This window comes from Pieris brassicae, chromosome 4 (genome assembly GCF_905147105.1).
Source record: "Pieris brassicae chromosome 4, ilPieBrab1.1, whole genome shotgun sequence".
Taxonomy (NCBI): Eukaryota; Metazoa; Arthropoda; class Insecta; order Lepidoptera; family Pieridae; genus Pieris; species Pieris brassicae.
The window spans coordinates 18,158,152-18,263,624 of NC_059668.1; the positions used below are offsets into that span (position 1 = coordinate 18,158,152).

The 105,473-nt window shown below is 31.9% G+C and overlaps 2 protein-coding genes and 1 non-coding gene across 3 annotated transcripts; 1 reads left to right on the forward strand and 2 right to left on the reverse strand.

Moving 5' to 3' along the window:
• Positions 1-360: 360 nt before the first annotated feature.
• Positions 361-58,830, reverse strand: LOC123708432 (homeobox protein aristaless-like). Its single transcript, XM_045659132.1, has 5 exons — positions 58,487-58,830; positions 7,516-7,777; positions 5,455-5,500; positions 1,436-1,629; positions 361-928 (listed from the first exon to the last, which is right to left on the reverse strand). Exons 1-5 carry the CDS (start codon positions 58,656-58,658, stop codon positions 610-612), a joined length of 993 nt encoding a protein of 330 aa, XP_045515088.1. The 5' UTR covers positions 58,659-58,830; the 3' UTR covers positions 361-609.
• A 20,269-nt stretch (positions 58,831-79,099) lies between these two features.
• Positions 79,100-90,142, reverse strand: LOC123708524 (homeobox protein aristaless-like). Its single transcript, XM_045659281.1, has 5 exons — positions 90,028-90,142; positions 82,949-83,154; positions 82,566-82,611; positions 79,637-79,830; positions 79,100-79,539 (listed from the first exon to the last, which is right to left on the reverse strand). Exons 2-5 carry the CDS (start codon positions 83,143-83,145, stop codon positions 79,173-79,175), a joined length of 804 nt encoding a protein of 267 aa, XP_045515237.1. The 5' UTR covers positions 83,146-83,154; positions 90,028-90,142; the 3' UTR covers positions 79,100-79,172.
• A 9,156-nt stretch (positions 90,143-99,298) lies between these two features.
• Positions 99,299-99,417, forward strand: LOC123709156. Its single transcript, XR_006753700.1, has one exon. It is a non-coding gene; the product is annotated as a 5S ribosomal RNA (ribosomal RNA).
• The last annotated feature ends 6,056 nt before the right edge of the window (positions 99,418-105,473 follow it).

The following is a 105,473-nucleotide window of genomic DNA, read 5'->3' on the forward strand; positions in this document are numbered from 1 at the left end:
TATAATTATGAACACGGTGTTTTTGTACATTGTTATATACAGGCAATATAATAAATATAAGTAGTAAACTTGTGGAACTGTCAAAATCCATTTTAATCAATTCTATTGTCTATATTACTGTCATAGATTTTACTCTGTGGTGGGGCGTTGTGCTTTTTAATTTGACGAGTCTTCTACATTGTGGCTTTAGACCAGTGATTCCCAATAGTTTTTTATCCACCTTAGCCTTTCTAAAATTCTTATGGGGTGGAGGGCCCTCATATTTTTTATATAAATAATTAAAATGTTCACCTGAGAAACTTAAATATTAGTTTTAAGGAAAATACTAGGAAATTGTAATTGAAAAACTAGCATGTAAAAATTCAAAACGTATAAATAAAATAAGAAAAAGTTAAATTCAAATTCCAGATAAATTTAATAAATTGGTGAATAGCCCTCCTTAGCAATAGAATTGTCCCCGTATGTGGCGAGGGCCCCACGTTGTGAAACACTGCTTTAGACAATCGTAAAAGTTATTCGACGACTCCTGCTAGGTTTTCAAACTAGACACATCGCGGCGTCCAGAATTGCACAAACCGCTTAACGAAACCACTTTAAATATCACAAAGTTCAGCTGATCATGTCTGTGTGATGTCTTTGTCTAAGAATTTCAAGCCGCAATTCGTGTTCTCTTGCCGCCATCCGAAGTGCAGCAATGCTGGAACTCCTACGCTCGACTTCAGGTGCTTGGTTGGGGGGTGATTCGCTTCCGGGGGATATGGGGGGAGAAACGGGAGGTGGATCGGGGGATTGCCGTGGCGGGGCTGTGAGGCCAGCGAGTAGCGAGTGGAAGGGAGGCGTTGATGTGTACATGGGGGCGCTGAACATGGGCGGGCGGGAAAGAGACGCGTTGAGGTATTGCGATCCAATCACTGGAGCGCTTGAATATCTGTGAAAAGAACATTTTATTAATACAGCGTTCCATCAGTCCTAAAAGCAAGAACGAGTTATGTTAAATTGATATACTCTGTCAGATATTTACGAGTATTACTAATATATTACAGCAATCGTGATCGGCGAAACTCTTTTCTAATTGAAATGTAGTACCTACTCTCGTAAAACAAAAACGAATACATCTTTCTAGGGCTTTTGTGTAAAGGATCATTATTTCAGATCAGGTCAGGGTTTTAGTATATTTATATTATTAATATTATATTTGGCGAATGTAGTTTGTAAAAACACGTCATCATATCGCATGCATATGGAGTGTGTTTTAGTTAAATGAAACGTATCCCGATATATTTATTTGAAAACAGATCGCTACTCTAATAAAGGAGCTGTAACAGGGTGTGCCTATACACGGTCTACATCACACATGTTTTAAAATCAGAATAAATTTTATAGATTACAACGGCTCATTGGATGAATTATATAAATTATATTTTTTCATACTCACCGGAAAGACGCCAATGCATTTGCATCAAAAGGTTTTCTAAAGCCAAAGCTGATTTGGGAGAAAGGGTTTGGCATAGAAGCGACCACTGATGGTGGGGGCGGAGCACTACCACCCAAGTAAGGGTTGTAGGGGTGCGCTTGAGGCCCAACTTTCTCTTGTTTTCGCCATTTTGCCCTTCGATTCTGGAACCAGACCTATAAAAAACGCAATTTTAAAACTATTACACAACACTTCAACGTTATTAGGATTATTTTGAGTTTTATTATACGTTTCTAATTGTGTTAGTTCAGTGCATATGTTACTTAATACTGTAGAGATTATTACGCATTATAGTTGTGTATATATAGCACTTCACGTAAACATGAAAATGATACTGGAAACGTTATACAATACTCTTATGAAATATTAACCAAATAAAAAAAACCGTGAGAAACTAAGTCTAAGACCCAATTTGTAATAATAATGTACATTTATTTACTATTTATATCACGCACCTACCTTACTTTGTTTCAACTCCAAATATGGGGAGCCAAAAACTCGCGAACGAACCTTTAATAAAGTATTGCTAAGACCCCCGTTGATTGATTTCGATTTAACGTTCGGTTAATTAAATACTTTTATGGATTATTTCGGGTATGACAAAGTACAATATTAATTATCTTTAATGTTTTTACTAGCATATTTGACCATCACTGATTGTTTTTTTAATTGAATTATGGCGTAGGATGCTCATTTTCGGCGTCTCCGTTTAAATTTGTATAAATTTGAGAAAAATTTTCGTGTTCGAAATTTAAAATACAATTTACTGAAAGATTTGTGATACAATGAAAGAGTTATTCATAAGAATTATTGACACGCTATATAGATATTTCGAAATATTTTAGTAACTACTTGCGACTACTTAGAGCAATTGATCGAATCCTTTCACGTTGTTATGTTTATTTCAAATTCTAGATACGGTCTTGGCTCCATGAAAAATATCTAGAATTTGATACTTACTATGGATCAAGTATGTATCAATTAATTCAAAAATATGAACCAAAGGCTCTTTTATAATCGACTGAGAAAAAAATGGTACGAATTACGCAGAAATTGATCATGGGTTACAGATATTAAAGTAATTACAACTTTCTTATTAACAAATTCATACTTCTTACGTTTTCATTATATAATATCATGAATGCAAGTTTAATGATTGATAATAGGTCAAAAGAACGAATAGTGAAGTTGATTGATTTGTATTCAGTTAAGTGCTGTATAAAACATGAGCTTTATGGCAAAAACTACAGACATACCTAAAGAGCAGCAATAATTATGTTAAATTTCATTTTATGGTGATTTAAATTAATTCACTTATGATAAATGTCCACGTGTAAAAAATTCAGTACATTTCTTTAAATGTCGACATTATGAATGCTATGTGGGTGACTACGATTCTATAAGTTTATGGACTTTTTTACAGACTCAAAATACTCTAATAACTTGGCTCGGTTGTTAAAAAAGTCTGATTAGCGATCAGAATTTGTTTTGTTTTTTAACGATTGAAAAAATCAACTTTAAGAAAAAGGTATGTTCTTTTAATATTTTTATGACAGCCGAGTTATCTTTTCACAAGCTACTTTTCGTTCATAATTCTACCTACCTTGCAAATATAGTAGAAAGTGAGGTAGAAAAATGTTAGGTTAAAATATTTATGTACAAAACAATACAAGATTATTGTAATTCTACTATTGTACAAGTGCTGTTCCTCTCAGACATAAAGGGTTCGCTTCGCCCAGTTTAACCAGTGACTGCCCGAGAATGGAATCTCGCTGCACGTTTTAGTGATTGTAGCCATAGATTATTGTTTATGAAAATAAGGTAACTAGTATTTTTTTATGTAACAGGCTTACAGACAGTAATAATGCCGCCCATGGACACACATACGAAAATGCCTTTTAAAATTACGCTCTATTCTCCGCTATGGAAGCAACGTTGTCTATATATAAGAGCTTATCTAAATTTTAATATTGAAAAAAATTAAGTGACTGGACGAACCATAGTTTAAATTGAAAATGTCTTTTTTTCTATTAAAGCATGGCCTCCCTCACTCTATGGCTACAAAATATGTAGTTATTTTTTAGCAGTCAGTGAATTTTAACGGCTCAATTTTGTACCAAGTATTTGAGAAATAAAGTCTGTTTTGGAACGTTGTTAATTACTTCATTATGATCGCAACAATTATTGTAAGTGTTACGAGTGCGTTGCGATTTAATTTTTCAAAATGTCTATCGTTTCTTTGAAGTTATGATCATAATACTTCGGCGCCTTTGTACGTGAAAACTTGTATTATTTAATTAAAATAGTTCGGTGAACATGTTTTTCTTTTGCTTGCACTCGCCAAAAACTTAATTACGACATGACTTAACAAACTTGATTGGCTGTCGCGGTAAAAAAGCTTTTACAATTCAAATTGAGGTTTACTTCTGTCTGTAGAGTAAACTGTATAATATACCGTATACGTTGTTTGATTGTCTTTTAATTGCGCAAGCCCATTTCTTTAGAGATAATATTACCAATAGAAAAATGCTCTATTAACTTAATACTATTTTAAATATATTATTTTTTAACAACTTGCAGTCTGTTCCAGCTTCACGGCTGGACATTTATTTACACTATTATGGAAATAAATAAATAAAAGTTTTTGTGTTTATTTGTTACAAACACAAACAAATACAAATGTTGTCTCTTTATAATATCTTTTTGTACAGGCTTTACTACATTAAGAGTTCAATTACGTACAATAACAATTCGACGTCAATACAAAAGTGTGCAATATTTATATACCAATATTGGTTAAACTACAGTGATAACTTAAATCATTTTGTCATCAAGTTCAGAGAAAACGTATATCATTACCGTGATAAAAACATTACCAGGACGACGTAAATTTATTATACTTTATCAAATTTTAATGTTTCATTTTGTGTCTGCGTACATTCCCAACACTATCTTGTTAATTTATTGCTCTGGATAGGGAGGGCCAATTAGGTTATGTCCAATGGAAAATGAGGGCATGTGACAGCTTTCTAGGATGGATTACGTTTTGAAAATCTAGAATTTGTAGGCTGTATTTGATCGGGTGGAATGCGGAAGTAATTCAAAAGTTATGTGGTATGCACTCAAGAAGGTTTTGTGAGCATTACAACCACCACGGACGAAACTTATTAGATTATTTCTGTTCTAGAGGTATATCGTCCCACTTCATTTAACAAATAAGCAAATTCTATGTAACATTGTTATATCTTTAAACACAATAATAGCGAAGGTTAGATTTGGAAACGCACTTTAGTAAAATGTAGTTGCATCCTACATTCCCCTTCAACTTTATTGACTCCTTGTGTCACCCGGCTCTCTAGCAAGTTTCGGAAGATGAGTTAACACACAACCCTAGGTTTCTTATTCCTAGGCTTCTCGGATATAAAACTATAGTTTCAGTGATGGGGCAGAATAACAGTCAGCTTATAGTTTAACAAATCTGAATGTTAACAAGTTATTTAAGATGTCTATTTTATATAAATGTATCTGTAAATATTGTTATTGCGAGGGATAAATGAGGCTTTATTACTATATAAAGTTTTGTTTTTTTAGTTCAGTTATTGTACTACCTTATAGCGAATCATCTTGGGTCAATCAATCAATTATCTGGGTCATCTTATATTTAGCGATTACCCGTCTTAAATATTCATTGTGTTTTATATTTTATGAGAGCAAGAAAATAACATTGTATATGTATCAAATTATAACATATTTATGTATGTTTTATGCAAATGTATTTAAAAATGCTGTCCGCTTTTTAGTTGTGCCTCTATTTAAATTATATAACATAAATTTACATAAAAATTACTACGCTAATATGTTAAAAATCACTTTAAGCGGAATGCTGGTTCCGAATGGAAAACTATTAGAATCATTGTAAGTCGGTGACATAATTACACTATGAAAAATCGTCTTCAAAGGCAGATGGAATCTAGCATTACCTGAATCCTTGCTTCTGTAAGTCCGATCTTCATAGCGAGTTCTTCTCTGAAACAACATATTTGAAATTATTCATAAATAAGCCAATTGTAACTTTTGATCTCAAATTAGTATCTTTTTGAACTAATGAAATTTCCTATGAGTAAATATAATATAACGTATATTGAGACGTGAATAATTGAAACGTGACGATGTCAACAACAAAATAATGTTTCGTGGTTGACATCACGGTTCCTCGTTGGCATGTACCAGTCAATGATTGACATCGCTAATGCAGTTAAGTGGTAAGCTTACTGGCGGTTTTAAAAATTACATCCAGTATAAGATGACTTACAACTAAAGTCCATTTATTTTGATTTAATTTAAAGGAAAATCAAGATTTTATCACTAAATAATAATATTATTAAAATACCATTTATAATTGAAAATAACATTCCAGTTTAAGATTTTAATATTCTATCACAGTTGAAACATGGTTGTAAGCTAATTAAAGAGCTATAGAGTAGATGATTTGTAATCTATGAAAGTTTATAAAATATAGTTGAAACATTTTTCTATTATTATTGTCAGTTAATTGGGATCGTACTTATTATATCATAAGTACCTACAATTTTATATAACTTAACATCAGGTGAGCCTCCTGTCCGTTAGCCTCCTATTACATAAAAATATATATTTTCGGACACAGTGTAGTATATTTTATTCATTACAAAACATTGCTAGTTAGAACTTTATCTTAAAGATAAACCATATCTTAAACGAAAAAGACCCTCATGACTCACTATTTCGTTCATTTCGTTTATAAATTGAAAATCACTTTCATTTCTTCACGCCCTCGAAAAGTACGCATCTTCGTCTTGGACTATTGTCTCTACCAATAATTGCACAGCCCAAACGAAATTTACATTTATAAATCTAGATGTAATAACTATAAAAAGATAAATTGTTTATTTTCAAGGTGTGTATTGAATAAACCCAAAAACGACTAACTCGATTAAAAACATATTCCATAATTAATGTATGCCAAAATTTTTCAATGTCCAGCCATGCGACGCCAATACAGTACGCTAGATCTAGGTTTTAGTTTATTTTTTATTAGATAAAATAATTGATAATTAAAATGATGTTATAGATTTCATCGCGTTTTGGTGATATTGTTAGTGGTCTTTATCAGATATAGGTTCACATATCCGCTATATAAGTATGTAATTAAATTAGCAATAATTTTCGGCAATATATTACCGGAGGAAATTTTAATAAAAATATTACATTTATGACTGTATCGTTAAACAATATTGCAATATTGTTTTATATCTTAAATCATCGTGTTTTGTAACGACGGATTACTCAGTGTCGTTGATTAAATTATTATCTTTAATAGAAGATTATAAGGTATGATGAATACAACTTAGGTACGAATATTAATGCCCTATTAGAAAGTAATTGATTTAAGAAAGTATATCATTGTATTGTATTGTCTTTTGTTAAAATAGCTTTTACACATTAAGAAAAACACTTTTTGAACGGATTAAAGCATTTTATAACATATTATTTTCAGCTTTTGCTTTTTCACGCGAAACATCGGAAAAAAATTAAAATTTAGAATTATGTAAATAATTATAAGTTTTTAATAATAACACATAGCTTTAATCCGTTCAAAAAGTGTTTTTCTTAAAGTATATAATTTTAAATTCAGTAAGCATTTCATAATGAATAAGTCTAAAAACAATTGTTATTAAATTGGAAGTAAATTTTACAATGCAAAACAGTGTATTGTATTCTTTTAGCTTTGTAACCGTCATCGTTACAGCTTCTTAAGGGCTCTGAATATTCCCTTTAAGGATTTTATAAAGCCTTTATGTATTTTCTATTTATTTATTAATAAACAAAAGTTAATACAGCAACTTTAGAAGCATAATAATGTATTCAATTATATCCTTCAATCCCTATGCGAGATTTTTTTACATCTCCAGAGTAAACTGAATAATAACAACATTTTAGACCTTTCAAGAACTTAAAATGTTGAAGATAAATGGTTGACAATGTTCCAAATTTAAACCTACCTTGTAAAAACGTCAGGATAATGCGTCCTTGAGAATGCTTTTTCCAGCTCTTCTAGTTGGAAGCTCGTGAAGGTAGTTCTATATCTGCGTTGTTTTCTTTTTGGGGCAAAGTCGTCCGCGTCATCGCTGTCAGCGGAGCCCTGGGGTCTGTCTGAGGGTGACTGGTCCGATCTATGAAGCTCCGGAGTGGTCCGTGGCGAGTCGTCCTTAGCCTCCGATATGCCCATACTCGTGTATCTATGGTACTCTTGCGCGTAGTAGTCTGTGAATGAAAATTTTATACGCTTATAAGAAAGCTTATCTCAAGTCATATCATACAATTTACAAAGATAAAACAATTAATTGATAACATTTAATTCATAAAACATAAATATCTTACGATTATTCTCGATTAATTATTAGTCACCGGCGTGTTCTTTTTACAAATACAGACTAGCTTTATTTTTATTGTAAAATAGGTTTCATTCGATGCCAACAAAAATACTAAGAAAACATGGTTAAAGTTAACTCCTTATACGAAAATATATTTTTGGCATACATATTTTGGCATTGGTTAGTATAATTGTTAAGTTACGGAAAAACAATTCTAATCGTGCCCCTTATTGTGCTGTGATGGCAAGTGCTCACAGCCTTAAAATGTTCTGAGGTCAAGCTAAAATAGCCTGTCCGTATCCTCATTGTAAAGGTTATATGTATTTAACCTAATAAATAATTGTTAAATAAATTTATACACTGTACAGATTCTGCGAGATCAGCAACCCAGTTAAAATGAACAATATAAATGAAAAATTTGTACATCGCGCATTGAGCGTATTTGGATATAAAACGCAGTTATAGAGGCAGTTATAGTATACTTAACTACACGATGATATACTATAGAAAAGTTTTACATCTGTACTGGAATAGAAAATCGTTGAGAAGAAAAAAAGCGTGACATTGAGAACGACTCATTGCGGACAATCAAAAAGCTTTTAGCCTATAATATCCGTTATAAGCTCTTCTAGAAACCTCATGCATAAAATAAAAACGTAATTTGTACTTGTAAAAGAAACAATATTTCCATTTAAGGCTGTATCAATAGCTCGTTAGTCCATTATTATGCACAATGCAAGTTTCGACCTCAATTTCCCGTAATCAATGGACGTTTAAGTTAATGCTATTAAATTAATTATCTGTTGATTATAGTGTTCTCTTTAATTGGACATCGTAATTGCTCCGAGAAATAAGACATACGAATGACATACAAGTATGTGCTAGAATGCACGTTACAACTTATATTTTGTATCAATTAAACTGAAAAATAACTAGCTATGTGCGTTATGATAAAAATGCGTATAAAAAAGGCATTTTAATTGAATAAGGTATTCTAATTTATATATATGTATTATTTATTAACTAACTCAAGTAAGGGGTTTTCTAGGAATATTTGAGGACATCAAGGGCATATTAAAATCTATTAAATGTGGTTGTAAGACAACTGCTATAATAGAAAATAATTTTTAAAGAGGTTTCTTCTGGCCGCCCCAAAACAACAGACGTAAAAGAATGACGTATCATACATGCATGTAATCGTAACGGAACGAGTCGCGAGTCTATTGTTTTAGTCTCACAACAAGTAATTAAATGAAAAATGACTAATTTAAATAAAGCTTCTCGCAATTAAAAACACGCAATTCTGATAGTAATGTAACCTATATTTTGAATACGTGATAGTGATGAATTCTCTGCTATTTGTTGTTAATAGTTGATATACTAGTATGTTGTTACTTGGCCTTGATGTATGTTCTACGATTAAAAATACGAATAAATAAAAAGTCGAAATTAATATATTTTTATGTGATTAAAGTTCCTTAACGGATGAAAATGGGAATACTTTTTTACGTAAATCCACGTTTCGACTGTATCATTGTAGTCGTGGCCAGACTTAGACAACGAGTTAGATGACGTTAACGTTAACGTCAATACGTTTTCATTTATACCCCTTAAAGAACGACGAGACTGACGAAAAGTCTATAAATCTAAATGTCTGCAAGATTGTAGGCAATTGTTTGTGAAAGAATAATGGTGAACTTCATTAGCCTAAGATATCCTTGTCTAACCACTGATGACCCAAACGCCCTGATGTATTCTCAGAGGAAAGTCTTTGATAGCGCGATTTAAAGTATGTATGTACACGCATGGATTGTAGTCGCACGTTGGAGGTGTAAAACTGTTTTTTTTAATAAGTCAAAAATAAATAAAAGGAAACACAAAGCGATAATGTGTCCTTGAAGTTCTACTTATCTATGATTATTTATAATTGTATTTTGTTTATTTTAATTAGATTGCGAGATCGATTATCGGTCAGCAATAATTTGCTGTTATTTATATCACATTTTCTTTGTGATAAATAATTCATTACTCGTCGAAAATTTGTAGCGGAAGTCGTGAAATCTATGTATCGATCGAGTTATGCAGATCGCGTGTGATAATTCGACAAATTACAAAAGTTAATTCGCAAATTGTTTCTGCTCGCGTTTCGAATATAATTATGTAGATTTGCAAGAAACACGTCAAAATATTACTCACTTAATTTATAATTTGCATTACATTGTATGAAATTAAAAACACTTGCTGCGATTCAAAATTTAAGCATTTTTTGACGTTGCATTACGACAATTTATCTTTTTTTCGTTCTACACCTGTCTAAAGTAAAATTGGATATTTTTATTAGTACCTACAGCCCTTAAATTTTTGCAACTGTTTCATTTATAATGTTTCCTTTATACGTTATGTATTCCTTATACGGACTTGGTTACATATCTTTTAGTGCAGAAGGTTCAAACAACGACCTCAAAGTTGAGAATCACATAGGTACCCACTAGGCTTACCGCGTATTAATCGTTTCTTAATTAATTAATACAAACGCTAAAGATTCTATGCTCTAAATAAACAACAATTATCCAATTTCCTTTGATTAATCAATCGATCATTAGCTGATAATTATAATAATTCTAATTAAACGAACTCACGACAACGGAAGGATACTCATGATTACAATTGTAATCATAATAATTAAATAAATTCGTTTTCAAAAACTATAACACGGCATGGATTCAAGGAAATCTGAGGACGTGGTGCGTGGTCATCATAAGTAGGCTGATAAAAAAGTGATTCTCAAACCTGAAGTCGTGAGTTCGTGCGGCATAGGAAAATATTTTCTGAGCATATAATGACTCTTTGTCAACTTGCATGGTTCTGTGATAACTATGGTAACATAACATAACTATGGAATTAATTGATCTTGATAACACATGATCTTATTACCTTAGGTTTGTTCTAAAATTTTAACTAAAACTTTACTTTTTTTATAGGAAAAAGGCCGGAGTCTTTCCTGATGTTACGCCGCCCAAGGACACTCAATTCCAGACACTTCGCGAGTGCGTTTCCGGCCTACTTACGAATTACTTTTTATTTATTGAAACTTTGCCTACGAATCTGAAGTACAACTCATAACTACAGAATTTACAACTAAATTAACATGACTACACAATATATATTTGTGTAATTTTCCTTGTAGATGATACTAGTATTATCGGGTATTTCGCGTTGACTAAGTAGTTTAGAGTATTTCTATAAACCAATTGATTCATTGTCTATGAAATATTAATTTACACGTTTTCGAAGTTATTTTTTTAGTAAACTGTTTTTATTATCTACCAATGTCATGTAAGCGATTATCGTTATAGTGTTTTTCTACTCTCTGCCATTAAAAAAAGAACGACCGTCTTGCTGTTATCTATGGACAACAGTAAGAACTTCTTTAAAGGTACTCTAGACCCACCATAGAGCTGGCATCACTCATGCAAATTAAATAACTATTTTGTATGCAAGTATCCATAGTACAAATTCCACATTAGATATAAACTTAATATACACAATATGAACAATTATTAGTTTATAACTTCTATTAAATGTTTCGTCAATAATCGATTTCTAAAAATAAATACAAATGATAACACGACTTTCTATTTCCTGTTATTAATTCTTGAAAAATAATAATCCAATTATCTAAAACGTGTATTATTTGATATGACGTGTTATCAAAATTATTCGAATATTATATCATAATATTAGTTAATACTCATAACCCCTGGTCTCGGCCCCAGTCTACTGTATCACTGTATCCTTGATAATTTTTCTTTATAGTAAAATTGGTATAGTAATATCCAACTTTCGTACAGTAATAATATGGTCGTACACAACATATTATGATAATTGTAATGTATATATTTCGTGGTTTTCCTGTTCTTATTGTGATTTCCAGTATAATAATTTCCATTTAAATAGAAGTTGAAATATCGTAACCACGAGTCGTGTTTTGTCACGAGTTAAAATAGCTATATACAAATAAATAAAATAAATTATACGTTGATATATAAATAACAATGTAATAAACTATCATAAATAGAGGTAATGTGCGCGGGTAAAAATATATTTTTAAAGCTTGGTCATATTAAGAAATAACGGTTTATTCTAACTTTCATCATTGAGTCAAGTAAATGTAGGTATAAGTGAATTCAGCATTCATAAAAGCTAAAAGCCTATAATATAAAAATAATTTTGACGCAATAAAATGCACACAAAGATTACGTTATTTGATTAGACCTAATTACAATTGTAATTAACTTCTACGTATCATTCCCTTTGTTTTATGACTAACATTACCAATATATCTTTGCGCGACTCGAACTTTAGTTTGAACTTTATAGCTATGCAATAAGGTGTATAGAGGTTTTTCGAAGAACCATTGGACGTAGATGTCTTAGGTCGAGATAAGTTTCCATGTTATTAAGGTATAATTTACGATGCAAATTATTGCTATTTTGTTAATTTTCATTCGTAGTGCGGCTCGTTTGTTTTTATACTACCTAGGGCTTTTGTTTATTTTAATAGAGGTATTTGATTAGGTATTTTTAATCACGATTAGAAAACACCGTGTTCAGTAAGACAAGTTTTTACTTAAAGTAAAAACTTAATTTATTTTCGAAAGTTCGAAATGTGGTTTTCAGGACGATATCCTCCATAAATATGTTCATTATCAGTTTAACTTCGAGCTTATATCATGCGAGTATAAAGTTACTACAAATAATGTTTATACCTACGTGAACAGCCTTCTGTGCTTTACACGTGTCGTTTGTTTTTTATAGAACAGGTGCAAATACAGTTAAGTGACATCGTTGCCTATGGATACTCTCAATGTCGTCTATTATCTCTCGACAAGGTAAGATTTAAAAATGACACCAAGAGCGATTCCTATGTTCAATAATTCTTGCATTACGTTTTTGACTTACGGGAGCGCGCTGTCTCGTTTCTGTATAGAGTCGAGACTTAGCGCTTATGTCATATAGTTAAGTGGAGGTCATCAAATCGGTTTTTTTTACATTTCCTTTCAACCCAAAAAATGTATGAAGTGTTTAGTTATAAAGGCGTATAAAATCTATTAATAATTTTGACCTCGTAGTAGCTTCAATTACATTAATGTTTATCAAGAATTACATAAGTTCAATCATGCAATCATGGTCAATAAAGCATTTATTATGGTTTATTTAACCCTAAAACCTTACTACAAAGTTGAACGCAATTACCAGAATATGTTATTATACGTAATACAAAATGTCATATATCTCAGTTAATTGCACATAATTGATTAAAATGCGTAGCAATAAACCAAAGTATATTCTTAGTCTATGATTTATATTGTCTTTGTAATCTGTGCTAATCATAGCGTTTTTTTCATATAAATATTCTATAAGTAATAAAATATTAATAGGACATGTGTCATTGAAATTAGCACTCTTTTCCTTAGCGATAAAATAACTACATTAAAACCTGCTTAAGACGATTTCTCAGGGACCCTACCAAAAACGCGTCTTAAGTGAGAAAGCGTATTATGCGGGATATGGAAAATAATACGTTCTACATATTATTATGTATTACTTTTGAATTTTGGTATATATAGGTATTAAATTATACATTTATAAATTACATTAAATACCTAGTGTAATTATAATTACATTATTTAAAATAATCACTTATTTTGGTTTGATAGAAGTATTTTATTGCATTAGCAATTAAAATATTTTCAACATAATTCAACTTTTGCAGTGCGTCTTCACTTTGATTCAAAGAAGCTACATAGTCTTTTAAATCCTTAACAGCTGATAATGCCTGGGCGTTTGACAAAACCGGAGTTAACTCATCTTCGTCTTTATCATTATCACTTAGGGCCTCGTTTTGTGATTGAATTTCGTACGGTGCTACATTGTCATCAACCATTACATATTGATATATTTATTAGTATTATAATTAATTCAATGCATAATAAAACGTAATGATGCCAACATAAATTTCCATAGACACGAATCGATATTGTAATAGCATCACGATAATATTGCAGTTACCATTCAATTATACAATTATTTTCAAACTAATTCGACTAGACTAGAAAAGAGATCGTACGAATTCTTAAAAGGCGGTCGACATTTGCAAGAATTATAAGTACGATCTAGACGGCTAAGAAGAGTGAGTGTCTATGTCCATACACACCGTGAGGCCATGTACCTGTTCTTGAAAAATAGTATAAGTAAAGACGAGTTAAAGGAAGGAAATTCTTGTATTCATTGTAGTTTAAGGTAAGACAAATTATTTCCAGTTAAATGTTTATTAGCAAGTCCCTAAGACTTCTATCAAAAAGGACATCGGAATAAACGTTAGGTAAATGAATAAAACATAAATGAGATTGATTTTATTCACAAATGAGTCTCATATTCGCGTAATCATAATTACAAAAATCATTTATTACAGACACATTTGAAAACAATGCAATTCATTTTAATTTGTTTAGTGAATTAACGTTCAAATTGATTTGTCAATGAATGGCGCATAATAACAGGGTGGCGATCTTATCATCTATTACGTATATATTGATCGAATTTCAACGAATTTAATAAAACGAACGTTTGTTAAGCTTGCATTCTAACGGCCATAATTCGTAGAAAAGCAATCAGGTTAAAAAAATATATTTCAACCTATCGAATTGACTTTTAATTTCTTCAAATTGCCAACATTAAAAAAACATTTTATTTTGTAATACAACACATATACAGTAATAACCTTCTAATTATGGACAATTCAGTTAAGTGCCATGGCAATCGGTAAAGTGAAAAATGTTCGGCATGTTTTTTATCATTTAGTGGCTTCCCAATTGTAAAAATGAATCTGGCCAATTTCCTAATTCAAAATGGCGTTACGCTTTTCTAGACACTTATAGTTAAATAGTATTTGTCAAGATGGTGTAATATTAATATAAAAGTTGCATATGTTGTTAAATTATAGATATTATGGAAGTTTGGTAGTTGGTTGCCCCGGTTAGTCTTTAAATAATTTACGAAAGTAAATTGTCAAAGTGACGGATAGATAAAAATCCAAGTTGCTTGGGGGCTTAGTCAAGATGCCTTAACAGTAGTGTATGTAGAAAGTCGAAAACTAAATTTGTTTGTAACTGACAATTCGTGTCGACAAACTATTGCATTTTTTGTAATATGATTGAGACTAGAAAAAGGTGCTGTACCTTACAAGCAATAAAAACTGCACAAATAAATCTACAGTTCTTTAAGATATCTTTAATTAATATGACCATTAAAATGCGATACAATGTGACGTGTTAATTGTTAATAGTTCTCAGCAAAAACTAATCTCCTTTAAGCTTTGTGTGCTATGTTTTTATTTCCATCATTATATACTTCCATTCATGGAATGTCTTGGCATTTGATTGTCTTTTACTATAAATATGGTTGTTACTCTTTCAAGCTAAGTTGAATTTCAAAATTCTTAGTACTTCAAACCAGTATTCTACCACCTTTTCACAACAAAATTGAGGTTATTTCCTTAAATAAGTTGTAAATTTAAACGAAAACCACGGCATACACAGCATTAATATATTACTTTAAGAGATTTTAAAACTGTTGTAAAAATAGAGTTCAATATCATTATCACAATATCCAATATAATTCAATACCCTACATTTAGAATGAAAATTAATCTACTAATACATATACATGAGAACAATATGGCAATAAATTTTAAATTTAATGCGTACGCGCTTTCCGCTGTATGCGTTTACGGAAACACTATTCAACGTTATAAATAAACAATTGAAATTAACTTATTATTTTCTTTTGGTTTCTTAATCATAAGTGTGTGTATCAGGCTAACACATAAACGTTTTCTTGTCTGTAAACATACGCTGCTTTTATGAGTGAGGCGTTCAATGTGATTTTTTTTAAAAGGTATGGAAGCCAATCCAGGAGATGTCACGTCAGCGTCGAAGCTTCCAGTCGCTCATGCGAAAATAAAAAGCTAATCTTAGATTGAGACTTTTTATTCTCCCATGAGCTTGTGCATGAGCAAAATACTTAAGAAACTAACTTGAAAGGAGTCTTGTTTATTTTTGTATATGGCGTAATAACAGTATACTTGTTACCTACCTTTACGGAAATTTGATTAGTAGCCTTCCTTGTTTTCCGCATATGACTATGATAACAGGGAAAGACGTGAACATTTACATGTCATAGATCTATAAAAGCGCATCCCATTGAAGAAACATTCATTGTAATAATTAATTCTTATAACTCCATAACTAGGGGTGACGCATGTGAGCAAAAAATATAGTCATAAAACCTAATTAGTCGTTATTTAATGATTGCAAAACATAAATTTACATTACAATCCATATAAGGATAATGTAATCAAGGGCGTAATATATTTAATACAGAGAAAACTGAAACCAGACAGGTTTATTGAAGTACGACTGCCTATTATACAAACTACCAATACAAAAACGCAGGGAAATGCATTATTATTAGCGCTTTTTTACTATGGGATCACACAATAAACACAAAATAAAAATAGTAATAGATTTTTAATTAAATGTATAAATGATACTGTGCCAGCTCTTCGCGTGCTTTAAAATATCGTCACCTCGTGTTGACTTTCCATTTATACAAAGCTACTCTGTGGAGTTAATGTGTCAAATATCAGAGACAGCCGAAATTAGGGTTGCTAGTGCCACCTATTGATAATGACGAAAATTATTGAAAGGGAATGCAGAAATAACGAAATGCATTAATTTACGCTTTCGTATTAGACATAAAGGTTTTTTGGATACAGTTCATATTTTGTTCGGAAGTTAATTTTCCAATATTTGCATTCACAGCCCTAATATAACGGTTTCACATTAACCTGCGTTCCGGTTTCGTGCTAATGAACAATTATACAAACTACACACATACGATCGATATTAGCAATTTTAAATAGGTACATTGTATAATACTCCCACGACTAATAATTGTTGCGGTGACAAGAAAAATAGGTGTCATTTTCATAACGGTTGATTATTGATGCAAAAACCGATCAAGTTGATTGAGGAAGATGTGATTATAGTTGAACGTTTTTCTTGTTAGAAACACTTCTAGTGTCGGCTTGTTAACAGATCACTTTACATTTTATCTTGTCTGTAGTAGATACAGTAAGTAAGCGACTCTTTTCATAATATACGTATAATGGTGAGAACGGGGATTATTGATACTAAGTTCTAATTTTGTAATAAGATAGATTAAACATTCTAAATATGTTGGTACATATAATATACTAAAATTATTAGTATAATTCTCAATCATTTGTGATTATTTACGTGTAGAGAAGTAGCGGCTTACAGGACAATTGACTTATTGTTGTAACTTAATTTTTGCTTAATTGATAATAAATAATAATTAACGAATTTTGTAAACCTTTAATGTATTCCTATGTTATAAAGAAATTTCACAATTAATATAACTAGGCTCATTGTATAAATTGCGCAAAATGTGAATGGACTGACAGTACGAGGTCATCACATGTCTTCATAGGTCATTGATATATTTGTTCATGATTTCAATACAAAAGTAAAATAAAATTCCTGCTGATACAAACATTTCATATGAACTAGATGTGTGGATGCCGGCTGGGATACTTTAAACACATACCGATTCCCAAGGATCCCTACCAAAGTGCGGATTGCAATAAGTATGATGTTATTTTAAAACGAAACCCATGCTTGAAGTTATTTTAATATCCCTTGCGCTGATTTTACAAACTTGTATTTATGCCTGAAACACACATATGATAGACACGTTTTTGATTCTCTTCCTGAGCCTAAGACTAACCTCTTTACGACAGACGTCATCCGCTACATTGGCTCACGCTTTGCCACGTGACAATTACCCTACAAACTCACTCGTCGTTTGTGGGTCACACCTGTCGCAGAGTGACTTTGTCTTAGGCCGCATGTCTGATATACGTCGTCGTTTTTTGGACCGTAATTTAAGCAACTAGGTTAACGCTGCTTGAAAATTAATCCATATTCATGTACTACGAAAGAAGAGAAATCTAAACTTTGAAATCGAAATGATATTGAAATAACATGGTAAGTCTGCTGTTTCCGCTACGTAACTACTCGTAAGGTGCGTTTGCGGGCGTGTTGTGTCCGCAATTATCGCCCGCATCGTGTTGTAATGCGTACTTGTGGACTCAGTGAAAGTAAAGGCTAGGGGTGAATTTTTCTACTACCTGTTAGACTTTTGTTCGCTGATAGTAATAAAAAACTTGAATAATGAGGAGTAAGCATGAGTCTGGTCAAATACCAAGCCGTCTTTTTAATGTTTTAAACATGAAATGAAACTATGTTAGTAGTATATCTTATAAATTTTGATAGAAACGTTTTCCGAATGCATACATTTTCTTTTTATATATGGAGTCAAAATAGCTTTTATAAATTATTAATTAAATAGCAAAAATAGTTTCTCTATTTTCCATTTCCCCATTACTCATATACCCATTTAGAAGTGTACATTTTGTGTTTGTTAATAATAATAGTATTTTACAATGTTATAAAAATGAAGAGATCCCTTTGCTGCTGGAAATCGAAATCAGCCCAGGAGATGCCAACATAACTAATGACATAATTAAAGCAATAGTAGAACCTTTAACATCACCTCTCACGGAACTGCATATGTAATAGAGTTACTATATAAAAAGGGAGACTCAACGAATATCAATTTCTACCGACTTATAAGTTCTTCTTCTAATAATCTACTTACAAACTTTTTACAAATATCATCCTTACTAGAATGAAGATGGAGCTGTCCCAACAACCAAGAGAACAAGCTGGGTTTAGGAGTAAATATTCAACGTATTAATAATAGTAATCCATATTCACACTTAGACAGGTCATTGAAAAATACATGGAGTACAAAAAAAAAAGTGTAAACATACATATTTGACACAATCTTACTCAAGAAATAAAAATAAATATGTTAACTTACTAGAAAAGATATACGAAATAAATAAGACCATAGTCAAGTTGGAGAAAAAGGAAACATATTTCAACTGACCTTGAGATATAGACTTTATTAATTTGAGATATAAACTTTATTAACTTTAGATATAAACTTTATTAAATTGATATATTCAGTTTATTAACTTGAGACATAAACTTTATCAACTTGAGCAATCAACTTTATCAACTTGAGCAATAAACTTTATCAACTTGAGAAATAAACTTTATCAACTTGAGCAATAAACTGTATTGAATTGAGATATAAACTTTATTAACTTTAGATATAAACTTTATCAACTTGAGCAATAAACTTTATAAACTTTTTGAATTTGAGATATAAACTTTATAAAATTGAGCAATAAACTTTATTAAATTGAGCAATAAACTTTATTAACTTAAGCAATAAACTTTATCAACTTGAGATATAAACTTTATTAACGTGAGATATAAACTTTATTAAATTGATATGTTCAGTTTATTAACTTGAGCTATAAACTTTATCAACTTGAGCAATAAACTTTATCAACTTGAGCAAAAAACTTTATCAACTTGAGATATAAACTTTATCAACTTGAGATATAAACTTTATCAACTTGAGCAATAAACTTTATAAACTTTTTGAATTTGAGATATAAACTTTTTGAATTTGAGATATAAACTTGAGCAATACACTTTATAAAATTGAGCAATAAACTTTATTAAATTGAGCAATAAACTTTAACGTGTGTATGAGGGAAACGACGACATAATCTCGGTGCTAAAATACATAATATAAAAAAAATACTGAAGTTTACCCCACTATCGTAATAATCCTGAGAATTATTTCTACCACACCTGTTATAGTTGCGTCTGCTGAAAGGATTTTTTCGAGGCTAAAATTATTAAAACTTATCTTAATTTAGAATCTATATAAATGTTGTTCCTAAAAATGTTGTTTTCACTTGTTCTCTCGACGAACTTGCACTTTGGAAGCCATTTATTGGACATTTTACTTCTTTGCGTTAAACTCTTTCATACCGTTAAATTACCACATCGCTCCACAGTTACTACAATTGCCAAACTATTTTTTTTTTTGGTAAAGTGCTTTTAAATATAAATTGTTCGATATAAAAGAAAGAAAGGACTAGGTAAACATATTTGCGGCTCTCTCACACCTCTCGCACCCCCCGATCTTAACTACTAGTTACTTATAAGTGAAGTGTCTATATTTAAAGAAGTTTGCCTGTTCCAATATTCTGCAATTCGGATTATTATCATACTATAAACAAAAATACAGATGACTGTTGGTCCAAAAATACAGTTGGTCCAACCGTTTAGAATTCCCAGAAAAATTCGCATTTCATTCGATATACACAAAATGCCTTGACAAACAAGGAGTGTGGAACATTGCAAAATTAAAACGTGGTATCCAAATATTCTCCTTTTTCGAATTATGCTTTTGTATTAAGGGTACGAGTACATAGGTACGTTTCCAGCATATTACTTTAATTTCCAAATTGTTCTATAGGACATATCCGGATCTTAAAAATGGGGTTTCTCCGCGGGATCCCTGGGTTGGGTTATGCTACGTATAATAATAATATTTTATCTGCAAGAATATGGTACAAAATGTAATGGTGGTACAACCGAAAGTACGCATATTCTGCAATTTTGTCATAAATGGTAGATTTTAAAATAGAAGTTACCATTACAATAAGATTCTTATTAATTAGTCAATTCTTTTATTATTTGTAGTGATAACATATAACGTAATTAAAATTTATTATTACAGTATCAAATTAATATTGTTAGCTTCTAATATTTATTTAATTAAATTCTAAACATTTTTATGAAACATATTCTTAAGAATTTTGCTACAAGTGCGCATATGTTAATGTTAATCATTTGACTCGTTCGGTTGTTTACGAAGAGTTACGAATTGAACATCTCCCCGAAGTGGGATGGTCGAGTCGGAGTAGGGAATTGTGATTATAAAAGAGATTGTGACACATGCGCTCGGGCTATTCCTTTGTACAAGTCTGAAGTTATACAGTTCACGTAAAATCAGTGAAGTAAATTATAGTGAATTAAGTCATCAATAATCAATAACACTTCAATGTGTTTAATTTCCTCGCCAAAGAACTAGATCAACTACCGCTAACAAGTCAGAAGAGCGGGATGCCATATCCTTGGTGTAAAGGATTAACGCCCAGGAGGTATGGGATATTTTTTTCCCATTTTGTAACATAAAGATGACTTACTTACTTTTTATTGGAATTTTATTTTACATTAGTTACATTTGTTATGCTATCAAAAGTAGCTTACGAGTATAAAGTTCTATTCCTTTATTAACGGAAGACTGCTATTGCGTAGGAAGTGTGGAACTGTGCCAGGTTTTAGGATTGCTAAAGCTTTTACCAATTATAACCTCTCGTCCTGTCTTGTCGTATTACTTATATCGATAAAAATAAAAGCTTCGCAACTGAAGCCTTATTACCTACTTAACATATAATTTGTTTAATTGATCCTGTCAATCCATCCAGTTTCGGAGCCTTTTCAGCAAACAATCAAATCTTGTCTTCTTATAGTATTCGTATTTTTTTTAATAATTTTCACTATTTTTAGAGATTCTTAGGTGAGTTGAATATTTTTAAAAGTTTATTTTTTACAAAAATAATTGATTTTATTTTTTTATTAATTTTAAACATTTTAAACAGTAGTTAGTGTTATTAATGTAATAATGTATTTTGTGAGAAATGGCACTTCAAGTAAATGTTGTGCTTACGATAAGTTTATTATTATTATTATTATTTGTTTTATTAACACAGACTAGAATATCAATTTTACATGGTAAATTCACATTTTCAATTCAAATGGATTCAGTTATGTAAACTTTATTGTGAATATAAAGGATCAGAATAGAGTTGGTTAGTTAGTTATGTTAATTTTTTATTATTGTATATTTAATTATTTAATATTCATTGTAAGGTTTCACGCAAATAATACATTTTTTTCCAAAAGCTAAGTAGATTTTTAAAAACTGTAGTAGGAAGATCTTTTAATGTTTTTGGTAAATTATTATGATATTTTATTGCCGTACAAAAAGTGTCTTTACAATTCCAGATTATTTTTTGCCTCAGCCAATTTCTCCCCATGCCTACTTCGACAGATGCCTATTCCCGTTGAATATCAAATTTTGTCAAAAGTTGTATCGAAATTTCAGAACGTTGGGAGCGATGTCGGTATTGGAAGTTACAGAGTGAGGGCGCTGTTTTATTGCTGACGCGTGGTTATGGCTGATACTGATTTCGCGATTATGGAGCATTTATTGCGCGATTAATGATATCGCATTGCTATTGGTACCTAATCTTTACGGGTATATTGTATCTATTAAACATAGAATTTGTGATTCAGGTTAAATAAACGTTTATGTTTTCATAAAGAATATACTTATTAATATTTTGAGCATTGGTGAAGGATGTTACGAATATAGTGATTATTGATAAAATATAGGTACATAATTATTAAAAACCCTAAAGATAATTTAATACTCTGTGATAATTTTATAATGTATAAATGGAAAAGGCTTTAATATCACATATAATATATGTAGTGTTTAAACATAATTTACAAAAACTGCGTGGCTATGTAACCTCCTTTAGTATTTTAATTTCCGTTAAATTTGGCATAAATTAATTTAATCCGCGATAGTTTTTTTAGCAGTAATTTATACCTAAGAGCTGGTGCCCGTAAACATTTACTTATATATTTAAAAAACAAACTTGTACTTATATAAGTTTCGCTTATTGAACACAATGAAAACAAGTAATTCACGTTCCATAGAGCAAAAAATTAATTGACGTTTCTCTGTTAATGCTTCTTTATATGATAGTTGCATATCTTATTATTAAAGGTTAATGATGATAGTAAGTAGGTACTATTTTAAAATTGTACCTAACCTCCGCATATGGAATATGTATATGAAAACTGCAAAGAATTAATCTTCTTCATTTAGTTTTCACTCACGCTGTGTCCAAAAAAATTATGATCGGTCCAATAGCGACATGCATAAGCTTCTTCGTTTTGGTCCAAATTTTCGAAGAGCACATACATAACTATTTCTTCTTTCTTCTTTGGGATTTCACGTTTAGGGTCACGAAGCGGAATGAGTGTGAGTGATAATTAAAAGTACGTAAAATGCATTTGCAGTTGCTGCATCATTTTTGAACCTAATTTAACTAAGGTTAAGAAAGCCTCTTTGTCTCCTCCGAACCTGTTGTCAAGAAATACCAAATAAACTCGCATAGAGAAACTCCACTGGTTTGTTATACTTGTCCAATTAAACATATTTTATTTAAGAATTTTATTGAAATGAAGAAAACGTATGAATAATTTGAATAATTTTACTTGAATTGAATTATCACATCAGTATTTCGGGTTTGCAGATAATTTATTGTAATCTTGTTGTCTGACTCCGTAATTTATTGCATTTTAAAGCCTTATTGCTATTCTAGCCTCAGGCTCGGTGCAGTGTGCTCATGGCCTTAAACCTGACACTATGTGTGTACTATAAGAGCCGGCTAACATATTGAACATCATTTTTAAATATTAAATTATAAAAAAATATGTTCATAATTTATATTATAAACAGTGAATATAAATCACACCTGAAATGTATATTTATGAATTAACACTAAAATCTGATCAGCATCGAGTACAGCTCATCGAGCCTTGGACTGGTGGAGCAGAAACTTCAGGACACGGTCCTGTTTTGTGTAATTTGCTTCCAGTTTGTGATTCCTATAGCTTCCGAGCCAGGAAAATCTCGTGCTGAATACCATCTCGACATAGTAACATTTACTTTATAACCCTTTTTTATTGCGAAAATTACAGATAATTATAATTCTTAGGTACTAACACAAGAACGAGTGCTTAAGATACTTTTTATTTACTCGCTCTAATATGCTCTCTGTTCTGTAACCAATTGAAAAACAGAGTTCCGTCCGTCATATATTTATGCGTTTATAATATTTACCAAATACGTGATTTGCCCTTTCTGTGAGACTAGAGACGTCTAAAAACGTTATGTCAGACAAGCAAATGTGTCACCATCTCCTAGACTTTTAAGGCAGTACCGCGAAGTAGTTTATTTAATTAAACTAAGACTGCAATCAACGTGCCATCCCATTGAACGAACAAGGAACTCGACATCTGCCTTCTGTAGAGAATACTTGGGCGTGTTAAAATGCATCTTTTAACCCAATTTGACCCCTATTTTAGTGTAAAAATAGCTTACATTTCTTCGAAAGTATGTATTTTTTTTAAAAACAGAGTTATTTGATGGATGGATAGCTTAATTCTAAAGTTAAATTATTGATTTAATTAATGTAAGGTAAAAATGACAGGTTATTTTTTTTGGAATTACTTTTTTAATATTTGGAATAAAAAAAACGTTGTCATCTAGAGTTAAGTTGTTAAGTATTTAATCCGCATTAGTCAGATGAGTTTTAAATAAGTAATAATACATAAACCACATAGTAATTATAATACTTATAGAGACGCGACTGCCATACACTGAGCTCCCTCACCCAGCCAAAAGACTTAAAATAACTTACAAAAGACTGGACGCCCCGTCAGAAATCGATAAATATGACAAAATTTCCTAATTAAGGGTATCACAGGATGGGCTATCCGACATGTTGCTGAAGCACAGATCACAGCTGGAAAATTTCTGCGGCAAGATTGTCAATCACTGACATTAATAGCACGAGAGGTAACTCGGGTGGCGCCGGTCAGCGGGCTCCGACTCGCCCATAAATTCGACGATGTTTCTGGAGTAGTTGTCGCCCGGGCCCGGCGTGAGACGCCAACTCTCCAAGTTAATATTGGCCCTTTTTAAGAAAGGGGATACTTCGATACTCCCCTGCTACCTAGCTACTCGATCACATATCTGACTGCGTGCCCGATAGTCTAGTATGTAGGGGTCCTTTTAAATTAATAATAATAATACTAAATTAAAATGGATAAAAAGAAAACTGAAATAAATTAAAAAAATGTTTAGTTGATTTTGTAATTAGTACTTTAATTTCCAAATTTTATGTTTACCGTACCTTAAAGTGTAGAAAATTGTTGAAGCATATTGTAGTTTCACGAATGTTTTGTAACGTTTGTTTTCTTGCAATTTGACATGACGAAACATTGAAGGATAAAACATTTAATAGGTATACTATTGACGTTATAAATAATAATGGTTCATCATAATAAAAATTTTCCTTCTCATTACAAGTCAAATATCAAATTCAATGTTTTGATGGACCTGTATCTGTTCATCACAGAGTAACAGAAATACAAAATGACCATTAAAATTATATTTTTTCTAATAAGAAGTCTACTTTTGACAAATATTTGAACTATTCTTATCAATTCGTTTTTCAAATCATTTAAAAAATATAGATATGGTAGGCAGGTATGTTGATTGTTTAAGGTCTTTGATCTCTAAGGGTACTCGATACTCGTAGTATTCAGAAACGAGACTTACTGTGACTCCGGTATGTCAAATCAAATACAGTGGAATCTCGATAAATCGAATGTCAAGGGAACGGCAAAGATAATGGAGTTAACGAGTTTTCGACTTGACAAGAACTTCGCGATACTTATGATTTAACTGCTGAAATTCCGACCTACACAGGCGCGATTTCTAAGCGTATTTTTTAATTTGTAGAATCGAATTTGAATAACAATTCAACTTAAGTTTGGTAGTATATATTTTTTATGAATGTATTTATTCATTGCACGTGTACAAGATAAAAACAATATATTAGAAGCCCCGAACCTGAACAGTCATTTTCCATGTAAGTCATTATATTTTACTAACTACGGAGACTGCCTGACAGTCGATTTTTGAAATTCGAGTTATAGAGTATAAAAATTTATTATTATTACTTCGTAGGGAAATAACATTTTGTTCGAGTTACAAATTCTTAATAATTCGAGATACTGCGTATTTACGGGTTCAGCAGAATGGCAATTTTTCGATTTACTGAGGATTTCGACTTAATCAGATTCGAGTTATCGAGATTCCACTGTAATTGTCAAACGGCAATAATACTGAGTGCTATAATTCTACTATGAATCTTACCCTAAGGTTTTGTCAGTCCTAGGTACACTATAACTTGGTATTGTCTTTGGTTAACATAGCTTTTACACATTGAAAAAAAAAACAATTTTTTGATTAAAATTTAAAATTATGTAAATAATTATAAGTTTATAATAATACAAATAGCTTTAATCCGGTTAAGAAATTGTTTTCTTTCTACACTGTAACTTATTAAAAAGATATATTTATATATCATATAAAATTACAAAAACGTTATAAATTAAACCTATACGTATAATATAATTATCCACATCGAACGATAATAAATTCTTCGCGGAATATCATAATTTCTGCCGGTTTTTGTTTCGTGTCTCGATTCTAATCAAGAACGTCGTAACTCGTACGTTTACTATTGACATTGCCTACACATTGAATTTCAAGGCCCTTTTAGTATTGAGACCCTCGGACCGGGTGGCAGACTGTTTTTCGATACATCGACTCCTTTCGAATAGAATTTATACAACGCTAAATATCTCAATAAAAAACGAATTCCATTTAATTACGGACGATTTAAAAATCTGTGAACAATGCCAACGTTCGTTTGTGCTCGTCAATCGGTTTTTGCTTATTTCTTATAGAGTCTTCCTTGAAATGATTTAATTTAATGATTAATTGCTCAAGGTAAACATTATTGCAAAGTATACTTTGATCTTTAATTATATTATGTTCAATGTCATTCTGTGGTTTTAACTAAACAATTTAGTGTCTTCGTGCCTTATATAAGGTATTATTGTAATAGCTAGAATTAAATATAATTTGTAATGGGATTTACCCAGTTGTCAGATTACCTATTTGTTATGAGTTAATGGATTTGATAGATTGCTGTAGTTTTGTCAGGTGGTTTTAAAACCTCATATACCTTGGCAACTGAATTGTCTTATCGTTAACTATTTCGGAGTTTAGTTTCACTGTTCTTTATTAAGAGGCGTTTGACCATAATTCCAGTATAGGATATAATTTAAGGTAAGAGTTGATACAAATATGTATGTAATAAATAAAATTATCTAAATAAATTTAAGCTATTTGAAGTTTATGTTATTATGCTTGATACTAATACACGACCTCCGAAGGAGTGAAGTCCGCCTCAAAATTCTTATCTCTCATATTTGCTACTTGTGTGTGTTACTACGTGATAAGGCTGGTTGGATCATAGGTTTAACACCAATTGTAAACAACACATTCACATTGCCAGAAAGCTCGCAAGTGCGTTGCCGGCCTTTCAAGAATTGGTACGCTCTTTGCTTAAAGGACCCTAAGTCTAATTGGTTCGGAAATACTTCAGTGGGCAGCTGGTACCACATAGTGGTGGTGCGCGTCAAAAACTGCCTTAGAAAACGCTCAGTTGTGGAACGACGGACGTCGAGTTGTTATTATAAGACATGGTAAAAATTGATATGACATTTGCATGCCTATATGGATTTTTGCTAATATTTGTAGTTGATCGATCTATTTGTACCACTATCTTGGCGAATAAACGATTAATTTATTTATTCGTATTACACTGTTTGTCATTTTGTCAGTATTTCAAAGTAAGTGATGTAAATAAATTTTAAAGCGCGTAACCCCAAAGGTACGAATAAACATTTAACCATAAAACAAATCATTATAGGATGTTGAACACATACTCCACCGAATTTAATATGAATTTGGTGTCAAGAACTGAAACGATTCAAATACTGATAATTATATTCAGTCGTTTCAGATAGGACCGGTGAGCTGGTGCTTTCTTCGCTCAACAAATAAGTATCGAAATACAGTGGAGGATGGTCAGCATTAAAGGAACACTGCCACAGACATCAAATTCTTTTTAATTTATTTTAGTTTTCCTTTTATATTTTTTTAATTATTATTATCATTTCAATTATATAGTCAATAATGACTTATCATATACATAATAGAAATGTATTTATATTAGGTCTGGCCCTCAGATTTCCGTATCTATTTCATGTCCAGAGGCAAGAAGGTGATCAGCCTCGTGTGCCTGACATATGCCGTCGACTTTTTGGGTCTAAGGCATGCAGGTTTCCTCATTATGTTTTCCTTCACCGTTTGAACCAATGTTAAATGCGTCGAAAGAAAGTCGGTGCAGAATTGACGAACAGCCACGGACCTAACCTACAAGCCCAAGGATGCGAGTCGCACGCTGAGTCCACTAGGCCAACACATCCATATATATCTACCTCGTTACGTAACTTAACAAGATTTTATTAAAATAACTTCATCTATTTAGAACTCTGCGACCACCAGTTATGTTCATTTTTGTCAAGATTTTTTTTAATACCAACGATGCCACACTTAGCATGAAGAAAAAAAAACAAATATAGAACTGATATGTGACATCGATAATAAATGCGGGGTGAAAAAGCTAATATTTGTGATTATCAAATAAATAAGAAGTATGCTTAAGTATCGTAAGTCATGATGAGGCAGTTGTGACGTATTCGCAATTAATACTCGACGCGTCGCCGTCGAAGCCTGGCGTCACAAAAGGAGATATTTCAAGATTTATTTCCCTCCATCGCTAAAAGGTTCGGTAGAGTCACCGTACGATAAGTAGTTAAGTATAATTAGTCGCCACGCGACCACCGGACGTGCTTTCGAACTTATTCGATTTTTAAAATACTACTTTGTTTTACTAGCGATTTGTAGTACGTTCCAAAGTAAACGTGTAAATTATTATGTAGTATAATTCTACTAGCCGCTTGTAAAATTAAATATTATGAGTTATTAAATATCAGATGTTATTCACATAAATATACAGTGAATGGCCTACTATGCCATCCTTCAAAGTACAGTAAAAAATACCTGTCCTAGCAATCCTTTACAATATTAAAGTCCGCTATAAAAGTACCAGTCTCATAGTAGAGACTTAAGAGTTAAAGTAAATTATCATACCGAAAATAAGTTTGGAGTCTGTAAGCGGTTTACCTGCAACAAACAATCGAAAATTAAATAAGATATTTCATGTCTACATTAGAAATATGCAGCCTATAATCAAATTGTGAAAAAGTGGTCCTGATAATGACATTACAATTAGCCGTCGCCAAAAGATTCGGTGCGTGCCAACACGGCAAGTTTGCGTGTTTAAGGGTCAGCGCAGACAGGCCTACAGCCACTTGTGTCTACGTGTATTAATCAATTCTGAGGTCCATTAAATAGCAATAGCTAGAGAAATACAACTACTGTTTTCTTGATGATAGTTGATAGCTGATGGTGTGGTAATGATGGTTCTGCGTTAAAATTACGCTTTGATTTTTACGTATTTTCAAATGGATTTTTGCTTTTGCTTCGGGTTTAGTCTTATTTGTCTTAGTCTTATAGTTAACTCATGAACTAAGAACGTCATTATCTAGTTAGAATTTTAACCAAAACATTGTTAGTTTATTCTTTTAGCTTTATTGTCTATGGGTTTCCTTTTTCGGCTAACAAATTCAAATCATTATAATGATATTAATCAATAATTGTTAATGTACGTGTGAAGCTTATTCGTATGTTTTTAATGAAAATATAAAAGTCAAATATGTTTATTATATATTATAAGATCGGTTGAAATCCCTACTCATCGGCATCGACTATGGCAAACATAGAAGAAGCCAGAAACATTGTCTTTGGGTTGCTGAGTACTATGGCTACGTACAACATATTTACCATAATTTTGATTTTGATGTTTCGCAATTTAGCACGTCTTCGCGGTCTCTTAGCGAGTTACAACGAAACTGTCATTCCTTAGACATACTATGGCCTCCGAGACCGCATCCTCTTTATCTTCGGCGCCTTCGACAAATTATGTCGGCACCAAAAAGTCAACGAGCTTATCACAAAACGTTAGAGCGTGTGTTAGTTGCTTGTTCGTCGTTTCTTTTAATTTCGTCGTATAGTTTTTGTTATGTCCTCATTTTAGGGTTATCTTGGCCTGCGTGCCTCCGTCACATATTTTTGTCTGGTGCTCTTTTTGTTACATTTTTGATGATTATGCTCACTTAATATGTTTTTATCATTATTTATAGACTATTTTTTTTTTCTTTTAAATTTAGATTTTTCTGTTACTTGTGTTGGCTTGGAAGTGTTGGTATACATAAATATAGACTTGAGAATATTGTTTGCTAAAATTGCCTTAGATGAACCTCAATCTTTACTCCATTTTAATTTTGATTTTACTTTTCTAATTCAGTTTAAAATTTTTGGATTAGTGAAACATCGATCGATATACATATATCCTCGAATAATGAGTTAGTAGTTTGGTGTTAAATTCGAGTTTGTATGTTCGTCTAGTACAATTTTTTTTTTTAACACTGAACTCATGAAATTAAAAAAGCTCTCTTAAACTTAATACTATTAAGATATATATGATAATAATAAATAAATAATGTATTATATTAAATTATTGTATATTAAATTAACGATAAAAGAACATCTTACCACCAATTGAAACAAGGGAACTTTTTTTAAATTGATTCTCATATTGCAAATATTTTTTTTAGAAAGATTTGGTTCTATGTTCTGTTTATGATTAAAGTAGAGAAATTATCAATAACGTTGATTTGTTTCCAACTTGACATGTTTACTTGGACTTGGTTATCTCTAGATCTAACTACTTTCTGTTGTTTTTACTTCATCTAGTATTAGATACTGGGCCTCATTTGGCATCATTACTTTATTATAAAAGTAGTTTAAAAAAACATAAACATTTCACCATTTCCACTCAAAATACATAAATAAACATCGTTATAGTTCTTAATATGATTTTAACATTAGGTATTTAAGTTGTGTAAGCAAAAGCTTTCTTATGTGAAAGTTGCTTTCCGATAGGAGCTTAACAAAAGTTTACAATAAATATTAAGCTTAACTAACCTTATTTTCTAGAAACAAATCTCTCATCGCTCCATGTTTAAATACAGCACATTTAATAAATTAAACAATTAACAGAACGAGCTAAGCTGCGAACACAACTGGTTTAAAGATGCAACTGCGGCGTGTTTCATCCATAATTCAAATACAACATGGGCCCCAAGGCTCCGCCCCTGTGCCACACCGGCCAATAGCTCAGCATCTTTAAAACCCCGCCCGCTATAAATTGAATTCCCCTCCGTATTGAATTGTCCTATTCAATAATATTAAATGTAACATGCTAATGTAACAAGGGCATCCTTACTACTGTTGGTGTTGCGAGTGTTGGGTGTAAACCTTCGAATAAAATCCTTATTGGAAAAATAATTAATAAAATGATGATACCAATTAACGAATACACACGTGAACTCATTTCACTCAGCGCAGTGATTGGTCAGGGGTAATTCGGTGGGCGAAATTAGTTTGAGCCACTATCCGGCCACAATCACCATCTAGTGAACGTTTACTAATTACCACTATCTAATAATCTATCTATATACCAATGGCGCTTCACCACTTTTCGGTCTGAGCCTCAGACTTCTGCATCTGTTCCGTAATTATTTATATTCCTGACACACGCCCTCGACTTTTTGACCCTAACGCTGGTTTCCTCACCATGTTTTCCTTTACCGTAGCAAGTGTGCTGGCACATAGAAAGTCCATTGATGAAGAGCCGAGAATCGAACCTACGATCGAATCTACGCCAGAGATGAGGATCGCAGGCTGAAGCTTCTAGGCCAACATTGCTATATCTATATAGTATCACTTTTAAAATAAGTTTATTTATTGGTAAAATTATTGAACTTTTAATTAATTAACTCAAGTTATTGAACCTTTTTATCAATTAATATCTTTAATAAAGGTTATTATAGGTATACCTCGTAAGATGCGCAGACGTCACTTTAAAATTTACCCTTATTCCTAAAACAAAAGTCTTATTATATTGATGTAACTGTTCCTTTTTATCACAATGTAAACTCGCTGTATCAGAAAGAGAGGAATGAGTAAGGTTAAATCATTATTAGACTAATTTAGGTTTTATGAATAATAAAAATATCCACTCGAACACTTAAGTTAATAAGTGAAATATAGAAAAAGCGAGACCACCAGCCGTAAAATCATTGCCAAACGTCTTCTAATCAATAACTAGTTTAGTTTACTCTCATTTAAATCCTTTTACGATTAATTTATCTATTCGTAGTAATTGATTTAGACCAATGATAAATTTAACAGGAAATTCCATAAGCGTCATTGGATTATCTGAGCCAATATTTCGTGAAGGCGAAATGACTTTTAGATAAACATTCGTCGATCCGGGTTCAATGCCGCAACAGTCACGACCGCGATCACTTTACTTTAAGTACTGCTGTTAATATTTTATTTTTGAAATACTATTCAAGAAATAACGGGATTCAATTTAATATTTTGGTTCAAAAGTTTCAATTTGTGTGACTTAATACTTTGCTTACTATATAATTACAGCATTAGCCGTCCTTTAGTTACAATAAATATTATTTAAAATTTCATATACGATTCAAGAAGAAATATAATACCTTACAGAATAAGGTAATTTCTATCATATTTATCTAGAATAGGCATTGAATACTTTAACTGACCTCCTCTTTTTACCTTAAACTCATAAATAACATTGCAAGCCTCAATATTTTAGTTCATATCGCTTAGTATCACTTTGCAAATAGATAAAAGGGACAACATTGAAATCGGAAATATAAAAATATTACACTTTTAAATTTATCTTGTCTCCTTTATTCACTTTAACATTTATAACGCCAACTATTGAATGTTTTGTTCCTATCACTCTGCAATCAAATAAAGTTACTGTATCCACTATCACGAATATTAAAGTCATTTCCTGTAGGTACGTAAGTAACATTGAAAAGGTTTAGAACTGGCCAGTTAGAAACATTGCTAATGAAAACTTTTTTGAATTTCAATTTTAGAACTCCTTGTAACCTAATGTATATTATAATTGTTATAAGGAACAAAACATGGGCCCACTGCTTTTCTCAGTGGTTCCATCGAATGCGACGATGTGAAACGGAGATTACTTCGATAAACAATAAAAATATTGGCAACTTTCTACATTAAGCCGTTCTTAATTTTCTTAACGTTTTCAGTGTTACTAAGTAATTTGGACACTCAACGTAAGCATTAGTTCTGAATTCTCTGAATTCTTTGACTTATAATGCTTAATTTTTTTAACGTATTTGACAATAATAGGCTTTGTTAAGGATTAGACTTAACCAAAAGAGGTAGCACATTGCCATCCAATGAATAGGACTTTTGAAGATCCCCAAAAAGTGCAAATCAAGCATTATTAAATTGGTCAAATCCTTTCTAATACAAATTACTTTTGCAAGAAATGGATAACACCAAAAGTGTTAACAAAAGATATCCAGTAGGCAATTACCCAAAATTCCTTTATGGGTACCGTTTTTTTCATCGTGTTTCTAGTCTTTGTTTGTTGGCACAATTTGTCAGTTTGTCCTTTTGAGGTAGCCGCAGACGCAAAAAAATTCGGAAGTAATAGACGGCGCCTCGGTATTGGCATTTCAATTCGCAGTATGGAAATGTAGACTTTGTTGCGTAATTGTTAGGACTGGTTTCCTGTGATACTTTTTTTGGACACGTGTCGGCGTTTCGCTAATGATAGGTGTTCAAATCAACACGTAGTGTGGTCCGGATGTTACCTCTGTCATCAGGATAAGTTTTTGTTTTAATGCTGTTTGATTTGCCTTTATTATGTAGATGAACTTAACAGGCAGTGTCGAGACAAGCATAAATGTTTTTGGGTCCAAAAAAGAGCTTGCTTTTAATATTTATAATAAAAACAGGAAGAAGTCAAATAAAATATAAAGTTAGAGTTTTAGGACTGGAGTATTGTTCTGAAACAGTTCCACTTAAAAAGCAAAGAAGACGACAAAAATACTAATAATAATGAGAAGAGAAAAAAATATAATAAATGTTTCTTAAATGAAACTGTAGAGGAGTGCGAGAACAGGTAAACATCAGTGTTAACACATATATATTATGTAAGGAGGCGCGCGCAACTCAATACTAGGTAGGTTGAAAGTTATAAATGATTTAACTGTTTAACAAAAGATGATAAAATATAAAGGATGATATGGATAGGTAATTTCACTTTTACAGCTAAAAACACGACAACAGTAGTATCACTTATCTAATTTTGAATTAGGTACCTACGTATATGTCTAGGTATAAGATTTATAAAGAAATCTATCTCCCTTACATGAAGAATGTATTAAATAGTATTTCCGAACCAATCGACGTAGATTCCTTCAAGAAAAGATCGTTCCAATTCATAAAAGGCCGGCAACGCACTTTTGAGCCTGACATCAAGAGTGCCCATGGGCGGCGGGCACTTATCACTTAACATAAGATGAGCCTCGTTTATGTTTGATCCATAAAAAATAAATATGTAATACGAGTACTTATTTTCACAGAAAAAACACATTCAACAACTGCATTTAAATTAGGTATATGAAAGTTATGTCTAATAATATATTCGATACTGGTCAAATAAGTCTTTTCCTGGACGTATTTATTTGCTACAATTTATCGACCAAAGATTGTTGAAATAACACACTTTATAACAGTGCCTATATTCAATAGAAACACAAAAACAGCAGTATTTATAATTCGTTGATGTTTTTATTACGTGAAGCGACAGTCGTTAACTGCATTGTAACACGAAATTAGTTCAAAACAATTACACCGATAAACATCTCACTCTGACTTTTATGTTATTCATCGTTAAAAATGATTAATTCCATCAATTTCCGTTTACGGCATTAACGGCTATTTGTTATTTTCAAATTAAGTGGCTGATAGGTTTTAGGAAATCCTTTTTTTGCAAGATATTTTATAGCCTTAATAAAAAAATATTGTTGAACTAAAGTACTCTTCATTTATATATTAAAGTTTACCACATCATATGGTACGAAATCTACGGTAAATGTTACAAACTTTTTTAATTACAATTAGTAAATGTTATAAATATAAAATTCACTAAACATATATACAAGTTAAAATAAAAATACCAATTTTTTTTTTGCTAAGCACAATAAAAAGAATAAAAATTGCCAGCAAAACAACGGATTACGTTCGAGATAGGCACTTAACAATGCTTTGTCTAAAACTGATCAGCCCACTAACGAATATATCCAACTCCAGAAAAGTACTGTTTAACCGTTCAATCGCGAAGAATTCGAAAGAGATGTTTGGAGGACGACCTGAAATCTTCTCCTATTGTCAAATTGTAATTACAATGTGATGATGCGATAAAGGTACAATGAGACAGTCTTTATTAATAATAGAGATAAATTGGAACAAAATAACATACGCTTCTCTAGGTAACGTTTCTCCTTTAGCTATGCCAATATTTCATTAAAGATAGAACTTAACCATAATATTATGACTATCAGGGCCTACCATGAACCTTAAAATAATCCACTTGCGATGCAGTTGAGTTTAGGTACCTAAAGTCAATTATTTCGTACCATGACCTCCTATAAGCTGAAACGTATTTGCATCGCAAGATCGAATGAAAGAACGATAATTTTGTTTGAGGTTTCTGTGTAAGGTTTGAAACTTAACTGTCAAACTTGCTTCAACAGATGTTTCTATAAGAATAAATCAAATATTAAATTATTTAAGTAATTCATCGTTAACAATAAGCTATTATATCTTTATATATATATATATATTTCTTTAATTTAAAACTATTCTCTCGATATATTTAAAATGTAAAGTTTTCTGGTGCTTTGACAGTTGACACTCATTATTTTTAAACGTTTCCGACAAATTTTGATAGGAGCATTTAATATCCAAGATATTTGTTTACAAAATTTCAGTTTTATAAATATAGTTTTACAAATTGTTTCACTTTTAAATATGATGCGGTAAGTATTGTTCACAACGTTGTTGTTGCTAAAAAATAAATACCTATATGGAAGGTATTTCTGATACCCTGAATTCCTGATATCCAGAACCCTTCGCAAAAGTATATATTACATACATATATATATAGATATTATAAGTCATCTTATAACCTGGAAAATCATGAGTACTATAATAAACGATAAATAATGAATTCCTTCAAATTTTTAAAATGTTGTCTTTTATATAAACAGTAATAACGATCCATTTGTGAATTGATTTGTAAAGACATGCGACCTTATTATAAATCGTATGCTAGAAATGATATCGTTGCCATGTTTATTATTATTTGTAACATAAGTTTTATATTTTAGACCTGTTTAAATATCAGCTATATCTTTATAAATTTAAAATATGACGTTGCGTTTGCTCTTTATTTGCTACCGTTTCACTGAACAAACGTCACGCAACAGCAACAAATTGATTCGGCCCGATCGCATCTCTGTCGATTCAATAATGGGAAATCGCTTTTTACATCTCATACTGTTAATCGAGTATGAAATTACACCCATCTACGCATTGTCTCCCTTCCGATCCCAGAAAATTTTGCGATTATATGAAAAATCTGTTAACTCATAAATCCATTCTGCTCAAATTAGTTCTGCTTTGTTTCTCTTGAACATCTTTGTTCGAAATTAGCGTGCACGATTTGCTGCAACGGTCTATGGCGATTTGCTATTATCGTTAATAAAATCGATTTCTTAATTATCCGCTACGTTAGAATCTATATTAGATTGAATCTTTTTTGTACGTAGGTGTATCTAGTTAATAAATTCTATTCTCTGATTGGAAGTTGTAGTTTATTGACCGTCGACGGAAACTGATAAAAAAACAAAGATGGTAGGCAATTTGGTTGGCGTTCATTGATGGAGCGTAATCAAGCGTGGCGACCAGACATCTGATATCAGAATGACACGAGCCACTGTTGTACTTATACCAGTGATTGCAAACAATTTATAGGATCATTAGTTTGATGTTTGCAAACCTTTGACACCTTTAGAAGTATAATGTCTCTTAACTTTTCAATTGCTCATAGGTTTCTATGGGTCGCAAATTTCGTCGTCTGATTCATTAATAGGTTTTTCGTTATAGGCACGTACGTATGAAGCCTGTACCTGACACATGTTAATTTTTCTATTAAAGTCTATTTAGTGCTACCAATGTTTTTCGAAATTATTTAGGAGAGTTATATGGTGTACATTAGGGTTCGAGCCTATCAGGAGTAAAACTGTAATAGCAAACATTTTGGTTAGTTTAATTACACCTTATGTAAAACCGTGCTAATGAATCGCTTATCTATAAAGTGAAAAAAACAATATTACGTCAAACAAGTGTAATTTCTAATCAATATTCGGTTCTGGATTCAAAAGAAAGTTAAAAAGTAAAACGCCCAATAAAAAATAACGATTTGACAGCTTGAACCTTGAAGCTCAAAGCTTCCGCGGTACATCAAAGCTATTATTGGCAATAGTAAAAGAAATAAGGCTCATTAGAGGTTTCCGATCTATAGATCTTTTTGTGCGCGCGCGCCGGATGTGGTCGCAGATGAATCAGACCACAGTCTCTATCGACCCTTAATGTAAATATAATATCGACATAATCGCTTGAATAATAACTTTATAATTTGTGTGGTAAGGAGCGTGATGTGGGATTTGCATCGATCATTGTATTAAAGTAATGAAAATTTCATTACATTCAGAAACATAGGTTATCTTATTAAAATTGCATTACTTGACATATTCTTTGTATATTAAATGGATTCTCTTAAATGGATCTAAGGCTGATATAAAGCCTGAATAGAAAGTGGCGTGTACATTGAAATACTTATTTATCGGGCCACTAAGCTAATACTGTTTCACACACATATAATATTAAGTATAGCTCAAATCGAAAGAGCGGTACGTCTCACCGTTCGTTCCTAATAAAACATACATAACCTTTGGCTTCGAATTTTTGTGCTATTAAATAGTTTCGGTACATTTGCACATGAATAATCTTAGCCTACATTGCAAATTTCGTCATAATTCGGATATGTCGACCATAATAGTAAAACTATCGAAAAGAAAGTTTATTATGTTATATATTTGTTAGTATAATGACTTACTTTGAATTTATGTTTTCGTCAAGAACGCCACGTAACTGCTGAATGACGTGATTTAGTTAAGTGCGTGTTTCGAACTTGACGATTGTGTAAAACTTTATTAGTATTGTCATTTATACTTAGAAAGTTTTGGCCTATATTAAGTTATACATAAAATGTCGTGACTATAGTTTGGATAATGGACAATAAATATGTAGCTGTTATTTATCCATTACGTATACAAATACGGATTTTCTTATCAATAAAAATAATAATTTAATTTGTGAAACCAACTACATTTACTAGGATATCATTCATACAACATAAGTTATATATATAGGATTAATATAAGTATTTATACGACAGACCCTGCTTCAGAAGTAAACCACTCCGTGTATCCAAATTGTATTCCTTTTTTAAAACAAACTAGTGAAACTAGTGAGTTATCACGGAATAAATTCAAAACTCTCGACAAACGTGAATTAATCAAAGTAAGATCAAATCCTTGGGATTGATTGATGACTCAATTGGCGATTAAAAAGAGTGACGGAGTTTCTTGACAGTTCTTCAGCCGCTCTACGCTCTTGACTTGCGAACTGGCAGTTAATGTAAATTTAGAATCAACTTAACATCTTTTCTGTTGACTTTCATAAGTGTACTTGGTTACCTATATGAATAAAGTTATTTTCAGTTTGAGAATTTCAGTTAATATACTTATAGGACATAAATGTATGTTTTGGGTCCTATTTCGTATAAACATAGCACTGTAATGCTATAGATCTAATTTCTAAATTAATTCTACATACCGATCGACAACTTATTGTAATAAGTACCTACTTGTTTCTTAAAGAAATATGATTAGTAGTCGTAAGACATGTCGCTTTCCTAACGTGAACTACCAGAAACTGTTAATTAGACAAAGTTGGCATACCAAAAATGCACGACCTATAATACACTTTAAAGGTTTTGAGGCAATTAATAGTTTCAAACACACAAAAATTACAATAGGTACATTTCTATTCGAACACATTCTGTTATCCGTAATAATGTATAAATAATTTCTATATTAACGATGCCCGAAATAAGGCAATTTAGGAACATTAATCCAATAACAAGTGATTGAAATATAAGTTCGTTCAAACATTTGTGGCTTCGACTATTTGGACTATTTGTTTGATTGGATTGCTTCATTCGAATAGTAATTTTGTTAACCTATTTTATTCATACCAATTTTTAACAAGCACCTTTTGTTGTTCTACGAGTATAACTTAATAATCTACGTACGTTGTCTAGTACTAGGTTCGATATCCAGAGCTTTTTGACACTCACATATCATGACAGTATGTGAGTGTCAAAAAACTTCTGGACGCATAGAGGATTTTAAATCATTGATGTACAGACTTAAATTTACAAACATTTCTTTTAAATCGAAAGCAAAAAGCGACTTAAAACGCGGGATCTCTCTTAAAACCACACATGTTAATTCGAATACGTTGACATGGTTGAGAGCTAAAAACATTACAAAAAGGTGATGCGATCCTTTCTCAAAATCCATCCATTTGGCGCGTTGACCTTACCCGTCGAACCCTTCAACGTTGAAAAACACAATAATAATTAGTTTAACATCAAGCCACACACGGTGACTGGCTAAATGAGTTTTTTCTTCTTTACCTGCCAAATTGCTCAGCTATCGTATTAAAACAACATTAGTTGACGCTTATGTTTCGGTAACCAGCGATTAGCGACTAGCCTTCCGTGGGGATCTTGTGTTTCCATAATTATGATATCGTCCATTACAATCTGTCTTCAAACACACGCCACAAGTGTTTAGCACGGTTTTTAAATTTAGAACATAACTTTTATTTGATTTAGCATAAGAAGCAGGCGTACATGGTTTAGAAGTAATATATTTTCGTTTAAGTTGAAGCCTTTTTGTCGTTGACGTGTAATAATGATTAAGTAATAAGAGTTATATGTTTAATTACTGGTAATATTTAATCTATGACGCAATTTACTTTGTTTGACATTTGTCAAAGACCGCAAGAGAAACAAATGATTATATCCAATGTTGTCAATGAAAGTAAGTATAAGCTAATACTTATCAAGAGAGTTATGTACCTATGGTAGTAATAGTAAGGATAATTCATTACTATCGTAAAAGAACTATATATATAACATTATATTTTTCGCTACAACATACATTATACATTTAACATAGTGACAAATAGCGAAAAATGCTAAAATTCTAAAATTAAAACTACTTAAAACAAACTAATTAAATAAAATGGTGTAAATTTAAATGACTTGAATAAAAATGGAAACCCAATTAAGTTAAAAACAGAAAAAATGACCCTGTAAAAGAACTAATTTAGAAATTCATTAAACAAAATTGATAACGCAAAAAGATAGTTAATTTAAAATAATTGATTTCTAAAAATGTTAGAAACTGTCGCGATGTCCCTTTGTATGTAATTGTAGTAAAAAGCAAATTAGGTGTTGTGACGGTAATTTGAATTTGTAAATTGAATTTTATTATAGGGTATACCGATGTTGGTGAGAAAGGATTGCAACGTGCTTATTATTTAAATTATTCCTCCCATCTGTTCTCAGAATGATGTTTTTCTAACGTTGGGTGACTCTAGTAGATAAGCATGGCGATGTACTAGGCGAAACCTTGCATTGCCAAAAACTATGAAGAACATAACATAACTAAATGTAATACTTAGTCTGGCCATAAATACTGTTACAATTGAAAATTAACAAAATATTACATTTGAATTTAGAAGCTGTCATTTTTATATCATTGTTCACTGTAAACTATTTTGCGATATTAAAATCGACAGTGGTGATACAGAAAACCGAATCGCTGTGATTGCATTACACAAAGTAGGTATGGAGCCAAATGCAATTTTTAAAACTCCATACGCTTTGTATTAGTAAAATGTTAATAGGTACCACGAGACCTCCTCTGTTTAAGAAAAATATGTATTTTAAGTCTATAAGAGATGTACCTACTAGTTGTATATATATATAACTATATAAAGGGAGGTCACAGAAAATGTTTTTTGCGGATGAGAAATTTTTTACTATTGAGTAACATTTTAACAAACAATATGACCGTATATTGTTTGTTAAAATGTATGAAATTAATACACTGTAAAAGTAATAAATGTTTTTGCAATAGAAAACATTTTTTTTTACTTTGTTTCAGTATTTATGGCTAGACTAGGTATTAATTATTAAAAGACCAGTATCGTAATCGTACAGCTCCAGGCATTAATTATTAAAATAAAATAAAATATTTGTGATATTCTAAGAAAATTATTATTTGCGTAGCGCTAGCACAGAAAAAATTGTCTTAAAAATACTCTCTATCCGCAGACTTTGTTTTTTGTATATATTTGGTGCATCTGAGTATAGGTCGTACACTATTTTTATACACCTAAAAGGGTGAACTCGAATCAGAAATATTTTTCTTAATTTTCACCATCGACCACCATTTTTAATAGTGTAATTCAAATATAAACGTAATATGTAACAAGGTCGTCGTGTGCGACTTAACGAGCATGATACCAGTTAATTTTGATCCCCTTTTCAAAGAAATTAATACAAAAACAATACTCGGTAGTGTCTCATACATAGTTTGAATATAAAAACCCTTAAAGGACTTCATTAGGCCAACTCAACGTAAAAAACATATTATAATTACTTTAATTGTAATTACCTATAACAAAACAGGCCAGTATAATTACACTAGAATTTGTCCAATACGACATGTTATTTTAATGACTGCTGCCAATTTACTTTAAGGTTTTAATTTATTTATGCCAATTTAATTTATGTATAAAAGATAGTATACAAAAGTAATTTATTTTAAAACTTTGCAAAGTCTAGGGACCATTGTAACTTTTAATTACATTTTACACTTAGTTTCATAAGTATAACCTTGATTCAAAACTTACTTTTGAAATGAAAATGAATTGACTTTATGTTTAGTTTTAAATGCAAAAAGTTTCCTACACCGATGCTGTTATATTCGAATGCATTTGATATAAATCTTTTACACGTGTTACATGAAGTTCAGTTTTATTTAAATAAATAAAAATAAAACTGTAGATTAAAAGATACCCAAATTTCCTGGAAACATTTGCGAAGGCTGTCATTTTTTGTGGCAATTACTAAATAATAACGTTGAATCTTCGCAATGAGGAGATAGTAGTGGTGGTGAATGATAAGAAGTTGGTTAACACACGTGTGCCAAATCGTATTTTAATTAGCTAGATAAGGGGGTCATTAGCAAGCAAATTACCTGCATAGCTGTTTATTTCATTTTTCCTTATCTTTTAATGTCATATCTTGTCTGCAAAATTACCGGAACTTGTGTTAGTAATGACTTCACAATGATGAATGAGGAATCGCGATATTAACAATACTAGGGCAGGAAATTAATTTTAGTTAAGTAATTTTTTTTGTGCAAATATTGTGTAAGGTATAATATACCTTTTGTACCGTTTTTATTGATTTATTACTACAAAACTTTAGCAAATTGTCTAAGACTGGCCATCCAAGAAAAGTCAGAATATTTGACTATGGATCTATAGGATCCTCCTATGGACATCTTGACCAGAAACTAATATTTTTCGACCGCAATAATAAAGCCATACTGGTCCAGTGATTCCTTCCCCGAATTTCTTTGTGTGGTTTTAAAACCCATCCGATCCAAAAAGTCAACTGCATGTGTCAGACCGAGAAAGGTAAACTATTAGAAAAATAAGTCATCACTAGAAACATACATTTATCTGTGAAACATACCTAAAAGGACGTATTGTGTTAGGTGTGGCCGATATAGGGGATAACGGTTTGCACAATATTAAAATATACCTTAATAATTACTATACACCTGCTGTTATCATACATCTGTATTATCACAGATGCATGTCGATTTTCGTTATCTGATTGCAACAACACAGTGCGTTCAATGCGCAGTGTTATTAAATAACAGACACGAAATGTTAGTTCAACAGCTTAATTTTAATATTTTTTCACCTTTTTATAGAAATTTCTTTGTTTGGACTTCGTGCATTTGGTATTTCGCTCTTTATATTATTTAGAGGTGGAATTTCAACATTAGATTATGAGTATAATTTCGGTATGAATTAGAAACCTTTGTTTGCTTATTTTTTCGGCACGTGGGTAACACCGAAAATTTTTAGAACTGGCCAGTTAGAAACATTGCTATTGAAAACTTTTTTGAATTTCAATTTTAGAACTCTTGGTAACCTAATGTAGTATATTGAATTCATTTGTCATTTGTTTTTTTTGAATAGGCGTCAAATCTAAAACTCTTGTTACATGCAAAAAAAATTGGTCAAATTTTTAGGCTGCTATCATTAGCATCTTTAATAAAGCCTATGTCGTACCACTATTTACAATTGGTTTAACGAATTTAAGCGTAGACGTCACAACGTCGCAATGACGACGCAATCTCAATGATGATCCGCGTGAGGGACGTCCTTTAACAGCGACTACAGAAGATAACATCAGTGCTGTGCGGCGCATGATAGAGGAAGATAAGAGAGTGACCTATCAGCACATACAGGCAAGCCTAGGCATTGGTATGAGTGAAGTTCAAAAAATATTACACGAACATTTAGCCACTACACTACACTGAGCCATTTGCATTTTCAGTTACCTAGGTATATATGTAGGTGTGATCAACCTTATGTACGGATCTTAGATGTGATAGATTAAATATCTAAAAACAAGAGATTTTTGGAAAAGTTAAATAATATTTTACGTTTTATCAAAAGGATCAACCCTAAATAACGTATACCCCATAAAACGTAAAATTCTCCATTATCTTTGTTACGGTATAACAAAAATGTATGGCATTTAACATTGTCTAACCATACTAATTCTGACATTCCAATGTCTTATCAATAAGTGGCGAGCAAGACAGGAGTCACTCCAGACACTAAACACGTCAATGTGCTTAGAGATGCGCAGTGACATAGAGTAAACCCAAAATTTTGTAGAACTTCGGGTTTTTTAAAGGTTATTATGGGAGGATTTTTATGCTTTAAATACCAAAAAAAAAAAAAATTGATATTCAAGGAAAATATATTAATGTATTCGTAAATTTGTGCAAAACCGTCCTTTTCATATATTTTACGCAAACGAGACACGAGGTTTACTTCACAAAACTTTGATTGAGTACATACATGAACTTTTTTATTGGTAAACAAAGTTAAATCCATTATAATTAATAACGTTAACTTGTTTATATTTAGGACTCCCGGAACTCTCGTAGCAGACACCTGCAGACGAATCCATACATTAATACTTAAATGCCACAATAGTAGAGTTGGATGACACAATAGCAGAAAACAATTATGCACATTTTTAGAGAGAGACTGGACGCTCATATACAAGAAGTTCTTTTGTCTTATTTAGGGATATTCTAGTATATTATCATAAAACATAAAATTTATATTTACAACTTACGATCATTTCATTTCTAAGGATTTAGGTGTAAGGAATATTGAATGATAATTAACTCGTTCTTTAAAACTTAATACAAAGGAAAAGCTGTTCCCTTTTTAATTTTTAATTATCGGTGACTTTATTTGCAAACTACGCAACATTAAGCTCTACAATTTTACACAAAAGGGATCTGACATTTATCTACATACATATTAAGTTATGATAATTATACAACGTTCATACATTAATTATTACTATCAGCATTTTTTCCATTCCAATGTAAGATACAAAAAATAATTGTAATATTTCTCACAAGTATTTGCAAAAATAGTAACGAACACCGCTAAAATATATACTTTTGCTGGTTTGCTCAGCACTTTTTAAACTTGCTCAAATATTCACCATTTACCAGTGCATTGGTAACATTAATGTTTCGGTAAAGACAGTCAGTTAAACCCTGTTTGAATACACAAGAATGGCATTGTTCTTTTACTTTTCTATCGAAATAATGTTAAGCCATAAGATAAGGTTAAAAAATATATACGTAGATGATATAATTGTTCAAACTTTGACCCGAAGTATAATCGGGTAGCAATAGAACATAAGTGTAAACGCAAACAAAATAAAAGGAGGCAGAGGCATACTTTCTTATTTATAATTCATCAGACTTCTTTTTTTTCTCAAGATATCAATATATCTTCCTAAACCAAACCTATTTTTATACCAAATAAAAGTGCGACGTCAGCTATCTGCAAATACGACGTGACATTGTGATTGTAATATCACGATGGTTTTAACTCGAGTGGATCCGAATAAGATAAGGTAAAGGAGCACTAGACGACAAATGTAATGTTTAAATTTGGAATATTGACAAAATATGATTTTCATGTACTGCTGATTTTTCCCCAAAAGAAAGTAAGATACAAATTATTGGATTTTTTGGACGCTAACAAAATATGAATTCTACTCCAAACCGAGTACCTATTTTATATCTATGGATTTATACGGAACTTGAACAAGGTCTAATTAACTATTTATATTTGTTTCCTTTTTTTTCATGTCTGTGGGACCGCGCGTGCGCCCTAATGGGTCGCTGTGATAACTCTCACTTTTAGAACCTTTTATTTCCACGTCACCAGCCCTTAAATCAAAGAAAAATGAACCCTATCTATCAGGAATAAGTTCTATAAATGTAATATATTCCATAATATACGTCATTTGTAAAGTTATCTGCACTTTATTTGAAGATTTGTGTACATCAAAGTTTTAATCTATTCACTTACACTCCTTGGATGCTTTGAATTTTTAGAATATCTCGTGCTGATGTTCGATGCGTCATTTACGTCCCAGTTGTTGGAGGGTATTTATTTCAATATGTTTTGTATCAAATCATTGATTCATTTTTATATTAATATTTTTTAAGACCCCTCATAATAAAGACATCTTTATTAACATTATCAAGCATCGCGTGAGCAAAACCATCAATCATTTGTTTTATTTAGTGTACGGAAAAGCAGGACACGTAATGAAGTACCATGCTCGGTATTCATCCATAATTATTATCATTTCTTTTATTCTACCGAAACTAAGAATTAGTAGGATCCATTCCTACTGTACTGCCTACTGTGTAAGCGCTAACTGTGATTTCCGGATGTCAAAAATGTTTTTGTTTTGGGGTTTTGTTTTTTCCCATTTGGGACGAATGGGAGTCGTTCTTCAAGTGTCTCTGACCCAACATCTAAGACGGTCATGGTAATATAGTGTTGTACATGTAGATTTTATGGTCCAATACTTGTATATCCTATAAACAGTATCAAAAGAAAATTGGAGGAAAATGAGAATATTTTATTGATAAAATTATAGAATGTATTTTTATTAAGAAAGATTATATCAAACGATATATACAAAAATAGAGCGATAATACTTTTTATTTATATCTCTGACGTCAGTAAATTCGTCGGTGAGACCAAACACCTTTATCCGATGTCACGTTGCTGGTGTTTCAGTTCTCAGTTTCTATGCTGAATTCTGTATAGATAAGATCTGAACTGCACGCTTACCGATCATCTTAAATTGCAATTCTGATTTTAGTATTGACCACGTGACTCCTGTCTGATATCAGTGGTAGATGATATTATCTGTCTTTATTTGGGCGCGCCCACCAATCAATAACTAATTGCAAACTAATGAAATAAGTGGTTCACACGCTGTTCTGGAGGTTAGTTGGGACATCCTACCCATGAAGGTAGATAGCAAGGATTCCCTAGGAGATATAAAATATTTATTGATGATATTTATAACCTTACCTTATGACTACGCTTACATTCCACAGAGAAACATTTATTTAATTTCAACTATGCCTATATAATAAAGATAATAACACCACTTCCATCTTTAATTACCTTTAATTAACTATTTTAATAGTTAGATTTGAAATGTTAAAAATCCAAAATTAATTATAAAAAGATATAAGTACCATGTGGCGCGTCAACGTGACAAGAGGTGGACGAAAACGGTGACCACATGGGTGGGTCCACAGGGAAAAAGAAAGAGAGGTAGATCTGTGGCTAGCTGGGAAGACGATATCATAAAAGTAGCTGGTACCAACTGGATTCCAGTAGCCCATTCTAGAGAGGACTGGCTATCTTTGGAGGAGGCCTTCACCTACAGAGGAGTTCTTACAGAATGAAGAATAATAGTTTAATAGTAAGGTTAAGGAAAAACTAACACAAGTAAATTTAGGATACAAACTTAGTTACTAACAAAGCTAATAATTGTATGTAAGTAAACTAACTTAATCTAACTTCTTGTTTTATTAGTAAGAATTAAAAGGTGAGGGGCCTAGTGGCGACTCTTTTTTCCCTACAATAAAGTTCACAAAAAAGAGTGACTTTACATATTCTATACAATAATCATGGCTAATAAAGCCTGGTTTAGGCCAAGGTAACAACCTGCGACAGTGCCGCATGCTACATATTGCGTCATGCGTCACCATTTGGCATGCTACAAATAGAAAGCGTTTGCGGCATATGCGACATACGGCAGCCAATTTTACGCCGTGGCAACATCGAACCTGGATAATTTCCAAAGCATTGTGCTGTTAATGGAGTGTTACTTGTCTATCAACTTATTTGATCGAGAGGATACACCATAGAATATGGCTCAAGTAACTTTAGCAGCAGCTTATTTAGTACTACTGAGCCGTGCAGCTAAACAACGGAAGAAGAAACGTTGTAGGAAAAGAAGATTACTTCAGAATGGCCCACGGACTAGTTTACTAACAAAAATTAAGACGATCGTGCCTTATTTAAAAGCTTTACCAGACTGTCAATTGAGGACTTTGAGGACCTTTTAATGTTTTTATGACTAAATATTTTCCATTACCCTCCATGACCGACAATTCACTTCCAAAACAAATACAAACAAAAATTATACCCTACAAACAGTTTTGACGCACGAAAAATGTCGACAGTCTGCCACATGACAGAAGGTGTTGCCATTCTTACCACGATGTGCGATATTTTTAACTTTGTACCATGCCGCAATGCCTGACAGTGTTGCCCTGGTGTAATATAGGCTTTAGTTATATTATGTTGACTTAATTGTCTATAATAGCTATTCACTAGAATAGCATAAACTAAGGTAATGTTAACAGTCTTAGTGTTCTATAATGTTTTGACACTATGTTTGTGTGGCCGAGATACCGCACTTGCACTTATATTCACCACATGCAAGTCTTACGACCTCAGTAACTTCCAACCCCGGAAATTTTGATTTTTGACACCAGCAGCAGTTTGAGTGGTGTAGTGCTATCAGCATTTACCTTGTCTGACAATCTTGCCTATGTGCATTTAACACCCGGTGAAAGGAAACATCGCGAGGAAACAAACAGCCCTTAGGCGTGTGTTACACACAGAAAGCTCCCTACTTGTCTATGAAATAAAAATGAACTAAGAAACGGATGCAATCTGAAGCCATTACCTATATTCATAAATATTATAACAGTTAAACTACATCTTAATCCTAAAACTGTTAGTTACTTAAAGCGGTAGCTTTGTTTTGCGTTCCCTTTACAATCTAATTTTTGTCAAAAATGTGTAAAATATGCTGATATCGAAATCCTTACAACTTGACATCAGACGAGCTCAGTCTTTAAATTTATTAAAAAAAAATCTTTTTGACCATCATTCTGCCTCGTAATTAGCTACTTATATATATTAATTGTAACTCAATTAAACCTTGAATTAGCTTTTATATTTTTGTATATCCATATTATTATTTTTTTTTAATTTAACTTTATTTTGGTTAGAGTTAGAGTTACATGTTATTTTATGTTATCTTGTACTTTACCCTCTGTATGTGTTTCTTTTTTGTTCTATTCTAGGGTTGCCTGGAAGAAGTCGCTTGTTCGCGACTGTTAACTTATGTAATCTGCTATTTTATATCTTTATATAAGGTGACGAAGTGTCAATAAACAAATAAATCTTAATTAGTGTAAAAACTATGTTAAAGAATGCCAGTATGCTAACAAATATTTCGTCAACAATTGGAAATGTTTAGAGTAGCCCTGCTGGCGACAATTTAATGCTCAACGATGATAAATTTTCAACTATATATTACGATAATTAAAGAAGTCCTTAAAAAGGAAGTCTATCATGTGTCATGTCAGAAACAAAGATTAATAGCTACGAACACGTACATTTAACGCAATAAAATATCCCTTACATTGTAAGTAATTACAAACGGCTAATAAATTCTTATTTGTATATGTCTGATTGTAACCTTATTCATAAAACCATGCTCAGTTTTGTCTCTTTTGGACAAATTGTGTAATTGCTGTAATGAAAAGAGACACGTGATAGACAAATGAATAAATAATTCATTGTTAGCATTAAACAGTTGAAGAACAAGAAAGTTTGTGAAAATAGTATCGAATTTAAATAACTGTTATCCAGGTGTCTACAAAATACACGTCCTCAGTAGATATGTCCATCCATTATTCATAAGTTAATCCACTGATTTTGATGAAGACAGCGCTCAAGACACAATCTTGTCTTGAGCGTTGTCAAAACTTCATGCAGAAAAAATGCTTTGCTCTTGAAACTACATTTAAGTTTGATTGAATAATTTTTACATCAAAGGAGGATAATTTCGAAATAATTTTAGTTTAAAATTTAGTGCCTGCTTGAAACTCAAAATATTATTATTATATTTTACAATTATTATTTAACACAAACACCGGTCAAACTGATAACCTCCTTTTTTGAAGTCGATAAAAAGTCTTATTAAACAGCTAATTTTAAACATAAACGCGTGACTCTAAACCCTGGAGTCATACGACTGTTGAGTCTTTTATCGGATTCAATACATGCTTTTTTTAAAAACTATCACCAACTATCACCAGAAGACAGGGATGTGACAAGCAAAGATAATACATATTTGTATATAAAAGTATATAGACCTACAATTAAGGAAAACATTAAGCAATATATTAGTTGCAAAAAATACGTGTCAGTTACAGATCACCTGCATGTACAAAGATAAATTAAACAGATGCATAAATGTGGTGAGATGACATTACGGACATAGATTATAAAAACACTTTTTAGTCAAAACGAAGAAGATAGAAGAGGATTACAATATAAATATTCTTATTTAATTATAACTAACATTTAATTGTATTTATATAACTGAGAAAAATCCTTGTAACTGATACATAGTGTATATACTTTCTGACATACAAAAGTTATTAAAAATTACTAACTGGACTGGGTGAAAAATATCGACTTCTAAAATATGTTTGTAAGTAATCCGCACTGCCCATAGACTATAGTTTATCATAACCTATATACAGATCTAAGGCCTGATCTATAAGGGCATGTGTAAGAAAACTCATTACACGAGCGTAATTCGCCAATGTTTCGGGTTTTTGCTAACTATACAATTGATGAAGTTGTTGGTATTTTCCACCTTACCCAAGTTGTGAGGAAATATTTTCAAAAGCGTAAAGACTTTAACGTTATTTAGCAGTAGTAAAAATATATCAAAACCATTAAGTTGTTGTTTTTTAATGTTTAATTACAGGTTTCTTTTTTGAACTATTAATGTACTTATGTGACTTGTTGCGTATGTTTTGGTTATCAATGTAATCTATTTTGGGTTTGTATATTGTCTAAGTATAATAATAACGTATATATTTGTAGCTGTAAGGTAACATAATAAATAAATAGCCAATGTGGGAACTAACAATCAAGTTTTAGCTAGATGCTGGTTTTTACGACCTTTTTCATCGTATGAGAACAAAAACCAAGCGATCACATTAACAGTAAAAAATATTACAATTGAGTAGAGCCGTAAAAGTCCATTACGTATTCGACATCTCATTTTCATAAACGCATATAAAATGTAAGCAAGTTATAAAGTATTCATAAAAAAACTTTTGCGTTCTATTATACAACGCTAGACGTAAAGAGGCCAATTTGATGTGTTCATGATGTTAGAGTGGAAAAATAGTCGGCGTCCATGCGTCGGGTTGTCGCCTAAAATATGGCGAGGGGGCCGATGGCCATGCGTCATACTCGTGAACGGGTACTACTTGTGGTGGCTGGTCGGACTTGAATTCGTGTATGTGGTGATGTTACTTATTTCGGCGACGGATTTGTGTTTTGTTTTCACGAGAATATAAGTGCTTGCTCTTATTTTACTATGACGACTGATAGAGGACAAATCTTTGTTTTTTTAATTATTATTAATGACTTAAGAAGTCATATGATGTTGTGTAATGGTTGCAGCTCTTTACAAACATTGTGTATAACAAAAAACTTGGCGATTGAAAAGAGTGGCGGAAAGTTTATTGCCAGTTCTTCTCTTCCGTTTTACGGCCTTGATTTGAGAACTGGCAGTAAATGTAAATCAGAGGCAATTATTATGTATTTCTTTTTTGACTTTCATAAGTGTACCTATTTGAATAAATTTCGACTTTGACTTCGAATTGGTTTCCAATACTTAAGTGATAATTGGTAACTTTTTTGGGTATCCTTGGTACGCCAGCTAATCGATGGCGCTACAACCTTTTCAGGTCTGGGTCACAGATTTTTGTATGTTTCATGATTATCTAATAGGTAGGTTATCTGCCTTCTGTGCCACACCAGCTAATGATCCATAAGAAAACACAGAACGCGAGAATTCTTGTGCAATTCAAAAAACGGAAAAGCAGTTTTATCTTAAATCTACCCTCATACTGTAAACTTACTATAGTTCTAACAAATGGTTATTTTACCAGCAACCGTGTTAATCGTAATAAACCTTTATTTTTTGTAATGTTTAATGTAATTATGAGGGTGATAGGTTTTAAGTATTGTTGCACGCAAGCTGAGTAGAAATGTACTCATTTGAATGCACCTGCAAGCATTTAAGTGTGGGGTAAAACCGTTTATTAATTAGTTGCGATGTCAGTGCAGTTGCAATTCTACAGTACCTAAAATTGTGAATATTCAATGTTTTATTTATAATTTTCTTAAGCGTTTAAGTCTCCAGATTTCCGCATTATTTGTAATTTGTCTTATCAAATATTTTTAAGACTAGAGTTGCCTGTAGATTTTCCTTGCATTGCGTAATTTTTGTATAAATTGTATTATTATTCTGTTCTGAATGTTCTTAAAAACTTAACTAACTTAATTAACTAGTAAAATTTTATTGAAAGTATGATATAAGAATGTAAAACGATAGTCCGTACTATTGTTATTCGTCAACAACATCTCTAGACCAAGACGTGTTGACACGCAACATATGTCATGTTATTACATCTGTTTGACGAATCACAATTGTACGCAACGATTTGATTTACATTCTAATCCGCCATGGCACTTGACATTTGGCATTTCCTGATTCTTGATAGTGACATTAACGACATTTAAAACATGTTTCTAAATTTAAATTCATATTTTAAAAATAGCATACACATTATGGTGTTATATTATAAAATCCAGTTAAAAGATAAAAAGGTAATAGATAAAAACTGTAATTCAAATGTGTGATACTCGCGTAAATAATAGGTTAACAGGAATAGATAATTGCAAAAGAAATTACTTAGGTAAGTCATGGTTGAGTGATAGTGTAGATTATACCCATTTAAGATAAGCTTACGTTGGCTGTAATTAACAAAGGCAATATTCTCAGTAAACAACCGTAGGAAGTGATTTCATTTAAATAGTTGTGTTTAGCAAGACTGTGGAGAGCGTTTGTTTATTCTTCTACTTTTCATTAATACGTAATTAATTGTGCAAAAGTATAAATTTCCATACTAATTTTTATAGTCACTTAACAACTTATCTAATAGGTAGGTGTGTGCTGTCAAAGTGCCCAATGACACGGACTTTATAACGAGACAATAATTTGCACATTTAATATATTTTATTTGCGCATAATTGTGATAAAATATCTGTAAAGAATTCAAACAAACAAATTGAGACATTAAAAGATTCAAAACAAGAATTGTATCTAGATAAGGTAGGTATGGCACGTGATAGAACGCGAAAGCCCGGGACACACATCTAAATAACTTTCAGTCGAGGTCGTATAAGCTCGTATTATATTGGATTTCGTATAACGGAGTAATATCCTTTTTTATAATATTTCACCCGGCTCTTAGAGTAGCTGTAGAGAGCGATAGATATAATTAAAGATATTGCAGGCAATAGAATTCAGATCTTGTTTTGCAAAAGTTTAGATTTTTAAGGAAGGTTGACGTTTGTCGAGCGTTACTAATCACGGCGTTGCACCAATTGAATTTTCTCTCTGCAGAAACATCAGTTGTTCAACCTAACGTCATGATTAAACCAGTCGGATACAGAAGGCTCATCAACTAGTTGTCTATAAGAAAATGATCAAAGGACCTGAGGCAAAAACCTATGAATTATTATTGTTATTAGAATTTAGGCGGTGATTGAAACTTCCTTTTTTATTATCATAAAATTCACGCGAATATACTCGTGAACAACTGCAGCTTATCATAAGTATTTAGGATTTTTTATCGTAATTTAAATACACATTTAAATTTTACACAAATTAAAAATCGGAAACGTGTAGAAACATGTGAAAAAATATTAAAAAAGTTAATTAATATCCTAATGAGTTTTAATGTCACCTTGTCACAGAAAATTAATTGAATAATAATTAATCGTTTCAGTTAATTAATTTCCAAACTTTCTTTGTCCCCGATTCATTGGAACGTGGTAGAATGTGCTTTATGTACACGTGAAAATATTACTTCAATTGACAAGCCCTACGGCCTTGAGTGGAGTTGATTATATTGATGCGAAAGAGTTCAAAGATTATAAGAGTAGGCTTTAGAAACGACACGGGCGATGGTAGATAACTAAGTTTCTGAATATCCCCCTTATATTTTTTATATAGAGTTTTTTTATTCGGTATTGGGTACAGAAGTGTTTTACGCAGATTCTAAAACAATTTACTCATGGTGTTTTTCTTTACGAATTGCGTTATTATTTCGTTATAAGTGCGCTTTAATTGCGTAGATAGAAATAAATACAATTTGCAAAGTATTCGGCAATTTCGATATAGTTCTCACCTTATATCCGTAGTAGCGTTGATGTCGCAATCGCTATAGTTATTGATTATAGTGATTGATATTGTATTATACATAGACAACGTTTTCATACTACGTCAATGGTTTATATAGGAATCTGTTTAAAGTCTATAAATTGGGTTGTAATGCTATATTTAAAAACAGTGCATGAAATTTTTTATTTTACTAATAATATAAATACATGTTAGTAATCTATTACTCATTTGTTCAATGTTTTAACTATTTAAAGTAAATAATTAATTGTAAATGCTATTTTAGGACCACATATTAATTACTTTATAAAATGTTTAAGAAATACTCAGTGTATTTCTCATAAAGTACACATTTTATGGGCATGCTCTCTCATAACTATTGTGTTATAGGCGTTTTGGAGACAGTGGTACAACCGCACAAAGTAAACGTTTGCAGACTGGTACACCATATGACATATACAAGATAACATTTAAAACTGTCCAAAGAATGATAATGAAAATTGACCTAAATAAACATATTGTATGGAAATTCGATATTATAAGCTATATTAAGTAAAGCTATCGTCTATTAAATACAGATAAATAATCTTGCAATCAAGTTTCTTTTTAATTTCAGTATCTATGGATTAAGCATCAAGAGCTTATTGGTCATTTTTAGTTCAAAGATATTACAATTAGTACTATTACTGAAGCACGTTAAATTCTCAAACTGTTTACCAACCCTCATATTGTGTTAGTGTAATCGTTCGGTGTTCAATTTAGCTCCGGAAGGCTCTTGTTAGGGGAGTGACGTCACGAGCCTGGCACCGCCAGCGCAGTTTGTTTTTAATTATCCCTTAGGTTAACACTAAAACTTTCGGGTTGTTAAGCCATTTGAAAAACCTTTCTTTAAAATTCAAGTATAGATCTTGAATTAATTGTATATGTTGCAGAGTTAGAGTTAGTAGTTAGTTATTAATTAACAACGTCAAAGACAAAAAACTGATTTAATATAACTTTGACGTTGCTGACATATAATGACAGTGCCGCCATTGGTCCGACATATATACCTGTTGTGTTGTGTTCAGTAGTAATGTGTAGAATACAGTCCTTATAAATTAGTATGCTAAAATAATCTCTGAGACAGTATTTATAGTTCCCGAATGTTTTTCCTAAATATTTATAGATATTTTCATATCTTACCAATTCTTGAGAGTTATTTATAGACTTCATAGAACAAAACATAGCCCCTAATATATATATTCACAGTAAAAGCTTTCCTAATATTACTAACGATAGGTTCAATGCTTTATTATAAAAAGTTTGTTAATATATGTTTAGCAAACCTAATTTAAATCGTTTTACACTAGAACGAAATAAATAATGTCAGAAGAGAGTATAATATTTTTCATTAACTAGAATGAGTATTCATTATTTAATGTAAAGCTTAGAACACATTACAAACTTTAGTTTTGTATTTTCTGTTTAATTAAATCTCTCTCTTTAATCGGCAGCTCATGTATTCATGTATTTATTTGCATACCATAATGTTACAAAAGATGTTTATGAGGCTTAAAGCTAGGTACAATATTATGGACCCTGTTAGGGCACAGCAAAAGAAGGCATTACAAAACCTATATAACATAACTAATAGCCACAAAATAGCACATAAAACTTCACTCTCCAGGCTAGTACCAATTTCATAGAATAACATATTTTTTTCATTTATTTAATTTTGAATATTTAGGGATTAATAATCATGAAATTGAGCTATATTTTTATCTTCTAGGTACTCATTAACGCTATAATAACATTTACGTATAAGAAGTTTTTTTAGTTTGTTTGTAAATATATGTATCTTTTTTTCATTTCTTAGTGTCTCAGGTAGTTTATTATAAATTTTGATTGACATGACTAGTGGGCTTGATACATGTATTTGTAATCGGGAAGATGGTAGGTTTAGGCGTTTTTTGTGTCGAAGTGTATATCTTGTCTGTATGTCTTCGCGTGTGGTGTAAAATTCTTTGTGTGTATGGGCAAATTTACATGTCTGAGCGTTGTGGTCAGCAACGAAGTATCTACAGCAGACCATCTGTTTCCACCGGTTTCCGTCCAGCGCCTCTCTTAAGACAGTTTACAGTTTTGAGGACGATAAGTCTTTCACTTGATCGGTCCATCTGGTTGGTGATCCACGTCGCCACGTGATCTTTTGCCTTCTGTGTTACCAACCAAGAACACTTTCTCCAAGTTCTCACCGCCTCTGCGCATTGTATGGCCGAAATAAGATACGATTCACTGTAGGCATATGGTAGACATTCCGTTTAATTAAATAAATAATAATATATTGGGACAACCTTGTATGGGTCTGGATCTGTGATTGCATAAGTTTCTATGATCATTTTTATTTCATAGACAAGCATGTGATCCGCTTTCTGTCTGTTGTCGATTTTTGAATTTGAGGCAAGTGGAATTTTGTACCAAATTGTATGGAAACCGTTCCATACAATTTGGTTCTTCATACGAGATACTGTTACATGAGCACATAGAAAGGCAGTCCATTAGTGTACAGCCGTGATTCGAACGCACGACCTGAGTTGAGAGTCGCATGCTTAAGCCTTATTTCAATATATTCAAATATTGATAAAACAATTTTTTATAAAAAAATATGTATTGTTTAAAAAAATAGAAAAATTCGTGATATTTTAAGAAACTTTATTTGAAATATAAATATAATTGAAAGCTTTTAAATCATGTTTAATTTATTTATAAATCAAAATAATTAAATAGTAATCAACCTTCATTTCTTGTGCGATATGACTTGTACAGGCAATCTAGGTAATTGCTACACAATTTATGTAACGTCATAAGGCTATAACGATTATTAATTCATACATTTTTGTTCTACTCCATACACTCGACTTCGACAAAATTTAGGGTAGATGAGGTGTGTAAAATCGCTTCCGTCATTTTTATATTTGTGTTCCATTGGGTGTTTCATGAATGAGATAAAGGGTGTGTTTAAAAATAAAACTTTGCATTACTTTGTTTTATAATAAAAAACAAACAATTACATTTTTTAAATTATATTTTTTTTAAAATTCGAAACATTCGAAATTTGAACATCTATTATTTCCTAATCGTGTAATCTTTTATGTATTATTTATATTGTATTTTAGAAAGGTAATTTAAATGAAGGAAATATACATTACATATACGTAGTCTAGTTAACTGATAGATGAGAATATTACGTCATACATTTTTAAATTAGTTTAATACGGTGACTAAAATTGTAAACTAAGTTTGCGCCATGCATTCATAGGCGGTTAAACATATACAGTATACACATCTGCATTTTATAAAAGAATCCTGTTCCTACTACAAAAATTGTCTCAATTACCAATACACGTAAGTAATAAGAGCTTTTTGCAACAGCTGTAAGAGAAATTATAGCTCGAGGCACAATCCAATAATAAAATAATTAACTGAATGTGCCAAAAATTGTCTTGAAAGTCAAAATCGTGATGTTAATAGTCTTCGTAATTATGCCTTAACAAACGTTCGTACAATGTTATTTTGCATAAATTTCATATTTAATGTTACCTACGTCCCATACGTTTTATTAGTAACTTTATTTGTTCCATATTTTTATGAAGTCCCGTTTTGTCACGCATTAACATAAAGGTTAACTAACATTAACTATACATTTTATTGTTTCGTTTGCAATTGACCGTAAGATGTTACCAACTAAACAATAAAATGTATAGTTAATGTTAACCTTTTATTAATAAAAATATATTTTTTGCACTTTACCATCGCGCCTGAAGAGTTCTTTTTCCAGACTAGTAACTAAACGGATTTTTTATAATTTATATTAGATTTTAACTCGATAAATAAATTGTTATCGATAGCGAGGTTTAAAATTTACTTTACATAGAAAGTTTTGTTACTGTAATGAACACTAAAACAAACTACAAAAAAAAATGATTTAAGTTTTTTTATGATTTGAAAATATTAATAGAATTGATATTCACAGTAAAAAAGAACTAATAAAAATGAATCAATAGAACATAAAAATGTTCAGAGTATAGTTAATATGTTACTCTTAAGATTAGGTAATTTTAGTACATAAATATGGTTTGATTGCTCATATTGGTAACTAATTTATAAAAAAATCATTGTAATGTATAAATAAAAGTACTTTTATTGTCTTATCAATATAATCTCGAGTTATATCTTTTTAAATCTCATTTCCATGAATAGGAATAAATTTTTGAATTACTTGTGATAATATTTTGTAATTTCACATAAACCCAATTAGATTAGACGACACGTATCATACGAAAAACGACTCAGCCTCAATTAATGAGTTAAAATTAAAATTCTTTCCTTAATCTAAAGTAAGTATTATTTTAAATATTTCGCAGTAACAAACCTTCACTCGCATTTACGGCTCCGTCGGCAGGCCGATCGTCGCCCCCAACAAGATTTCGTATAGTAAACGAGCTGGATTTCCTAGTGGGCACTTCTGAACCAATCTCCCCATTACCATCACGGCACTCGGTCCCATTCACCCCATCGTTTTCTCGCCGTGTAGTCAAGTCCATCTTGAATTTTCGCACTATTCCAAATTCGAAATTCGCATTGGCACATTTTCACACATCATTTTCGAATGTCACTTGTCAGACCGCGGGAGGATGTCAATTGTCATTTCGAACAGTTCTTGGCGCGTATCTGGCTAACTTGCGATAATCAACGCGCGCTGGCTTCGCCGAGGTAAGCACGACTGGTCCTCTTTCCTCTTCATGCAGTGCGATAGTGCGCGCGCGTTCCTCCCTACGCCTCTAAGGCGGGGCGACCGCCTCCACGCGTCATAAAATACTTTACGAGAGGTGAGACTTGTCAATTACTTGTATGTGCGAGTTTTTCACGCACTTTTTTTAATTGGTAATAATTGCCCGATGGAGAATGTTTTTGAACTGCCGGCCATCGGATTATTAAACAGCCAACGTGGGGCCTACAGCGATTCGCAGTTATTTTATGAGTTTTTTAATTATTAAAAGACATTAACACTATTAAGAACAAGGTTTTTAATAAATATGGTTTTAAGCGCTGGTAATGATTGATAGATAAGATTGCTGCAAAACTTTAGTTTTATATACATATATAGATGTATGTTAACATAAGTAAATCATCAGTAAAAAAAACAAGCAAGGAAATTCAAAAAATCTCTCCTAAAACATACCCGAAGTCGTAATCTCATCTAAACTCTGTCATGCATCATACATGTTAATTTACAAGATTATTCAATTAGAAAATAATCTGAAACGTTATCCTGTATCCTGTTATACTATTAAAAGTTTTAATGCAATACCTATTTTAAGGTATCAAGAACTTGCTTCTAATATTAAATAGCATTTAATATGATGAACGACAGACAACATCAGAACAGTGTTGGTCTAGTGGCGTTCAGGGTGTGATCCTCATCTACGGCTACAAATGGAATTTCTGTCGCGCCATTCACACTCGCTTGTTCGGAAGAAAACATTTTTAGGAATCCGGCATGCCTTATACACAAAAGTCACCTGTGTGTGACTGGCATAGAAAGCTGATCACCTACTTACCCATTTCAAAAACAAATCATCATAAAAGAGATACAGAAATCTAAGACCTATGATGTTGTAGCTCCATTATTTATTAATATAATTATAAATATAGACTATTATTCATAAATTTGATCGTAAATTGGATGAAATATGTACGCAATTATCAACATTTATTCTATTTGCATGTGCATACATATTTTCAAATACCAATTAGTTTAAAAATTTCAGAAAACACCATAATTTCCCGCATATTCCTGAGATATGTACCTAAATGGACTAAGATAAAATATTACATGTAATCTAAGTAATCTGATATATGTTGCAGCCAAATAGCTTAATTAGCCGTTTAATTAACAGCCTGGACTTTTAACTAAATGGCGCCCTTTAACTAACGGCCTGAAAGATATTCACACGTAGTGATTGTTACAACATTTAATAAACTGGCAAGCTAATGCTTCAGCCATTCGTACGTTAGAGTCATTATTTGGCAGAAATAAAAAAGATGAAACATATAATATATTTCTTTTAAAATTAAATTGCTTACGTCAAATCACATAATTATTGTCACTACAGTCTGTACTTGTTGTTTTTCATGAAACTTTGGAAAACACCATCAAAGTTGTGATTTGCCAACGCCATATTGACAGTTTGAAGAGTTTCATTTTGAGTTTGAGTGTGGCAGAAAATGGAATTAAATATAAATTAACAGTCAACAGGCTAGGCATGTAATGAGACGTCATCGATCCAAGTCATTTGCCTAGCTGTTCCATCAACTGGCTGACCATCTTTCAGGCCGCTAGTTAAACGGCTAGGCTGTTAATTGAACGGCTAATTAAGCTAGTAGTAGGAGCAGTGTTGGCCTAGTGGTGCTTGCGACTCTCATCCCTGAGGTCGTAGGTTCTAGGCTGTGTACCAATTGACTATTTTCTATGTGCGCATTTAACATTAGCTCGTACGGTGAAGGAAAACATCGTGAGGAAACCGACTGCACTGGCACAGAAGGCTGATCACCTACTTGGCTATTCAAAAAAAGATCGTGAAACAGATACAGAAATCTGAGGCCCAGATTTGAAAAGGTTGTAGCGCCATTGTTTTTTTTTTAATTAAGCTACGACTCAAACTCAATCTGTATCGAAACCAAATATAATAAAGTCTGTGGTCACTATTAGCGTATCAGACATACAGACATCTCACGATTTTTAATATCACCTTACAAGCGTTAGAGAAAAAAGCTATTGGTAAAGAGATTTGAAGGCACCTTGAAAATCTCAAGCTTAAAGGCTGTACCATTTTATTTTACACACTTTAGCGGATCTAAGAAAATGTTTCCTACATTTTAATAGTAGTCATAGAAATGAATAATGAGTGAAGTAAAATTGCCAATAAATATTATGCAAGCTTTATCATGATTTCAACGCATAAATTGAGTCCTCTAGACAACGAATTAGGGCTGCCATACAGGGTTATGTTCTATTTTAGAAATGTTTTTGTGGAGATTTATTTTTGGCACTTCATATTCCCATATAAATAAAATATGTTTTTTTTTAATAAATAATGATAAAAATGAGAATTTTCTAGGCAATATAACATTACTTATATAACATGTAGTAACTTTTATACAGGTTCCAGGTTTTATTAACGTTACTTAAGGAAAGTTCCAGGTCTGCGGCTCGCTGTCAAGCAGAGCATGCTTCAGTGTGAAATGTCACGGTGTCAAAAAACGTAATATATTTTACAACGGCTAAGTATCGACTCTTCAACCTTAGTGTAACATTTAAACTGTTTGCATATGTATTTTTAATATTACTAATGATATTCGACCTCTATAGCTATAATTCTAGAATATATTTTCGTACAGCCCTTCAGAAGTCTATTATATTAACAAACTTGCGTAGTAGCCAATTGGCGCTATGTCGTCAAGATAATAAATTCTAGTTAAGCTTCAATTTTCTACTATTCGCCCCCAGCCCGTACGACTTAATTTATTATTTAGTTCCTATACAAATAACCGTTGGTACCAGAAAAGCTCCTTGTATAGACTGGGTTCGATTTTTGAAAGTAGATTTTATTTTGATTTCTATTTTTTTCCTAATTCAATTTTCAAAATGTACCCAGTTTAAAAATAAACGCATGCATTATTTCTATATTCGAATTTTAAAAACATTGAGCTGATTTTGTCTATTAAATACCAGTGATGACACGGATGGAAGTTAATTTTTTACAGATGTATATTTTTTTAAGATTCGTTAATTAAATATATACTTCCCGCAATCAAAATATTGACGTGGGTGTACAATTTTGTTTTACGAATCATACTGAATTTGTTTAGGATACGAATGCTGTACGAGACAGATATTCCTATATGCTAGATAAGTCTAACTTAATCTAAAGAAAGTTTAAGCTTCTTCTAAAATAGAATTTCGTTATAATTAAAAAATTGGTAACCTTTAATAACATCACTGTTATATAGAATGTAGATCAGAGAACCAATGTCGAAAAATAAAGAAACAATAATTAATGATCATATGAAAATTAACTTTACTTGTAATTAATTTCACATATATTTTTATTGCTAGTTATGAAAAACCACGAGTAGTTTGTAAATGAGACAACATCGCATGCTGGAAAATGTATGTGCACTATGTTTTACGTAAGTTAAACATTATTTATAACTGATTTATTTTGGCATATATATTTTAAAATATATTACTCCTTGTAAATATAACTTCAGCCCTAATTTCTTTGGATCTAAAGTGTTATGCCTTGCTGTGTTTAAGTGGATTTCCGGATGTATCCTATAGAGGGCCCGCAAGTGCCCTACACATATAGAATTAGTTTTTGAAACCTTAATATCCTTATATTTAATTTACTCGTATTCTATTAACTTTAAATTTAAACAAAGTTTAATATTGTGACTAAACCAACATTTTCATTCAACTTTCAACTTTTGTTTAGTATTGTTTTAAGAATCGAAAATTAATCTTAATTTATATTAATCTTAATTTTACGTTTATTAAAATGAATTTTTAATTATAACGTTAATACTCTTTAGATGAGATTAATATTTCTTTTTAATGGACTTTTAGTTTGAAGTTAACAACGCGACGTTTTTGTAATGTTTTTTTTAATGACTTAGACTTAGAGAGAAAAATACACTCAAAAAACATGTCTCGAATTCTTACTTAATAGACCGATTCATATAAGGTACGTCAATATTTTTCTTAGTAGGAACTATAAGAAATATAAGGAAAACGTTTCTCACCCTCTGTGAAAGGACTCACTGTATTTCAAAGAATCTATTTATCTTTTAAAGACAAATTATTCTCCATCCATATGGTACCCATCTGCTGAGATGACAGGTGACTAATTTTCCCTAAAACCTTCCAAGTTTTTGTTAATCACCTTCGACGCATTAACATGATATATGGAGACTGCCTTAAGTGCACTCAGTAAATGCTTTTTAACTGTCATTTAAATTATTAATATATATCTACTATACATAGCTTTTTGTAATGATTAATTTATGTTCTCATTTGTAGGAAAAACTTCTACAATTACGTAAACTAGACGGCATCCCAAAATGTTGAATTGGAACAAGAATTTTAACGGCTTCGATTTTTGAAAGTAGAAACAAAATAAAACGTAGATTTTGAATATCGAATGTTTTATGCCTCTACGCGATACATAGCTTCTAACTCAAATTTAATAGAAACGCATGCTTTATGAATTTCCAGATTCTTATTTTGAAAACACAGAACTGATCTTGTCTATTAAAACCAATGATAGAGGTTTACACATATGCCTCACTGTTATAAATGCTTTTCGCAATCAAAATATTAACATGAATTGTTTTATTAAGAATATCTCCTGCATCACAGGAAATTTTTCTATGTTAAAATGTTGATGCAAATTTTCAACTTTAATCTGTACAATTCTTGTCCTACATTCATGTATAATCACAATTACGGCGCATAATTCGATTTGAATGCGAATATAATTACAAGGCATAACTCCATTACTGACGTTTGAAGCTATTTCTGTATTTTACTGATTAAAAAATCAACACACGTTACCATTGGCAGTATTTGTGAAGTAATTCCGATCAATCCATAATATTAGTCTACCAAAATGAGCTCATTATATTTAATCCGTATATAGAATGAGGTCATATCCATATGACGTCACACTACGGATCATTGCCTCAGATTGCATCTATAATTTTTCTATTCAGATTGACATTCTGTGACTGACTTAGGATCAGAAACAAAGTCAAAACTTAGCTATTAAATGAAAATAACAACATTTATTTCAGATTAAATTTGTATGTACTTTTAGTTAGAATTAGTAACAATTTAGTCTTAAAAGTACTTTCGTACTTATGTCAAACTTAATATTTTAACACTCAGTGCTAGGCCTTTCCGAATCTGTTCTGATCTGTTTACTATATAAAACTACTTGCACAGACTAATTCGTCAACAACGCGACGGAGTCTAGACATTTTGTATTGACAGTTGACAGTTTTGATTATGGGAACATAAACATTATTGGGTATCCACTTTAAAAGAGTAGAACAGGGAATGGGCTTACGCAATCCAAGGCACTTACAAATATATAGTATTATTATAAATCGAATATTCGAACTAAAAGTACTAATAATATTTATGCTATAAGTACAATTAGATTTTAATAATTTGGCTTTTAATAAAGTGCAGTACGATAAATAAATCATGGAGACATTCAATAAATATATATCAATCAAGAAAAGTGTTGCTATATGTAAATAATATTTATAAAAGTATTTAGCTAAATGTCGTTTGCTAATTGAAAAAATAATGTCGACGAACAATGAATTGGAGTCAAAGCGATCAGAATTACAGTCTAATAATTCATTCAATCACCATCGCGGTACTACTACTACATTTTAGGTTGAAGATACGTGACAAGTTCATCATAAAAAAGATTCACGAAATTGCTATAAATATTAACTCCTTCTATTGAGGTAAACAACAGTAATAGTAGAATGTTTTCTCCCGAGTCGCGCCGGTCTGTGAAGATTATAAAATAGCGCATTTCTGGCGCCGGTGCACACAAAGAAACGAAGCCAGCGGGATACCGATCTCAATTATACCGCGTTCCAAACATCTTCTATTTGTATGGTAATTCACTCATTACGGGCTACAAAAAGGGTGCAGGGTTAAATGTTCAGATTTATGAGTGAACGCCGAAAAACTAAGTCTGGGACTAATGAAATGGCAGTTGGCAGTTACGTTTTATTGTCGACGTATTTATGTTGGTGCTTATTGAAAATTAAACCCACGGTTAAGCATACCTCTATATGGAACTATATCGAAGTTATTTGTGTAGTCGCGGCACGTAACTTAACTAGATTTGTGTGGCGGGGGAAACTTTTCACACTTAATATTAGGCTACATGATTTTGTCGTGATTCCTCTTACTAATGTATTAACTTAACACGTATGTTACAAATACAATCCTGGTCATATATGGAACCATATCTAAATGATATGATGTTATTGCTTTTATCGTAATTCTTTATAAGTCTTTAGTATAAAGGGAATTTAAATTAGTAGAGTGGTAACCCTTCAGGCACCAAGGTTAAGGTCCCTTTAACTGTTTTTTCTGTTTACATTTATATTAAGCAATAATAAATACATAAAATTAATTATGCGTAATATTTTTAGGTGCACTAAACTCTTATTAATTATTAATATTTAATTAATTACGATTGTTATTCAAATTCTTGCTGACACTGAAAAAAAAAGAAACAAATGTTAAATTGTTTCTTTTATTTTTTTATCAATTGTATCGGCACTGAGACATCATTCAACATTTCGATCTAGCCCAACTGAAGACCAACTATTATACATAAGAAAGTGTCTGATAATACTACTTACAGTCTCTATTAGGGGGGGGGGGGGGGGGGGGAAACCTGCTCTTGTGTACAGTTTTTTTCCAGCTACCACTGTTAAGTACATGCGCTAAGTAGAGAAGCGCCTGAGCGGCAAATTTGGGAATGGATTTCTTTTGCTATCACAACACAAAGATTTCTGCATTAGGTACGGTTTTCTGATGTTTTACAGATAGAAGCCTGCAACATATTTCGCCTAACCAGTTGGGGGAACCAGTAATCAACCTCTGCGCTCTCAGCTCACACTATGAGTAAAAAGAGAGAAATTGCAGAAAGTGTATTTCTCTCTTCCCTCTTCCCCCTATCTACACATGTCAGTCACCTACTACTGGTGAGGGAATGCGAACTGGATGGTTTGTGTATAATTTTGTGCTCAACAACCAAACACAATAATTATTTTACGTGCAAAGAAACTTGAAAAGTTGTAAAACCGCCATCGCATACGCTCCTCGTATTATTGATAGCGTAATCCATAAGGCAGCAACATTATTCATTGTAAATAAATTCATTTTTGTATTAATGACGGCACTCAAAACAAAAAGTCATCGTTTACATTAGAAAGAACATAAAGAAGCCGTATTTTTTGTTATTCCATGACTGAAGGAACTAACAATGTATCGGTAAACAGATCAAAATTATATACCTTTGAAAGCGATACACCGACTTTATTACAAATCGGAGATGCTTATACACCACCTCTACCTACTATTTAGGATTATAGCCTTGCACGGAGGGGTCTTGATAGGAAGAAAAGTATTAGGAAGAAATAAGAATATCTTTTGTTGTTTCAAGGCGGTGCACGATTTTTTAATTGTATTATTTATGTACGTTTTTTGTTTCTGTGAGAGTATTTTAAGACATATAAATGTATGGATAAGTTATCGAGGAAAGGGGATGGATTACACGTGGAAACAGTATCGATGGTAACAAAACGGCACTTTTATCGTATACTAAGGGAGTATGTTAATTAGCATCATAAAATGCAGTGGCGGGTTTACAAATATAGTCTGTGAAGATTTTTCCGGCCTTGTCTTTACAATTGTCATGTTCTAGACTATTTTTAGAATAATTTTCGATTTCGAATCGAAAAAGTCGGTTCCCAAATTTCCCGCCCTGGGCTCCATTGCATTTAACCTGCTGGTATATCCCCCAGTGATAAAATGCGTAGTATTGGTTGTTATATTCAGTAAATAAGAAATGTTACTACTCCTTAATATATACGTATATTCATTAACCATTTACTTTTCTACCTAGATATATAATATACGGAACCGTTTACAATTTTGTCTCAATTTCACGGCGCGTCTGCGTTTAGATCGCGCAAGTCATTCCCGTCCAATCAGCGCTGACTTCTTTGTTTCAAAGAACTGTTCACCGCTCTAGGCTGCGCAGGCGCCGAAAGCTCTAAATTAAATATTGACTATAGTAATTACTTAAACTTAATTAAAACTAGGTGTAACAACTTCTCGTGATTGTCTCAGGGATACGACTGCCTGAACTGATCTTGTATCAGTAGTAGACATGATACCCGTTATAACTGTCCAAATTAGCAATGAAATTATTACTGTAATTGCCTGAATTTAAAAATATGATAAATATGGTTTATAATTAAAAAAAAATAGTATATTTTCTATTAATTAATTAATATTTACGAAGTCGCATGCATTTACGTAATATTATTCTCCTATTATTGCTACCATCTCAGGGCATAGTTCTCGTTTAATTTAACACGGGTACGCTCGGGTACAAGAGCGGAGTCACTACACCGCACTGTACACGCCCACTAATTCAATTTACATCGCTCTCAGTACCTGTACAGTCGTGGGCGAAAGTGATTTTGATAAAATAAAAACTATTTCGTAATAATAAGGTCCGCTGCATCCGGCCATCAGTGGTTAAGCACTTAGTTTACTAAATGTTTATTTAAAGTTATGATTGTTTACAATATTTTGAGATTTTAACCTCTGTACCTTGATGGCGGGAAGTGAGCGAACAGTAAAATCGGGTCACGATGGAGGGCTTCCCTGGGTCAGAAATGAGAACTTGAGAGAGACATTTATGGGCTGCGGGTACGGCCTTTTGTTCCCCGTAGGCTCGTCGACCCCTATTGTAAAAAAGAATTCGTTTTTGGTTTGTAAATAAAAATACATATAATCCTCCGTGTATTAACTAGAAAGAAAACGTACAGTAGTTCAACCCAATGCAATAAATCATTCACTTCCATTAAATTAATATTACGCACAATAATAATCTTTCAAACTTAATTTCTAAATTTATTTTAAGTACAAAATTGACGAAACTTTTGTACTCGCCATTACAATGTCAGAATTAATGAACAGCGATGATTTGCGAAACAAGGAGTTTGTATGGACATAATATTAAATTTTGTAATTACGCTAACAGGCCGGCCGCAATCTTATTCATTTGAGCTAATCACTTGCCGACGGTAGCTTACTTCAACTTAATTGGTTTTAGAGATATTTGTTTAGGCGGAAACATCATAGCATCCGTAAATAACAGTTAATTATTTTTAATAGTGATGTGTATGAAGCCTTATTTCTCCTATATACTTTATTACTTACAGACCGAAAAAATACGGACATATTCTATCTTTTTGAAATACGAGTATGTTGAAAATATATACCCTTATATCACTTCTATTATTTATTACAGACAAGTTCTATCTATCTACCTATAGGAAAGATTTTGTCTATAGTAGAACTGGTTTAAGATGTTTTTACTACTTCTTTAGTAGGTTGTGAATTTGTGACTAATGGGCCAAATTGATGAATAATTGAAATGTCGAAATGGATGAGATTTGTATGGCAAGAGTTAATCAGAAACTAAATACGGTCAATACACAATTCCTTAGTCGGTCTTCTGCGTTGGCTGGTTAGGTTGCCTTATGCGTTATATGAGAAAATGCATCCTATATATTATATGGTTGGAATCTTCTACAGTTGGTCTTGCTAGGCCTATTGTTTTGTTATTACTAATAACTAGGTAAAAAAACGTTTACTTATAATGTTATATTACGTCCTCATATATTTAAAAATCTTAAATAGCAAAATATGTTGCTAAGCACCATTCCGATTTTTTATTATGTTAAACTCTTAGGAAGGTTTTTATGGGGAGAAAAGAGGAAAAACTAATGTTTTATATAGTAAGTAAAAATTGTTTATCTAAGTAAGATTTTGATTTCGGAAAACAGAACAGTCTCTGGCATGGCACATAGCAAAATGTTAATATGAAGCTACTAAAAGGGTCAGTAAAAACAATCATATTAAGGCGAAACGCAGTTTGCTGGTATATATTTTGTATAATACACTCAATTTTTTCTTATGAAAAAGAAAACGAAGTAAGGAGCATACTGGGTTCCTCGTGGAACAAAGTATAGGTTGATGCTGGAGCGGGTTCAAAACAAATTCATCATGCACCTGCACTGTGCGCCGATATCACCATGTAACTTATAAAGTTGTGACATCGAAAGAAAAATTATCCAGCTGTGTTCCAGTACCTCCAGGCCTCAGGGTGCCTAATGGTTTCGTTACGAGGTAACACGAACACCGTTACTATTCGTACTAAACTAACCTCTCGAAAAGGGCACACACAATGTATGGAAATAATTACTGATTAACAGACTTTTTTATTATCCGTTGACTGAATTGTTGAAAGGTCTGATTCAAGTAAGAAAAAGTATTTTTTTGTAAAAAAAATAATTCATAAGTGTTTAATGATGCGTTATTTATATATGTTTCATTGTTTTGTGTCTGATATAAATTCAAATAGTTCCCGCAATGGAGTCATCTTTAATTGTAGTTTATTTTGTTAAAATAAAAAATACATTGCGTTTTACTTATAGAATTCAATTCGAAATTAACTTTCAAATCAAATAAAGTATTATTCGTGAGGCACACAAGAAACTCGAAGCGAAAACAAATTGAGTTACGTCGATGTCTTCATTAACTTTTTGCTCCAGAAAGGGGTTGAATGTGGCATTGTCATGGTTCCTGAGATTCCTTGAGAATGATCGAATCGGACCTTTTAAAAACTCATACAAATTATATTATTGGGCCATAAAAGTTCCATATCGAATAAATAGTGATTCTTTATCAACATTCTGTTTTTAAAATAAAATTTGAAATTTGTTACCCAATTGGTAGTACAAGACCTGACAAGTATGACCTTTCATATGATTTCTTCTATTCCTATATCTATTTAGACTAAAATTCATCGAAGGTCTTATTATCAAAGCCTAAGATTTGATCTCACGGTTAGAATGAGTTAATGATAACTATTTCAGTACGTATAATAACAAATATATGTATTTTTGGTGTTATTTAAATTTCATAATACATACTCCATACATTGTTCCTTCGTAAATTAAACATAAACTAAAACATAACATTTTTGGTCTACTAGTCGAACCTTAACCGTGTTTGGTTTCATGATTTTTTTTCGTATAAAGCTGGCTTAAAGCTTAACTTTATTTACGTAATAACTCCTACTTTTAAAGAGATCTATTGAAATAGTGGTAATTATAAAAAAAAACTTTGCAACGAAACAAAGCGAGGTCAGGAAAATACAGTTATTAGCTAGTTGGGACCAAAAACCGCAGAGTAATCGCAAATAACCACCATCTTTTAAACCACAAACATTTTCGACAATTCGGGTCAACTACTTCATAATTATGAAAATAATCATATAAAAAAATATGAATTTACGTCGTTGATCAAAGCATTTCTAAAACCTCTAAAATAACAGAGAAAAAGCTATATGTCTTAAATATCGTGTCCTATTTTTGATTGCCACATTCGCGATTAATACTTATAAAACGGCCTGTACCAGGTTCACAGGGTTAGATTTCTTTGGCGAAGAATTGAAACCGGGTCATTAGCTTGTCAGTTTATTCGTAAAAAAAAATTGATTTATCTTCATGTCTTTTTCCCCAAGGGATAGGCTACGTATCTCCACTTGCTGACGTCTTGACATACCTCTCTCGCTTCATCCAATTTTATACCATTGACTCGATGGTTATGGGTATAGTAAAACGTTGCTTGACCATCCCCAGTAACTCTTTATACCTAAAACTTACCATTACGTGGTGTAAAGTACTGGAAAGTGGAAAATAATAATAACGCGTAATTCAATCCCCGCCCCGCATCGTAACGTTTTACACGGACCCCTCCCCCCCAAATTCAGTGTTGTAGGGTTTTAACATTTCGTCAGTTGTTATCCAGAGGAATACACCAAACAATTATTTAAATTGCGATCACGCTGGACGTGAAAAGTGCTCTTATAATTTAGCAAATCGGAAGGTAATTGTCTTGGAAGACTAGACAAATAGAATATCCGATTGCGGTTTCTTAACAGCCTCATTGGTTTTGAATGGAGCTACTAAATTTGAAAATAATACTGGCCAGTTAATTTTTAATCATAATAGTAAATGAGATATTAATTGAAGGCAAGCATTTGCGTAATAGCCTTATATTATCGCAAGCCTATGTGATCGAAAAATGATTAATTGGCTGTGTTACAAAATTTCATACAAATATTTTAATCAGTTAGATTATATTAAGTCAAGTAAGAGTCTCTTCGTCTCATCTGCAACAGTACGACGCCTCCTTGCGGGTTCCAATCAAGCGCCTGCTTGGGAATATGATTGGACTCTCATTGGAGTGTATGGCTATCCATTTGCACTTGCTATCTGCTGGCTAATCGAGGTTTTTCGGCAGCGCTCCCAAAGTTGCTCGTTAGAGATCTATCATATTGGATCCGAATATTTTAGAAGAAATGTTTTTTTCTATACCTCATAATAATATAAAATGTACTTCATATATAAGAACTATAAATTCTAGATTTTACCTTTGATTTTTAAGGCCTAATATGATCTTTAGAAATTGTACAAAAAGAAAGGTGATAATGTACATAACAGATATGTAACATATGAATTAAATTATATTATTTTTTCATTAAAGATGTTATTTTAAATATTTGTTACTCTCCAAACTTCTTAGATGAACGTTGAATCACCTCGTTACGATTGTGATTATGCGATCGGTTAGAGGCGCACGCGACTTCCGCGCAACCACAATCAACTTCACCAATCACCATAGACCATGATCAATGATGTTTGCTTTGTTTAGCTCTTGATTGTCTGTGGTGCTTGCGGTAATTTGTATCTGTGCTGTTTATTTTACCAATTTTAAACTTCTTAGATAAATAATGATGGCTTGATATTATTATTGAATTTTATGATGTTTCTATAAAACTATTATATCGTGAATAAACAAAAACCTTTTATTTAACAATAAATTTAGACCCACCCATTTTCAAACTTCATCCATCACATTCGTGACGAAAAATAATATATTTCACCGCAAATCAAATATTCGTTATCGACTGAAAGTCTAGACGCCATTTATATTGTCTGCCAAGACGTTCCAATTTCAAATCTCGTTTCTTTTAAATGTCATTTGTTTGTCGATTCCAGCGCGTGCCCGCTAATGGAAAGCTTTAGCGAACGATACTTTGAAAAAAAATTGGATATAGGCACACGTTTATAGAAATTTCATCTTTATTTTTTAGGATATAGAGAATGAATTAGTTTATATCAAATTGAATGTTATAAGTCGTTTCCATCAACATTTGCGGTTAGCTTATCAGTACGCATTATTTGCTCGAAGTTTTCATAAAACCTTTTATTGAGTTTCGAAGAGTGTTTCGAATTAAAACATTATTAGTAGTTTTGATCGTGTTTCTCGATTAATGACGTTCGATTGGACGATATTTTATGAGTGGCTTAGGACGGCGTGTTGATAGTTTCTATTATAAATTCAATCAACATAAATTAGTTTAAATTTGGCCGGAGGATTCGTGGATTGTAAAACGTTCCGTCCCGATTCATTATAGATGTGTTCAATTATTGAATACTTTATTGCTATTAGGTTTATTCGTTTCGATTTTAAAGTTGTTTATAGATTACTAATTCTGTTAATCAAATTTTTAAATATTGCTTTGGGTGTAAACCTCTTCTGGGTTCTATCACGAAAAGCCGCAATTCGCAAATAATAATCAACACCAAAAGCGTTACCAGAATATAAAATTTTATGTTCTGATAACGGGACCTTTAAGCCAAGTCCCAAATTTCCCAAGTTTCGGTCCCAAATTTTCACTTATTTTTCTGCATTCAAGTTCACATATCACTTGTTTTCTTAAATGATACCCACTGTATTTTTAACGTATGCACTATAATACTTTTTGTGGTAAATTATATTAAAATCCTTTGACTGCCAAGATGAAAATTGTCAATTTGTCTTTGACATACCCGAACCCATGACGTTTGACGTGCTAGTTAAAATTATATTTATGCTTCAACCGTATTATAATATATATAACCACTATATTGATTAATCGAAACAAATTCTATTTTTTTTAAAGATATTTTCTATAACAGCCTATAACCTTTTCAGGCCACCTAAGTGTGATCCTGAAGAAGTGCATTCTAGAGAAATCCGTCACCGTCACCACCAAAGGTGCCAATGGGATTTACATACCGTTATAAATATCAAGCCAGCGACATTTATATCGGTAATTATTGAATACTTCAAATAAACTTTTGTTTAAAAACGATGAACACACAAACACATACAAATGTTTTATTTAAATAGAACCTTAGTTTGTGAATGGTAAAGAATTCCAATAATTAATTAAAAATAAACAGGAAATTCTAAAATCATAATCGTTACCGTTTCTCATGGCCATATGTCGTCATTAGAGTTAACGAGGCGTTTATGATCCGAAAATTAGTAGATTCAACTTGTTTTGACCCCGGCTTTGTTTATGGAACTGTTAGGAATTGGGAATATATTTTTAAAGGTTTTGTCCTAAGCGGTTTTACTGATACATTCTTCAAACTTCACTACTAAACTACTAAAATAATTAAAGGGACAATTACGAGCCACTGTCTCCTTAATAAAGAACTCTTTCTCCCAGGCGTGACAGACAGTCATCAGTCACCCACGTAGTCTTGGAATGCGTGGCTGTGGCTTCCCAACGAACAGAAATCCTCGGAGCAATGCTGCTTCTGGAAGAAGCTAGGCTTCGTGAATTAGCCAGGACTGTACAAGTGCTGAAATTAAGTCCACATACTACTACTTATACGTTCTTTGAGACACAAAAAGCTGTGCCAAGCTTTAATTTCACATATCTTCTTTACAATACAATACAAATATCACAACAGCTCTGTCATAAAATAATTGTTTTTATTTTAAAATGTGCACTCTTACTGAGACACCTTTAGTAGTAAGTTGTAAGTTCCAATAATGTCGCTCGAGTTTTAAATCACTAGTAGACTTTGCCCATGCGCATTTATAAACAATGATTAATATTGTTATTACGTAACCAATATTATAAATAAATTCGTTATAAGAGGACGTTTTATGACAATTCTATTCATTTCTATTATAGGACGTTCTATTTCGTTAATTTGGAAATAGAATTGTCAGTGTCTTAGCAATGTATTTAATTCTATAGTTGTTATTATCATATAACTATTTTTAATTTCTTTTGAATATCAAATCGACAATTCATGAGTAAAATATTTTTACAATTTACGCCAGTTTTTAAGTACGTAAATGTAATTCAAGTCCTTCAAGAAATGAGCCCATTAATTCTTAAAAGGCTGGCAACACACTCAAACTCTAGCAATTATATCATTTTACATCAGGTGAGCCTCCTGTCCGTTTGTCTCTTGTTTTATAACAGAAAATATTTATAGCCTAATATATTTTCAAAACGTTTTTGACAGTCAAATTTTAAATCGAAGCCGCGCGACATCATTGTTTCCATAAGTAGTGCGTTCACTAGTATCGTGAAATGATATACTATATTTCAGACAGACACACCCTCTTAATATATGTATAGTAAAATTTATTCGGCACACCCCTGACAATTCGTTTTTCATCAATTTCTATGTATTAATGTAAATTATCGGCAATCACTAATCAAAGTTATAAACATTTATGAGGTTGTCATAAATAATTTTCATTAATTGCTATGACTAGTTAATAGGTTTTAGCCTAATTGGCTAATTTTTATAGTCTATATTTTGGAGCAGTAAAACCTAGTGATTAAGTTCAAGTTTTTGCGCTTAGGTACCACTTTTACGGGTGAACATCACAAGGAAATCATATCTTATACTTGCAGATTGGCTGTTCTCGCAACGTACGAGGAGAAATAACTAATTTGCGATTTAAAAGCAGATACTCACTCACACATAGAAAATACACACCCTTAATGTAACGACATATATATAGCATACACTATATTTATATATATATATATATATATATACATTAGACTTTAGTCTTTCTTTGTCCAAATAATTTCTGATAGTAGTGAGAGTTGCAAAGTAATTATTTGTGTCGGTTTCGAGGGTTTAAGACAGTTCTTTGCCTCACGTGATGTAACCAAAGTTAGCGGCTCTTCGTTTTCTTTCTCATCTTCTGTTGAAAGAAAAAATATATCAAGAGTCACCCGTATATACATATAAAGATAAATTACCTACTTTTATTTTCACCCAACAAAAACTAAGTTTACATACCTCTGCGACTTGCATAATATCATAATTTAATTTCCTCTATCTACGCGAAACAATGCTTGCTAAGCACGTGAAACTTTTTTCACAAATAATATATAAATAAACATGATTATTGTATCACACTTAGATATTATCTTCTTAACTTGTAAATAACTGTATATCAAAAGTCTATAAACAATTCTCATAAGCCAAATAATTCACTGACAATACGAACAATAAAATCACCGAACAAATTGATTCCGTGCAGTCTATTAAATCGCTATATTAACAAAGCTTTAATATAATTTTAATGAAAATACCTCAGCGTCGTTTCTCGCTAACAAAACGTCTTTATCCCTTAACTTAATTTATGATATGTAATAAAGTTTCATACCTAAATATCAGTTAATAAAAGTTAGAATATGCGAGTGGCTGTCTGAGTTGTGCACTAAAAAATTAAACGACCCTAGTGATGTACTCTTATCATATAAAGGGATATTTATAGGTAAAAAATTATAATTCATTAATCACACAGACCATTACATATTATTCTATACTATACCCGCATAAAAGTTTAGAGCCTATGTAGCAACTAAAATATCCGCACGAAAATAATTTCAATGAATTACAATATGAACAATATTATCTGTTAATACAGGTACAAGAAAATCTCTTGGCAAAGAAAGTCGGACATTACAACAACGCGATTCATAATACACGCTATATAGCATACCAACTTTTACAAGGCCGGTGCACTCGCTTTCTTCTGGCTTTGAAAGTGTGGGCATAGGTGAGCCTCCTGCCCATTTGCAGGGGGCAGTTAGATAATTCTATAAAAATAGTATATATTTCTGTACCCCACACATTAATATTGACCCTAAAATTATTACCGTAAACACAATCAAATCAATGTTTAATATTCATAAATCCATACCCAGTTAATCAAAGCAAATGAGCCGATGAAATCTTATGACAATTTATCGAAAGCTTAAAATTCTATAGTTATTTTACGAGGTGCAAGAGTCTACTTTATTAAATATTTGATCGTAAAATATCGATATTAACTGATAATATGATGGCATCACTAGCTTGACGTCGATCGAAAATCATAAAATGTTATGATTACCATTATCATCACAAAAGACGCGTGTAATTGTTTGTCAAATAAATAATAATAAAAGTTTTGATGTTTATTAAATAAAAGTTTAAAAATCATTCACCTTTAGTGTATAAAAATATTAACGAGTCGTTTAGCTAAAGTAAATGAGAATTCCCACATATTAAAAGGGATGAATATATACAGAGGTGACATATATATACAATGGAAACATATCTGTTATATGTTTGAATTTTTTAATGTCTTTATAAAAGAAACGCTTTTACACATCTGCTAATTCTGAACTGCAGGGTTTCTCTAGATTTTAGTCTTAAAAAAGGGCCGATTCCAAATTATGTCGACGAAATCTAATTTCCATGTCCGAAGCGCACGCTAAAAATCATTAGTTAAAAAGCTCATTTACAAATTGCTATTGAAGATACATAGTAAGCGTGCTGACGACTAAAACCTTCCGAAATTCCATATGAGTCAGCTGAGACCAAGAAAGCCTTTACTTATGCTCATTTTAAAATCGGAATCGCTATAAGTTACATAGTAAGCGTACTGACGACTAAAACCTTTCGAAATTCCATATGAGTCAGCTGAGACCAAGAAAGCCTTCACTTATGCTCATTTTAAAATCGGAATCGCTATAAGTTACATAGTAAGCGTACTGACGATTAAAACCTTCCGAAATTCCATATGAGTCAGCTGAGACCAAGAAAGCCTTTACTTATGCTCATTTTAAAATCGGAATCGCTATAAGTTACATAGTAAGCGTGCTGACGACTAAAACCTTCCGAAATTCCATATGAGTCAGCTGAGACCATGAAAGCCTTTACTTATGCTCATTTTAAAATCGGAATCGCTATAAGTTACATAGTAAGCGTACTGACGACTAAAACCTTCCGAAATTCCATATGAGTCAGCTGAGACCAAGAAAGCCTTTACTTATGCTCATTTTAAAATCGGAATCGCTATAAGTTACATAGTAAGCGTGCTGACGACTAAAACCTTCCGAAATTCCATACGAGTCAGCCGAGACCAAGAAAGCCTTTACTTATGCTCATTTTAAAATCGGAATCGCTATAAGTTACATAGTAAGCGTACTGACGACTAAAACCTTCCGAAATTCCATATGAGTCAGCCGAGATCAAGAAAGCTTTTTAGTACTTTGAAGGCCGAATATGATTTTTACCATAATTAGCATAGAACCAAGAAGCTGTGTTTACCGACCACAAATTCGGGTGAGGCCACATAATTAGACACGTACTAGTCCCTTCACCCGGCCTTGTCTGGGTAATTACCTTATGAAGATTCACAAATATTTTATATAATTCAAGATTGTTGGGAAATAACCTGGCGAATTGTTCAATTATTCAATCATTTTGAGGCAAGATTTTATTTGATGTTAAATATATTTATTGTACTACACAATTTCACGATATTTTAAAAATAGCAGGTTCCTCCTCGTGTGCCTTAACACAAAATTTCACCAGCAATCAAATCTGTCTTATGTACCGATTGCTGGTATTTTGCCATTATATAATTTATTTACGTATATATATATTTTTATTTATTGTTAACGGGGATCTCTGCAACAGACTGGTTCTGGGCCTTAGTATCGCAAACAACCTTGGCTTTTGCCGTCGCACGTATCCTAAGGGTACAAAGCAACCGACCTCTTTAAAACTTGGGTTACTCACCACCCCCAGCATTAAGTTTAGTAGCTTTGCATATACTTATACGATCTTCGTACCCTCGAAAAGTCAACGAACCCTTTATTTATCGTATATATACGATAATCGTGTGTAATTGAAATTAAACTTCTTAATCGGCGTTGTAAAAAAAATACCGTTACATTTTTCGGTTACGCGTCACATTTTTTCGTTACGCGCCATCTTTTTCTTGTCCCGGCCACGGTTGATTCGAAGCCATTAATAACAAAAATATATAATAACAATGACTATGATAGTAATAATTCTATTACAATTAATGAAATTCTGTAATAATCTTAGTAGTAATAAGATAAAATGATATAATTGTATTATTTGTATTCATGTCTATGATAATAAAAGCCTTATGTTAAACTTTATTTAAACAATTTCTGTAAAGTTGCATTTTTTTCGAAAAAAGGTCATAAAGAAGTTTTACTTCTTACGTGTACTGGACACGCACACATTTTTTTTAAGGGAGTGTCTACTGATGGGAAAAACTTTAAATGTTTGACAGTTGTGAAACCAATATATTTTCGATTTTGTTAATATTATTCTGCAATTCGGGACTAAGACAAACAGAACAATTTAAAAATTGGACAGTCGGTCAAGCCGTTCTAAAATTGTAAGTTCTCCAACATACCCAACTTTGTTTCATATATAAGAAAATGTTTAGTTTCATGTTAGAGAATTGTCTGTATAATTAAATTAAGTAACGAGAATCATAAATAAAATAATATGTTACACAAAAATACATTTATTCTAATAATACTTTAGCCGTTACAATCAGTTAATAATGGACGGAATATTTAATCTACATCATACAAATAACTTATGTAAATCCTAACTTTATTTACAATAAAACAGTCGTGTTCCAATACAATTATCCAACATCCAGTAAGGTCTAAACAAATCCCACGGAATAACTAAGATTCATATTCAATTGCGTTATAAAAGCCTCAAATGTTTTCGTGAATTCAAATAAGGAACAATGATTTTTCCAAAATGTAAACCATTTTTAACCTAAATTCAAAATAATGTGTTTAATTATCTAGTTTTGGGGAAATTAATTACAAACGAAAATTTTATGTTGACGTCAATTGATATTTTTTTTACATCATACAAAATAACATTTCTTTTTTTAATATAATAATTTGGTGCTGCTGTGAATTGAGGCTTATATTTTATACATATAATTAGCACATCAGATCAGCCCTTTGCCGCAATAACTCTAACCGAATTTCATGTTCTCTTGCAGCTAATCTAAGGGCAGTTATACTTGACGTCGCGTCGTCCACTTGTATGGACTCACTTCCCGGCGAAATAGGAGGCGAAATGGAAGGAGCTGGCGACCGTGACCTTTCAGAGGACACCCTGATCTCAGGGGGCACTCGTTCCGTGTGATCCGTGTATTGATGTGGCGAAAAGCGTGGCGCTTCGGGTACGGTCAAATTAGCAAGGAGCGAGTGGAGATGAGCGGGCGAAGAAGCGTAAAGCGGGTAGAGCGGCGGCCGTGATAGCGGTGGTAAGTATTGAGCTCCAAAGAGTGGGGTGTTCGCGTACCTGTCACGAAAAATAAAAATTACATAAATAAACATAATTACAAGGTATTTACAAAGTGATATAATTTTTTTTTCATTTTCATTAAAAAAATAATTACCTGAATGAAACTAAAGCATTATCAAATGGCTTTCTCAAGCTAAAGCCTAGTTGAGACAGAGGGTGAGGGGGTGGAGGTAGACTCGTCGGCGGAGGGAGGGGTTGGCCGCTACCCAGATACCCGCTGTAGGGGTGAGCGTGTGGGCCGACCTTTTCTTGTTTACGCCACTTTGCTCGCCGGTTTTGAAACCATACCTTAGGAAAGAGGTTTTATTAATAATGATTGTTTTCTTAAATTCAACTAGTCTGTGGTGAAAATGCAACTATTACTTTAATACATACATTTGGATAGAGAACAATGAACGAACTAATCATAATACGCTTAAAAAAGCTTAAATACAAATACGACCAAATTCAAAATTATTACGTCTTAGTGGAGATTAAATAATTAATTCTTAAACTGTTAAATCTATAACCTTGCAAAGTCAATTAACATAAAATATTATGTATATTCATTAAAAAAATTAATATTCAAAAAAATTTATTTATATTCCAGAATATTTATTGAGTATCCAAAAGATTTTTTTTCTGATTTCCGTTTTTATCTGATTGCAACTTCAATCATTATAATAAGCCTTATAGTATTGATGAACAGTTTTTACGCAAATAACTAACGTGACACGATCCTATTACGGAAATATACTCGTATGTGTTAATAAGCAGTGGTTAAAGCCCGTTAAAATATTTTCGCTTTATTATTAAGACGTTATAAACCAATATGGCACGAATGATGGCATTCCTGTTACTCGTAAGAGTACGACCATGGTTTGAGGCCATAAGGAGATATTTATTGCCATAATTATTGGAACGTTTATGGCTTATTAATGACTAATTATTCTCTAGGTATTGCTTTAGGTTTTTAAGGGTAAAGGTTTAATTAGATTGTGTATCTATATATAAAATAGTATTGAAATGATAATATAAGTCTACTTTGTCATTGTATATAACTTTTTTAATTTTTACATTTTTATATATGACGGACCATCATAATTTTCAATTGAGTAGATCGAAGATTTTTAATTGTTTTATGTATTGAGTAGTTATTAAATTTTGTGTTTTAGTAGTTAGGTAGGTCGTAGGTTTGGTCCGTGGCTGTGCACCAAAGGACTTTCTGACTATGTGCCCAAGTAATGTTCGCTCGTATGGTGAAGGAAAGCATCGTGAGGAAACCGCACGACCCACAAAGTTGATGGCGTGTATCAAGAACTGGAGATTGATCACCTATTTGCATATTAGTTTGGGCAAATGATCATGAAACAGATACAGAAAATTGAAGCCCAGACCTAAATACATTATAGCGTGACTAATTGTTTTAAATTTATGTATCAAAATATGTAGCATTTGAGAAATAAACAAACTATTTATTTCACCTTAATCAATTTAATATTTCTAATCATATTGCAGTAATTGCATAAAATAAAGCCATACAGTGAAAGAAATATCGTAAGGACTAATGCGGCTCTGCCACCAGTTAACCATGCATGGCTGTAGCTAACCAACGTACAGAAATCCTCGGAGCACTGAGGTCGCTCCGTGAAGCCTGCGCAGTGCCCAGGAAACTTCTGTACTTCTGGAAGGAGCTAGTCTGGCTTAAGTATCGGTACGCATTTATCATTGTGTAGCCTAGGCTTTGTACGATACTCGCAAGAACAAATTTACATAAAACAAATCTAACAATATTTAAAAATACTAATGGCTCAACGTTAATAATCGCGATTTTTCTTCGAACAAAGCGCACTTAAACGAAACGTGTAATCATAATCCCATTTATGTAGAGAAAAACCGCTTTACTTTCGTTATAATTATTTTAATGCCCTCTATTCGATTGTAATAGATGTGATTCTATGTTTTTATCGTAAAGTCGTTAAGTTGTGCACTCAGTTAATGGGAATGTCCCTTTAATCAACGGTTAATGGGGACACCATCATTAAGTATGGACGTGAGAAAAATATTAACATTTAAAATTTGACGAATACTTTTTTGTTCCTTTGTAATTGATCGTTGTTAGATTGGCGAAGGTTTGGTGTTAATATTTTATTTACTATTGTTCTAAAATTATGGATACGTTACGGGGAATTTTACAGTTTTTAAACTTTAAAGACAGATTATTTTACCAGAAGCAAAGCGAGCGTTTTTCAATCCGTTCGTGCGTTCAAAGTATACATATTTATCTACTTTCTCAATAATATTCATGCTTCGTCATACAGTGAAAGAAATATCATTACGACTAAAATTACGGCTCTGCCACCAGTTAACCATGTATGGCTGTAGCTAACCAACGTAAAGAAATCCTCGGAGCACTGAGGTCGCTCCGTGAAGCCTGCGCAGTGCCCAGGAAACTTCTGTACTTCTGGAAGGAGCTAGGTTGGCTTAGTTAGACGGGACATTACGCACCTAATGAGAGTCTTAAGTGAGGAAACTGAGTCTACCAACCTTTAACCATTTATCTATTATTTTACTATTTATGTATGTAGGTTGTGTATTTAACTATTTATGTACGTAGTATATATATCAGATATTTAGAAATCTACACCAGTTATATAGAAGTCCAAGATCAAGGGCTGGAGCACCTCCTTATTTCAAAATAAAAATAGTTTTGACTTAAGCACTTATTTGTTTTGCGAGTATTTCATCGTTCTATACGAATACAGTGATGCATTCACGAATACGCTGATACAATAAAGACACAGTTTAAAAGGCGATTAATTTTAACAATTATTAATATATACATTCACAGTTATTTTGTAATTTTTCCAATTTTATCCTACCACTTATATCTCTCGCTGTCATATCACATGTTTATTGTTTATTCTGTTAGTAAGCAATAGTTATTATGCATAAAGCAAGCTGTGTTTGCCTGTTAAAGCTTGTATTGTTATTTTTGTGTTCAGATGTAAGTTTCTGATAGATAGGTTTTTAGAAATACTCACTTGTATTCTGGCTTCAGTCAATCCAATTTTCAAAGCAAGTTCTTCCCTGCAAAAATAACAATATATAAAAAACATATCTTTATGGTGTCTCTCGACTATAAAGCTGTCGTATTATTTTTTCAAATTTCTTGGGCAAACTCCAGGGCGTGTTAGCCTTGTGAGCGGGACTCCAATCCCACAGGCCGTGCGTTCGAATAGGAACCAATACTCTTTTCTTTCTATGTAAAAAAACACCGGCTTGTTGCGGACACACAAGGCAACAGATACATAAAACTGAGGGTAAACCAAGTGTTATAACGTTCGTTTTTAGTACCAAACCAAAGATAGTATTACAAAAATTAAGGTTTTATATGAACTAATAACTAGTAATAATAAATAAATACCTAGTAAAAACATCGGGATAATGCGTTCTTCCAAAGGCTTTTTCCAATTCATCCAACTGGTAGCTGGTGAAGGTCGTTCTGTAGCGACGTTGTTTCCTTCTAGGAATGTCTTCATCGTCAGCCCCACTGCTGGAGCCAGGCCGGTCAGGGTCCATCGATGGAAGATCAACAGATGATACGTGTTCAGATACACCCATCCTTCGATACTAAGGAAAAAGGTTTGATATAGTCTTGTAAAGAATTATGTCCATTCGTTATTTTAAAATGAAAGAGAATATAATGAAAAAAATACACTTAAAAAGCATACAGATTGTACGATCCAATATTTCAATGTGTAATTAGTATAATTGAACCCGTTTTAAATCAGTAAAACCGTTTGTCAAAATCATTTAATCGGAAAATTAGTTTTGTTAATAGAAAATTCAGTCAGTCTATACAATATGATCCAGTATAACAAATCGTTTTTATTAAACGTTTATTTAAAAAAAGTGCGTTGACATTATAGGTTCATAATATTCTAAGCATCTTCATGGCTCAGAAATCAACATGTTTATGCTTAAGCACAGCTTAAAATTATTATTATGTTATTTACCTCACAAACGTTAATATTTTGTTAAATAACAAGTCTAGTAGTTTCAAAAATTAAAACTGACTTTTACTACTAAAATTTGTGACTTAATTAAAATAAGTTTATTTAATTTAAAAGTAAATTGGGTATTTTCACAAAATGTAATTAGTTAATTTTTAAATTAGTTAAACTTTTAAGCTAATTCTGCGGTTAAATTAGCAAAAAAAATATTCTTCATGTAGAATAAACTATGAATCTATTAAGCATTTGAACATAAACTTACTACGGGATTAAAACGCGTTCATTTATTACGAGTTACTCGAATTTGATGTCATTTAACCAACAGTTTTCGTGTTTACACTACTACGACCTATCATCACGACCAAAACAACTAAATCCATTTTAATGAATAATGCCATTAATAAAAAATATAAACAGACAATATTTAAGGACAAATTTAAATCGTTTATAAATTAATTAAAATTATATTAAACTAAAAATGGGAAGGAAGAGAAAGTATGCAATTAGCGTGAAATATCTTTTCTTCGAATTCTTGGTCAGAGACCGCTAATAGCTGATCTATGATGCAGAACGACACCTGCCATGACATCTGCCTTTTACGTGACTGTGAAAAGCTTAATTATGAAAAAGCTACGCTTCATTGCCGTAAGTTTTATTCGTATGTTATTGATTCAAAGAAATAATAAAATTATGTATATTTATTAGACACTAAAACTTACAGTTGATATGTATCATCGTTTAAGTTTGCAGCGGGTAGCTAGCTAACTGGAAGGACCCGGGCCATAAACAACTAAAAATAATTTGTATGAAAATCTAAACTATCAAGAACGAGGCTAATTAAATTCCATACAGTGAAAGACACATTTTCTGTTTATTTTAATTATTATGTATATAACTTATGCAATCGTTTGTAATGTCTCCAATAACTCAACCAGTAAGACACCGACCCGTAAAACTTAGTGTCGCAATAAAAAACTATGTAATTGAATTATGTAACTGTAACTCTAATAAAAGCATAATTGTTATAGTAGGATTTAGTAACTTGATCTATATCTTCCAAATAACCTTTATATTTTTTGTAGTTTATTTTATATTCAGTAAATTAAACTCAACAGCGGTATTTATGAGAATTTTAACTAGTTTCAAGAACAACATAAAAACAGTTTCATTACGATAAAAAATGTTTAAATTAAATGAGGGTAATCAAGAAGTTTAGTTTTCCGCTTGAGTAGTTGAATATATTTATAGGTTTGAGACTTATATCTACAATGAAGATATATTCTCTGTTTTATTGAGAAAGAAAAAACTTCATGTAAAATATTTTCTTACTTCTGAACTAATTTTAAGATAATTTTAAATTTTAACTCGGCGGAAAATGAAGCAGCCAGCTGCGTCAAAAGTACTGCACGGATTTTTTGTGGAGCACAGAAGAATGGACAAGAAGGCAATATACAAAAGTGACCTTTTAAACCTTCTTAACAGAAACAATAAATTTCCGCCAGAAGTCGCACATTTCCGTATGGTTATCAGATAAGTCATACGGCACATTATTAAGAGAGATGTAAATATCAATCAGTAAAGTTAAGTGACACTAGATATGGCGTGAATCTTGATGTTTCGCTTGAGATAGATAGGCATTTATCCATTATAAAAAACGTATGTAACCTTTGCTGCATAGATGCATGAAATTACAATAATGCAGTTTTAAGTCGTTAAGTATGCCCAGAGATTGATTTAAAGGCTTGTTATTAGAAATTTAATTAAAAAATATTTTGGAATTAAATAAAAAAGTATTTGATGCCAAAGTCACGAATACGCACTGATGTTGAAAATTTCTTACAAATTCAGTTAATTTTTGTTTTTGATCGTGCCGCTCCACTTACTGCATTATTTAATCCAACTTTCATTTAAAAAATTAATTAGGCCCTTGGCAAAAAGCTTTATCGTTGTGCAATACATAATTTAATACCTATCCCTACTGTAATCAAACGAGTTGTATGATTACAATTACTTTAGTTGATTTATTACTGCTGTACGCTCAGCCAAATTGTCAAAATATATTGTAATTTAAAGTGGTTATTAAAAAATGTGGTTTACAATTAAATATTATAAACCATTAGCTTTCAAGGCTAAATTAAAGTTCTTTATTCGAAAACAGATACTTTTTACGAGCGAACATGTTGAATTTTGGCATCCGCCTCAGATTTTTACAGTGAGACCTTTTTTCTGTTTTTTTTTTATTTTACGGATCCAATGTAATTACATTTAAATACATTGGACACTCCAGTGGCCTATACTAATATAATAATAGCAGTCACGAGCACGACAAATGCATAGAAAAATAATTCTTCAACTTTTTTCTATTGCTTAACGATACCTAAAAAGTATTGTAATTCATAATTCGTTTATTTAGGATTGACTAAGAACGACGCAAAAAAGTAAATATATTTTCCGTGTATGTGTGCACTCCATTGCCTTTTTTCCAAATGGATAGCTTTAGGTTTAGCGTAATTGGATTACAAATACTAGCTCTAAGAGGCTTACTGGTAAGCGGTAGTGCGCGATCGACAAAACTTGCCTTCTCTTGTTTTTGTACCTGCGCCGGCGTAGTAAGATTTTACATTTTTTTAATTCATAAACTTAAGCTGGGTGTCATTTTAGCTGAACATTATTTGATTGGTCACATTTTCTAAATATACTTCCAAAATTGAAAAAATGTTCAATGCAAATATACTAAATATAATATAAAAACATCTTATTTGCAGGAAGTGATAGTTTTAGAAATTGACATATAACAGATATATAAAAGAAAGTCAATTAAAGTTATGACTCTTTAATTAAATTATAAATTATTTGCATATATTATCCATTTAAATATCGAAATAATTTTCTTATATGGCTATTCAATTTATACCTTAACGAACATTCTGACAGGTTTTTAATGGCAACATTTAGACATTATTTTCTTATTAATTGTAATTTATTATTTGAGTTTGCTTATGTAAATTAGTTTTATATTAATAGTTTAATGTATGTGCGTAAAATTTATCTTATATAATGGCGTAATAATCGTATGGGACAAACGTATTACTGCGTTTTATTGTGATCCTTATTACATGCCTCCCATAGCAATTATTGTTTCGGTGTGAATCAAACCCAAGCACTCCGGGTTAAGGCTATATGCACTGAGTCAGTTTTTATTCGTCAAAAGAATCCTCATAATGGTTTATTTGTGAACAGAAATATATCAATTGTATTATAAATTTTATTATTACCGACATTTATTACCGACAAAATAAAAGCAAATAATATTAATTTAAATTGGTGAATTTTAGAAAAAGATATTAACCACAAAAACTGTTTTTATAGAAGTAAAATAAAGTACTAAATGGAGGTCAAGATTTAACACGATAAACATTGCCGAGAAAAACAGCGCATCAAAACAATCCATCTGCTGGACAAATACATAATTAAATGAAAAGTCATAAAGTAACAAACAAAATACACACATATAAATGTGTATTACAACCAAGCTATACGACAAAGTAGTATTCAACTTTATTTTAGCAGCTGCGAAATTGTGTAAGGAAATAAATCTATTGATTAATTAATTTATATACCATTAGCAATAGACCTTTACATAAATAATGGTATTTATTTTTACATTCTAAATTCAAAAATGTAAAACGTGATCGGATTACTCATGCGCCTGCTATTTAATAGAATTATTGTGACCACGCGGCGCCTCATGGATTATACGAAGATTATAATAACCGTTTCCATTAGTTCCAAGTAGATTATCTACTGTTTTGTCACCAGGCTCGTGGCATTAAAAATTTGAAAATGGAATTCGATATTTTAATGAATTTGACAAGTTACAATTTCTGTTATTTATGAAACTGAGTACATTTATTACATATTATATACGTTCACTTGTACGTTATTCATTTTTAAAAATTATTTTAGTGTTATAAGACAATAAATAATTAAACATATATAAACAATTATACGGTGCTTAAAACTGTTGGTTCATGTTCCACACAAGCTTGTGGTTCTGGATTCAATAGCCAATGAAACAATAACTACAAAGGTATATACAGTCTGCCCGTAAATTACGTAGTTAAAACATTTAATCTGTTGGGTTGAATTGTCAAAAATGTGTGTATAGGCCTTATCAGGTAGCAGACAGGAATCCGTCACGGATGAGTCAGCCACTTTCAGCTTATCTAGAGGACTCAAATCTCAAACACCATTAACACTCGCTAAGGCTAATGGACAAAAAATCTAATCCCCGATATTTGTATTGCAAATATATATAAACAGCTTTAAAATAATAGATTCACTTTTAATTATGTAGGCTAATAGTATATATTTAGTGCCCGCAAATTTATATTCAAAACGTAAACTTTGAATAAAATATTTTGTCTATAAGCTTAGTACCTACCTATTTCGTACATAAAAAAGTATACAGACATCCAAAATACTTTGGTATCTGAATTTATTACATTCATTTATTATTTAATACGTATGTGTTAAGGGATTTTATTTGTCACCCTATCGCTTATTACAAAAAGTATATTGTGCTAATATGCAAAACAATTAAAAAAATCAGAGCACACGAAATACATAATTCAAATCCAATCATTAGTTAATCTAACACAAATCTAGCCTAATTTCATCACGGTAATGAAACAAAAAATTTGATTACAATTAAAATTAGAGATAACATCGCATCCGACTTTCCTATTAAACGCCGCTGGTAGCGCCGAGTAGCGTGTAATGAGAAATCAGAATGTTAATTAAGATCTAATTAAAGCTAATACAATCAATGTTGCTTCTGAGGCATCCGCAAGTCATCCCCTAAACCAGCGAACAAAGATCTCCGACCTTCATACGTGTGCATATAACAAAACAAGCGATCCGAATAATCATAAGCATATCAAGAGGTCATTGAAATTGGTGATGTTAATCGAATTGAGATCGTCCAACCCTTTAGTAAAAAAGTTAGGCTCGGGGAACCTATTGTTATGTGAGAACTCAATTTCGTATGCATTGAAATAGGTGATAGCGTTGTAATTGCTATAGAGATATCAAATGGTAATTGGGTAGAAAGAGATGGAATACGCCTAAATTATAGAATTTTTGACCGCCTACGTGAACTATCAATATTTATAAAAAGAAGTCAATACGTATGATTTAGAAAGTTTTAATTAAATGGATATATGGTATATCCAATCCCATGCTTACCGTTTACTGGCAAATACTAGTCGAAATCAGTAGTAAACTAATCAGTTTTATAAGTAAGTAAATGTTGTTGCTATCTTGCGCTTTAAATATTTAATTAATCAACATTAAAGTTATAAATGACTCAGTATACCGTGAATACGCATGGCGTATAACTTAGTATCGCTACTCATCTGGGTTAGAAGTTATGGAAGGTGGATCGATTAGTTCACCTACATAATTTTTTCAACAAAACTGATGCAGAAATATGTCCTAATACGATTCAAATAAACACTCTTAGTTTTGTAGTAGACACAGACTCACAATCTCTCAACTAAATGGTAATCGAAAATATCGTAATGTAAGATTATTTAATAATTTCTGTCTTTTCTTTTATATGTCAAATTTTAACATATCTCCTAATACCGGCGTAACTTGTGTAAAACATAAAACGTTACGTATATTTCAAGTAGTATAAAAACCATTATTTTCTTTGTAATAAAATTTTTACTCACAGCCATAAAACATATCCATTAAAGTTATAAACAGATTTAATACGAATATGAATACTATTAACGAGATCACTATAAGGCGTCCATTGTATTCGTCCAGTCTAAACATTTATAGACATCACACGATACAAAACTTACCACACAGGCTATAAACATAACAGAAGGAACCCCGCTGTTTTCAATTTTGGGTTTGACATAAGCCCTAATTCAATAAAGCAATAAAATTCACCTAATTATGCAAATACGTTTAAAAGTAAACCTTTTTTGACCACAAAATTATGATGGCAATGTCGTGTTAGCGTTGATTAATGGCGGCTCTTTCGTAATCAACATAATCTCATTAAGAGGCTAATTGTTGATGTTAATTAGTAATTGGGCGTGTCAGAAACAGGAAACCTGTTCGATTTAATTTAAAATTGGTCTATCTGTTAAATTTACTACTTTAATATATTTAATAAGTCCGAAATGTTTATTCACAATAGTATTAAAATATTATGGACGTAAAAGCAAAGTTAAATTAACGACCATGAAGATGTTTAGATTATAATAAAATTTATAGTTATAAGCACTTAAATGTTGTATACTTTTAGTTAACACCTAATATTCAGAAATATTATCAAGTAATAATTTCTAATAATTTGTAATGTCCAAAAAGGGTCTGGTGTGAAATTCGGATTTTTATTGATCTTGTAAATATTCATTATAAATACATATACAAAGGTTGCAATAAACTATAGAACATTAAAAAAACTTACTTGAATTTACTTAAAAAGTTCCTAAAAGAGTGCACTCAATGTCAGGTATCCTGGACTGAGGATGCGCCAACACCACAGAACACGTTACACAACAAATTAATAAACTATGACACACGAACGCCTTCAATCGACTGGTTATGAATAAGCATAGACGATCGAGCCAAAAGTGGAGAAACAAAAAGTATATCGGCCCAAGGCTCCGCCCTGCGGAACACCCGACCAATGGTCGATCTTGGATTCAACGTCTGACGGGAGGGTGGGATTACAGCGATACGAGACCAAGTTCGATACCGCTAATTGACTTTATCAACAATTGCCTTTACTGGCCACGGTCACGACATTACGCTTGTTCATCAAAAGCCTTCGGCCCGGTTATGACGGCGTTTAATTCGTTATAATACGTAAGCACTTAATTGAGCATCTATATCCAATAAATAGTGTCTATAATTGAAAATATCTAGTTACTTTATATTTAAATAAATATATATATATATACTTACGAGTGAAAACTTGTAAAAAGTTTTGTATATAAAATATATTTAATAATATACATAAAGCAGTTTATGACACACGAAATTGAACTTCGAATTAAAACTGGTTGTACATAATATTTTTTTTGTTAAATTTTATTCAGATTGCTATGATTTTAGTAATATAAATATAATTCAGTGGAAATAAAACTTCAATAAGTAACAACTACCTATATACTTTAATTATTAGATTGTTTATATGTTAAATAAATAAAGCGATCTTGACTTACATTGTACCTACTCTTGTCTTCAAAATTGCCTTATCTAAATACTATCTCTTAATTGTCACAAGAAACGCGAGTTTGCAAAACATTTAATGTCCCCTATTTTGTTATTAAATGACTCAACGGTTAATTCTACAATAATTTGTATAATTTATATAAAATTACATCGTGTTAAAATATTGTAGCCTTTGTATAAACACGACAATTGTAAATTCAAATAAACGCAAACGCGGACGCATTAAGCACAAATTACAAAATAACTAGGATTTCCTCCGACCATAATTACAACACAAATTACACAAGTAATAACATATGAATAATAAACAGATAAAACTTACTGTAAATTACACTAAATATTTCCCGCGCTCGGTCGAATTAGCCCGTATTTAATTTTGGGAAAATGTAAAAATAAACGTTTTTATTTGTGTAAATAACACAATAAAACCGGTGGCTATTAGGGGCACGATACGTAAGTCGAATTACAAAGATACAATCTTGTCGCAATAATTGTTATTTTATGTCGTTAGGCCGATTGTGTAAATTTAGTTAGGGGACACTTTATTTTTTAAATTTAATATAGCCCTAGGGATCTGTATATCCAGAATAAGTTGTTGTTCATGTATTTTTTTTTGTTTATAAAACAGGAGGTAAGCGGGCAGGATGCTCACCTAATGTTAAGTGATACCGCCGTCCATGGACATTCTCAATGTCAGAGGGCTCGCGAGTGCATTGCCGGCCTTTTAAGAATTTCTTGAAAAAATGTAATGTTTAATCCTTTAAAATATTTTAAAGTCACGTTAATTTGCAATGTGAAAAGTGATATCTACAAATATTCACAATGGTCAAGCTTGTTCAGTCTGTCTGAGGCTATTAAGATATTTGTTATCGTATCGTTTTCAGGGAAATAAGTATACCTACCACAGACCAGATAGATCAGGTTTAAAACATTTTACCAGCACATTAAGGCGTTTGAATGAAATATTGTTATTAATCTTACTTAAACGCTTTTAATTTATACCAGTATCATATTTACCTATATCAATAAAAATGTACGGAATCCAATTTACATTCAAACTCCTTTCGATGGGACATAAATTTCACCGCACCGGAAACGGACGTGTTAGAAAAAATTACGCATTTCCTCAACGGTCAGCTTTGCAGTTATTGCAATATAGATATAATTATTATGAGTTCACCGTGGGTGCTGCCCACATACGGTTTTAAATTAAAAAAATGTACGCGACACAACAGAAATTTGATGAAGAACCTTTACATTTCACAAATACAGTCTTTATCGCAGTAATATTAGAACTATTTTGGTGTAATTGGTACGCTTGTCGGTCAGTCTATTGCTTACCAAAATCAATCAGTGTGTTATTAGATTTTTTTGAACAACCCAGTTCTCGGGATGCGACAATTGCTTCGTCGCCTACTTTGATATTTTTTGTCTGTTGAAATGTAGCTTTAATCAGGTTTATAATATCTACGTAACATGGCTCCGTAACTGATATTCTATTTTAAATTTAGTAGAATGAAAGAGATTAGAAGCTGTTATTTACATTTGATTGATTTTTATAAATTCATAAATTATTTAAGATAAGTATACTAATAATAATACTTATATTTTTGTAAATTTATTATCATTATTAAAACTCGATGTGAGTTATAATAAAGCCCGTTTAATTTCCAATGATTACAAAAGTATCTTAATTTTTTGTACTCTTTTTTTTCTTGTTATCCTAATATCCTAACTTCCTTCATCACCATTGTTCGGAACCTCCTTACCGATAAAGGCCTCCTTATAACGTTTGCTAACGCGAAATATAAGCGATATTTCGCGTTAGCAGACAGCAATATCGACCTTTTTAGGCGCATTTCCGAAGTGTCGTAGTTATACAAATTTATCATAATTTTTCTTGGTGCGTAGGCAATCGATTATAAGTTATTTTCCCGTAAAATTCATAAAGAAATATTCTTAACAATACCACCAACGCCGTCATGATAAGCATCGACCACGAACTAACTCCGAGACGAAAGTAACTCAATATTTGTAATGACATAAAATTGATCATCTACACTCCAGATCCTGTCTCGTCACGAAGTTCCCACTAACAAAATTTACCAGCTATTGTGCGTCCGCCACAAAAAGCAAATCAAGTTACTGAGCAAAACATATAAATCGACAAACAAACACCATTACCACGGACATTTTCGACTGCTATCCGCTCGTGATGGCTACGTTTTTCAGGGCACTGACGTGATCTCAGGTACTAAGGTGCAAAGATCGCTTGCGTTCAATCCATTGCTGACTTTGCAGTAAATGATTGTAAGCTCATTGCTGTTAAGAATCCATGAACGTTGGATTTTTTAAAGTTTATTTGTTGTTGAGTAGTGGTGGCGATGCGGTGAAGGGATTCAATTCAAGAGTTGTCTTTTTGGTTTGGGCTAAACAAACTCCGTTGGCCCCCGCCCGAATCGATTGGTCGCGGACGGCGTAGGAGAGAAGGCGTGACACTCAGACCAAGCAGCTATTAACAGAATCAATATTTATTTTATATTTTCAATAAATATAAAATACAAAATAAAGAAATGAGGTTCTTGCATTTTCGGGTACCACAATAAAAGAATAAGACAATATTATACATTATATACCATTTTATTTTTTTATTTACTATTACATCTCATAGTAAACCTCGTAAGGTTAGGCGAGGAGTATCAATCTTTGATATAGGAATCCTTATCTCGAAACCCTACAGAGAGATATGGAACAATACATTCTGCTTTATTAACTATTTTTTGTCTACTGACTCGAGACTAAAATCGAGCCAAAAAATCAAACTCACGACTTTACACTCTTTACCTTAACCACATACGTTTCTAACATTCAATAAAATATATTATTTAATACTAAATAAAGTTTGAATAATTTTAACCAAATATAGCGTTTATAAAGATTATCTTAAGACTGCATTCCCGCAATACATTAAACCTTCTTAAAGATTTAAACAAATTACAGCTTATAGTACTCAAACAGTTCTTTTAAAACAACAATACAATAGGCACGTGGGTACATGTTTCTTTAACAATTCTTCTATTAATAATCGGATTATATCTTTATACTTGTCCCTTTCAGGAAACGGTAATTTTACAGATTTTGTAATTAAATGGCGGGGAATAAAATTTGTATACGTGCAGGTAATTTTAAAAGTATTATTTTACTATCTATATTGAAAATTAAGTTTGTGTTAATGTGTGTATGAATTGTCCAATAGAAAAAAAGCGATTCTGATAACAGTCAAATTATTATTTCAAAATTAATCAATTCAAACTTTTTCTTTATTTATTTACACTTCGTTGCACGTAATTAAATTAAATGAGGGCAACTGGCGGCCTTATCGCTTTCGAGCGATCTCTTCCAGGCAACCACTGTGAGAAGAGAAAACAAATGTATTAAATTTTATAAGGTAGGCGAGAAGTGCATATTACACATAGTTGTTAAGACAAAACTAAAAAAAATTACTTAAATATCTTCGAAAAACTTTTTCATAAATAAAAGCAGGTTTGGCCTACATTTTGCATTCGAACTTATCTGTAATTTAGTGTTGTGTGTTTATGTCTACCGTAATGTCAACGCCAGAGGGATTTTCAATTCATAGGCCATAGATTTTGCGTAATTAAATTATCCAATGCGTTCGTAATCCTCTCTTACCTAGTAACCAGGCATGTATAGAATTATAACTGAAAATTCCCGTCAAGAACTTAGGTAATTTTTCCCCCATTGATTGTGTAATACAAAGTAACATAAATGAAGTAATTGCTCTCAAGTGATCGTTAAATTTCAGCAAGTTATTAAATATATCCGAAGCGGGTATATTTTATGAGATTGAAAATGTTTTTGTTATTTTAATACAATTATGAAGCACCATATGTAATATTTAACTCTAACTAACGGTGTAGTTTGTATGACAAAAGCTTTTTTTCTCAAGGCTTGAAACTTACTATTATATACTGATCACAGGTCATCAGATGACAGCACAGATACTACCTATTGATCCAAATACCAATTTGAACGAAGGATTCTTGCAGACAGATTCGATGTACTTTATTGCAAGAATTCAAATGCAAGAAGATTTTTGGTAATAATTAAAATCAGTCTTAATATTTTTTAACCTCATATTTAAATATATCATATATCCTTTCACAACCCATCTCAGTAACTTGGCTACCACCTATCAGATTTATTGCTTGTTAGAAGCAAGGTTCTTGATGGGTTATAGTAAATTATAAGTTAAACATCTAAGACCCACATAATTCGTCTCGCGAAGGCATCTTTCCACATCGCTGCCTCCACCGGATGTTTGGGAAAAAGCTTAATAAATAACATTTCACGAAGACAATACACCAAGTTACGGCGATTTACTATAATTTCCGGAACACTCTTTAAAAAACCATTTACGAAGTTATTGGAGTGATTATGGCAAAAAATGTCGCGACCGAGCGACAGATTAAATAACACTTAGGTATTTTGTTAGCTATGTATTTTATCAAATTTAAAATAAATATGTTTCGTAATTCACGACAATCGGGAATTTAAAAAATCACACGGCTTTATTTCTAAGAAGCGGCCACCCAGCTCAAGAAAGGAAACATAGTCTATGTTATGGGAAAGTATAAAATAATATAGGTAATATAGAAATGTCCATTATTTTAAATAGATTATTTTTATTATAACACGTTTATAACATTAAGTTCTAATGTTTAGAATATTTTTGAAAGAAATTTATTTTTATGTCATACAGAATTATTTTGTAAAAAGTTGTAACAATACGATAGACTAGATAAATCTACTTAAACCCGACGTATTTTTAAACATTTTCATTTAAGATCTTAAATATCAAATATAAATCTATGACTGAATTGAAAACAATTTGCTGTAATTTGCAAAAGCCTTAGTGACATCTAAGAAGTAAGCCCAATATTATCATAATAATAACTTCTTTATTTCATATTATATCCATATGTAGTTTTAGAGTTAACAAAACAAACGAAAATGACAATAAACGTTGTTCTTTGCTGATAAGATAAGACAAAAAAAAATATTTTAAGATTTATATTTAATATTTAATATTTGTACTCCTCTCCATTCTTCCATTTATCTTCGCAAACTCCCCTTTTATTTCACCTTTCCGGGTTTCTGGTTTCTTTTCTTTCTCTTTTTTCTTCCCACTAGGCATTTCAACTAAACTTTTTAACCCATCTGTCATCACAAACGAGGGTAATGGCCTTTTCCACTTTAACTTTTTTAACGTGTGTTACGACGTACAATTTATATTCGCTATTAAAATTACGTGTATTCAAGCAAATAGTTTATCCATGGCTTGTACGTAAAGTCTTTCCATGATACTCATTTAAAACGTTTGCAACTAACACATTATGTACGTCAAAGCACTTATCTCATCACAATAAGCCCATTACGATCATTAATCATAGTACTAAGGGGATTCGCCCAGTTGCTCCCATCAACTTACATCTAACAGTAGAAAGTCTAATCGACTTTTAATTAGTTTGATAAGGCTTATTACACTGACATTATTGTGACAACAGGCTTCTGATTTGGGGTACCGCATTTGAATACAGACACGTAAAATCACTTGTTATAGGATGTCCGGTAGACATGACCGATGACTACATAACATATGAAAAAAAAATTTGTACACCAAACAAGATGAAGATTTTGCATCGCTTTTAATAAAAAGGAATAGAGGATAGCACAGAACAAGGAGCCCAGCGCCCCTTGTTCTATTTCGGAGACCAAGAAACTTTTTGGGTTGCAGACCCAGCGGAGCGACTGAGTGTGTTGGCCTAGTTGCTTCAGCATGCGAAACAGATATAACGTAATGTCATAAGTATCAAACCTACCTAACCTGTGAACCTGTAATTTGTGAAGACATCGTGAGGAATGTTATACTTAAGACCCAAAAAGATGACGGCGCGCGTCAGACACAGAAGTCTGATACTACCTTCCTATTAAAAAAAACAAATGATTACGAAACAGAAATCTGTTGCTAAGACATAGAAGATCGTAGCACCACTGTTTAGTACAACTAGTAATAGTTTTAAAATTAGCCCTTTTAGAAATAATAGACCTAAATTAAAACTATCAGAATAAATTTTAGCTTTGGCCCAAAAATTAAGTAAAAATGTGTTTATATTATCCACCGTCAACAAGCTTCCAATTCCCGGTTACTCTCGCTGCTTAATGAGTTTCTCGACTCTTCATCGGAGAGTGACCTATATGTGATGCGTATGGGGGTGATATACTGTGATTTAAAAATATACTTGAAAAAGATTTTCTGTCAATTTTGTGCTTATGTTATTTTTAGTTAGAATTTGGCCATGCTGTAAATAAATAAATAATGAATTAATCGACTTTTGTATTTTTTATAAAGGCTTGTAACAAAATTAAAGGACCGAGCATTTTGATTACCTTTGTCTATTGGTCTGATCATTATTCCTAATCTGATGCAATATATTTAAATTAGAGAGACTCTAATATTTTTTTCTAGCCAATTGTATAACAGAACCCACAGTCATTTAAATATTCACAATTTAGATTCAACTACTGCGAGCGTGACACGTCCGTAATGTGGTTTTAACTGATGCTAATGCACCGTCTTTGGAGCTTGAAAATTACATGAAACATTATTTAAAAATAAGCTGGCTAGGTCCGCATACAGTCATCTTTTATCATGATATATTTTTAGCTAATTCCCTGACTAAGTAGCCGTCAGAGGTATTAAATTACTTTCATATACATATATGCAACTTAACTAAACTTGGTATTTGTAAAACGATAATAAAGCATTACTACCTATTTCGTTTAACAACTTTTTGTGTAATATTTACAGCAAATTCCAGAAACATATCTCTTAACCTATTGTTGAACATTATTTCTTTAAGTTCGTCTCTGTTACTTTTATTCTCATAGCTTGTTTGGTGTTATACATGTCGTAACCATACATTGGACTGTCGGTCAGAACATGTAATACAGTTTTGCGCGACTACTCTGTAACTTATAATAGTGATAGCGAACCTAAAAAGTGCTTTTCCTCCGATTCGTAATTTTGGAATCGCGATACTTAGAAATTGATCACAATCGTTATCGCGATTGGAATTTAGTATACTTGTATACATATAAATATAACATGGTATACGTGGAGTAACATGTTCTATGACATCTTTAATTTGTACCTTCCAGTTGTCTTCTATCCCGGCTGATTATAGAAAAAGGACATTTGCATCACATTTGATGATTTTCCCAGTAATTTTATCAAATTAAACATCAATTCAAACGCATACGAAGAAACATCGCAACAAGAATCAATAAAATTCAACGTTAATTCAATGATTGGTCGATTACTGATCCAGCGAATAGCATCAAATGATACGTTGTATCAGTCCCACGCAATCTCACCAACACATTACGAGACAATTTTCACGGCTTCATAATTTAATATAATCCAAAGGAATAGAAACAACAATAAGCGCGAGCTCAGAAAAGAAATTCTTATTGCCTTATCGTACGGGTCAAAATCCCGCTCAAAGGGTTTTTTTCATAATTCAATTCGTATTGATCACAATAAGTTTTTGATTAGTTTTGATTGTGGATGGTTGTTTTGATTTCCAATTTGCACTTGCGTTTAAGCGCTAAATAGCTGCACGTAAAATAAAGGCACTACCGATAATATTGAAACATACTTTATGGAATTCTTATGCGTTTCTCGTTTCGCGTGGAAAATATTTTTTTAAATTGACGGGGCGTGAGATATGTCTCGACGAACGTTTGTAACGACGGAATGTAGCGATGGATAAATAGAAAAGTTATATTTTTACTATTTAGTGTTTGGCATTTATTGTCTATAATGAATTTATATTTAGGCAGTAAAAAGCTTTCGATTCAATAATTGTATTAATTTCTGGGTTTTTAAAATTTTATGAAGTTTTATTTTTGTACCTCCAAACCCAAATTATTGTTTGAAATCGAACCCAAATTCAACTTATGGGAATCAACAAAGTCGTGATAGATGTTGTATAATAAAAATTGTAAATTAAATGTAGACGAAACAGGCGATAAAATAAGAATATCAGTCACGTACGAACCGCCCTAAAGCTGGGTATAATTTCGATTCATAATTTTTTATCTACCTTCTTATTATTGGAATAGCCGATTAGTCATATCCGCTTATACATTACATTAATCATAATGATAGTACTGTGTGATTACTTGTAATCTTACTTTTATAGCCTTATTTATGAACGCTATCTAGGCTTAATAAATATTAAATTATTTGTCCGTATAACTCTAGTGTTGTTTTGAAAAAAAAAACAAACGGCTTATAGTATATTTACTAGAAGGGTTAACATCCTTAATTTAAACAAATCAATTATGCTAAATACATCAAGTTTAGCAAGAGCAAGATAACTTAGAATATCAAATAAAATTTCGAATCACCAACTGTCAACGTCCATACCATGTTGAATGCACCGGTTCTCGTTCGATCACCGAAGTTAAGCAACCTCGGGCGCGGTCAGTACTTAGATGGGTGACCGCTTGGGAACACCGCGTGATGTTGGCTTTTTTTGCCTATTTTAACTTTTTTATATGTATAACATGGTGTATCATCTGTTGCTAGAGACACAAGCTGCTTATAGCGCTCTCTATAAAATTTGGCCTTCACATAATGAGGACAAGCTTTTACAATTATTTCACCAAACATTTTCAATTATTAATAAATTTTATGATCAAAACATCCCAGAAAGCATGAAAAACCACATCATTTTATCAAGCTTTGAAATGCAGCCGTGTACAATTTCGTTTAATGGCACTAAAGGCAAATCTAATTTGTTCAGCTGATTAGCCGAGTTGCACAAAGCTATTTTGTTAAGTTTATTGCCTGTTTGCATGTTAGGGTTAGGATGCAATTATTTTTATTGCTTACATTCCAATTACCGTTTACAAATACTGATTTAATTCAAATATTTTCTTCGCAGGTTTTCAAGCACTGTTTTTTAGTTGCTATTGTCTACTTGGATCGAAAATGACTATGGTAGTCATTTTTTAATTAAGCAAAGGGCGATTAAATAGCTAGATATATTTAGGACTCTTCATACTACGAGATGTTTTATTAAGGACTTCTGCCGAGTCCTGAATATTCATACTTTGAAGATTACTCTTTAAGAAAAATGAAAGAGATGTGATGGCGATAATGAACAGGTGTATTTCGGATAATAAATTATTACAGAACTGTGTATGTAATGAGCTGCGACCTTAAATACAATATACAAACATAAAATTGTTTTATTTATAATAAAACCAAAAAAGCATGTCACGGTATGTTCGTGTAATGAAACGTATAGTACCAATAAATTTCCAGCAGAACATTATCTATTATTAAACTTTTTGCTGTCCTCCATTCACATTATCTTTTTTAGTATCAAGTATTGGAGATATTATTATTATAAAAATATAAATATTGTATTGTTGTGTTATTTATTAAATAATATTTACAGTTTTATCTTGTTTCCTTTTTGGTGTTGTGTATCTGTTAACAAAATTGTTTTTTTTTTATTCTTATCTAATAAGTCTTCTGTTTCTTGCTTGCTGATGTACTTTACAATTAATTAATAAGCGTAATGTTGTATTGTATTAGTATGGTTACTCAAATAAGTAAATAATCTTAAATCCTTAATCGTAATATCATTAGAAGACATGAGACTAAATCAGCAACTTTAAACTAAACTAGACCTAAAATGGTGAGTTCATATTCTATAATATAATTAATATACATATAATATCATACAGAATCGTGCAGAGCGGCAACAAAGTATCTATTACCATTATGTTTTTGCCAAGACTTTATTGATTAAGCTATAAGCTGGCCCAGGGTATTTTTATAGCCATAATGAACGCGGTGTCTGTAAAGGAGTATTACTAGCTAATAGCTGCTATACAATTACTGAATGTTTCAAAGTATAATTAAGTTTATGCTCGTTGTGTGTTACGTTAGGTTACATACCATCCTAATACATAAGTTGACATATAGTGGAGAGATGTGGTTATTTAACTTACGGATCTTATGTTATATAATAAAAATAATGTATAAATACTTCGAATTTAAAGTATTAGGCTGATAGCTTTGCAACTGTTTAAATAATCCACAAAAATTGTTTGGGCGTTTTTATGACATATATTTCACTTCTCTTCGAAATATTAAATGTTATTAAATACAAATAGTAATACACTTCGCGAAGTGTTTACGAATCTATAAAGCTTGGGGTCCTTCAAGAGCGTACGAATACTTTAAAGATCGGCAAAGCCCACGTGAGTCTTCTGGCATTGAGACTGTCCATGCTATATATATTGAGAGTATCACTTAACATCAGATGCGACTCCTGCCCGGTTGCAGAGAGAGTCTTAAAAAAAACAGTCACCGAAAAGTCGGAATGTCCTGGACGTGACGTGAATGAAACTAGAAATCTTATTTACATGTATCAATACATTGTCAATATTTTTTTTATTATCAAACAGTGCCGTAGAAATCAACCTACCAATTCCAGTTACATTAAGCCTGGAAATGCCTAATCCAATCAACTCAATCAATCGTGATACGTATAATGATTTAATTATAGACCGTCGTGGCGCCTCCAATTTCCTAATGGCAAATGTAATAACATAATATACCGTATCAAATCATTGATATCCCATAATTCATAGAGTCGGGGCCTAACAAATGCGATTTCAGCCTTTCCGTGGAAATTTATTAAGTGGCCGTGTAATTGAATATAATTTGAGTGTTTGTGGTTATAGGTACTATTTAGGTATGCGGTTCAAGTAACGTGATAGATATCGCTAGTCAGCGCATTTGGATCTCGACGCAACGCATTGTCAATAAACAAAATTATAAATTCTAATGCCAACTGGCGGGACATTGTTTTGTTTCAAGCAATTTTGTTGGCAAAAAAATGCTTTTTTCTACGTTCCTCTTACGTCACAAGTCTTGTCCAGGGCTCTCAATACTTACCAAAAAATCTTAATCTTTCCAGCAGTTTTAGAATTTTAACTTTCGCATTAAATTTCTTTGGTATAGGACTTTTAAATCATTTTGTTGTAAAACATCTCTCAATTTATGAAGAAAATAATAAATAAAGTATGCTGACTTTATTAATATTATTATTATTATTATTAAGCATTATCAATCTTCTAACAAACATTATAAAGGTTGAATTCTTCGAACGAATTTAGTATTCGCAAACCAATTACTCTTTGTCTCCCATTATTTGATATCACAACTATTTGTTATAAAAGAATGATTACGTAATCAGGTCTCACCCACCCCTCTTACTACATAATTATAACAGTCACATATGCTATTTTTATTCAACCTATTTTAACAATCTACTATCAGAGTGCTCAATCGTTCCGCTTTTCATTATAAAACAAAATCGTAGACAATAAAAGGACCATAAACAAATTTGTAACAATCAAATTGGTCATAAACGCCAATCCGAGAAATGATATCACAATAAGAACACGGCCGCTTTTATTGCCTAATTATTTTGATTTGTTTTTTCTAATGAGTCCTCTATTTTCTGACAAACAGAAAATTAACAATCCGGACAGTTTTGGACCTTATTGGGAGCGAAAACGGGCTATAGTCGTTTTATGAATACAAGACGTAATTTTGTTCAATTTTTATTATTAGCTTTATAGTCTTCTAATTGGATAAAACGCTCGCTTTGTTTCGGATCTTTCCCAATATCGATTATGATTGTTATTTATAGGACGTATTTTGTATGTATTTAGAAAGCGAATAAGTAGTACTAGTTAGGTTTTTCGTGTTTATATTCTTAATTAAAGGCTGATGTATGTGTTCCGAGTTCCAAGAATTCATTTATCTCTCATTACAAATTCATATAATTTACGCGTGTGTCTATCATATTCACAGGATTTTACATATTTATAATATAACTTTAAACTACTTAAACTTAATGTTCAGTACGCGTAACAAATGTATTTGTTAGAATTTTTGTCAATATTAAGATAATTTCCAAATTAAACAATATATGCAAACTATTATCCAACCAACATTGTTCGTCTGGTAACCGAAATGTATATATTTTTTATATTATAAGAGGACATATGCAAACGAACGCTCAGCTGATGTTAAGTGATACCGCCGCACACTCACACTGCCAGAAGGCACGCAAGCCCGCTGCCGGCCTTTTAAGGTTTAAATGTTCGAAAGCTCCCTTGAATCATTCTGTCCATAGATAACAACTCTATAAAATTACAATTACTTAAAGCAAACCGTGGAACATAAAATAAGTTATGAACTTGATAGACAAACAACATCAAACATGATGTTATATAATACCGCCGCTCATGGATACTCTCAATGTCAGAGAGCTTGCGGGTGTGTTGCCGGCCTTTTAATAATTTTGAAGGACTCTAAGTTGAATTGGTTTGGAAGTACTTAAGGGCAGCTGGTTCCAGATGGGAGTGGTGCGCGGAAACTGCCTTAAAAAACGCTCAATTGTGGAACGACGGACGTCGAGGTTATACTGGTATTCGGTCTTGACGTCCGATGATGAAACTCAGTTACAGGTTAATCCGAACAACTCTTCTGAACACCCTCCATGATAAATGCGGTAGAAGTTGCAGAGTAACCCCATACCTCCATGCATTGACAAGGGATGAAGCCGCTCGGATTGGTCGTCGACGGTTGGAACCACTCTTCGTTGAATACAGTCAAGTGGTCCTTCCACTTGAACTGGTACTGGGGAGTTCCACCCAGAGGAGAGAACATTACTTCTTACAACTTCATCCTATACCAAAAATCCTTTTTTTTTACTTACAATATAGTTCACACATACGTACACTAACACATTTCTATACCTGAACTAACAGCGCATAGTTGTAAAAACATAACCACTTACATTCACTAAACCATTATAATTTCAATTAATGGTACATACTGTAATAGCAACACTTTAACATTGACCACTTACAAGGAAATGCCAATTATAAGAATTAAATACATAAAATGAATGCCATTACGAACACACACAATAAGTTAGGCGCAAGTTAAATAAGTTACTGTCGACAGACGCCATTTTGTATTGAAATTCAAAAACAATATATTACGTTTGTTTGTTAAGTTAATTGCTAAATGGGGTTCGTTACTCCGGCGCATATTTTATTAAGCATCGGCGCTTGCGAGTCAAATAAATATCTTTGATTGTGAGAGATGTATCCGCTTTTTCGTTTCGCTGGAGGCTATGAACATTTTTAAAGGTGTTTATATAATGTACTTAGTAATAGTGGATTTTAGACTTCTGTAACTGGTTTATATACTAGTCAAATATATAAATAACTTAACCAGTAACTTATTATATAAATAAACTATAATAGTATTTCTTATCTTTATATTTTGTTATGTACCTATTAGTTTCATTTGTAAGCTATAAGGTCTGCGGGCTGTTTGAGGATTTCTTGTATTTCCCCAAGGGAGTCGGTACGTAATAAGTATAAGTAATTAAGTATTATGACACTATCTGGTCAATATATTCTTAAATCCATGTTGAATGTAAAAAATAAAATACTCAAAACAAAACAAATCTAAGCGTACGACAAACCAGGTTCCAGAAGATAAACCACTCCTTATATGGAAATTGTACTCGTTTTTACAACAAACTCGCAAGGGAAATTAGATAATTATAACTTAATAAACTCAAAACTGTCGTTAAACATAAATTAATCAATAAATCTTTTTTTTAATTTGACGATTATTTAAATGATCCTAATACTTAGGATTGATTTGCTCCAGTATAAATATTTATGACTGCTCTGCCTGACAAACTATTTGTATGTCACAAAACTTGGCGATTAAAAGGAGTGGCGGAGAGTTTTTGGCAGTTCTTTTTGCCCGCTCTACGCCCTTGACTTGCGAACTGGTGGTAAATGTAAATTTAGAATCAATTTAACATCTTTTCTGTTGATGTTCATAACTGTACTTGGTTACCTATATATATGAATACCTAAAGTTATTTTGAGTTTGGTTGCCTATTGTTCTCTCAATTATATACGTTTTTTATTAACATAAGCGAGCAAGTAAAACATATATTTGTCGAATACTGTTGATATATGGTCACTCTTTTTATTTATCTTACCCCAATCCCCTCTGGGGTGGGATAGTCATTCTCTTTTTGTTTTATACGGTGGATTCAACAGTAGATATTAGTTAAAATCGTCTATAGGAACGCTATACTTGTCTTAGAGGTAAGAAATAAACCTACATTGCAAACCCGAAACAATCATATTCCGAAAATAAATCAAATAGAGAAGATATTAAAAACAAAGTATTACGCGTATTTTAAACACTGAAACAAAGGTACCAAACCCTTCAGTAACCGTAGTAAATTATATCCCAAAGTTAATTACAAAATTAAACCTATATAAGCTGTCACATAATTTATTTGAACTTCCTATACAAATAAAACGTTGGAAAACATTCTATCAATCCGCCCGAGGCGATAAAGGCAATTTAATTATTTGAGCCTGCGCCATCATTTGCATAAAACAGCAATATTTTATGAACATAAAAAATTAACCTCTTACCCCGATCTTAATTAG

Excerpts from the sequence above, each read along its gene's own strand:
- LOC123708432 (XM_045659132.1), bottom strand. The coding sequence starts at position 58,658 with ATGGACTTGACTACACGGCGAGAAAACGATGGGGTGAATGGGACCGAG. Across the intron at positions 7,778-58,486 it reads AGCCGTAAATGCGAGTGAAG|ACTACTACGCGCAAGAGTAC; the intron begins GTTTGTTACTGC and ends TTTCATTCACAG. Across the intron at positions 929-1,435 it reads AATGCATTGGCGTCTTTCCG|ATATTCAAGCGCTCCAGTGA; the intron begins GTGAGTATGAAA and ends TTCTTTTCACAG.
- LOC123708524 (XM_045659281.1), bottom strand. The coding sequence starts at position 83,145 with ATGGGTGTATCTGAACACGTATCATCTGTTGATCTTCCATCGATGGAC. Across the intron at positions 79,831-82,565 it reads TGACTGAAGCCAGAATACAA|GTATGGTTTCAAAACCGGCG; the intron begins GTGAGTATTTCT and ends CTCTTTCCTAAG. Across the intron at positions 79,540-79,636 it reads AATGCTTTAGTTTCATTCAG|GTACGCGAACACCCCACTCT; the intron begins GTAATTATTTTT and ends TTTTCGTGACAG.